This window comes from Athene noctua, chromosome 11 (assembly GCF_965140245.1).
Source record: "Athene noctua chromosome 11, bAthNoc1.hap1.1, whole genome shotgun sequence".
NCBI classification, from domain to species: Eukaryota; Metazoa; Chordata; class Aves; order Strigiformes; family Strigidae; genus Athene; species Athene noctua.
The window spans coordinates 2219949-2364127 of NC_134047.1; the positions used below are offsets into that span (position 1 = coordinate 2219949).

At 39.9% G+C, this 144179-nt stretch overlaps 1 protein-coding gene across 2 annotated transcripts; it reads right to left on the reverse strand.

The window, feature by feature from the left end:
• Positions 1-68736: 68736 nt before the first annotated feature.
• Positions 68737-69844, reverse strand: LOC141964661 (transcription factor SOX-3-like). 2 transcript variants are annotated; one of them, XM_074915325.1, is made up of 2 exons: positions 69642-69844; positions 68737-69602 (listed from the first exon to the last, which is right to left on the reverse strand). In XM_074915325.1, exons 1-2 carry the CDS (start codon positions 69691-69693, stop codon positions 68737-68739), a joined length of 918 nt encoding a protein of 305 aa, XP_074771426.1. In that variant the 5' UTR covers positions 69694-69844. The 2 variants fall into 2 exon arrangements, with proteins under 2 accessions (XP_074771426.1, XP_074771425.1); XM_074915324.1 differs by having other exon boundaries at positions 68737-69844.
• Positions 69845-144179: the final 74335 nt, after the last annotated feature.

Below are 144179 nucleotides of genomic sequence, written 5' to 3' on the forward strand. Positions count from 1 at the left end.
GAAGACTGTTATTTTCTAGTATATTCCCATGGTCCTGCTAGTGGATGTAAAATTGCATGTTAACATGTGTTCTGTTCTAATTTTAAACAGCTGCTTCTCTTCCTATGTTTGACAGGAGGCTTAGCGGATAAATACTGCAGAAGCAAAATAAAAGGCAGCTTCTTGAAAGCTGATACCTCAGCCAGGCTCAGTTTCATGATTCTTGAGAAGCTGCTTTATCACAGCATGAATCTTACTGTTGCATAGCACAAATCATCAACCCAGGGACTTACAATTAAGCTCCTAAATCCACGTTTATGCAACAAAAAAGCAAATAACTTGATTTTTTGAATGTTGATTTCTCATTGCCTAGCTGTAGAAACTTCAACTTTATACCTTTATATCTATACATTATACCTTTATGTTTTCCTACCTATAAGCTGTTGCCTGCTTAACTCCACTGAGAAAGAATGAGGAGTTAGTAAAAGGCTACAAGGAATAAGATGGCTAAATAGTAAATCAGACATTAGAACCTGAGCACTTAATTATGCAATAATTTTCTTAGGACCTGAAAATTTCTGCCGTAAGACTCTTAATTTTTTTTTTATTATAAACTACCATAAGCATTAAAATAACCAAGAGCCAACCTACTTAAACTCTTCAGCAAATTTTTACTATTATATCTTACAATGTCTGAATTCTTATAGACCCCTTTCAAGCATTTCTTACACAACTGTCATAATGTCAAAACTACATAATTCCTGTAAAACAGTTCTAAATAAAGCTATCAAATATAATTAAAAAAGAGAACACTATTGCAAAACCAAGCTGTAGCTGAATTCTTCTTAGCATAAATTTGTTGGCCATTTCCAATGATGCAGCACTTCAGAAGAACTGGAAAGCACACTTAGTATAAGCATAGGTACAAGGATTTACAGCGGTTTCTGTGCAACAGTGTGTGCGCATAGATGCTCAAGCAAAGCAGCAGTGGAAGAAGGCTGCATTTCATCCTGAGAATAACTTTAGAAGCCCTGTGAAAATTTTGTGTATCATATCCCGAGCATGGTACTCAGCCAGAAGTAAAGAGAACAACTCTCCTGTAAGAGGAGCCTCTTTCCTTAGGTCTGAAACTCCTGGGGTTATATTTTTCAGTATTCTTGTGCCCGAGCTGTCTTGTGTGAGTACTTTCAGGTAGAAGAAATCTTCAACATGTATGATGTGCTGCCATAGAAAATGATGTAGGTGTCTAGTTTCTTCTGTGGACCTTGTCAAAGGCCCTCGTGTGCATATGTGTTTGTCCCTACTTTACAAAAACACTTGCTCTTTGTGTGAAGAGTCTTGTACCTCTTCAGCCTCTCAAATCTAAAGAGAAATAATGTTCCCAAAGGCTTCCACTGTGAAAAGACTGCAGGAACACTTTTTGTATAAGTTTTATTGTGCCCAGATGACAATAGCTTGTATTCTTTCTACATCAGAAAATCTTTTAATGTATTTTCCCTCCCCCTACCCATTACAAAACATATGTTCCTCAGTGCAATGTAAAACAAAACATGGGAAAAGACATCAGCTTTAACCAGAATTTTCAGAAAAACATGGTTTTTGTTTTCTTGCACTTTCCTGGGTGACTTGTCATGTCAAATAGTGTCAGTCATATCTGATTAGGTGACTTTATGACTCCAAGACATAAAGCTACATGACTGATGCACCTCGATGCAATGCACTGCAAGATGACTCACCCTCTGGGAAACTTAATGCACTTTTCAAAAAGCTTAACCCTTAATGCTCGGAGTCAAATTCCATGAGCATGCTTCCATCACAGTGATACGATAGAGGGTGACCATTGACTTAAAGATGCAAGGAAGAAACATGGCTTTTCAGAAAGTGGACTGATTTAGTAAAAAAACTGAAGAATATGCTGGTGACTTTTTCACTTGGTATAAATGTACAAGACCCTTATAAAAATTGTTTTCAGTAAGATACTTAACTTTTTATAAATCTAGAATATTTTGCTCAAGATTTACATGGAATAAATAGGACAGATAATTTCTTTGTATCATTTATGCAGTCTTCCGTTTTGCAAAATCATGTATACAGGTCATGCATCGCATCTCTGTGTTGAAGAATTATTAGCCATGGTCTTATGCATTTGCAAATATTGAAGCACTATAATTGAAACAACAGCGGATCATTCACAGAGTAACAATTTACAAGTCATCATGGCTTTACTGTAGCATTTTTTGTGTCTAAATGAGATGCTTTAGTAAAATATTAATTGGATGATGAAGAAATTTGGGGGAGGTCACATTAATTGCCACCTAAGATCATTTTCCGCTTTTATTTAAACTCAGTGATATGTTTTCTGAGAGATGTTTTTTGAGAAGAAACATTTTTCCATGAGATTTTGAAAGTAATTTACTATTTATTTTATACGGGAAATGAGACACACAAAGCAATATACACATGGTATTATTCATCACAGATTTCTGCTTTTTCTAACAAAAGCTAGTCCAGATATCTACTTAGATATAATCTAACAACACAGAAATAATTGTGCTGCATTAAAGTAATACAGGTGTTTTACCTGTAGACAGTAACAGATTTCAACATTAGCTATTACCATATCATAAAGTAATACTATTTTCTTGCATTATATGATGATGAGATCTCAAAACAAAACAAAACAAAACAAAAAAACCCCCACACTGTTTATCTGCATGATCTTTATTTTAGCTATTTTACCTATTTAAAAATAATCCACCGGTAAAGAAAGTGGAACAGGTTGTAATGATGTGATTTTGAGAATTTCATCAGCTATGTGTGGAAATATTAAACCATATGGTGTCCAAACAAACAAGTACGAAATACTGCAGCAGCAACAAAGGAGTTGCACTTTGCCTTAGCGCTCATGGTGAGCCACGAACACCATCCATCTCCCACTTTGGACCTTTCTGTGAACTTCAGGAGCTGAACCTCTCACTTGCTAAGAGCCATCTCCCCAGCAGAGCCAGAACAGCACCTACTAAAGACAGACAGCAGTACAAGGAAGGCATCAGCCCAAAGCTAATCAGCATTGATTTACCTACAACTTACGCTGACAGACTAACTCAAAACCAAAAGTTTGTGTCACAGTGGCTGATGCAAAGTGTTTGTATGTCTGTGAAGTTTTATGGGTGACATCTTGATTAATAAACCAGACCAATAAAAACCTAAAATTATGCATAATAGATTAAAAGCTGGTTAAATAGTAGGTTTCCACATGTAATTATAACTGGAATTGTGTTCAACAGCTGTTTCAAGTGCAGTCCCTAAGGGTCTGTTCTCTGATACTTAACATTTCTGTCAATGACTTGGAGAAAAAAATATAAAAACTTTACTGATAAAGAATGCAGACTGGGGGAATGTTAATTGAAGAAGACTAGAACAGTAACACAAAGTAAGCTGGATGCTTTGGTAAATTATGCACAATGAGCAAATAGACATTCCAGTAGAGTCAAATAGAAAATCACAAACCTGGAAATGAAGTATGCAGCCACAATAACAGGCTAAGGAATCTATATGGGGGACCACCTACTTTGAAAAAAATCTGTGGGGTTGTGGATGAAAACTAGTCTCCTGCACAATGAAGTAACGAAGGCGACCAGTGTAATCTTGGGATATATAAGCAGCAGGTTATATATTTTTACCTGCTATTGGTACTAGTGTTTCTGAAATCTGTGCACAGTTCTGGCAATTAAAAAATTATACTGGAGAATCCAAGAGTCCAGAGAAGAAGCACACAAATGAGTAAAAGACAGGAAAACATGCTTTGTGGTGAAAGACTCCAAGAGCTCAGTCTATTTAGCTCCTTCCAGAAAAAAACATCTGAGTCACTCATAGCCCCTACACAGTACAAAAGCTGACTGCTGATGCTGATGTATTTTGTTTTAGACAGAAGATGCAGTGGCTGGATTTTGAAACCTGATAAATTCACATTAACTGCAAAGTTCAGGTTTCACTCCAAAGTTGAGCTAGTAGCAGAATACAGTAAGTGCAGAGAATCTGACATTTTTCTTTACTGTGCACGGATTGTTCTGTAAAGATGATATTCCAGTTGAAGCGCAAGTACTGACCTTGCAGCAACAATTCATAGAGGAGTCCCACTGCTTCGGTTATTCAGGAGTTTAGGTCAGAAGACCACAATCAACCCTGTTGACCTTCAAATCCATGACACTACCCTCAGTCTAGAAGGAAAAATAAAGCTCATATTCAAGATAGCTAGCCACTCTAAACCCCTCTGGGAATCATCTTCAGTGTGCATGCTATTGACCAGGTTGTCCCTTACACCATGAGTTGACTAAAAAATCCTAAGAAAAAGATTGACAGAACATTCTCACCTCTACATGAGCTGCACAAAAGGCTCAAGAACAATTGTTCCCAGTGAGAAGGGGAAAACTGGAACAAGGGAATCTTACAAACCTTGCACCATGGACTAGCTGAACTAGCACGGAAGTAAATAGCGATGGACTATTGCCTCTCACTGCTAGTCAAGGTTGCTGTGCGCACTGGTGTAGAAGAGACCAGAAGTGTATGACACTGCACTGAAGAGAGAAGGTGTATAAATCTTTACTGAAAAGAAGTTGCATTCAGTTATTAAAATTTAATACAGTTTTTCACAACTGCAGAATTTATTTTGCTCGGCTAAGAGAATGGGATTGAAAACCAACTACTAGTAGCTTCTGCTTGCATTTATTCTGCTATTCTAACATGAGAGGTGACTGGGAGTTACCCCAGCATCATGCCATCTGTGCTAGTAAAACCTGCTATAGCCTTACGATATTTGAAAGGAGACATTGATTGATTCAACCATTCATTACTCCACTGTATCACTCTTTAATTTGCTTGCATTCTTAAACTAGGGATAGGAAGACTGAGATGCTCTAAGCAGGCAGACTCCTACGCAATTGCAGCTTGAGTGCAAAAAGACACTGCATGATAAATTCCCACCTGCATCACTCTTATCTTCTTCCCATTTCTTGTGCCCTCTCCCACTCACCTGGAACTGAACACTTCCCCTTTGTTTTATCTTATCTTGAAAACAAGGAAATGCCATGAGTTACATGTCAATATGACCTCTGTGAACTAGGAAAAAGCTGTCTAATGTAATGCCTTGTGGCTCCATTAAACCAGTTAAAGATGCATCTTGAATTCTAGAAGTGTTGGGAAAAGAAAATATGCTTTAGGCTGTGAGTTTAAAAAATGTAAAGAGACTAGAGATAAAGACTTGCTTTTCTGCTCAGAGGTCCTTCGTAAAATGAGCTTACACAGGAATTTCCCAAAATTAGCTTAAAACTTTGTTTTTCCATTTATTGAATATTTTCACTTTGTATATATTTAATGGATTAAATTGAAAATGTTAGCATTTTAGGCAATATGAAGGTTAACTGGGGAAATAGGAAGTAACCTCTAACAAAATGGTTAGAAATTTTCTTTCCATAGTTTAGCAACCAATGGAACAATAAGCAAGATGAAACATCTGTATTTATGGGATTTCTTTTGCCTTATCAATGTACAAATTCCTTGCCCCGTGGAAGACTAGGGACTGAGTTTTGCTTTTAGCTTTTCTCTTATGCTCACATATTAGGCTACACTTTTTGACCATAAAAAGTTAAGATACATTAAATACTCTTCTAGGTCAGAGCAGATCCCTATAGGTTCGATTCATGACTGGGCTTCCCACATGGACCATACTGCAGTGTATAGCAGAGCAGATCCAGAGTGGAGGAGCAAAGGCAGGATACTGGCTCTCTCCAATGATGTCTGAAATGGTTGTGCGGTCTCTGGACTGTACAGAAAAAAATATGACAGAGATGTTGTGAATGTCCTGCTCTTCTGCAGTTGGTACTTACCTCTGAGTGGAATCAGCACCAGATTAATGCTGTCTAAAGCCACAGATGGCCAAGTCTAAGGAGCACTAAGCATCTAGATGAAATCTCTAATTTAAGATGCATATTTGCCAGCAAGAGCCCAAGTTTCCTAATGCTGTGGAGGTAAAAAAGTAACTTTTCATTATAACAGTAAACTAAAGAAAGTGAAACCGACCTTAAAAACTTCTCACGGTCTCTGGAGAATGGGGGAAGACAATGTTCGTGCATGAGTCTTGCCCTACTGATGTCCAGACTTGATCTGAAGACAGATGATATTAGATATATGCCAACTACTTTAATACATTTTCACCAGACAAATTAATGCAGAGACCTTTTCCACACACAACAGTTGCAGCAATTTTATACACTATTTCAGTTGGGGATGTCATCTAAATAAATAGATGAGCTGATATGATCTTTAGAGTAGGCATCTATATGAAGATCTCTTATACATCAGACCATTTTTTTGCCCTTCCTTTAGGGGAAAAGCTGTAGTGCATGCTTGTAGTGACATGTTTGGTCCCTGACTATACCAGTGTAACAATACTGGGGCTTAGTGTAATTTCTGGATGCATATAATGCATGTGTCAGAACAAAATTTGACAGAAAGTTACCTCTGATTACCTTCAGCTTAAGTTGCCTTTGATTTCAGCCTGACTCATACAGGAAAATCATTAGCAAAATGCATACACCGTAACAGAGGTATTTACAGTTTACCTGAAAATATTTTGTATTTTTTTTAGTTTCCGCACCACTGGTGAGGTCAAGAAGCTGCTTCCCTGTGGGTCTGTCTGGCTGAAGAGAAGTTCTATAGTCATCTCTTGGCTGCATCTGGAGATACCTGATCTTGGATGAAAAGAACTAGTGAACTTTTTATAAATGCTTTGCTGGGATGAAGTCTGATGACCTGCCCTCAGGTGTGACAACAAGATGCTTCTGCAGATTTCCCACAGAAATACAGATACTGCTCCATTTGATGACATTAAATAGAATTACATTTCACCAGCTTCACTGTCAGTCCAGGGGAAAAGTAAAACATTTACTACTCTGAATCCAGAAGGGCTGCACTAGCAAATTCCCCACCTCATCGTGTCTGTGTAATGAAACTCTCTTCCGAGAATGGAAGACAGTTGTGTTTCTACAGCCAGCATGATGCAACTGCTAGTAAGGGAAAGAAATAAATCCTACACGAAAGACAGCTGGGGTGCATCTCATCTGCTTGTAAATGAACTCAGGTCAACCTATCACAAGCTATGACCACTGCTTCTGATCCTGGACATCTCTCCTAAATGGTGCCATGATAAAATGGAAGGACCACTCTTACACACAACCAGCTATAAAGTGTCTACCATCATAGCTGAGCTACTTTCTGGCTGTTAGAAGGAGCCGTCACTGTGCCCTTCTGGCCTGGCTGGTTTGCATCCCATCTTAATGCTATTTACTCACAGTTCTGTTGTGAGCGTTATCAGACATGCACGGCTTAGTGGACAGCCGCTGTGTATTGCTCTGTTCAGCTCTTCAGGTTTTACAAGGATGGATGTGAAAATAAGCGGAACAGTAAGAAAATGCAGTGTACTACCAACAACAAAAACAACAGAAACTCTGCTAGGAAATGACTGATTTTTGGCATCGCACCTGGCCCGGACATTTTCTCTGAACAAGTCAATAAATCACAATAAGCCAGTTGGAAGAGAATTGTTTAACTAACTAAATCACTGAGACTTATCTGTTAGCAGGTAAGTGGGAACCAGATTAAGGATATCAGTAACTTTAAAGATAGTTATCCTGAATAGGAAGAGCAAAAACAGATGTCATGTTTTCTCTTCTTCTGGAATAACACAGCAGCAAGGACATAGAAGTAACAAATCTGAGACAAACTTTTTACTAAAATGAAAGGATACTCAACTCAGATTCTCAATCAAACTCTCCATTCCTTACACCTTCACCAACACTTTCAAAGATCACCTAGTTTGCACCAAATGTGTACAAAAAATTTACATGAAAGACTACGGCCAGTGCACAACACTGCAGGCAAGAAAGCATTACAGGACTTACTGTATTTCCTTCACTGTTTGAAGTTAAAATTGAACTATTTTTCATTCTACAGAGATAGCTCTGAGTAATCACTATTTCTGTCCTCTAAAACAATCCACATAGATTATCTTTCATAAAACTGTATTCTATGAAGGATCATTAGTCTGGGAAAATATGTAAAAGTTTCTATAACATCACTGGAAACAAAGTAAGACTGCAACTATTCTGTATTACAACTTTTCATACATTCCAAAAATCTTTTGAAATGGAAGAATACATATCAGCATATATTTTAATACGAAATTTTAGGGGAACACGAATTTAGCTACTCTACAGAATGAGTAATTCAAACAACATTTATTCTGACAGAAAATGCAGGTATTACTTCCTGCTTCTTCCTTACACCACATAGGCACAAAAGGAAATGTTTTGAGAAAATTACTTTAATATTGGTATTCTTCCTGTAATAGAGTCCTTGTTACTAAGGCAGGACTCAGAGCACAGTAGCACATTACTGGGGCTGAAAGGTGAAGGCAGATTGATGTTTAACTTTGCTGCATGCTTTGTAAACTGGGAGACTGGAAATGCGAACCAAAATCAGGAAATCCTGTTACTGGTCATAGAGAAAGGTGCTGGTGTGCTGAGCCTCTTGAGTGGCAAAAGTTGTGATGGAGCGATGCTGCGGGAGTTCAACGACCTGGGGCCAGCCCCAGGGGGAGCAGGAGGCATGCAGCTCCCTGACCTGCTTCCCGCTTACAGTGGGCGGAGGGGGAAGGCGAAGTTGGATATTCTTCAGAGGCAGCAGTGAAACAGGACACCCTGACAGCGGGGTTTTTTGCACTGGTCAGTGAGGAAGGGCAGGAGGGGAGTGAAGCATTTGTCCACCTGGGAGAAGGGTAAAGTGGCAGCTACAAGTCACTCTGCAGTTACAATTGGAGAGTGTTGTAACTCATCTCCACTGTTTTTCCCAGGTATGTCTGAGATTGTGTTAAGTCAAAGAACTTTCAATTTACCAGATGGAGGAGCCAGTGGCAAAAAGCTGGTAATGACCAAGTGAGCCTGTAGAGCAGCCCTTCCCCGTCAGTGCTACAGAGCATTCAACGGACTTTACTTATAGCACATGTAACAATATTGAGTAACGGTTTCGTGCTCCTGGGAAAACAGCCTTCTTCACATTCCCCTCCCTCATGGCACATCATCTGCAATCGGGCCCCAGTTCTCTGTATTGACTCCTCCACACTGTGGTTTCAGTGGAGTTTTGCAGAGGCAAAGAGTAACAAGAGTGTAAGGATCAGAGCTTTACACTGTCAGCTCCTGTGTTGGCCTTCTGTTGTCCTAAAATGTCTTTAGTGCACTTGAAGGTGTCAAGAAATGAAAGTTTCCCCTGGAAGAGCTGAATCACCAGAGGTGAACCACAAAAGAGAAGTTTTATATTAACCCATTCAATGACATCTCATCACAACCCACTGTGCCCAGAAATATTAGGGAACACTGATAACTATCTCTTAGTGTGAAAACTGCATTTATCCTCAATAAACAGGCAATACATTCCTGTGTTTTTCAGATTTCATCTTAATGTAATCGGATACAGAACGCAACAACTGTTGGATGAGGTACTCCCATAGGATTATACAAAATGAGCATCATATTCAGGCGACTACTTGAAACTACTGCCTCCAGTGGTCTCTGCTTCTCTCTTCATCCTCTTCTGCTCTGAAGCATGGCACTTATCATGTGATGTGTGATATTCAATAGTACATGCAATGAAGTCTTTACTTCTGGCAACAATTAACATATGCTTCTAGGTCTTACTGCTCTGTGATAGGCCATGTAAGAGAGGTAGAAGCCAATCTGTCAAGTGTGAGAAGTTATTTAAAAGACTTTGCTTGCAATTATGGAACAAAGATAGAAAAAAAGCAATTTGTATCAAGCTCAATTAATACCGGATTTTCATAATCCTATAGTTATAGAACTAGGCTTATGACACGCTACTGTTGACTTTGTGTCTGGAAAGGTTTGAGGCTGACTACTTGATGACACTTGTCTTCTAAAGCGGTGTTTTGATGACTGCTGCTGAGGGCTATTTTTGTCATCATAGCCCTGCAAATACACACATGTAAATCATCTAAATGATCACAAATATTTTGTTTAGAAATACTACATTTATGTGATCCATCATCTCATCCAGAAATCACTTCCTTGTAATCAATACTTTCTCTGTAATGCAATTACTTGTTTCTGTATTTCCTACATGTAAGAACAATCTTGCCTGTACTGCAAGTCACAAACATCTTCTAACTAATGGTACCAGGCTCCCTAGATATTCCTGTTTCTCAGGACTCTGACAACTTGGCTGGTCAAAGACAACCCAATAGTTTATACATATTGTTCAGTTACTTGGTAGATCTATAACACTTGTATCTGTAGACACAGTATCCTTGCCTATACGGGGGTGTCTTCCCTCGTTATATTCTCTTCTGGGGGAGTTGTTTTGAATTTAAGGAAAGGGAAGAATCGTATAAGCTGGGACATATTGCTTAGAAGATTAACCCATTGACAAGTGGCACGACAGTATGCGCCTCCAGAATGAAAACTGAGTAGAGCTGACAGCCATATCATTCTGCAGGTCATGAATTTTAATGAGTCTAGAGTTTGTGGCTGGTCTTAAAAGTGTTCAGTACAACTACACCAATGTTTCCTTTGCTTATAAATTCCTGGAATTTATTTCACCAGGCAAAGAAGATACTTAAACAGTATCTTTTTGGTCATGACTTCATCTTGTCCCATTACTCTTGCTGACTGTGCAATTAATTCAACTACATCTTTTAGGAATATTTTATTGTATAGCAATGAGGAGAAACAAATACCCTTCCTGTATTTCATGACATGGTTTCAGAGTGTCCTTTCTGGCTCATCCCATGCAAAACTCCTACTGAAATCACAGGGAAAGGAATGCAAGATACGGAATGTTGAGCTTTTTATTTTTATTCACAATGTGAAGTTCCAGTAAATAATAAACTTCCTCTTTGCCTGATGTCATTCAGCATTTTTTTCTTGTTGCTTAGTCAGGATGCTCTAACCACAGATTTTAAGTGTCTCACCTAACATTTTCACGGATGTGGTTATTCATGAGGACACTATTCATAATGACCAGTTTAAACCAGAGTACAGAGATGTCAGGAAATCACACAACACGATTACTGTGTTTTGAGAAGCCTCTGATTTTCTGTGGGAAATCTGCAAATTCCTCAGAGGGCACTTATTCAGTGAGGTTAACTTTTATCACATTTTGAAAGCAAAATCTGCCTTGATCTGTTATTCTGAAATAATTAAGACAATAGTTGCATATACCTAGAGTCTTAAGTCCCAATATGATTGAATGAAACAACTTTTTAAATTACTGAATTCTCACTACAAACAACAGGAGGATTCTGGTTTCTCTGAACACCAGAAAACCTGAGCATTTACTAATTTTCTCAGATCCAGACTTAGAAACCTGATTTTAAGTTATTATATCTTGTAATACCTTGCAATATGGCTCACAGATTTAGGAATTAAACGACACCTTAAGTTGTTATACTTTCCTGGACTTTAAAAAGATATGGCAAAATCATTTTCTTCTATTCTAGTTCCTCTATTGCCCTCATCACAATATCAGACTGGAAAGCAATGATGAGCCTAATTTCCCACATCTATCCAAATGGAAAACACTGTAATAGTCTGAAAATACCCCAGGCAAATTAATGCCTTCATTTTGTCCTGGTTTTGGAGTGGCTTTTGACTACTGTTGATTATATTCAGTGCCAAAATATAAAGTTGTTTATTTTACAGTGTGTTGCCCTTGCAAGACCTACATACCGTATACTAAGGTGCAATGATGACATCTGCTAATAAGTGCTGAGGCACCTGTTTTTTGACAGACAAAACCAAGAAATCAGCTCATGAGGCCAAGTGTCTTCATGTTTGTAATTGTCACTCAAGCTGCACAGATAAGGACAACAAACAAACGCATTACACGTACAGGGAATCTGGATCTGCACCAGATTTAAACCTACACAGATAAAATATTTCCTTTCTGTCAAGGCACGTTATTCCAGTTGGAACTTCTCAACGTGTTGTGGTTCACATTGTGAACATGGTCTTGTATGGACCCAGCAGACAAGATCCTGAGTCATAAATAGGATTTCTGAGAGCCAAAATAATAGTCATAAATTCTGATCACAGCCACGTAACAGCATTCTAATAACCTGGCCTAGAACAAGACATCAGCATCTCACTGAGATAGTAATCACTATACCTGTGTGCTCATCTCTGCTTTAAATCTTTCATAATTCAAATTAATTAATCATCCCATTTTGTTCATGTCAAGTATTGTTTCACTTTCTTATTTTTATCACTCTGAAAGCTATAAAGAAAACCTCCTGCCTGAGGAAGCAAAAACCAAAACTGACATTCAGAAGTGAATTCTACTTCTGTTAGAAAGAGCAAAGCCTGTGATATCAGGGATATCACACATGTATCTTCAAGATCAATTTGGCCCACAGAAAGGGAATATGTAACTTCAAAAATATTTTTACCTTTTTAAAAAAATCTACTAATCTAGGGAGAATATTTTTGTTAACGTTTACAAATCCAGCTTGCTTGCATTTACATTTTACTTGTAATGAATCACTAAAAGGATTAGGAAGGCAGTCAATCAACTAAGAGGAAAAGCAAAGTTTATGCAGACTATTTTTAGATTTGCAAGCCCCGTCACGAGGCTCCCAGCTCTCAGAACAGCCAGAAAGTGCCGCCGTTTTGCAAATAAACCCTGATCTAGATATATTTTCAGGATGACTATTTCTCTCCAGCTTTGTGGAGAAAATCAATATCTTGTTTTCAGATGTGTAAATGCAGTCGTCTCTCTAAAGTGCCCCGGTCAGTTTACCACACGTTCAGCAGCTGCTTCTTTCCAGGCTATCCCACGATTCCCAGCCTATGAGGATTGACAAGGCAATGATAAACTAATGTGCCCCCTCAGCTCTGTGCACAGCCCATTGTTCCGGCAGCTGAGACCCTCTGCTTCTATTTGCTTTCTCCCACATACATTATTCAACAGCCCAGGAAAAGGCCAAGAACCTCTTTCATTCAGGAATTCTGTATTAAAATAATCAATTTCAAACTGAAGCGGGGAAAGGAGGCTTGCTACAGGCAAGGCCTATTAATAAGCCACCAGTCTCTGCCATTTGCATTGGAATCATGCTATCATGAGGTAATATATTATTATATTTCTTATCCATAAAAGGAAGAAGAAACCTAAGAATGCTTTCCCCTCTTTCTCAGCAAAAACATTAATTATAGCAACACCTTCCTGATGTCATATTTTGGCACTATTTCTGATATAAGCACCTCATTTATGAGGGTCTATATAGTAGACTACATGGGCTACAACTTGATTTGGAAAATCTTTAAAAAGAATTCCACAACAGACAGACAAGCTAGATGTTAAAAATAACTTAAACCACTTTTTCTGATTGTTTCAACACAGGATTCAAAATCCATTATTGCACGCAAATGTTTTTCGGGCATTAGAACATACTTGGTCGTGACAGAAAGATGCCTCACAGTGTTCAGTCACAAACTGCATGACATTCAAGTGCAGTATTTCTCCTCACAGCATTACCAGAGTGGGAACACAAGAATAAAGTCAGGAAAAGTCATTACTGTTGTATGTAATGATTTTTGTCTATGGTACACTTAGAGAAAATAAGACCACCACCTTCAGAAAAAGTGAAAAGTGTCACTTCTACAGGCAAAGAGCAGCAATCTCTTGCAAAATATCCTGTACAGGAGCATTGCCTTTTATGCTCTTAACTGGGCTTATTTATTGGGGCCAGTTCTGCTCACTTACAAGTTGAAGAGTCCTACTGCACTGCGAGTTTTCCTCTCACTTTCCTGGAGTCATACACATTTATGACAGCAGCATTTATCATTTGTCCACTCGTGACATCTTGTAGGTCAATAATATAAAAGAAAAACTGATGTCAACATTAAGAAAGGATAGAAAAACCCAGGGCCATGGCTGTGGGAGTTAATGGGGGCATCTTACTACCTTCAAATGGTATTGACCATTGTCCCCTTCTGTATTCATGTTTTGCCTTCTTTTCTACTTGAGATATCACGATAGCTCCTTGTTATGAATGTTCCACACGTTATTTAGTATTTCTGCTAAGTATTGTCACTATTGTTTAAAAAGAATTGAAACCTAGTAAGACTTTGGTGAGGTAAACATTCTATCTTCTTTACCAGCAGCATCATCAGCCTAGTAAGCACAGGGTTGGTGAGCGAGGAACCAAAGCTGTTGCAGACAAGTTCTGCTCATCTTCATTAAAGGGGAGAGGCTGCACTAACAGCCCTGTAGTTTCTACCCAGTATCTTGGCTGTGAAGTCAAACAAAGTGAAAAACTTTAGGAGTTGCTTTCAAAAATCTGAACTTGCATCTCAGGCAGGAATAGCAAAATAAAGGAATTTACCACATTCTGATAGCAGACAGAGGACTTTTTTACCAGTCTGTTCTGATGATGGCACTGAATCTACACATTTAGAGATTTCTATTCTGATAGGAAAATTCAACAAATGTTTGATGTTGGAAACACGTAATCTAAAGTAAAAAAAGGCTAAATGTACTGGGATTTGTGCTCATGAGTCACTTCCAAAGCTCAAAATGCTCAGTGAGTGAATAAAACATTCCAGAAAGTGCCGTGTACAGCAAGAAGCATCCAGCTTCAATAAGCAGATGATGTTTTGCCAGCCGATGAGCAGTGCCACAGAACTATTCAAACTTTTGTTTTGCACTCTGGAGAGTTTCATTTCATAACTCTGCAAGAGATGTGCATGAGACTCACCTAGAGATGAGCCAGTAAAGCACTTCATTGTGTCCAGATTTTTCATGGTCTGAACATACCAAACCGTCATATTTTCACTGTGCAAAACAAACCAATCCCTCCTGCTTAGCATTCATAGTTCTGAGGATAGGAAATCATTCATATGACAGCGATAAGCTGCTACCTGCTTAGTGGGGAGTAAGGGAGCAGAACTTTGGGTCTTACACCTTTACAAAAACTGTTCACTTGGCAGAGCTGAGAGAAATTGGAAAGGAGAGAGAAGAACCAAGTCGGAGCAAGATAAAAGATACTGTAGTCCCTTCCCCTACCAAGCCATGGTTCCAACAGGAAGGAGACTTGGGAGCACAAGCAGGAAGAGTTGTGGCAGGCTGACTCAGTCTGTGCAGCTGAAGCCAGGTCTAGTAACGCAGGTATCGTCTAGAACACTTGTACAGGGTGTGTTTACCTCTCAAGAACTGCTCATTTTCTCAAAGTCTGCCTTTAAAAGAAGGCTAATCTTCAATTTAGCATGTTTTTTTCTCTGTCAATACACCTTTAAGATATACAACGATCTCATTTTTACTCTAAAAGACCCTCAAATCCTGGAAATGTCATGTTTCTTTACAAAGCTCTACTTCTGCACCTAGTTACTCACCACCACTAAATCTTTAAAATTAATACAGATTATCTAAAATACAGAAGCAACCCCAAAATGTTTCTAATATAAACTAATTACATTTCCACAGCAAAGTTGGCCCACAGACCTATATGTAGTTTCTAACAATAGCTGATATGCAATTCTTCCATACAGAATTTGCACTCTAGAAAGTCGCCAAATTAAACCAGGTAATAGTATAACTGGGGGCAGGAAAAATGCTAGGAAGTGAGACTGTCTTCCTTGCACAACTAACTCAGGGTTTAAAAGAGTGAAATATCTGGTAATGTGCCAAAATCTTGTGGCCACTGTAAAACAAACTCTACTTTTCATTTTCTTCTAATGGACTGATTAAAAATGTGTATCGATACAAAAAAAGGATAGAGTTCCAAGACTCCATGAGGGCAAATTGTGCAGTTCCTTTTCATAGATATGTTTACCTTTTATAAGTGTCTCACTAAGATAAATGCTTTAGTAACTGTGGGCAGCTTCAGTTGCTCATTATTAGATCTTTGATGTAATTCTTCTCCAGTATTCAGCATGTGAATTTATTCTGCAATTTGCACTCAATGCTTGCAGTAAGCCCAACATGTACAAAGACAAAATGCTGTCAACATTTATCTGCTGCTTTACACATGCCTGGAGCAGAGCAAAGGGAAAGTGGCAAGCATTTATATTCCTGAACTCCAAACAAGCTACATTCACTTGACACAGTGCAGTGTAAAAGACAGAGTAGCAGAGATGAAAAAGTAAACAGGAAGGGAAAGAGTAAGAATGAGACAAAAAAAAGGAAAAAAAAAATCTAAAGAGAAAGAAGGATAAAATAGAATGCATGGTCAAAGAGAGAAAGAAATCATAATCTTAAAAATAAACTCAGACCTGTAACATACTGAGTTCTCCCAGGACCAAGCAGAGCTCCCCACTGGTACTAAGAGGAGCCCAGTGGGAGGAAAAAAGGCAGGTGTGAGCCCTGCCAAACTAGGGGACTGCAAACACCCCCAGTAACAGCACGCAAAGGCATAATTCACACCGAGACCAGTGCGAGTCTCAGCTCTGTTCTGAACGCACAAACAGGGAATGAGAAAGGAATGATTGTCTGCCAAATGGGCATGCACAAACTTACCCAGAGGAAGAAATGTGATTCTCAAACCTCTGAAAACCCACCAAATTGCACAGAAAATATCCAGGTATCTCTGCAGTATAATGAAAAATATTCTGGTTCAGTTAGGAGGGAGAAGATCACAGAATGAGTAATTCAAAGGATAAGTCATATGGGTCCTCTGTAACTATTGCTAGTTCAAAGCACACTTTTTCCATGGAAATTGATACATCTGTCGTAAAAATCTTAATGGGGTCATACAGGTTCCTTTTGTTTTTCTGGAAAATTGTTGAAACATGTTATTTCTATAAGGTAAAAGCAAATGTGTATTTTTAGAGAATCCTGCTGCTCACAAAGTCCAAGATTTTTATTTTTTCTTATACGTGGTGACAAAGGTTTCGGACTCCTAGAATTTTTCCACTAGCACACATTTAGGTTTTATTCCTATTCTATTTCCACCATCTTTCCTTAACAAACAGATTTTTAAGAAAGGAAGATAGAAAGATATAAATCCTACGCACTGCACTTGCATATCAGTTGAATCCCGAATTACATTTTACAGACCAATCCCATAAGCTGCCAAATCCCGCTGAAGTCCTCCAGCAGCACTGGGACTGGACGGTGCCCAGCACTTTGTCAGGAAGATCCTTGCCAGTATTGAAATGAGCTGCACTGTAATATTACAGACTTGCTGCTAGAATTGATCCAGAGAAGGGCTAAGCGTCCTCAGCTCTGATTACTTCTCATTGGGAACTGAGAGCACTTGGCAAGATCCAGCCTTAAAGCTGTCTGGCACATTATCCTGTTTCATAGAGTGATTTATTTTAAATGAAAGCATATGGACAGCAAGTGTCAATGGTGCAATAGTGCTAATGTTAGGTGATGCACCCATCATACGTGAGAAGAAATGTGGTCTCTCCAAGCAGCAGGTAGCGATGCATATGCTTCTGTCAATAAGATCCTACACGCATTCCCGATGAGCACATTTCGAGCTCCCATTATCATTAGTGGGAGGGGGATGGGGGACGTCCATGTCTCTACGTGTTTTCTGTGCTAATCTGAGAGCTGGACCAAATCCCAGTACTTGGGTCACTTGTACACAGAGTTTTCATTGTGAATCAGGGGTAAAATGGCAGCCTCTCAGTTGTGCTTTGAAACTATGCATTTTTTAAAACTTGTGTATGCATAAGCCTCTTATTTAATGAATGACTCCCTTTGTATTTACATGTTCCACCATCCACAGAACAAATAGGGTTTAGTCGTTTGAGAATGAAAACTTCTAGTACTCAAGGGAGAGAAGGGAAAGGGAAAAAATAGTTGCAGCTGTTTTATGGAAGTGGTAAAAAATCAATTAGCCTCTTAGTTTTAGATCTTACCTGATCTTCAAGGCATTCGGTGGACGTAAATGGTTTTTTTCTTAAGTTACATATTCCGCAGCTTCAGTCAGAAAAAAAACCCCGATATAAATGTAACTGAAACATATTGGTTTCAGTGCAGCTGAATTCAGATTGAAAGTGGGCAGAAAAGTTATTTTAGGCTGCTCTGGATCATTATCCTAAATTAGAAGGATTTTACCAGACCTGAAGGCTTCTTAATCTTATGCCTTTTTTATTCCTCACTTTAAATTTGGCTGATAAATGAAATATGTGAAATAATAAATAAATTAAAAATATATGGCAGAAATAATTTCAAAGGATTTAGCAGCCAAGATAGGAATGTACTGAAAGCAGCATTTTAAGTTGTCTTGATTTCCAAAAGGAAATAGTTATAAATTAGTTCTAGGGCACTCTGACTCATTTATAAGAGTGGTTCAAGAAACTCTTCAATATTAATTAGTAGCCTGTGAATTCAGCCTATGCAATTATGATGAGACAGTTCTTTGGGTATGAAAGAGCTAACTTATCATATTTTTGAATTCACCATCTATAAGCTTGAATATTTTTGTATTTCCATATTTCTCAAGTAGCACTTAATTTAATCTTATCCCCATTTCTTTCAATAAACCATTGTTGCGTCTCTTAAGCAGCACAGCTTCCTCCTCTAACTCATCTCCCCGTGAAATTGGTTTAATGAAGCAGAAAGGTATGAAGCATTAACAACACTGGAATTCATGTGGTAGCACTTCATTTTTCAGAGGCACTCACATTTCCTACCTAATTTATAAAATCAGCACACAAATGATTTTTATCACAGCCATTACATCAGTATAAATTACTGCCTTTTCTATAACACGGCAGTTAGTCAAACTGTTGAAATTATATCTATTAGTCATAGGGAGGAGGAGGGAAAAAGAAAAACCTGTAGGAAAGATTTAGTGTAAAATAAGGACTGATAGCAGCCTTATTGAAACACTAATATTAATTTACCAAATGAGCCCAAAGTACGGATATTTTGCAAAGGAAAATTAAAACCACACACAGTAAAGCAAATAGGTCAATTTGTAAGGATCCAAAAAGGAAACTCAGCAAACAAACTCTGCTGTATCGGAGGCAGTCAGAAATGCAATTAGGGAGAAGTTCCTCACATCCAAGAAGGCAAGACATGCCTCACTTCCAGTCATAACCCCATATTTCTCCCAAGCTTTCCCATTCACCTCATTGCTGTAGCACTGGTGTTCTGCTTTTGTGTACGGTACCTCTTCCAAAATCATCATTATCCTCCTAACTTCCTCCATGGGCACTGTTACCTACTTGCATCCTGGTTGTTCCTTTCCAGACTAGTGGGGATCTGCGCCTACCACCCATGTTGCCGCCCCGCAAAAATATAATGGTGCTTGCTGGGAAAATCTTTTAGTGTCCTCTGCTTTCCCAGTGAGTATAAACTGCTTTTTCAGGACCTACATCACGATTTGCCTGTAATAAAATAACTGCTCACTCTGCAGATGCATCACATTCTTGAAAATACTTTGGTTTTGTACTGCTCTGTAAACACCACCTGTCTCCGCCAGATCTTCTGCTGATCTTACAAGTGTGTCCTGGGCTTCCTTTCCTGTTTGCTGTTCTTCAAGCATGACTCCTTCCAGAATTGTTCAGTAAATTCACTGTTACCTGCTTTGTCAGATCTCTCCTCCAGATCTGCCTACGTGAAATAGCCATCAGGTAGGTGGCAGACAAAAGGTCAGCAGGAAATACTCTTTCAGAATCACAGAGATGCTCCAGAAAATCCACTCTTCCTATAACTTTTATTCTCACTCTTCATTTTCCAAATATTTCCCCCTGATGTACTTCCTCCCTCAGATCAGATGGGAAGCACTCAGAGGCAGGGACCACACCTTCTGATTTGTCCTCTCACAGCAGCAAACATAATAGGACACAAGGCTTCACAGACACTGCTTGATGTCATTGTCATTAGGGGCAGTAAGTATTAAAATCCAGTTTAAAAAAAAAAAAAATCTGAGCTGGTTAGGTTGTCAGTGCAACAGCAAAAAACATGCAAGGTGCTCACAGTTCAACCCACCTTTCCTAGGCGCATTTTGCCTTATATTTGGATCTCCTGCTCATTAATTAGCCTTTCCCTCTACATAACATCAGGGACTTTTTGCCTGGCTTTCTCTATTTCCAGCAGATGTAATACTGGTGTAGAAGTGTCTACTGATGGCACCTTGTGGCTAAACCAGAGAAATGCTTAGGAATAGGAACAAGCATGAAGTAAGCCAGGAAACCATCAAGAAAAGGCTATAATATGAAGGGCATATCCCTCCTGCTGCAGAAATGGTGCAACACTGTAAAGCTTTGCAGACATCTCTTGGCAAGGCACTGCACGAACACTGCCCGCGGAGGGCACCAAGAGCTGCTCCCCTCAGAGCCCCCAGCCCTTTGCAGAGTCTGGGGGTGCAAGCAGGGGACTTGGCCTAAAACCTCAACCCAGCAGCAGGCAGGATAAGGGGGAAGAGGCCTGAGGCTTGCGCTAGGCAAAGTGAACTGACAAATCCAACTAATCCAGCGTGTGAGGGAGAGAAAGGACCCAGGCTCTATCTGCTAACCAGAGTCCCGGAGGTTAAGACCAGCTTTGATGGGTGCCCTTCGACTCTGCAGAAAAGTCAGCCTGAACCCAGGGATCAGTTTCTAGCATGCACTGGTCAGCAAAAACACTGACCTCCATGGCAGCTCTTTCTGCATCCCTTTTTAGAGGCATTGCAGTGCCTGCTGCCACGGGCAGAGCATGTAACTGCTCTGAAAAGCTGATGGTATCGGAGGCCTCAAACGCCTGCTGATCACTGTTTCTGGAGGCACACAGTGATGTATTTGGTCCCCATCTCTCTAGATTTTGCCCTAAAAGCTCAAGTGTGGGTGGCAGATCCTAAATGTGCCTAGACCTGCAAGTCAGCTGCTAGTTTGCAGTCACGGCCAGAACTCGGTGTGCTGTGAGCACAGCCAGCAAGGTCTTTGCTGGGTCCTTGCTGACTAGTTCAGGCACAAGCCCTGACCAGGACAGCCTTCAGCAAGGCACAGCCAAAGCTGAGCGTATACCAGTGTGGGCTCTGTTGGTATTAATGAATCATGTTCCCACACACAGTAGCTGACAGGATTCCCACAATGTGATGAGTAACAATGGTGGGATTAAGAGACAACAAAGGACACAGACATATCCTACAGATAAAGGTTGTTTGGCACCAAGCAGTGTCATGTGAGATACATCCTAGGTAGCGATCAACAAACCAGGAGCATGTGTCAAGGTACAGATAGATGGGACACCTAAGCCCACCAAAGGTCTCCCGAGAAATGCTGTGAACACATGTAGAACGCACGACATTGTCCCAACCAGTAAGCAGTAACAAAGCTGGTTTTAAATAAGGCTGCTTCTCATTTACCGTGTTTTCCTCAACTTTGATTGAGTCCAATCATTTCTCTCCAACCAATCCAGGTATTTATCCTGCGTGTCTCTCTAAGTCCCACTCTGGTTTATATTATCTTTAATGTGTTATTAACATAATTCCCAGATATTTTGATGTCCTTTTAAGAGCTGGCTCCAAGTTTCTGCCCCCAACAGCTTTCAGTATAAGTAAGCAGCATACATAACACTTGGGAAGAGAAACAGGAGTGCTGTGGTTTGCCCAAGATCACCCAACAGATCAGATCTCCTGCATTCCAAAGACTGGGACACGTAATTACAAATCTAAATATAACTCTAGAGGAAAACCTCTATGATGGAAAAATAAGGAGATGTGAAGACCTGGAAACAAATCATGCTACAGTTGGATATGTGAGAGCCTTAAAGAATAACAAAAAAGGTGAAATTTACCTTTTCCAGGTAGACTTACAGATTCTCAGCAAACTAAGATCTTCAGACCTAATCAAGTGTCATGCAAGATGTCAAAGAAACAGCTCTACATGCTCTATATAAACACCCAAGGCAAAAGAAATAACCCTCACTGCCCATCCAGGGGTTGGTGCATCCATATTAAAAAGCAAGTGAGAGTCTCAAAAACCACAGCGGTTTATAAACAGCAATACAAATAAACAGAAAACATTTTTGTGCCAGACCTTACCTGCAGCTATATCAAGACATTACTTTTTTTATGTAATTCTCAACAGCTCTAATACAAACAGATTTTGCATACAAGTATACAAAGGTGTCCTGTCAGGCAAATTTTGAGCTTTCCAATCCATCAGAGACAGAAGAATTCTCCTTTACTGATTTAAAAAAAAAAAAAAAACACAAAAAAAACCAAAAAAAAAAACCCTTGGTGAAAAAACATGCTGTGATATGAAAAGCAAAATGACAGACATGGAAGACACTCAGCAGTAGCTGGTGTAAATTATTTTTTTTTTAGAAAACTTCTTTTTCTTTTCCTATAAAACCACTTTCTGCCATAAAATGACTCTTGCAACTTTAGTACTCCTTCTTGTCCTGTCTCTACTTAATACTAAAAGGAAATTAACACCAACAGATAAGGAATAAAAGCCTCACATTGAGGAGAACTTTTACCTGGAAAAGAAAGAAGAGTGAGAGATTCAATGAAGACCACAAAAGACTTCACTATTCCATATTACCTGGAAGATGGTCAGATACCACTGTGATAAGCAGCCTTACAAAAACTTGGGAAAGGTTGATGACTGAAATTGGAATAATTTTTTTTTTTTCCAAAGTAGATGTTTTACTGCTTTTTTTGAAATAGTAAAGCTAAAGGCTCGTCTTTACCTTTTTGTGTAAATAACTTCCTTTGCCTGGGGTGTTCATCATCGGTTTGACCTTAAAATGCATGGCAGCGTTCTTAGCAATATTCAATCAATGGTAGGATTAAAGGTGAAATCAGTTACACAGAGGAAGCCTACTGCTGTTTCACCAGTGTGGTGGCTCTAATCTCCCTCCAAGAGACTAAAGATCATAACTGATTTACTTCTCTTCCCTGGGGAACAATTTTCTGTAGCCTGAAGCAATCAGGAAACAGACTGAATTGGCTTTAATACCCATCTGCCCTAGGGGGGAGAGACTGTGAAAAGCTACTAGGTTGTTTCTTCTTCATACTTGTAATTAAATAAACTATGACAAATTTGACAGGCAGAATATCTAGCAGTACCAGTTGTCTTAAAACTTCCTACTCAGTGTGTAATTGATATATAGCGGCTATCCCCAAGCAGTATTGGAGAATATTTAAAGATTAAAATCAGTGATCTTCGCTCCACGCCATGATTTAACCTATTGGCAACATACCTCTAATTTTCACACCTACCAAGTGACAAAAATAACCTTTTCAAGACTGAGAGACATGTTTAAGCACAAGTAAATGGGGCTTACTTTGATTTTTTTTTTTTCTTTCCTGGACTGGGATCTTTCTATTATTTCAAGAATGCTAGGCATGTAAATGAGATGGTAATGATATAATGGAGAAACAGATCTTAGAAGTGGTAACTTAAAAGTTTCGTATCAGAGAAGGACAACCTGGGACCATGAAAGCATTTTCATATAGATTAATATTAAAGTACATGTTACTAACAGCTTAGTCAATAAACCTTTGCTACTACTACTTTTCTAAACAGTGCCAGAGACAAAGATGATAAGTTTTTCTCTGACAAACTTTCTGCAGTTCAACATGTTTCTCAGAGTTGTTATAACAGAAAAATAATGACATTTTATAAATAAAACCAAGGTTTGTTTTTTCTAGTCTAGAGAAAACACAGGAGAGAGAAAAGGATTGCTGTGAGGACAGTCATTTCAAATATGCTGCTATCTACCTTTCTTATTCATATACCCCAGCATGTCCGTGGGAAAGGCAAGTAACTCATCAGGATTTTTCAGTTTACTGTCTTAGAGATTATTTTTTTTCACATGAGCTTAGCTGAGACAGTTTACAGTCACAGAAAATTCTGATTTTTTCATAATTATTGAATTAATTTTAGGTTTATTAATATATTACTAGAGGAAAGCAAAGAATTTAAGAAATGCTTTGGTTTCTCTGTCCAGTCCTGTTGCCAAATGATACCGAGGCCTGACATCCTGGCATTCAGAGGTAAAAGAATTGTTACTACTCCTGCTAAGTGTTTTCAAAACACAGTACCAACCCTCCAGTGGTGCAGAGGATGGCATTGCTTACCCCTGTTTCACAGATGGAAACAGATACAGAAATATAACAGAGGCCTCATCAAAAACATGCACTGATATTTCTGCCCAGCTTGAGGTAACTCAGTGATAACCTCTCAATAAGTGTCTACACATCTGGTTATAACACATTTGGAAAGATAACACACATTAGCTGAGCCGCACTTTCAAAAATCAACATTACTAAAGAGTTTGCATATGAAAATATAATAAGCTGAATTATGTTTATCAATGTCTGTGGACAATATAAGAAAATTATCATCATCTCTTTGGTCCGCACTGCCTGCTGTATCCAGTTACTAAGGAAATGTAGAGGAGATGACTCTGGTAATCAACTATCTAGAGCAGATTTACAGGCTTTAGTTTTAAACACTCACCTGTTACAACAAAATTACAAAAGTCTAGTCAGAGTTCTGAAGTTAGGTGTGCTCTCTGTGAAGATCCATGGGCTGCAATTCCTAAATACATTTTCAAAAAAATATCAGTCAATGTGCAATTACAGACTCTTAACAGCAGCTTACACAACTATCTGAAAAACAGAAATTCTGTGCTTTAACACACACCAACATGGTAGCATGGGACAGATTCTGCAAAAGAAGCTTTTGTACTTCTCTGGTGCCTGAGAAACTGTGGAGACATCTGAGCGTCGCCAGTCCTGAACCTGCAATTAATTCCCATCGCTATTATGCTGAATTCCTCCTATCAAAGAAATAAAAGTGCTTAAATAAACAAACCACAAACAGGAATTGAATGAGAAGCTAAATACTTAAAGCCACTCACCTTAAGATTTTTACTTTGCCAAATTGATAGTAAGAAGAATTGGTGGATGTATTTTCGTGTTCAGCTTAGTTTTTCAAAACTAACTACTTCAGAAACAAATTATGTTTCAAAACCTGGCAGGTATTTAAATTGGGTATTGTATATTTTTTATATGTTTAAAAGAACACAGACACTTAGCTACAAGCACCTAAGACAGGTGATTCATTTTTCTAAGAGCTAAACATTTACCTGTGTGTGATTAAGAGTCATACAAAAAGCCAACAGTGACTGCTAAAAATCTACTTCATGCTGAAACTGCTGATAGAGAAAATTATGCTGCAAACAAAATCTATTCTGTCAGTTTTGTACTAAGATTTGAAGAATTTAAATATATTCCAAGATTATAGCTAGCTTAAAAAAAAAAAAAAAAAAAAAGAGAGAGTGTTAACATATAAAAACCAGCCATTTTTTAAAAAACTCCCATTTCCCCTATTTCTCTTCTGCACCTGCTTTTTATTGCAATAGCCACAGGCTGTAATGAGACAGCAGTGTGGCTTCAAGCCTTGATACAAAGGAAGCTCTGTCTGAGCCAGTTACTCATCCACATGACATGATAGCTCCCATTTCCTCCTCCTTCTTGCTTTCTCAGAGCAGTGACAGAAACCACATTGCAGAACTGTCAAGATCCTAAAACCTGATTGTTAAATGCCAATTACCTTGATTAGGTTTCCTAAAAAAAGGGGGGAAAAAGAGCAAGAGATGTGGACCGAAGATTTACCTGCTATGCTCCAACTTGATAAACGGGAACTCAAGCGTATCTTGTCTGCTCACAGATTCCACCCATAGATCTGCTGAAAAAACATAGTTGTTTCACTTTAGCTAAGAAAATCGCACTGAAAATCAATCATTTACAATAAACTTCTCTGATATTTTTAAACAGCACTTTAAAAGTCATGTTTCTCTTCAAAGAAGAATTATGTGTAAAAATGGATGTAAAAATGGGTGTAAAAATGGATTTATCCAAAATTTCCCAAAGGAAACAATACCAACGGGGTAAGAAATTTAAAATTAGACTGAAACTCATACAAAACAGGAGGTAGCCTAGAATAAGGCTGTGGGGCCTCTGAAATTCATAGGAGCAGGGGATGCTCAGCATTTAGAAAGAGCAAACACAAGTCTTTATCCTTCAGCTGAAAGGATTTGCCAGTTCCTCTGAAGACCAGCTCCACCACAGTCTGCACACAGAGGTTGGCGTTCAGTCCCCAAACCTATTTACTCAGTGGCTAATGCCAGCATGATGGTGACAAGGAGGTAAGGGAACGAGGTCAGAGAAGTACGACTGCTACCCCGGGGCAGCACTCATCACCCACCAAGGGTGCGCAGCCCCTGAGCATGAGCAGAGAATGACATTGTGTGTGCATAACAGAACACCATGGATGGACTGATGAGGCCTTGCTACTCCAGCGCTCCATCCTACTAAGTGCTGGGCCTGTCCTCCTTGGTTACTGGGGCAGGAGATGAGTATGAGATGAGCATCAACGTGCTTCAGCTGCGTAAGCAGACAGCAGCATACACATCCTAGGGCCTGACTAGGAGGCAGAGCATCATGGCAGAAATCATTTTTCAGTTGCTTGGCTCTGTTACCTACCGGCCTTGAGACAACCCTGGCCAGGGTAAAGGGGAAGGAAAGCACAAGGATTGACTCTGGTTCTGGCTCTGTGGAGTGCACAGGGAGCAGCAAGGAAGGGAGGGTGGCACTGAAGATCAGTCCCTGCACAGCAGACTGAGTTATTCTTCTACATGCACAAGAATTAAATAACTCTGAAAAGCCTTGAGCTGGCTGTGTTTTAACCCTCAGTTCAAAAAAAAATCCATGCTCAGCTACAACCTTGGTCCTCAATGAGCAGCTATCTTGGGTGACAGGGTACCAGTTAGCATGACATCACCATAATTACAGCAAAATCATACTTGCCCTGCTGTGACCTCACTCTGCGGGTTGTATGGGTCTACAGATATATCCTGTGTGCAGTTCTAGGCAGCTCTAGGTTTCTCCCACAATCAAATGCAAGGTATTTATCTACAGTTCCTCAGTGAGGCTATGGGAAGCCATTGACTATCTGCACTCAGTGACTGTATATTAATGAAGATACATCTTGTATCTTAATGAAGATACAGAGTATATCTTCATTACAGTTTCAAGATCTGACATCTTACAACAGGTATTAAAATTTAAACCTGAGTTATACTGTGGCCTGGACAGTAACCCTGCACAGTCAAAGCAGCAGGAGCCAAAACCCTTTCCTCTTCCAAGGGGATCTTTTCCTTTAGCAGCTATAGCTGAAATTCAGCTAACAGCCCAAGTAAGCTGTGCAGTCTGGTAAACAACTGTGACACATATTTTCAAACAACAAATTTAACTGTAACACTACAATTATGCACCACAGAGAGTACAAATTATCCCAACCTTCACATCGGTATGCCTTTCCTCACCCTCTATTTCTTCTTCTTCTTTTAATTAATCACCTTTACTTTCTGTGTCCACCTGGTCCATCTGTGCAGCAGTGCTATGAATAAGCCAGAACTACAGCTGTAAAAAGAGAGGGAATGTTTATAATTTTTATTTAGTTCTGTTATGTGTCTCATTGTTGAACACAGAAAGTAATTTCTATAAAGAAGGGTTCTGGATAATCAGCTGAGAATAATCTAATTATTTTCCCTTCAATTACATTTAAAATAAATTATTGCAAACCACTTTATTACCCATGCAACTCCCACTGCATATCAGAAGGTGGCAGACCAAACAGCTGGGGATTTCTGTACCCACTGTCAACATGTCTCAGATACAGTCTCCACCAGGGAAAAACACCAGACACCTGACTAGATGATATTTTCCTCTGGGAAGAAGCACGCACTATTGCTTTGTCACCAGTAGTAAAAAGTTCAGCAAATTCTTCAAGACAGAAAAGTCTAACACCACCAGCTGTACCCAGCCTGCAAGGTCAAAACTTCTCTCTTGCTCTCATAGATCATCAAGGAATGTTATCTGGATGTTGCCACCAAAGACGGCTCAGTATAATTCATGCAGACTGGAAAAATCTACAGTCGATCTGATCTGATTCAGGGATCTTGCTTACGATCTGCTTTAATGCTTCAAGCCTCAACCCTTCCAAGCAGGCATGTCAGAAATCTGGATCTGAATCCTAACCTTGGCATCCAGTAACACTACTGAGTAATCTGACACTGAGGGTTGCACTGATCAATCACCATTTCACCTGAACTACTGGTGTTACTGAGCAAAACAGGCACTTTTGTAGGACTTGAGCAAGGGGGAAATTGTACAGAAGACGAGCATCAAGGAAAGCTATAGTTCACAACCTCTTTTCTTTCTGCAAAACAAGATGTCAAAAATACTGCCACAGTAACTTTTTAATAGATACTCCGCTTTATCATGGAGTTTTGGAGAAGAAGCTTCTAAACAGCAAATCTGTTCTGAAAAAAAAAAAAAAAGAAAGAAAAAAAATTTTCAATCTCTAAAATCCTGGAAATATCATATCAGAAAATCCCTACATGCATATCTCTGTATTTATAATGGGCTAAAGCTAAGAAAACTCAGATATTTTCCCCAGTTCACTCCACCTCTGACAGATAAAACAGGGAGATAAGAAAGTTATGATGTTCTTTTGACCTTCTGCCAAAGGTAAGGACCACCTGTCGATCTGAATTTCCCTTGCAAATCTGCTGGAGCTGCAACACTGAAACTGCACTGCTGGTGCCTGCTTTATCTCTGATTAGCCATCATTTGGGACAACTGTTCAACTGATGGAGCAAATGACTGCACTGAGCTGGCATTTCCTACCTCCCCATCACACAACTGTTTAGAATAATATCTCAGTGCAACTGAAATGCAGTTTTATTTCTCCTCTCTCATCCAGTCCCACAAAAATAAGAAAAAACTTTATACAAAGGTTTATTTTTACCTTACTGGAGAAGGATATTGTATACTCTGATGAACAATACTAGGATTAAGGTGGTCTCAAAGAGGTGTTTTGGCTCGGAATATAACCACAATGCTCAGAAGGGATGTTTCTCTCCAAAGGGCACAATACTGCCCAAGAATATAGTTTTAGTCTGGGGGCAGGATTTCTCAGGGTTTTCCTGAATAGCTGCCAAAACCAGACCTAATGGTCTGCTGTCTGTATTAAAGCTGGCATTCCCCAGTTTTCCCTAGAGATGGCTGCATTTTCTGTAGTAGACAGAGCAATCCCTGAGTACTGTCTGCCTGTCTTTACTCCCTGAGAGTGCGACACTGGAGTCAGGTTACCAGAGTGATTACAGGTATCACTTGTCATCTTCTCTCTACTTATTTTTATTTCCTTCTTTCACTAGAATACACCAGTTTAAAATGGACCTTATACTTTGTTTACTTTGTCCAACCCTCAAGGTGAGAGTGTGCTCAGACAAGTCTGTCTATACTGCTCTCTCCTCCAAGGTCAGCTTTACCTTTCTGCCACAGAGTCCTTCACTTCCCTGTCCATCTTCTCTGCATGTGGCCCCAGATGACAGACACTGGGAAAGCAGGCTGAACGTCTGGGGTGTCTCAGATCAATTGTCTGCTCCTATTTTGTTGGTATAGGCAAGTTGCTCCAGTCTGGGGAGATGTGCAAAGAAGCTGTAGTGAACTGTTCTGTTCAAAAATTATTAAGCCCCACCTTGAACTCAGCGGAGCTGGCTTAGGACAGAACTTCCAATAGTTGTAACAAAACTAAAACACAATCTTAAACAGAAAGGTATCAGCATTGGAAGTAGGATCTGGAAAAAAAAAAGCCTGTACTCTTCTGCCTAACTCCTTTAAGTAGTACACCAGTAAATATCAGGAATGCATTCCTACTGTTTTTTTTTTTTCCAGAGAAAGAAATGACAAGACCTGAAGAGCAGAGGGCTGAGTTCCACACTTTAACCCAGTTGAGTGAACTCAGAGCTACACCAGGATGATTCTTTTGATCTGCATATCTGTCTCAATTATTTATTATTTGTATGAACACAGCACCCATCAGCCCAGAGAAGTAAACACTCAGTGAAAAAATCAGAAACCAAAGCAGTGTTTCTTTTCTTAATGATTTAAAGGTCAGTAACATTAGAACTGTAAAAATGAAATACATGTGCCAAAAAGAGATCAAAATATGCAAAGCAGCTATTCCTTCTCCCGGACATACTGTAACCCCCTTTCTCAGGTAGTCCAGGACATTCGTATCAATATTTCATACTGACAACATCACTCCGATACACAGACAGACTATCCAACGTCCTTCCAATTTTTGCTTTCCATCACTTATTTTCTTACTCCTATTTTACTACATTGACATCATTCCCTGATGGAAATAGCACGCTCTCCAATGGACACTGGTAGCAGCTTCACATTTGCCCGGGGCCGGGAACAGCTGGCAAGGGCTGATCCAAGCGGTGAAAGGACCCAGACGCCACATTGCTGCATCTGCTATATGCTTCAGATTCCTCCCTGTACAGATGGGGGTACCCACCCACCATTGTGTATATCTCTGATCAAGAGTGTTATAAAACGGTCAAATATTATTTAATAATTGGCTTCTATCTGTGCAGGTGTTTAATAGATGCATCAATTCGACAAATGTTTCTCCTGTTGATTCTCATCATCAGTACATACTTTTTCTTTTTAAAAAAGTTACTTGAGAACATTATAAATACGCAGAAGATTATTTTGTTTGCCATACTCGTGGTATTAAAATCATTTGCTCGAGACCTCCGTTCATTCCGATGAAAATAAAATGTTTTAAGACATGAATTAACTATGGAAAAATCGTGGGGAAAAAAGCACTTCTGATGCTTTGAAGTCACATGAACATTATTTTGGCTAGTATGGTCTTGTCAGTCACCTTTTCTTCCAACTGTTTTATGAACAAAGTAAATCTGTTCAAATCATTAGTTCTTGCCCTGTCACACCTAAGCCCCAATGTTTGCAAATAAAAATTCATTTGACTGATAAGCCAATGAACGACATCCTCTTTCAAAAAATGTCCTTGCACACTTAAAAAAGAGAGAGGTGTGGCTTATAGATTTCTGAATTATGAATTAAATAGAACCTAGGAGCTATTTAAATAAAATCTCCATGGAAACTTGTATTTTACGAGATAAGCCTGTGAAAGTAAAGAGCAATGACAGCTTAAGAAGAGAAAATAATCTTAACAGATATAACCTCCTGTAAAAAGTGTGCAAGGCAAAATGAATGAAAAATTCCACTTGGAAAGCTGAAGCAAGCAGATATTCCTTGCAAATGTTTTGCCAGAACTGAGGTATTTTTAAAATAATTAGACTGAATCAGCAGCAGGTTGTACACACAATGGGGGAGAAAACCCTAAACCAAGCTGCAATCACTGTTTGAAAGCTGGTTTTCTGAGCTGGTAAGAGGTCTTTGATGTGCCACTTTGATTTTAGAAAGTGACTTGTCAAGGCTGTAGTAGCCATGTGTGAACACATCTCATGTACCCGGAGATAAACCTGGATTTGGGGGACTGAAATACAGGAGCTGTGCTGGAGCCCTGGCCATCAGGTGCCCATGCTCGGCTCACAAAAAGGTGTGCATGCACGTAAACCTTGCAGGTATTACTCAAACTATCCACACACTTTGTCCTACTGCAAAAGTGAATTTCACCTACACACTGCCTGGCTCAGGCAAGGTACAGTCTTCACTTTGGTGGATAACCAGGCCACTGCCCCTTCTGTGCAGAAAGCCCCTCTCTCTGCACTCTTGTTGTGAGGACACCACCTAAATGACAAAAAACATTATCTACTATTAGTCTACTAATGTTGTAAAAATAGTGTATGCTGAAATGCATGCTAAGCGTATCATTACAGATCCACATGTTTAGTGTTTACAACCACAATAACAGTAATAATAATTATAATTCTTATCATTATAACGGTGGCTGCTACTTCTCCCTTTGGGAAAATTAGCTCTGTCCCCAAAATTGTACTCTTTGTTGTATGCCCACAAAAATTTTCCACCATCCTGGAAGCTGCCCGTGGCTAGCTAGCCACAGGCTGTGGTGGCATTTTCTGAGGTCAAGGGTAGTGTTGCACAAAAACCGAAACTCCTCATACAGAGTAAAAATATAACACTGAAAGAGTTTATCCCACTGCTGCTTTCCAGCACAAGATAAGGCAAGAGGTAGAAGGATGGGAATTCACAAGCATTGGGACTCAAATCAGGAACTCAGGTCTTCAGGACATCCTCACTGCAAAATGGGTAGGGAACAGCCTTAGTTAATTATAAGCCTCAATCCATAGTCCCAATTGTGTGAACAAATCACAGTTCGCAGCACACACACATAACATAAATGTTCTGTTAGGAGATACCTGTCAGTAAGTAGACTAAATGCCAGGGGTATCTGGGATAATCCCATGGTATGGGACACACTTATTCAGGAAGGAAGGCTTTGCTTGTATTAAAATGGAAGTCTGAGAACAGTACTACATCCTAAGACGGAAGATAACAAGAGTAGCTACATTTATGTTTAAAAATTAAATCTGGCTCTCCTGTTCAGGTAAATTCCCTTAATTACTCAAAATACCAGAAAAGAAATTTGCTCATGCAGGTGTCATCTCACAATGCAAATATGAATTGGGCATCTGGAGTCCTAACATTCACCAGTGTCAGGTGTTTGAGGAAGCTGATGACAGTTATTTAAAAATAAAATATCATGAATAGTATAGAGCAGCACTTCACAGTTGGCAAAACTGTTACAGTGCCACAGGAAAATGAAAACATGGTTATCAAACATTTTCTTGGAAAGGAGAAAGTGCAGTTCTTCGATCCATGTCTGCATTATTTTTGTCGATAACTCTAACAACCTTTATAACCTTCTGTTTAATTTCTAGATTTGGCTGGACATAAGGTGGTCATTCTGAAATGTATTATTAAGGTTATGTCAGGAAGAAATGAAAAGTGTGAAAAAGTGCCAGAGAATTCTCTCAAACTTTGGTGACTGTTCCATTATCAGACACTGTCTACATATTGTGAAGTATTCTGAAATTGTGAAAAGTAAATTGATTCCCTCTGAGGCTGCAGACATATACCATATTTTCCATCTATTGAAGCACAGCCAGAGTCTCATCTTAGCAACCAGCCATAAATCTGAAGTGAGTCTAGCAAAAATAAAAGGAGCTACTTCGGATTTCTTAAAGAGAGAAGAGTTTTATCCTGTACCACATTTTTCCTTGATTTCAATAGTTAAAACTTGCTGGGCTCTGTTCTCACAGCTCATCACAGATGGTGAATTTTTCTAATCTTTTTCTTTACTAAAGAGTAAAAAGCCACTGAACTAGGAGCTACAGCTAACAATTGCCACTAGGATGAGAATGAAGGACTTCAAACAGAGTATCTGTGAATGAAAGATGAGATCTTAATTATTATAGCCCTTTACTATAAACTAGAAATTACCACTGCAATTCTATAATAGTTATCTGATATTCTTCAGTAATTTTAGAACATTAGGAAATATCCTCTCCCATTCCAGCCAACAACATGAATTTCTAACATGTGACACCAAGCAGATAAACTCACTGTTGTAGTTATGTTACTTCTCCTTCTGTAAACACTCCTAGAACTTCCTTTCATGTTTGGTTTTATCTTTTTCTTCCCCTAGAATTCATCCATCATAATTTTTGAACTAGGAATTCCTTCCCAATTAAAAACTGGATTCAGACCGGTTGAGAGTCAAGCTTTGATCTTGGAAGATCACCTGGTTTGTAGGTGAGGTGTAGGATTTTTAGTAGCTTTAGAAAGACTAGTAGCACATCTATTTTCAAGAACTTCAAATCTTAACAAAGTAAAAGCCTGAAACCAAGTTAATACAATTAATAAAAAATACATATTTAAGGCTTGTGCTTTAGATAGCAAGATCATTTCAGAATAACCCCCGTTTGCACTGTCTTCTGTGAGTTATGATTGGTTTTGTTTGTCTTGCTGGACTCAAAGTCCTTGCCTTTCATCAGTACTTTCCAGAATTATATTCATCATAACCCTTTTTTTCCAATAACTCTCTCAAGCTGACCATGTGGTAGAACCATGTCCCGCACTGATGGGATGTATCTGCCAGGGTATCCTTCCCTCACAGAGCAATACCTCACTGCTTCGCCCACGGTATAACAATGAGAGATTTGAAGGTGATGTGGGTAAGACCAGTGCATCCAGACCTCCTCACACACCGGGCTCCATTCGTGGGTCTGGTGTGTAATGTAACGCACTCCTCCCGACAGCCAGGCTCCTGAGGAGGAGGCAGGTGTCCCTGCTTAACTGCAGGACTTGTACAAATGGATGTTTAGCAGATGGAGGGCTTACTAAGAAGAGGAAAATATGGGAGGAGGTGGGGTGTTCTGATTTACAGGGGACAAGTTCCGCTCTTCAAACACTGAGTCTAAATGGAATGAGTTTTATGATGTGACTGTTAATTAGCAGACAATTATTGAAGAAATATTTATCTTGCAGGAATACTGAATGATGCCATCACCTAGCATGAATGATGATGCAGGTCAGGCCTCAGTACTAATTGATTTAGCAAGGAATCCTTTCAAGAACTGCGGAGTGGCAGTAGCAGACATATTTGTAAGTGGAGAGACAGAGCAGGGGATCAGCTTTGGGCCACTGTGCTTCCTGTGCGACGCTGTTGGCTGACTCCTGCCTCAGACAGTGGTATGGGAAGCCACAGAGCGAACTGGTTCAGGCCATGTGACCTCTTCCAACTGCATTTGTGCCACTTCAGTGAGAACATCAGTTAGCAAAAACACCTCTGTTATTTTTATTACTTAAGCTAACACAGCTTGTTTAGACAAAACCAAGAACCACTCACACAAGCATTGATCAAAGAGGGCTACCAGAAACTGAGAAGGACAGTTGCAGGTTGAGAAAAGAAGGGAGGGTAATAGCCTATATCTGGAAATGAAAGATGAGTCTCCACAACACCACTTTCATTGATTCTCTAAGTACTGAGATTTTTTTCCCCTGATTCCATTACAGAAATCTGTTGCATTTGCTTAGGGATATGTATGTGCTGAGGGACATGGTGTAGTTGGGAACTATCAGTGTGAGGTTAATGGCTGGACTAGACGCTCTTCAAGGTCTTTTCCAACCCTGATGATTCTGTGATTCTATGAAAGAGATGATTCTTTTTTGAAAGGTACAATTATCTGTTAATACATGGAATGCAAAGAGGATTCCAGTTACCCTCCACATATTCAGACTATTTCCAGCTCCTTCTTTCTGCATGAACATAGAAGTCTTGTCAAATTATACCATATTAAAAGTAGGAGTCTTTTCTTATCCGGTTATTTCTAAGAGTCTAAGAGATTTACTCATTAGTAAGATGGTGCAATAGAGCTTCTGAAAGTAAATTTTTGACAATTGAATTTATTGTTTTGCCAGTCTGCAGGTTTGAATATTGCTTTACAGGATGGTTTCCTTCCAAAGGGGCTGGTTGGAGCATTTTGATTTATGGATGCAACATCATTCATGGACTCAGAGGTTAGCAGATTCAGTAATTTAAACTTGGGTTTCTCTTGGATCTCCTTAAGTACTTTTATTGCCCCATCACAGTTGCATTCAAATGTTTTAGAAACATCTATAAACTGAAACAATGACATCAATTACCCTTTTTTCTTTCACTAGAGGAATATCTGGGGCAGACTTTAAGTTTTTCGTTGTGTGTATATGTACATGAGCAAAAAGAGTCTGAGACGAAACGGTCATGAAAACCCCTTTACGTATGACAGGAGCCCAACCTGTCTTGCTTCCACAACCCTGAAATCCCACAGAGGTTTTCCTGTCACCTCACATTTTGCCACTGAATCTTTGCAACAAAGCTGTCCTGCGGGAATGATCAAGGCAGTGCTGCAAAGGACTTTGAGAGTTAAGGCAGAGACCTTGAACTGCACTTTGCATTAAAGAGTCAGTCCTCAGTGCAGAACATCAAGCTGATGTGCTCACGGTAATGATTGTTGCTAAGCAAAGGGAGATGATAGCTGTCTTTTGTACTGAAGTTTTCAGGATGTGTGGCCTCACTGAATGGTCGGGAGGTCAGGAATGCATAGGTCATCCTGGTCAGACCCAGGCCCAATTGAATGGGACACCTCTTATGGCAGATGGAAGGGGGAAATTTGCTGCCATGGTTGTAGGCATCTGCAGCAGCAAGGAGTTCAAAAGGAGCACAAGGCTGCATACGGCCCTATCCCAGTCCCACGCTTCCCCACCTTAACCTCTAAACATTTAACTGTCCTTAAAGTATGCAGCAGAGGCATGTCTTGACTTAATACAACCTCAGCCCTGCCAAATTAGATTTAATGTAAGGTCAGCCAAGGGATCACGCTGAGAATGGGTGACAAGAGGAGGCAGCAAACTGATCTACCTCTAACTTTTTGGTCTTTGTCTTTTTTTATTTCACCAATTCTCCCACTCTCTTCACACTTCAGAGAAGTATGACTATGCAGAAGACAGTCGCAGAAGATGGCTGAGCCAATCTACTACAGACCTACTGGTACTGTAGTCCCAACATCTCTGCTCCTATTCTCTGTTACACAGTCATGCCCCATCATCTGTGTTTGTTATAATGCTCATGTTTAGAAACCAGTTCAGTTCACCAAACAAGAGAGAAAACTGCTATCTTTTGGCACATTACTTTTCTACCAGAAGCAGCCCCCACTGGGTCAATAAATGACAGGACTGCAGAGCTGTAATCAGGAGTGAAGGGTATAAGGATCAGGACCTCCTCTTTACCGCTGGGCTGAGAGATAAAAGTGCCCTCTGACAATGTTCAGGACAGGAGCTCTGATCACCAAGGAGCTGTCTGAGCTCAGAGGGCCTTCCCTTGCTCACTCTAAGAAATAAGGACTGACTCATTTCAGAATGTTTCCTTTACGCTCCTACAGCTCTGGGAAATAGGACAGACGAACACGCACTGGGATCAATAATAGTCAAGTGCTACAGTGAGTCCATTAGGATCAGCCCATCTCTCAGGGCTACAGGAGTTCTTTCCATGCCTGGCTGTAGCCTGAGGCTTGGCTGAGATGGATCTGTGGCACCCACCCCAGCTCTTGACTGGCATGTTCAGAAAAGACGGCTCTTGGCAAAAGTTTCCAAGGCCATCTCTTCAGAACAGTAGTTTTTAATCCTTGCTATGGGGATGCTGCAATGCTTAAGGATCAGTGTCCTTCAGCAAAACATAATCCAAGAATATTAAAAGAACAGCACAGAGCTGAAGTTTTTCTGCTCTTTGTAGTAAAGAAAGTACGTAAGGGGTTTCTTGAGCAGGAGAGGCTTTTTTTTTTTTTTCTGGGAACTAGAAAAGGAGTGGTTTGAGGTCAGCATACGAGGACTCTGGCTATGATATGCTCAGTCACACAAAGATTTTGAAGACTCACCTATGGGAAACCTATGCATACTTCAGAAAGGAGCCCTGTAGGAAACCATTATCTGCAGAAATACCAGTCTCCCAAGGTGATGGATTACTCCACCATTTCATCTTACATGACTTTCATGAACATCTCTGGTGACTTGGGGTGTGATATGGCCAGACAATGCCCTTCCCTTAGGGCTGTATTTCCTCGGCATCTTGGGAAGCCATTCAATTAATGGATTTTTAAGGTGTGTACACATATTGGTTTGGGTGTGTGTGTGTGTGTGTGTGTGTGAACAACATTGCCTATACTGATATTTCCAGTTTAACACTAATAACTACAAATTTATTCTCCCGTGGACTCAGACATTTTACATGGGCAAGGGTTTTAAATAATGCAGGTAATGAAAAATCCATTGTACTGTTGGGTGAGTTATTTCATTGACCTTCAATGTTAAAGATGCACAATACTTGCTGAGTATTTCTCACTTCAAGACTTAGGTGTGATCTACCCCAAAGCAGTGGGCAAAATGGTAAAATATCACAGAGTGGCGGTTTTTTGTTTGTTTTAGAGGGAGATGATACAGAAATAAATGAGGGTCTATAACACTGTAGCTGCAATAAATTTTACAGCTGAAATCAAAATTTAAACCTAAACACGCACATTTTTAATGCTAACTATTAGGGCAGGCAAAATAATTGCAGCAATATTACCAAAACTTCTACAAATTACATATGGCCAGTTTTCTTCTTGCTCAGTATGCTGAAACACAGCAGGACAGCAGCAGTAAAGAAAGGCAGGCACACATGTGCTGTCTTCTAAGAAGACTGTTCCCAGGGAAATCCAGAGTTAGAGATTGTTGCGAAGTCAGAATTCAGCATAAAGTAGGAAAACTGTGCTCCTCAGAACAGCAATCTGTATTTGTGCAAATTATAAAACAGGGGGGGAAAAAGATAAATAGGTTAATCTGTTGTAAACAGATTGTGACCCCGAAGGTGATCACAGGTACACAGCATTACGGCACTTTAAACTGGTTTATGCAAAGCTTAAAAAAGACCCAGTGACAAATAAAGCTTTTTTTGTGTTTGCTAAACAAAGCATGAAAGAATAGTGACAAAAGTAGGAGGAGCCGAGTTTGTCCGGACAAAGCCAGGAGGAGGAGCCCTCATGCAATGGAAATGCAGTTCAGTGGTCCTGGATTGATATGCTCATCCTTTAAACCCCCAGGGCTGGGAGATCACAGGGCCTGAAAGTCCATCAAAGAGCACTTCTCTGCATTGATCCAGTCTGGAGCGGAAGGCTGGTGGGGGTCTGCTGTTCTGTATAAGACTGCCTCCGAAGATAATCAGCTTTTCTTCCTTGGAAATTGGGGAATCCCAAACATCAATAAAGTGTTATTTCAAGTAAAACATTGGTCTAAACCTACAGAAATCTGAACAGGAGTGTGTGTCTGTTTTGTTGTGTTGTTTGGTTTTGGGGTTGGTTTTTTTGGTTTTGGGTTTTGGTTTTTTTTTTAAAGAAAAAAAGAAGGAAAAAAACCCGAGCATGTAACATCGGAGGAGGGTTAACATTTTACCTTGAAAGTATATTCTTAATGCTTCAGCTGTTCTTCCCAACTTGTCAACAGCAGAACCTGCAGTAGAGGTTTTTAAAGCAGTCTTACAAACTTTCTCATTTATATTTGGATGCTCAAGCAGCCCAATAGCACCTGACCTAAAAAAAAAAAAAAAAAAAAAATTAAAAAAACATCACAATGTCTTTACTCTCTCAAACGACTTGTTAGGTTACCATGTACTGCAGGCAAGCAATTACATGTCAGTTCATCATTTTAGTTTATAACACTTTAGGTCTGACAGAAGGGAAATAGTAAACCTGGGGAATTTTTAACAGTGACAGCTCGCTCTGTGACAGACTCACATTATCTTTAGCTTCCAGGTGATCAGCTGTTTGGCTGGGGAATGAGTGATCTACCTCTCACAGCAATGTGTTTGGTTTGTTCCAAATTATATATCCAGCATACATATGTTAAAGGGCTGAACACGCACAAAGCAGAAGTAAGTGGGAGTGAAATCAGACAATCTAGCACTCTCCAGTGTAACTAGAGACTGAAAGTCATTAATCAGCAGTTCATTTGACACTGGAAACTGTTAGGATATTTTATTTATTCAAGGGGAGCAGTGTTGAACAAACAGAGGATGATACAGGCTTTTCCTTCACAGCATGTGCAATCTGACTTGATAAAATTTAGGAATATTTTAATATCATTAAACAGCTATTTTTGACTAAAATAAATCAAATGCTTGACAACTCTCTGTACCCTAGAGATCCTGATCACTGACAAAACAATCTATAATATCTTGGTATTTGAAACTATTTCAGGTGACCACATCTATTGCAAAGAAATATGGTTAAAATTACCTCTGAGCATTATCTTTCTGTGAGTATAACCATAAAGAGGAAGAAGAGCAGCAACTCATTTCCTTGCAAATAGTCCATTTTTTCATGATTTTTTTAAAAGAATAAGAGTTGCAAAGGATGTGATTCTTCCAAAACACTCGACACTGGTGTAGGGGGGGGTGTTACTGGGATTAGCAGGCCATCAGTTTCAGGGCTTCAGAAATCAGACACACACAAAGTATTTTGCTGAGCACATTTTAACCAAATTCTGTGTGAGGTAACAAATCCTGGGTATGTTAGAGCCAAAAAAAAAAATTAACATTAGCGATCAAAGCTCTCTTTTGCCCTAGAATACAATCATTGATCATTTGTCTTTCACTCTCCCCACCCAAAATCATACTACTGAAAATTAGAGAAATAAGATTTTCTGTCATATACACACAGAGTAACTCTTAGGTGCTTTTTAAGGATATTTGTTGTTGAAGATAATCTTATCCTGCATAGGTAGAGTTGATTAGCCAACATTATTCACCATTTTTATTACATCAGTATCTATAGCCTTCAAAAAGTTTAGTGATATAGTCAGGGTACAGAGTAGAAAATAGTTTCTATCTCAAGCGCCTAATAATCTCTGATTTCTTTTGCAGAGGGAATTTTAAAAGTAGAATTTTGATGTCTGAATTATACTGATTTATGTAGTGCAGATACACTCACTTGTGTAGCAGTGGCAAACTAAACTGGAAAATAAAATAAAAAGCTATTCTTGTTCTGGTATAATCACATGCACATAGGAAATCATGCCAGTAAAATGAGACAAACAAGCAGTCTACAGACAACTATATGAAAAAGGTTACTGCTCATCAGTCTGCCCCCAAGCATCTCTGCAACACCATCTGCCAAAGGTCATCACCTCCTCAGCCCTGGCAGCACTACTCACACGTTTGCTTCCAAAGATGCTTCTGTCAGAACAAGCCAGGTTAACCTGAACAGTTTAAACAGATTCAGGTTTGCTTAACCTAAAGCTAACCTGTAAGTGCTCTTGCAAACAGCTTTGCTGGTGAATCTGAGCAGTGGTAACCCCTGGAAAGTTGTAAACACCTGTGGTACCAGCAGAACCGAACCTAGAGAGAGACACACATTTAAACCCTAAGCGAAGCCACAGAGATATGTCGGTAGATTTCCCTAAAACACAAGCACATACCTACAAAGTCAGGTGATCTGAGGCTGGATAGATTGAAATCAAAGACGTAAATGAGGAAGATAAACATCAGGGATCCCTATTGTTTCTCTCTCAGACCATTTTCTGCTAGGAGTTTTAGACCCATCAGTATAGGAGAAGTGGCTATAAGGAAGGTAACCACAGAGATAGTTCTACAGCTTGGCATGGGGAGGGCATTGCATACCTAATGACTGTCTGAAAGACAAAAGCAGATCATTGGAATAAACTGAATTTACTGAGGGTGATAAAAGGTAGGGGGTCAACTGCTTACATGGGAGGATATGGGAAGGACTCTGATGAAAGTCATTAGAACAGTGGTTAAAGAAGGCAAATTTACCACAAGAATTTTGACTTCCTGATAATCAATGCAGAAAATCAAAGCAAGACATTTTACAGGGTGAAAACACTATCAGCACTGCTCACCAAGAGCTTGAAATGAAAAGAAATGCTGAAGAAAATTTTTTAAAAATAATGACTACTGTGCTTCTGTGAAGGACATGCCAATGTCCAATATAGTGAGCTCAATTTTGACATAATCCCAATGAGAATTAACTAAAGGTGTCAGGAGACACCAATAAGCACAGAGAGATTTTGCTCTTGAGTCTTCAATAGAAGATTTCCATAATATTCCCACACAGAAAGAAATTTACTTGGGGGGAGAAACCAAATCAAGGCCTTTGCCACCATAATAGGAACATGAAAAAAAAAAAAAAAAAATCCCAAACTGAAATAGCTGCTTCGACTTTTGTTAGGTAGTTATCATCGCTGTGGGGATTTATTTGGAGCACAAGGCACATGGCATGCTGTATGCTTTGTTTAGCACAGACCTAGAGTTTTGGTTCTTGTAGCACGAGAGCAAATTTCCCTTCATTTCTACGGCTGTAAAGGGAACCCGCTGCATCTGGAATCAGAGAAAAACACTCAGTATAGGTGATACCTCCCATAAGCACATTCAGCTCTACATTGGGGCACCACTTTCACCGCTTACAGAACAAAACAAGTGCTTGTTTGTGTTCATCATTTTTGATGAAGTGTTCTGTGGAAGTCTCATTGCTCCTTGCTGCAATGCTCTGAAAAGCGGATGAGGAACCAAATCGTTTGTGATCTTGGGAGGTTTCTTTCAGCAATTTTCCCATTTGCTGATTCACTGAGATAGTAAGTAGAGGCTAGATGCTCTGGTTCCCATTACTAAGGGAGCGCAGGAGCTCATCACTTTGCAGAGGCAGGCCTAGCAGGCTCGTACTTAAACAGTATTGACTTCGGGGGGCTTTCGATCAGGCTGCTGTCCCCTACACATTTTATGTGAGGGAGCAATGCCCAGCTGTGTGCAGCAGTCCCAGTGAGCAGCACAAAGAGGAAGATGTGAAGATATCATGAGTTATAAAACAGTGGTTAAAGGGAAAACTGAAAACTCAACTGAAGTGAAACAAACACCATCCCATTTACGTGAAAGTGTGAGTAAATGTACCAAATATTTTTCTAAAGAAAGAGTATGACCGTTTGAAGTAGCCAAATCAAAAGTGCCATGCCCACAACTAGAGAGAAATGGGTGTACTACTAGATCTTTACTGCTTCGAATGACACTACAGTGTTTAGTTATAACTAAGAAAAGCCCCAAAGTTTGCAAGTTTAACCTTTGGCTAAACATGCATACAGCATCCCATCTGCTTTGCACCAGTTCAGATATTCATGAAGCATGCAGCGTGAAGTACTTTTCATTTTTGCTATGCTTGGTAAATTAGCCAGCAAGCAGGGAGTAGACAATAATAGTAGATTCCTATTTGATGACTGGATTTGATTTGATGCATCTTTTAGTGTTTTGATCATTTGGACTGAAGATAAGACGCACACAATTTGGTAGCTGGCAAAGTGGGATTTAATAAGTCTCCTGTAAAACACAGCATGTATGCAAACAGCCCAGAGGATTAGACTCCACTTGCTTAGTTTAGAACTTGGTGCAGCCAACCTGAATAATCAAACGGAGGAACAAAAGTTGTGAATCCCCTCAATGCACTGCTTCATTAGGATCTCCTTACAAAAAAAGAAAATGGGACTCATCTGATCAGCCAGATTTTATGGCATCTGATTAGACCACCATTTTCTCAGCAGGTCCCCTTTCTTTAAACTGTTGACTATGGATGGCCTGCTGAATGGGATGAACTTTGGACCGCTAAATTGCAGCATTATGGTTATTTAGTGTAATTTATGAAAAAGAGAGAAGTCGTGATCACCTACTTCATATTGCTAATGATATCTCCATTTATCAGAACAGGTATGAGTTTGGATCATCATTTTTGCCTTACAGTCACAGAACACTGCCCAATTAGATACCAAAAAAATTATGTTTCCCAATGGGGCTGTACGAATACTAAATTAAGATTTAATAGTCCTTACATAATCATGTATTACTGTTGACTGTTTTCTGCCTTGCATTAAGTTCCACATCATCTCAGCATGTTTACTTCAAAGTTTCCTATTCATTGACTATTTTCTATTTGCATTTTACTGTGAATAGTCTGAAAAACAAAAAGAAAAAGAAAAAAAGGAGTCTGAACTTGATTTTTCTGCTCTGCATTGTCTCATCTAAACAGCAATTAAAGCCATAACAAATTAAAAAGTTATGAGAATTATATTACAGCAATTTCAGTGTGAAAGTGCCCTCACCCTGAATGAAAAGAGATAGATTTCCAATTACAGAAATTATCACTTTGTCTTTTTTCCCCTAACAAATAAGACTGCCAAACACTTTCCATAGAGGCAAATTTCCAAATTGCTGATTATTACAGCCAATGATCTATTCACTGTGTCAGCTTCCTAGCCATCCTTAGAAGCTGGAGTTACGTAAGTTAACAATGAACTATCAGGGGTGGGAGGAACAACACTAGTAGGTGATGCTACCAGGCAGAAGCGGATTACAGAGGCACGGCAGAAGCAGAGTACATAAGGGCTAAACTTGCGTCCTGACTCAGATCCACGTAAACCACTGGAAGAGGTTCTTACCTTCAGCCCACTCACAACTAGTGATATATGTAATAGCTGTGTAGCTCTGTAGTGGTAGCTGACACCTGCTCTGCTGCTGCCAGCAGGAGGTTGTAAGGGCACTTCTACCCCAGTCCCAGTGAGACAGGGGGGTATAAGCCCTAGAAACACACAGCCTGCAATCCAGCCAGGTTATTAGACTGAAAGAGGTTTGGGTAGACCGAGCACTGCCGTGGGGTCTCTGGCAGAGCACCCGGGTCAAGCAGTGTGGGATCCCTGTCACAGCTCAGCCTGGAGCCTAATTCTGAGTCCAACCTCAGAAAACAGATTTTTCTTGCCACTTTTTAATAAACAGCCAGGGAGATGTTGTCCTGGAATGACTAGATGTGCAATCGTTATTCCAACAGCACTTCTGGGATAACTGTGTGACCACTTCTGTTCTGGTTTGAATCCACTTTGGAAGAGTGAATCTACTCATGCAATTCTTCTACAAAAAGAATCTGTTTTGTCAGCTTCCTCCTGCAGTCAAGTCTCTGCATGGTTTATTTGATGCTCTCTCTGCGGATTTTTTCTGCTGTCACAATTCAAATTCAGTATCCTCCACTAAGTAAAGTTTTTACATGAACACTCTCTTAAGAGTCAGCAGCTTTCTCTATAGCCCTGAGCAGGACCTATTTAATCTCTAGAATAATTTATTAGCATACTATTTCTCCAAGAGTACAGTGGGATTTTCCTGGGAGTCACAGTCTGTATTTGCTGTCACAGAGAACCTGAAATGACTGGATGCTGACAATTGCACTGAATCTTTCTATTTTTATTATTAGAATCAAACAGTAGCAGATACCATGAAACACCCCCAAAGCACATTCAGGTGGGATGGAGAGAAAAAACAGCAAGTGAAGATACGTCTGTCAACCCTATACCACAACACTACCCCTCAGAGGCAGCAGACTTCATTACACTGGACTAAGACCTTGAACAATTGAAAACTATTTATTTCCCACACCAAATTACTATTTCTTAGTCAACAAAGGAAAGCTTGCTGCAGCAATATTCACAAAGAAAGACTTTTTCTTAGATTTTCTACAGTTCAGATCCATGAAGCCCTTAGTTGTTAACCAACTGTAAAGTTATCAGCACAGCTCCAGCTACACAGCGTAGCTTGTTCTTTGTACCCAGGAGAGCTCATCCTTCTTATTCTGTACATGTTGTTCAAGCAGATTCTCAAGAGAAATGGTGAGAAACTCTATACAGGGTAAAATTACATGATGACATGTCTCCAATGTTATTCACTGTAATAGATACATTAATCCAAGATCAGCCTTGTAAATAAATGCTTGCCTTGTACAAAATGGCTGTTCATTAGGGAAATCAACAAGGGCTTTTCTCAGGCACTAAATGCAGCTTTCTAACTGGCTCTGCCAAGTAAGATGCTGATGTCTCCCATTTGTAGCGTGCCTAGTAATAACAAGAAGAAGTGAGGAAGCTAGAAGCAAGCCATTAGCTCAGCTGTCAATGTATATAAGTGTCCACAGGTGTTATCAAGTGTGAAGAAGCAGTGGCAGCCATTTGACATTGCTGCCTCCGTGGAAGCAATTTTTACAGCAGAGGCAGAATTTGCTAAATTATGCCAGTCCCCTGCCAGAATTCATCAGCTCCTGGGGCATGATATCTCTGAATATAAGATCCCCAGACAGGTGAGTAGAGAGAAATCAAGGACAACTCTTGGGCAAGAGGAGTAGGCAGCACACAGACCTTCTCATCTGTGAGTGGCAAGAGGCAGAGCTCTGGTAAAGCTCTACAAGCCTTCAGTCATCGCAGTATTTGTGTGTTGCTTGTTCAAGACCAGCATTGCTCTGGGTACAGAGTACAGAAAATTTATAAAACCTTCTGTTGAACCTGGTGTTTCTGAAAGGAACCTTCCATCTCGGCAATTACCTGCTTATGTTGCACCGGTGGAGCCCTCAACAAGCTCAGCAGCCCCTCTGAGGGACCTCTGCGCAAGAAAGATGAGAGTGGTAGCACTGCACGTTACAATGCAGAGGGTGGAAGCAAGCAAGGTTTAGAGGTAACTCATTCTCTGGGAGTGAGCTTTTCAAAAAACAGGCTAAATGAAAGCATGACTGTTCCTGGATAACTTCTGTTACTGGAATCACAGTAGTATCACCAAGTGAACTTTGGTGACAGGAACATAAACAGCAACTTTTTGACAGTTCTCACCTCCACACATACACTATTTCCCACACATGCACTATTTCCTATAACACAGAATAAAGAAGTAAGGGGTTCAAGTACTCAGAAATGATCCTTGGTCCAGAAATAGATTTTGAGTTGTATCGTTTATATGGTATTGGTAATACACAATTGTTTAAAATGCAGGTTTTCAAAATGGCTCAGATATGTTTCCGTAGGACTTCTTTTCTCCCCTGTGGAAAAATGCAATGTGTATTCTAACAATTATTACACCTTTATTCTGTGCATCAACTCTGTTTCTAAATGTCTGAACTGACAGCATGTCTGGTCACATGAGTCCAGTCGACAAATTTGGCTAACGGTAACGCTTTAGGACAAAATTATGAAAAAAATGACAAATTAGCAATGGCACCTAATCAATAAATGACACAATATGGAATCCATGAAGCTGATAATGCAACCTCACGATTCTCTTATTTCATAAAATAAATTACTGGAGCTAAACACATGAAAGATGATGTCTCATTTCCAGTCAGTTTTCCCCCAATCAACAACAAATATAGACTATAGCTCTAAAATGAGCAGTAACACGCAATTTTCAGAACCTGGCTACTCTTAACCCTAAACCAGCCATTAATAACTAGCGTACAAAGTGCCGTTGCCTTAACACACCCTCTGACGCAAAACGGTGTGCTTCAGAAAAAGTTCCCAGCTGGAATATTATAACTACACAGAGTAAAAAGCAGGAAGCAGAGTGACAGAACAGTTTGTCTTTCCTAAAGGAACTTCCTAATTCCCCCACTTCGTCAAGAAAAATACTACCACAGCACTGTCACTTTGGAAAGAACTCTTAAAATATTTCAAGATTTAACTGGCTTTCAAATAATTTTTCTGTCACTGCAGGCAAATGCTGTGTTAAAGTACCTCGGTAGTAATACTGTGAAGTCTGAAATTACTTACCTTTATTCTTACAACTAGCTTTGGTGACTTATCTAACTTCTGCAGGCTGACATTTCTCATTATGTGGTTTGCACCAAAAAAAAAAAAAAAAGTTTTTAAAAAATTCTGAAGAATATCTGTTTTATGATTTTGAAATGATCAGAGAGCAAGCTGAGTTAATCGCTGCAGAGAAATTACATTCAGGCATCTCCCTTCTGCTATTTCCTGATCATTCAGAGCAAATCTAGATATAAAGAACCAAAATCGGCTCTGTACATCACGCGTTGAGGGAAATGTGCTTTGTCAATTTACGTATCTGGAGAGATACTGAAGGTGCTCTCCACTCTGGTGGCTTGGTGGCAACAGAAGGACTCTAAAATAATCTAAAATAAACTACTTAAACTTTCTTTAAAAAGCAGTTTATAAAAATCAAGTAGGACTGTGCAAATGTCCAACACAGTAGATCTGCCAAGCTCAGAAAGACAGACGAGAGACATTGTAAAGCTACAAAATGAGACTCACTCAACTAATATCATTCATTATTTCCAGGAAATGAGAGGAAGTTGTTACACCAAGAGATGGTGTGTTCTTGAACACAGGTTAGACAGTAAGAAACACAAGAAAGTTTGGAAAAAAAAATAAAAATAAAAAGAACATAGATCTGCTGCATTATGTAAGTATTGGGCCACTAAACCACTTGTCTGAGACCGAGGTACTCAAGTGTTATTCCTGCCCCAGGCTCTGGCCAGCCAAGGTGCTCACAGCTCTCCTTACTTATTGTTAGTAAAGTGTTCTCAGCTGTTGAGGGAAAGCACTATGCAACAGGCAGATTTTTGCTGTTCCTCTGCCCTGGTCTCTGACACACACCCTCTCAGACCTTTCTCCTCGTTTAGAGATTGCAGCCATTACCTACAATCTTCGGGAGAGGAATGAAGGAACAGTTTTCAGATCACACAATAGTTAAGAGCTGCCCATAATTTATTGACTGTGTTATGGGAATCAGCACATATTTTTTCATGAGAGTATGAGAATTTAAAACCTTGCTGTTTTGAATATAGCAGCAATGGATACAAGTCTCTATTTATAAATTTGTTTAACAGGAGGAGAGGAAACATTTTATTTGAGGGGAAAAGAAAGTATATTTTACCACGGCAAAAAGAAAGACTTGAAAAATAAAGTTATTTCTTTAAAAGTTGTTTAAAACCCAAAAGACTTTGAAAAAGGAGGAGTCTGCTCAAAAAAAAAAAGAATGCTTTAACATCCTGATAAAGAAAAATAATGACGTTAAATCACATAGCCAAGACAGACCTCTTTGCAGCAAGGCCTATACTTAACCCCGATCCTGAAAAGCCTTATGCATATGCCTACCTTTACTGTTAAGAGTACTCATATTCCAAAGCAACAGAAACAGGCACAGACAATAAATAGGTGTGTAAAAGGTACTCTCTTGTTTATCTTGAAACACTGGCCAAACACACACACTGATATATTTTTAACTAAATCCCTTAAACCCACTATTCTGACTATTACGTGTATCCTTGAGACACACTGCATCACAACTTCCCCAACCACACCTACAGACATCACTTCACTGCTTTAAATCTGTGCTACACTAAACCAGTTCACATCACATTCCTTGTTCACAACTGTTCTCCTCTTGCACTGATAACTTGCAAGAGTTAATCCAGCTGAAAAATTATTCTGGAAGAAAAACATTAGTTTAGAGCAGCATCGGGTCCTTGATCCAGGTGACCATAAGAACATTAGCCCTGGCACAAAGCAGAAGGCATCACCTTTGGCTGCAGAGCAGACTTAGCATGAAACTACCCCAAGGCCTCTGGGCCCTATTGCCGAGCACTGCCATGGCATGAACATTAAGTCAATAAAATAGCATATATAATTAACAAAATGCCAGCCCAGCACTTGAGGGTGTTTGGCAGGAAGATATCATTCCTTCATGCTTGGACTCATACCACCCAATATGTGCAATGATCTCCAAGTTAAGTAGCCGTAGTATATTTTGGGTCAATTTACACACACCTCTACACAAGACCTCAAAAAACAACAACAAAAAAAATCAAACTTCTTTCAATAAATTTTACTACCACCTAGAAAACAAAAAAAAACCCAGGACAGTTAAGTGCCCTTCAGCTGCAAAAATACCGGTATGTGCATCTAAACTGAGAAGAGAATCTTTATCCTTGGCAGACAGGTGAACACTCTGCCCAAAGTCACGATGAAAAATTAGCTGTTATGGATACTGCAATGTATTTATTAAATAAATTCTGCTAAATCCTCTACAAAGTATTTATGTCTTTCCCATATGCCCCTGTTCAAGCAATCCCAATTGTTACTCTCTAAACACACGTATGTTTGTGTATGTATGACTGCAAGAAGAGAGATTTTATGTACGATTATGGAACCTCTGCAAATCTAAACTCTCAAAGAAGTTACTTTCCAAGCCCCTGGAGGAGGCTTGTCTCCAGCCCAGCGGAGGAGCAGAATATGCCCCTAATTTATATTCATTACAATGAAATGTGTCTCTACCATCTCCCATCACCTTAATGAAGGGTAAATGGAAAAATCTAATTGGGAACTAAAAGTGCCGATGTTATTAAACTGTCTGACTGGAAGTAAACTTGCACAGAGACAAAATACCTGCTAAAAGCAATGGGCTAGATCTGCAGCTCTTGATTGTACTCAATGACTTATACCTCGGCTAAGTAATGCCTCTCACCTATACAGTGCTTTCAACCCATAAACACTTTATAAAGGTTAGCACGGCTACAGAGTGCCAAAGATCAGGAAACGAAGGCATAAACGGGGGCGGGCACCCAAATGTCATTTGCATAGCAGATGTAAGGACTGATTCTCTAGAAATGGATAAAGGAACTTGTAATTACCCTCCCAGGAAAAATCCTACACATATTGCTATGTATCAGTCTGGACAACCGCACCAACCAAAAAGTCGATCCCACATTTTTCCAGGTTAACATTTTCAGTTAATCTTAAAAAGAAGCTCTTTCCTACCTGTAATATTATTTGCAATACACTGAGTCTTTTGCTCGCCTATGTAGCAAGTCCTACCCTATAACCAGAGCTATGGGCCTTTGCTTCTAGACAATTTTATAATCCTTCTCCACATCAGTTTTGGAAATCTTGCTCCTTCATATATTTTACTGTTAGTATCGGTTTTGTTCCTTGGCCAGTTTTGGCAATCACGTCATTTTTAAGAGGTTTGGGTTTGTTCTTCTTGTGCCTCTGTGAAACTTCATTTTTAAATTATAAGTACCACAGGAAGCATCACTGTGTTACGACACTGTCCCCTCTGCAAGGAAGTGCAGGTGAGGCCAGTGGGGAAGAGCCAGGGCAGAGCACCTCTTTGCACAAATCAAGGCTATGGGAAGAGGCCTCTTCTGATGTAGCTCAGAGCAGTCAGCCCTGATCAGCCCTAGTCCAACCCTCAGCATCTTTTCTATGCACCCAGTCATGTCTTTATGAATCCTGAGTAGAAGATTAATATGAATGTTTCTTTTCCAGAGGAGAAGAGCCAGGGGAAAGATGTTTCAGGGTTACCTGGATATTGTTTGCTTATCATCAGGAGAGATGAAAGCAAACACGCTGCTTCCGACTGTGCTCCACCCCTGGGTGGCAGGGCGGAGGAATGTGGTCCCCTCCCAGCCCCTGCCCGGGGTGGCCTCCACCTCCTCCCTGCCCAGCACCTCTCCAGGGCACTTCACAGGTCAGGGTACCCCTCCTCCCCCCGACTTCTGATCAGCACAGATAACCACAACGCCAAGCACATAAGAAGATTGTTTTAGGGCTCAATAATGGCTTTATCAGACTTAGAGGTCCCAGGTTTGACACCTCGCCCGAGCTGGCCTCGCCCAGTGTGCCCGGTCAGGGAGGAGAAGGGCGGCCGGTCCCAGCCCCAGCCCATGGGCTTGGGGGAAGCCGTAGCTACTGCAGGGATCACAGAATCGTCTAGGTTGGAAAAGCCCTTGAAGCTCCTCCAGTCCAACCATGAACCTCACCCTGACCGTTCCCAACTCCCCCAGATCCCTCAGCCCTGGGTCAGCCCGACTCTTCAACCCCTCCAGGGATGGGGACACGCCCCTGCCCTGGGCAGCCCATTCCAACGCCCAACAGCCCCTTCCGCACAGAAATCCTTCCTCAGAGTCAGCCTGACCCTGCCCTGGGCAGCTTGAGGCCATTCCCTCTTGTCCCATCGCTGGTTCCTTGGCTCAAGAGACTCATCCCCCCTCTCTGCACCCTCCTGTCAGGGAGCTGCAGAGGGCCAGGAGTTCTCCCCTCAGCCTCCTCTTCTCCAGACTGAACCCCCCCAGTTCCCCCAGCCGCTCCCCAGCAGACCTGTGCTCCAGACCCTGCCCCAGCTCCGTTGCCCTTCTCTGGCCACGCTCGAGTCGTTCAATGGCCTTTTTGGGGTGAGGGGCCCAGAACTGAACACAGTAGTCGAGGTGCAGCCTCAGCAGTGCCAGGATGTTCAACCAGGCTTGCTTATAAATGTCAAATTCACGTGAAACCTCTCTCAATATCTCAAGGAGTTTTCCGAAACCCATTTCTGCACGGCAGGCAACGTTGCTAGAACAGCATTAATTATCTGCTTGCTTATTAGTAATCCCTGGAAGGGTACAGCCTGTTTGTTAGCACAAAACTCGCAGTGCTCAGGGCACTGGCTGGGAAGCGGGGATGGCACAGCACACCCCAGCACACGCCAGCACAGCCACAAGCAAGGCAGCTGCGAGCCTCGCACGTTTTAAGGCGAGCTAAAATCAGCCCATTTCGCTCTGAAATGGCACTCTGCTGAGTGCAGCAGCTCAGCAACCCGTTCATGAGCTGCCTGGGCAATGTGGGTGGGGTGGCCAGCTGGGAGTGGTAAACTGGTCCACCGCCTGCAGCTATGGATCCCCTTGTCAGTCCCTTCACTTAAACAGCCATCAACACGCGGCTGCCCTCCATTCATTCAGGTCGTGCCTGTAAATCCTTCTGAGCTGGAACATTTACGTCCAGATTGTGACTAAGCCTGATTTGCACTTCTACACAGAGGGGTGAGACTTTAGCACCTTCCTCCGTGGCCCTCAGTAGCACGCCAAGCACAGAAGCCGCAAGCCAGGAAAGCTCCGCTGTGACTGCTGGGGGGATGCACTAGGGAGGGCTGGGGGGGACAAGGCACCAATCCTCCCGATCTTCATTCACTGTCTGCCAGAATTTTCAGAAGCACCTTGGGCTCCCCTGGCCCAAGTTTCCTAGTCCTTAAAACTGGAATTACAAAACTAACTGCCTCCACAATATTCTTTGAGAAGCACTGTACAAACCCTGGAGTTTAACAGTACCAAGGCTGTGTCCAGTGACACACAAAATGACAATTTTACGTTCTCATGCCCCACAGCCAGCGGGAATTGGCTGCACTGCACTGTGCGGATCAGTTCAAAGTCAGGTATTGAATACACCAGATCTGCAACCCAGCTCTTCTCAATGACTTCAGCACAAGCCACCAGTATTTACATGCTGCTGCGAGCTCTGAAAAGTTACATTCTGTGCTGTTCACTTAGGGACTGGAAAAGGTGCTGCACAATTCCCACTGGATTCAGCAGTGGAAGCTGCAGAGATGCTCCATTCGAACGCAATGTAAATATTCTGGACTGTGAACGATAAAGCAGGACTAAGGGTGGTTTATGCTGATAAACCAACCTGTGAATTGCAGCAGTTCAGGAGCACATCCCTGCTGCAGTTCAGCTTTAGGCAACAGGTAATCTCCGGCAGAGTAGCAGGAAAGGCAGCTGAATTATTCAGCATATTGCCAAGCTGCTGAAGAGGGTGTTCCTAATGCATGTGTGCCCCCAGCTGCACTGAGGCTGTGCTTGGTAGGTACCAGTGAAGGTTATATATATATAATATATGTATAAATTTGATCCATCTCTTGGCATCATAAAGAGTCATCGCATATAGTCATATATTCGTTAAACATATATTTATAGTTAATATTTATATATTATAATATTATATATTATTATATATATAGTCATATATAGTCAATACTTGTTAAATTAATTGCAATTACTCATCACTTAAACTATCAGAGCATCATTAATACCTTCATCTTTTTCATTATAATACTTAAAACTGACTTTCCACAGAAATTTATAAAAATAAAAACCAAAAACCTGACTTTAATGCTTTTTCTAAGCCAAATTAGTTTTATTTATTTTACAACATCTTTCCTAACACCTTTTCTAACACTTAAGACTATAGTGTATATCACTGGCTGGTGTCTAATGAGTTAGCCACTGGTTGTATTCTCCAACATAAATATAGGTCCCAATCTTGCAACTGGTTCTTTTCTGATATGTCAGCAAAACCCAGTGTTTTAATTTCATTAGTTTTACGCCTGCCATAGTGGGCTTGGAAAGCAAGTCTCTTTTTCCCAAAAGGAAGAAAGGAATTTACCAGAGAAGGTTTAGAGCCTAAGTGAACATGAAAATCTTTGGGGCAAGATAATAGAATATTAGTGTGAAAACATTTGGCATCCACCAGATACCCAGAAAGCTAGAGAAGAAAAATATTCAGCTTGGAAATAAACAGAAAAGATGTTCTGTGTACTGAATCTGGAAGCAAATAAGTAACTGTTATAATTCAGCCCTGTGGTTCAAGGTAAAGATTTTTGAAGATGAACTTTTAAATTACACAAATCTGTTCAGGGATCACTCAATCAGTTGCCCAGCTCTCAAGGGTGAAAAAAAGATACATAACACCCGTTGGAAAAAAAAAAAAGAAAAAAAAAAGAAAAAGTTAAATTACTATCTTTTGTGGGAAAACTCATAGATTTTCTAATCTATTAATGAAGATTATTAAAATGCAGTTAATCAAAAGCTGTGCTACCTCAGCTAAAGGCATAATCTTAAACTGAGTTATTTTCTGTGCACAAACTCTCTTTATGCATTTGGGATCTAACATTTTGGCTTTATCATCTGTAAGCCTATGCAAAAGCTACATATTTCTAATCTTCAGGGATCTCTTATCATTATCTGGGGATGTTGTAAGACTGCTAGGATTCTGGGCACCAGGAAGTACAGGTACTTGTGGATGAACTCACTGAAGTCTGCACAGTGATTTGAGGTCATTCCTGGGTGGAATGTGATGTGGGAAGCCAAAGATATGAATGCAGATGCAGGATGTTACCCAGCAGCCTCCAGTCCCTGGATGGCTCACTCATTTACTGGGACTGATGGGGCACTCTGGCATCCCTGAGGTTGACCCAGTGAGAATTAACCCGTTGCGCATTTGCTATCACCTTGTGTGATCTGCCATTTTAACTCAGAAATGTTGAAAATTCATCAAAGGGTGAAAAATACCAAACTCACAAGTTCTCTTATGAGCCTAGTTCATACTGCAGCTGTGCTTTTCAACGCTGTACTGTGAACCAGGCTGACCAGCAACTTAAGAGAATTTAAGAAATGTTAGAAAAGAGTCACTGAAAAGCAACGTGGTCAGAGTCCCCTTTAATTTAAGATTTTTGCGACACTGTTAGCCCTGGACTGTTCCCTTTTTCCCATACACCTACAGCTGACCATCTCCCATTTTTATTTTTTTCCAGCTGTCTGTTTGGTTGATGGATTATTGACCACCTTTTTCTAGCCCAGGGGATCGGAAAACAAAGAAGGAGGTATGGTGTTATGCACAGCACTCAGAAAGCCCTGGACTCAAACGAACCTTTCTATATAGCACACTTTGCAATATTTTCATTTTCTCAGGTGAGCTAGCACATTAGAAGTGCTCACTGTCACATGGCAGCTGGATAGCTGTCTCACTGGTCAGAGAGGAAGAAAGTGTGAAAGGCAGCAGACCAGTTGTGAGCAATCTGTCATGGAGGTTTCAGGCTGATCCCGAAGGATTAAAAGTGCTCTTTGCAAGAAAGATTTTGGACCCACTAACACTGGTCGTGAATACAATAAACTCAAAGGGGTAGCACATGGCAAATGCCATCATAATACTTTCTCTGAGAGTCCTGTTGGCTGCCAGAGTACTTACAGTCCTGTTCAGTTATCCTTCTACTAGACACCTGAGCAAAGCCCTTCCTCACCACTCTCCATTCACGTACCATGCAGCAGACCTTGCTCACCAAGACACTGTCAATTCTTCTTTAGCTGCGTAACTGGCATAATCACTTTTCACCTCCTCCGAATTAAGTCAGCAACAACTGGTATAGAATGAGCTTTACTGCTCTGGAAAAAAATTAGACAGTTTAAGAAAGGAAACCTCACTTCGACAAGAGTTTTTTCTGTTTATATTTTTAGTAACAGCAACATTTCAAGGCACTCTTTCCCTCCCTTCCTGAAACACTCTACAACTTGAATTCTCACATGTAAAAGGCACTTTTGCCTTGGTTGGTGGTTTTGCAGAGTTTTCCTGCATGATATTGCAGTTGTAATCCTGTCACACCATAGGCCTTGGAAGTGAAACCTACAGTAAATTTTTATTTCAGCCACACCTTTGTAAAACTAGTTGTTCCACACTAAAGCTAAAGCGTATAACAGAGATCGAAATCTTGACCATTAGTGCTAGAAGCAACAACTCTCACACAGAGGATAACCTCTGGGTAGGCTCCCAGTTGTGAGCCATATGTGAGATATAAAGCTGTCTTACTAAAGATGTGCATCATGCATGTGAAAGTCGGAAATATCAACTATACTACATGGGTTTAGAATAAAGAATCTGGACCACAGGACAAAAAGTACTTTCCCCATATATATTCAGCCTCCATTCCCATCAGTGCCTATCAGTGCAGTAGATGACCTCCCCCAGCCAATCTTTTCCAGGCACATCACCACTCAAGTTAGCAACTCAAAACACAGCAGAGACGAGATGAAGAGATAAGCACCCAATCCTGCATTCCTCCCACACCCAGAGCTCCCAGCCAGAGGGCGGATAAAGGCAAGGGAGCTGGCTCCCAAGAGTTGTTACGTTTGAAAATGATCAAATAGTGTTGCTAAATGGTTAAGTCACAGTGTTTTAAGACTTTTGCAGGACGGGGGATGAGGAGTATGTGCTTGACTGTTTATCCCTCTGCATGTGCTTGTGTCCATTCCCGATGGTCGATTTAATAACTGGCTTTCAGAGATGTCTGATGTCTGTTGACTCCAGGCAGTACCCAAAGCAGACACAGAGAATAAATCCAGTGCCTTTTGCTCACAAAGGCCCAGTTCACTATGTCTTAAGGTCAGATTGTATACTTCAAGCTTTAACAATGATGCAGACAAACAGGCAGCCATTATTATGATATTTTATCTGGTTGCATATGCAAGGAAAAATGGATTCTAAATTGCAAGCTGTTCATTCAGAATGCACAATGTAAAGCCACAGAATTTAACCGGGACATTTTGGTAGGATGCTGTACAGAAGGGTCGCACAGAATGAAAAGGCTGAATAAATCCCATGGCCAATTACATGGTCACTGAATCATGAAAAGGCCAGGCTCCTGGAATTTTGCAGCTGCTAGTAGATTCAACTGATGCGTCCAACCAGCAGCAAACTGAGCTACAAGTGACCCTGCCACAGAAGTGATTTGAAACAAAATAAACTTACATCAAATCCCCAAAATTTAGAAATTTTGCAAGGGAACACTGATAGACTTTAATTCCCATTATCCTTCCTTGTCTTTAGGATTCACCTATACTTTACCGCAAAACACATAAAATGTCCCTTGTATTTAATGAAAAGCATGATGCATGCTTCAGAAGATTATATTTTTAATGAAATTAAGCCTAATATTTGAGTGTGGTTGTTTGCTGGGAGGAGGAAGGGTATCTTTAAATTAAAAATACTTCCATGAATTTGTATTGATTGGTTTCTGAAGTTCCACCTAGTTTGTAGCATGAAGAACCTCCTGCAAATTTACAAACACACACAGGGCTTTGTCAGCACCACGGAGGGTGTGCAGATCCTTCAGATCTCCAACGCCATCACACAAAGCCTCCAAGAAGGCCCAGGCAGTGCTGAGTGGCTGAGCCATCCTCACACACTGCTAGTTTGGCCGTCCCTAGATAAACTCTGGCAGTCTACACTGGGGAAAAATAAACAACTGCATGACCATCGGCTCTCTCACTACCAGGGTGACATAGCCCATATGACACAACAAGTTTACCAGCTGTCTATCATAAGAAGTCCACTGCATCTGAAAACACGATTAGTTTAAGTTAGTATGCAGTAGCTAAAGAGCTGGCATATGTGCACTTCCCTCTCCAAGGCCAGGAACCCCTAGCAGAGGTGTAAGGAGAAAATTGGGAGCAATTCCCTCTTAGGGATGCTGCAGCTCTTCTGGAGCCATCATCAACATAAGGAAATGCTGTAGACATAACAAGGACAATAATAAGCCCCGTTCTGAAATTTCTCTTCCAAACAGTGGGCAGAACATCAAACTGAGACAAGGGATGACTACTGGCTCTACCACTGCCTTACTGGGCGTCCTTGGATCATTTTCCTAATGTAGCTCAGTTGCACTGATTTACTCTGCAAAGTGCTTTGAGATCTAACAGGGAAAACAACCCCAAAATTAGGGTTTTTTATCAAACCATGAGTTCTGTCCCAGTATAGGACTCCCAGGCCCTATTCCATTCAGGAACGCACCTGATCATGTATGCTTCAATCAGAGCACATCAACTCTTTTACAAATGACTGAGTGCTCCAGCTCAGTAGAAGTCCGATTTCATGCAGGAGAACAATACAGAGAAACTTACTGGAAACACAAGTCAAACTGACCGGCCTGTTAACTGCCAGTGCTGACTCATAGAAATTATGTGCAGAGAACAGCCACAAAACACCGATCCCCCTGTCTTCCAACACAAGGTTCTTCTCTGCAGTTCACATTTATTTTATCTAGTCCTGCCTTCATATCTGAAACATTCTCCTGGAGAGAATCTTGTACATCTGACTTTTTATTTTCCTGGCATTCCTTTGTTAAAACCCTCCTTAAATCTAACCTATTTTTCCTGGTTGTGTCACAGGGCACCACCCAGCAGAACTAGTTTTTATTTTTTTGCATCCTTCAGGTGTTATGCAGATTTCTTACTCCTTTCACTAGTCATCACACAGTCCCACATATATCCACCTCTTTATATCTCTCCTGAGGATGTCTTCTAGATCTCTTGACCTGAAGTAATTTTTTTAGCTGTGGTCTCAGACTTCTCCAACTGCTCAGTGCAGCTGACAGTGTGGTACAGACATGCATGCTACATCCCAAGTACCCACATGTGGGAAGACTGCATCAACATCCTGGTCACCTTCCCTTTACCCAACTTCATTTTCTTTAACTGAAAGCACATACTCTTCCCGTATGTCTGTACAGTGCCTCTATCACTGCCATGACATTTGAGAGATTCCTTAAGAGCAAATGACAAATCATTACTGGACTATGATATCTGCCATCTACTCTACGTGCCAGTGAAGACATAAATCCACAGATCCCAAGGATCTCTGATATGTATGGCAATTTCTGCATGATATAAATTTTCCTTATAAAAATCGCATCCTAGCCTATTGGCTCTAAAGACACCTGAACAAAGCAGTCCTAACTAGTTCTTCATTATTTAGCCATCAGAATCATTAGCACTAGCTGGGTGTTATCTTCCCTTTCCCTCTTAGGGAGGAGGCTGTAAATGTTGAAGGTACTTAAGGCCACTGAAATAAAAATGTTGTCAGACATTTAACAGCTGATCCTGCTGGCAAACATTCCAATCTGAAGATGACACACTTGATTGACCAAGGGAATGACAATGTGCTCAGACAGATGTTCCAAGTAAAAATGTTGCTACTTTCAGTTTATGATTAGTCAAATTTTATCAGAGAACTATTACTAATGTCCCTCTTCAGGTTAAGTTTGACAATGCATATGAACGATGCTACCCAAAAAAGAAGGGGGACTATGGCAGCACCATTCGTGGGACAGCGTGGGGATCTGATAGTATACATTTCTTTTCTTTATTAGTTTATCCAACAGTCACTGAAGTAATTTTTATGTCCTATACTTTAGCAAAAGTTATTGCAGGGATACAAGGGAATGTACGAGAACACATGCTCTACTGATACTTCCTGTGCCAAAGGATATATGTTCATATATGTATGCCATATGACAAATCCAAGTAACCACAGGACCTTCTTTTAGCAGTTTGCCTATTCTCTAACATCATCTGTTGCGGTCATGCTGCTCCATGCTGTGTCTTTCTTAAGCTTTTAGACTGCAACATGTCAGAGAAGACGCTGTAGGGGGAATTCATTGACTGTACTGTGGCCAGGGTACAATCCTGGTATATTCTTAGATATTGTTATATACTTATATATTTTAAGGTCAGAAAGGACCATTATGATCCTTTACCCTAACCCCCTGGGGCACAGCCAAGACTATTAAATTTTACCCAGCAGTTCCTGCAGAGGAGAGAATTATTCTCTCCTACTGCATAAGTGAACTCTACTGAGCACAACAGCTTGTTATTCATACTGTAAGGCAAGCGGCACCTACCACAATTTGAGTGATGAAATAAATAATAATGCAGCCAACCAGAATGGGAGACAAACTAGAGAAATCCTCATAGAAATTCAGCAGATCTGGGCTAGCTCCCTCCCAAAGCTCCCCTGTCCCCCCCTTCGCACAGAGATTTTAGGGACAAATGCCAGTAGATCTCTATTGTTCCTGTTCATTCATTAGCTACAACTGATTTTTCTGTTGTGTTCACACTTCAAGGTAAGGATAAGCTAGATTCTGGTCACGTTATGCATACTGAAAAAGTAACTGAGACACAGAAAATACAGATGTATTTTAAATACAAAATAACACTGCATTGTTTTCTTCACAGTTTTAAATAATCCTCAGAAGTGAAACATACATGCTTCAAGGTGATAAACTCCTTTCATCCCATTATCTTTGGGCCTTCCCCTTCCATCTCCATTAGTTGTATCATTCTCCTCTTTTACATCTAACCTCCCTGCCCAGCCTTCACTAAATGGACTCAGAAAAAAACCTCTTGGTACTATTTGTCACAATGCCATTTTCTATATGCGTACTTCTCATGTCTGCAGCAAGAGAATGATATTTGTGATTAAATCATAAAAGCCTACTTTTAAATTGGCACTCTGTCTCTAGTCTTCCCTTCCACATGCACCACTGCAGATCATGAACACTGCCTTGTAAGGATTCAAAGAAAAGGAAAGGGTCTCAGTTTAGCAGGAACAATGCATTTCACAGAGCCAGAGCTTTCACTTACCTCCCATGCTGTGGATTACTATTTGCTTTCCCACACTTCCCTTTGGGCTGCCAGTCTTTGGAGCTGGAATTAAAACAGGCACAAATGGTGATTAAACCTGCTTAGATATATGAATGAGTGTGATCATCAAAATCACACCTAATGCTTTAGGAGTTGGGGAAAACAAGTCCTACTCCTCTGAAAAGCTCGCAGTCTAAAGCATGTTAAAATAAAAAGTGCTCAAGGGTTATTTTTGCAACAGAATTTGTGATATAATTTATTAAAGTCACCTGCTCCCCCTTTGTAAGTGTTCTTGTTTCTCATGAAGTAGGCAAGGTAAAACCAAGTCCCCTTCTCCCATCTGAGCTGCTTGGCCCTATGCTTATAACCCTGACCTTGTTATATCCTTGATGATGAAGGTCTGTTCCACTTGCTTCTTCTCTCCTCAGTGCTTCCATGGGCAAGCCAAGGTAGAATTCTTAAAATCTACAACTGGTAGTGCTTCTTTTTTTAGGAATTGTTCCGGAAATTCTCTCATGGGTTGGTAACAATCATGGTAACATCACAGTTTTGGAACTCACCAAGGAGGTTGCCCTATGGACTGCTTCTCATTCAGGGACCACACTCACCTACTTCCTTGTCACAAATCAAAGCAGACAATCTCATGCTATAAGCACACAGCACTTTCAGAGAAAGTTAATATGCCCTTACTTCAGCATCAAGTTGTCCTTCTGGCTTTCATCCAGATACAGAAACTCTGGCTTCACTTAGCAGCGCTTTCAACCCAGACCAGCTTACCTGTAAGGGGATGCAGACAAAAGGACATGTGCTACTCATCTACCTACTTTGCACTGAAGATGAAGCAGATCAAGCACCAAGTGCCTGCCAGTGCCTCCCCAACACCACTTCTGGGCCATATTTTCCATTAGTCCCCCTTCCTCCTCTTGAAGTTCCATACTGAGCCAGGTAAAGAGGTGCTCAGCACCCAGGTCTTGCAATACCACAATGTCAGCACCATCTTTATATCTTGTCAGCTACTGCCTAGGGACTATTAACAATCTCCTGGTGTGAAGCTGTTTGGAACTATAATTTCACGAAAACTACTGAGATCAGTAGTTCTGTTAGGAAAGCAGGGATTTTCCCATGATGAAACCTCAATGTAAGGAGAAATTAACTTTCTCAAGATTGTGTGTATCAGAGATGTATCCTGAACTGACGTTCTGACACCCCAGTGAAAATGCATTTGTCTGAAAAGGAATAGGATCATGTGGTCAGTACTCCCCTAGATGTGGAGCCTATGTTCATATCCAGCTTCTGAATCTTGGGAGACAGAACCAAGCAGAACCAGAGCACAGGAATCAGACATAGGTCTGCAAAATCTCATATAATGCTTGTTCAGTGTTACCAAAATCTGCTTAGGCTGGCCTAAATTCTAGTCCTCTCTTGAACAGTTGAAGAGAAAATGATTGTGAGAGAAATTTCGTGTATCAGGAAATCCAAACAATCTGCCAGCTTTTGGCAGTGCCACGCTTCTCCATGTAGCTCACAAGTCTCATCCTATTGTAACTGGCCTGTCAGTCACTGAATAACAAAGTAACTCCAGCACACAGATGTACAATCGTGTTTTCTGCTCCAGAATCTCCAGTGGGAGATCCTTCAATGACACCACAGTCCAAACTCTTAGTTAGCCTTTTTGTTATACTGCTGTCTAAACAACAAACAACGAACAAATAATTATTTCCTTTAATGATTAATCAAAAATCATTAGTATTTGCTTACATGGGACTTTCCAATCAAAACATCTTGTTCCTGGCTAGAATGATTCCCTTTGACACAAGTACAGACCGAAATCTGTTGAGAGAAGAGCATAAGAGTTATTGGAAAAGGAACCAATGTACTTCTAAGAAGTTAGTCTTCTTACTTTGACAATAGTTTAAAAAAAACTTTTGTTATAACATTGCGTGCTCTGCACAAAATTGGCCAAGTCAGAAAAACTTCAACTGTTTTTAGGACATTCTCCAAGAGAGCACAGACAGGGCTAATCCTTACTGCAGCAACTCATGCAGACCTGCTGAATGCCTGGAACACTACACAGAATTACCTTGATGCATACGTTTGCTAGTTTGTATATTCAGCTCCTTCACTTCCTTTTGCTTTAGGGGAATGACAACTAACTCAGTTACTATCCCAGGTCTGGTACGCTCATAAAAAATTCACACCTGTTTCACAAATGTTGACCTAAAAGTTTACAGACTAAAGTTTAAAAGAAAGAAACTTTTCGCTCGATAATTAAAGTATAACTTACTTTTTAAAAGGAATTCTTACTATGACGTTTGCTGTTTACAACCTGTAAAATGAAAACTGCCCAGTGAATCTTAAAGGGAAAAAAAAAAAAAAAAAAGAGAGAGAAAAAAAAGACAAAAAAAAAAAAGAAAATAAAAGAATGATTTGGATTAAAATATCTTTTCTTAGCTTTGTGGAAGAGAAGCTTTTCTGACTTGGCAGCACAGTACAATGAAAATGAAATCAATGCCAAGTGCCTTATCCTGAACCCTGAATGGGCAGAGTTCCCATTGACTTTCAAGATTTCTTCCCTTACAAATGAATTCAAGAACAGTCGTTACATGTACCTAAGGCACGTCCATCGCTATGTTCTGTCTCTCCCCTTTGTGTCAAGTAGATGTATAGAATTTTTGAAATCAGCACAGCAAGCTGTGAATGATGATGCATGAAATGAATAAGCTGAGTCTAGTACAAAGAGGAAATCCTGAAGGCTTGGTGCAATCACTGCTATACTACTTCCTTTGGCCTGTATAGAAAAGATGCATAATATTCTTCACGGAGACAAAGAGAAAAGCTCACCAAGGCCAGAAGTCTCAATCAGAAGCCCCAGAAGAGATAAATGACAGAAGCTCACAAGTTTTTAACATTGCTTAATTTCCCTCTTATTCCTAGGCCCTTCCCCACTTATGCCTGAGTCTTTTCCACCTCGGGGCTGCTGTGCATGTGGAATACACACATAGCAGTTTGGGGCTCTGAGAACCTGGTTCACTTTGCATCTCTTTGGAAGCAGCACAGCTTTATGCAGTAGTTCATGTTTCACACTTCTCCCCATCAGCCGAGGTGAGTTTGCACCAATCCACCAGCATGTGAACTGTGATGGCCAAAGCATAGAAAAAGGTGCAGTGATTTCCATAAGATCAACTGAGCAAACAGCTCTGGGGCAGTAATGTGTTAAAACCCCACAACTGCTTCCTCATGGGGACATGAATTGGAGATTTCAGTTATTTTAGCGCAAGCATTTTTAAAGAGGCCAAATCATGCTCAGATTGATTCAGTTTAATTTGATGTATCACTAAATAAAAGTAACCTGGCATAAATATGGTATAACTGAATTTAGCAACAACATTAAAGACGAGCATCCTGAGCATAGCGTTGACTTAAATAACATTTAAGTCGTACGGAACTTTTTTTTTTTTCTTTTTTTTTTTTTTTTTTAATCAGAGATAAGGTGTAAATGCATCTCTTTATGGATTTACTGTGACACCCCCCCCATTCTCTTGCTCACACGCACATGCATTGCAACCTCCCCTGCTGCACTAAGTAAGTATAGATCTCATTTTAGAAACTGGAAAACTGAGGCATAAAATGGATAAAGAGCTTCTGAAGATGTCTTTGGAGGAGGCAAATCTGAAATCCTGTTTACTTGACGAGCAACACAAAGAAGTTGGCTGTGAATGGTATTCACAGCAAAGAATAATTAATTCCTCATCCTGAGGGCCTTCTGTTGTGAAATAAGTCACTATGTTGTAATTATTATTGCATCCAGTGGTATCAGTAAAAAGTCACGATAGTGAAACTATTCTGGAAAACCTAATCTGCATTAACCACTGAAGTACCCCATGCAAACAGATCTGCAGTAACAGCTCTCTACCCCTTCCTTGAGAAATCTTAAAAGAAATTCATTCAAATTTTATCTCTTTTCTCTTTAAGATTTCTGTGTTTTGTCACTCCAGGTTGACCACAGAAATAATCTGAATCTTCACCATGTAAATTAACTGGACTTGACTACAATAAACCTAGGATCAAGGTCTATATAAGTAGAAAAGAATCCATTATCAAACTTCTTACTTTTGCAGGCGTTGGGAACAGCAGCAACATTCCTGTCCCAAACATTAGCTAACCTCACCTCTTCTGCTGTATTCATTCCTATGAAATAATTATTTCTGTTAACTTAGGAAGACAGTTAGACAAGTTCCTATCTTTCTAATGTTCCTGAAAAGTATCTTATTTAGTCTTGCGTTTGATACGGGAAAGCACCGATTTATAAATGTTTTCATAAAGTGGTTATGCTAATAATATGTCTTTTACTGAATTTAGTATTCATCCCTCTTACAGCAAAAAATATTAGAAATACAATCATTAGTGGTTTAAAAAAATATTCTTAAAACACCCACAAGCAGATTTCTCTGCTAATTATTAGAATTTACTCCCCAACCAGACTGTCTCAAAGTTTTAATTTAAAATATTTTCACTTACCAATTTTTGTTGAAATAAATTAAGTCTGCAGCTCTTTGTATAGGAACTGTGAAAATGTAACCCAATACAACTGGGTTTTGACAGACTAACAGTAGCACCAAGTATGATCTTCCACTCTTCCATTCAAAAAAGTGTTAACTCAAAAGCCTAAATATTGTCATTACACTTAAATGCTAACATTATTAACCTCTCCACAGCTGATGTTCAGTCTTTCTAAGAATAATGGATGCACTTCCATCTATTCTGGATGTTCTAGAATAAGGCTTGTTGGGTTTTTTAACTGTGCAAACGGTTGCTAATGATTTTGCACACGCAACAACTCAGCATTTCTTACAATTTACAGCTCTATCTTGCAAAGTGCTACGGATTTCTGGAGCCAAGAATCCTATGCAGAACAGCAAACATGTCTTGTACATAACTGTTTGTAACTTCACCTGCTCCCTGAGAATGTTAATGCCTTGATTCTGATCCCTCCCACAGAAGCATGAGCATGAGATCCCACACGGGCATTGCTCAAAAGGCATTTAGATTTAACGCGTGCAGGATGTGTGTCTATGTCCAGAATAAATCGAAAAGTTAAAAATGAATTTCATTTTAATAAAACATACCTTAATCAGTTCTAAAGGGAGCATATTTCTGCATTTGTTCTCAAGGCAAATTTCTTGAGTGCAAGCAAATGGTGTAACAGTGCTTTTTTTTTTTTAAAAAAAAAAAAAAAAGTTGTCTTTTCAGACAATGTCTCCCTCTATGCTGCTGGCTGTCCGATGGAAAATATACCTGTGTTCGGGGAAGAAGACACTGTATCTGTACTTGTACTTCTGTGCAAGGCTGGATTCATTGCTTTCAGCTTGCAATGGGTCTCTCCTCCATCCAGTGGAGTGCCTGTTTTACAACCCTTCCACAAGCTCTGCCCACAATTTAGGGACTTCAGGAGAAAGTTCAGCCCCAAGAAGCTGAAAACTCTGTGGAGGATTTTATCTGGGCATCTCATAAAATCAATAGCTCAGGAAAAGCATCCACAAGCCAAACCACTAAGATGAGCTTTCAGAGAGAACAAGGTAGTTTATACAGAAGCATCTCTCTGCGACCCCTCAGGGACTTGCTCACAAACTCTCCTTTAGGCCCTGACTTACGGCAAACGAGGAGGATAACTTGAACTTAAAAATACTGCAAACCTTTGAAGAATGGTGGTTTTCCACTTTCATGGCAGAGAACCCACTTCCAGAGCACTCAGGTGAAGAGAACAACTACTTAGAATGATGCAGCTGCAATTCAACTCTGAAGATGCAATTCCGGGGCTGTTCACCTGCTCAGGAGCCCTCACTTTTGTCAGACTTGGACCTCATGCCTGTCTGAGAAGTCTGAGGGAGACCCGTTTCATGGAACAGGGCCATTGCGCTTCCCCTCCCAGAGCTGTTCTGGAGAGCACTGGGGGGGCAGTTTGACACCCACCACCACCAAGCTGAGATGAAACGGGACCTGCTGTTGCCCCCCCCCCCCCCCGTAATTCCATGTACTGTACCAACACCACCGAGTTTACCACCTTCTCTCAGACCTCCAGGCTATGGGGCTGCTTCTCCTCAGAGCTAAGAACAGGCGCGCTCCTACCTGAGGGGCAGCAGCGCGGGGAAGGGGGAAAGCAACGCTACGTGTTGGCCAGATTTCACCCTAAGTGCTAGGAAAGGAGTTGAGCCGAGGGGATGAAACCTCGCAGAGCCATTCCCCCAGCCCCGGCAGGGCTGGGTTACCGCACGGAGCCCAGCCCCGGGGTCGGCTGGGCGGGGGGTGGCGAGTGTGGCCCGGGGGCTCCCCCCGCGCTAAGACCCGCAGCAGCCGCCCCCGGAGCCCCCCCGCCATCCCCTTCCCCGGGTGGCTCGGAGCCAGACACCTCGCACCAGAGGAGGAGGCTCTCGGTGTGATTTGCAGAACACTGATTTTCCTCTCTCGGAAGAGCCGGGGGAAGGCCCTGACCGAGCCTGGACGGGCCCCCCGGCGGCAGCGCCGCGGCCGGGCGTCCGCGCTGCGGGACCGGGAGGCAGCGTGGGACCCCCGCCCGACCGGCCGGGCTGCGGCGGGGGGGACGGGACACGACACACAGCCGGGCAGGGAAGGGGGCAAAACAGCGGGGAAGGGAGAGCGGGTCCCACCGCCCCCGGCAGATCCCGGCCGTCGCAAGCGCGCAGCGGAGGGGAGCAAAGTCTGCGCTGTTCGGGGGGGCGAACAAGGGGGGCTCCTTTAACCGAAGCACGAAACCCCCCTCCTCTGCCCTTTCTTTCTGTCCTAAGAAAAACAGCGAGAAGGTTAGTGGAGGTGAACGCGAGGCAGAGGCTCGAAGGGGGGTTGCGCGGCGGGATGCGCCCTGTCCGGCGGAGCGGCCGCCCCCCGGAGAGCCGAGGGCAGGCCGGGGGGGGTCGGCCGGGGGCACGGGTTTCTCCGCCGAGCAGAGGGAGGGGTAAGCGGTGTGTCCCTCTCGCCGGCGGCCCCGGGGCTCCGCGGGGGCTGCAGCTCGGGGCTGTTGCGCAGCGCCCGCAGGAACAGGGTCGAGAATGGCGCAGACCCCTAAAAAAAGAAAAAGTTGTCCAGACTGAAAACACACTCCTCAAACATACTGAAAAGATTGAATTATTTATTTCCTCTGGGGACTCCTGTAACCATTCATTTTTAATAGAGTCTAATTAAGAGTTCCCCAACGGGTTTTACTTTTGTAAATATTTCAGATGAGCTCGGGTTTCTAGGCAAATCCTCCAGAGAAAAACAAAACAAAACCAAACCAAACGAGGCGCACACGTGTAACCCCCTTCCCTCCCCGTCGGCCGAGAGAAACCAGCCGGGCGGAGAGGCAACAAGTGGCCCGGGGCTGAGGGAGCGGCAGCAGCACAGCGATGCTTTCCCGGCCCGGGTCCCGTTTGTCTGGAGTAGAAAAATCAACTTGAAAGAGCCCTCCCCACTCCCCGCCCTCCACCAAAATACACCGCAGAAACCCGGCCGAAAAGCGATGGCAGCTCCGGGGCTCCCGGGCCGGGCGGCGGGACCGCGGCGACCCCGGGAAGGAGCCCCCAGTCCCCGCTGCCCCGCTCCGCGCTCCCCGCGCCCGCGGAGGGACCGGCTGCGCGCCCGCACAAACCGCCCGGAGACTGCCGACGTTCCCGATATAAAATTTATTGATCTCTCTTCGTTTGGAAGAAGGAAGCAAACGAGGAGTAGGGACAGGGCGAGGGAAGGAGTATTTCGATGACTTTTTTTTTCTTTTTTTTTTTTTTTTTGGAAGAAATCCGGTAAACAAAACTAAAACGTTTCTTCATCCGATACGTCAAAACATGGTTCACAGTAAAATTCACAAACCAATTTACATAAGTTTACAGCTTAAGAAAAACCAAGACACACAACTTACTATAAATAAAAGAAATGCGTTTGCGACCCGCACAGCTCTCTCCCACCTCCCCCTTTTTTTTTAAGGAACAAAACCCTAAAGATAAAAAGTCGTGAAAGCTACAGATTGTGGATAGAAACCAAGCGAGGCTCGGGAAGAACAAAACACTTAAGAAACCACAACGATAATGTGAACAACGGAGTTTAAAAACAAAAGCCCGCCGGTTGGTTGAGGGTTTTTATGTCATTGCAACGCTATAAATCAAACTGGAAGATGTGAGATCTTTTAAAAACTTTTAAGCGAATAAAACAGTGCCCAACCTAGCAAAAACCAGGAGAGAAGTTGCCGTGGTTTGAAAACTTCACAGAGGCTTCTAGGAGGCAGGAGTTGTGCTCTATTAAAATAACAACTTGTTCAAATATAATTTTTTTTGTACAAAAAAAAAAAGACACAGCTAACGGATTTCCTTTTTAAAATTTCTCCAAAGTTAGTATTAAGTCTGCTAAGCCGAGCAACACTGCCGTACGTCCCGGTGTAGTCAGGGAGCGGTGGTAGGGTTAGAGATTAAGCCGGGGAGCCGTCCGGAGCAGCCAAGTTTATATGTGAGTTAGTGGTACGGTACCATTGACGCCAGTCCCGGCACTCTGGTAGTGCTGGTGGACGCTGTGTAACCTGCTGCCCTGCAGGGAGGAAGGGTCTGTGGCATCCCCCCCCGGGGGCAGGTACATGCTGATCATATCCCGCAGGTCTCCCAGGCAGGCCCTCTGCGAGTGGGAGGTGATGGCAGGAGGCGGCGAGCTGGGCTCGGATTTCACCACCGAGCCCATGGAGCCCAGGCTCATGGCCGTGGAGGGCTGCTGGCCGTAGGCGGCGGGGGACATGCTGTAGGTGGAGGCGGCGTTCATGTAGGTCTGGGCCGTGGACATCATGGGGCTGTACTGCAGCCCCGACATGTCGTAGCGGTGCATCTGCTGGAGCTGGGGGCTGTTCATGCCCGGGTGCTGGCTGTAGCCCAGCTGGTCTTGCATCAGTGAGTAAGCCCCGTTGGTCCAGCCGTTCATATGAGCATAAGTGTCAATCCTCTGTCCCACCCCGACGGGGCTGCTCACCGCGTTGCCCCCCCCCGGGGCCAGCAGATTACCGGGCAGCGAGTATTTGTCCTTCTTCAACAAGGTCTTGGTCTTCCTCCGGGGCCGGTATTTGTAATCCGGATACTCCTTCATGTGCACGGCTCGCAGCCGCTTGGCCTCATCGATGAAGGGCCGCTTCTCGGCATCGCTCAGCAGCTTCCAGTCGGCCCCGAGGCGCTTGCTGATCTCCGAGTTGTGCATCTTGGGGTTCTCCTGGGCCATCTTCCGCCGCTGGCCCCGCGACCACACCATGAAGGCGTTCATGGGGCGCTTCACCCGGTCCTGGTCCGAGCCGGCTCCCGCCCCGTTGCTGGCCCCGCCGCCTCCGCCGCCTTTGCCGTTGCTCCCCGGAGCGGGGTTACCCCCGGCGCTGCCCGGCGTGGGCTGCGGCGTCTTGATCTCAGTCTCCAGCATGCTGTACATGGCCGGAGCCGGCAAGAGGTGCGCCAGGGTGGCGGGCAGGCGGGCACCAGCTCGGGGAGAGGAAGTTAAAAAAAAAAAAAAAAAAAAAAAAAAAAGAGGAAAGAACCTGCCTGTGCGGCTGCTGCAGAAGGAAGTTTTTCTGCTTGACGGGCGGAGGCGCCGCTTCCCGAGGTGCTGCTACTGCTGCTGCTACGGCAGCCGCGCCTGCGGAGCGGTGCGGAGCGCTTCCCGCGGGCAGCGCCGAGCGATGCGCGCACCAATCCCGGCGGCGTTTGATTGACGGGCTATAAATGAGAGGGCGGCAGCCAATCAGCGAGCGGTTCCCGACAGCCCCGACGCCGGTAACTGACCGATGAGGGGGGTGGGGGGGAGTCAAAAAGTTGGTGTTTTGGGGTTGCTGGTCCCAGACACCCCCCCCCCCCCCCAACATCCCCTGGTCCCGCACTCGCCCCCGGCTCTGGGCTGGCGGGCCGGGGCCGCGCGGTGCGGAGAGGCCGGCAGGGCTCCCGCAGCCGCGGAGGAAGGAGCGGGGCCGGGGCTGCGCTCCGCGGGCGCGGGGAGGAGGAGCGGGGCGGAGCGCTGCGCTGAAGCGGGAGCTGTGCGTTTGGAGCTTTGGGGGCGCCGGGCGGGTTCACAACCCTGTGCTCAAGCGCGGAGAAGCTGCCGGGAGACGGAGCGAACCCGCGCTGCGCGGACACCCCCACCCGCCGCCCCGGAGCGGCCGAAGGGAGGAGAACGGGTTAAACGCTTCCACTTGAGAGCCCTGTCCCAGGGGGAGAACCCGCACTGCCCCGCCGGGACCAGGCACGGCCGCTGGGCGCTCGCTCCGCGCGGGCGGGAGAAACGCCGTTCCGCTGGCGCGGCCCCGGGGGGAGGCAGCGGGGAGCGGGGCCGGGCTGGCTGCCGGCGGGGCGCTCCCGGCCACCCCCCAAGACCCATCCCATTGCCACTTGAGTTTTTCCACTCGGCTGCCCCAAAGAGAGCGGGGGGGAGGGGACGGCGCTTGCAAAACCCCCAAGTTTCATGGCAACAGCAAAGTTCCCTCCGTGTGAAAGAAAACTTCGGCGGAGGGGGGGAGCGGAGCAGGGCTGACTGGAGCTGTCAATCACGGGCTTCCCTTTCCGCCGCTCCCCTCCCCTTCCCCTTCCATCTTTCCTTCCTTCCTTCCTTCCCCAGAGGCGCGGACACCCGCACCTGCGCCGCCAGGGCTGGCGGCTCCTCCAGAGGGTACAGAGCTGCCCGGCCGGGCTCGCCCTGCCCTGCGGGCCGGGGGGCGACGGGGCGAGCTGCCCGGTCCCTGCTCGTCCTCCCCCTGCGCCCCGCTCCGGCGGGGAGAGCCGGACAGTTGTCCCGGCCGGGGCGCGGTTGGCGGGGGGGCGGGTGTGGAGGGGGAGACAAACCGAGCCTGGAGTCTGCTCGGAGCCGCGCTGGGAGAGCCCCGGTACCGGAGGAGGTGGGCAGCATCGGTGTAACTCTGAGCAAACCGCCCCCGGGGGCGTGCGGGGCGCAGGGGAGGGTTGGGGCGGGCTTGAGGTAGGGACGTGTCTGGGCATCGCGTCCCGTACCGGGGGACCCGGTGAGGAGGCGCGGGGGGGGCTTGGCAGCCGCCCTAAAGAGAAAACCGTCGGCATCCCGACGGTCACGGGCACCGGCCGCCTCCGGGCAGGGCTCCAGGCTGGGCCCGGACCCGCAGCACACGCCGGTGCCGCCCGCCCCGAGCCCGCTGCGCTGCCGACGGCGGGGAGGGGGCCGCGGGACGGGCCCGCTCCGCCCGGTAGCGCGCAGCCCCGCGCAGCGCATCCCGCGGTCGGGGGAGCCAAAGGAGCCGGGTCCAGACGGAACTCTGGAACCAGCCCGGTGTCGTGGTGGGATTTACGGGTGGATCGGAGCACTCCGGTGATTTAGCAGTTTAAGCGGTCCCCCGTTTTGTACGTGGTTTATTGGTTGGGGTTTTTTTGTTTGTTTGTTGTTGTTGGTTTTTTTTTTTTTTTTTTTTTTTTTACAAAATCATCTGTTGAACAAAGTCGAAGGGGAAAGAAATCCCACTCGCGACGAGCTCTGGTGCAGTCAGCATTTTGCCTTTGTTGTTTGGATTGCTGCTGGTGTGTTCTTGGGTGAAGTAAAAAAATTCCGCCGCCCGAGAGGGCAGGGTGACGGCGAAAAGTGTTATTTCAGGCGGTATGGCACTAGAAAGCACACTTCGAGCGTAGTTCGCTTGTAACTTTTACAACGTAGTGGAAAAGCTTCCGACAGCTGTGATTAACCTCCAAACCCCTACAAATATTTTGGTCGCTCCAGTCGAGGTTTAAGACGTACCAGGCTGGGCTGGAAAGCGGACTGATATATATCCTGACAGTTCTTTGAAATTTTTTTATATAAATGTTTGTTGAAGGGACTGTATACGCTTGCATGCAACGAAAAATGAGGCGGTATAAGGGATTAGAGGGCATCCCGAGAGCCCTGCGAACGCTGTTTCCCTCGATGTTTAAATAAATATTACAACGTTTAAGTTTCAGAGTCTTACTTTGCCTTTCAATTGGCCTTTTCGTTACCTGAGATTCCAATTATATATTTTGTCCCCCAAAGGCCACGCAAATTAACACTTTAAGTTCCGTATTATTTCAAAGCAACATTTCTCTTGAAAAATCGCCAGTCACCATCAGTAGATGAACTGAACCCGACTGAATAAAGAAATAAGTATAGATTCGTGTATTTTCACACTTCACAGATCCCTGTAATGCTCCCACTGCACCGGGGTTTCTATGCCGCGCATGTTCCGATGAATACTTAAAAAGTTTGGCTGGTTTCTATTTCCATAAGAAGGGGTGAGTAGGGACACGCTGCTGGAACCCCTCTGCCTCGGCATTAGTGATGGGTACGCACAGAAAACTCACTGGGATTTCTTGAGCAATTTCAGCACCCGCGAGGAGACCCAGGAGCCGGCTCCTCTCCCCGCTCCGCCCGAGTCCCGGGCTCGCCGCGGGGCTTCACCTCGGACCGCATTTTCCCTCCTGCCCGGGCCGGAGCTCCGCGCTCCCCTCCGCGCTCCCCTCCGCGCTCCCCTCCGCGCTCCCCTCCGCGCTCCCCTCCGCGCTCCCCTCCGCGCTCCCCTCCGCGCTCCCCTCCGCGCTCCCCGGGGCTGCGCTCGGGCAGGGCCCGCCGGTGCGGGGCGGAGGGGTGTGAAGCAAAGCCCGGAGCAGGGAAGCGGCGCTCGGAGCCGCCTCCCGCGCTGGCACCTCACCTCTCCCGCAAAATGCAGGCGGGGCCGGAGAGAGGAGTAGCAGCTCCCTCTCCCTTCCCTGGTCTGAAAACTGCAGCTCGGCGGGGTGGGGGAGAGGAGGAAGCCAGGCAAACCCCGCTACATCAGCTGGGGCTTCCTAAAGTTACCTGCAGAGCGCTTTAAACGGCCCGATTCCCCCCCATCCCCATCTCCATCCCCTTGGCAGCCGCAAGCGAATTGAAGCCTCCGCCTGCTCCTCGGCCCTGCCCGGCCCGTGTCCCGAGAGGGGACGGAGCCTGCGGAGCTGCTGTGGAGCCGGGAAGGGGCAGAAGGCAGGAGAGGACCCAGCCACCGCAGTAACCGGGGCGGGGAAGCCTCATGCCTGGAGCCATTTTCTTATATTCACTCTCCGGTCCCGGTCGGGATTGGGGGAAGAAGCCGTCCGGGGCTGGAGAGCCCCGTGTGTCTGGTGGAACACTCGGAGTGGTGTAAATATAGCTGTCAAAGGCAGAGAAGCCCACTTTTTTTCTTTTTTTTTCTCTCTTTTTGGTGACAAAGGAGCGTGAGGCGAAATCAGGAGTTCACAGCACACAATCCAACTTGAACGCGAGAGAAACCCCACTGTTGAAAAGGCACATTTGAAAGGGACCGTCTGCTTCTTACGCAATCAGCGCTTAATAAGCAACAGCCATTAATATATGTTAATTGCAGCTCCAAGCAGAGCTTGGGGGAATCTTGGAACCGTGTCAGGGAGGATCGCTGGCTTTTAAAGAATAACGCTATGTACCAAACCGGCCCTGTTTAATCCTATTATTAAAACATTCCCTCTGGTCCCCAGCCTAACTCCTGACCGAGATCAGTGAGAGTTTGTCCTCGAAACTTGCCCAGACAAGGGAGCTGAGCTTGGACCGTGCTGACCTTAGCTAGGATGATCCTCCGAAAACGCCCAGACTCTTAGCGATGCTCAAGATAAAAGTTCACGTGCTTTTCTGTTTGATTCCTGGTTTAGGCTCGAATCCATGTCCTCCCCCAGAAGTTTCCAGCGTGGTAACGTGGCTGCTAAAGGGATGGTTTCAAGCTGGTTCTGCAGCCCAAGGTTGTTAGGAGAATTTTTTATTTTTTTTTTTTTATTCCTCATCTAACAGTGTCACGTCAAAAAAACAGCTCGAGATTGCCTGTGAAGCTGCCCACCTCTCTGGGGGGGCTGACATGGCTGGACCGACCTTCCAGCCCAGCAAGAGGGAGAAAAAAATCATTAGTTCCGACAAACGAGCTTCAGCTCCTTTCTGTGACTTCCCCAGCACCTCACTGCACAGATACCGGTGCTGCACTACAGACTACAGTTGTGTTGTCCCTGCTGCTCACCTACGGGGGAAAGCAAGGGATACTTTTGATGACATAATTAAAATTAGCAACGTTTCAGAACAAAAATCTTAAGTACGTGGGTAAAACCCGGGCAGCGTCGTTTGGATATAGATTGATTCCTTTGCACCGAGCACAGCGCATTCAGGAGGCAGCGGCGAATGTTGTTTTTAATCACTTTTCCCCCCAGCTGAACTTTTATTTGGCTTCTGACAACAATAGCGGGCTGCAAACAGACCTCTCAGAGCGCCCGCTGAATAGACTCTTTTCGAGCCCGGATTGTTTCCACCGCCACAAAAAACAACCAGTAGCTCCGTTTCTTAATTGGGTGGTTCCTGGCCCTCGTTCATTCAGGTGTTCGCGAGGAATTTGTTTATTAGCCTTTGACAAACAGCTCCTCCTGGCAATCGCCTCATGGGGTTGGCTTCAGCGGCAGCGGAGGGATGCGGGGGGGGGCGGGGGGCATTGCTAATAAGGACTCTCTCCATCTCCAAGTTACCAATTAACAGAGTTGTAGAGGGGACCACCAGCACAGGATAACTCGCCAGGGCTCGCTGCGGAGCCCCGAGGAAACGACAGACTTGGCTCATGTGTTTTCACGCGAAAACACCGAGGATAAAACGAGCACGAAAAAGTGATGCTGAAGGGACCACCGGCTGCTGCAGGGCGGTCTGTGCCGAGCCTGGCAGGAGTCTCTTTCCCAAGAGACGAGACAGTAATGGGAACTTTCTGCAGCTTCCCTCCGCTGTGACGGTACCGACTGTACAGTAGCCCCGCAAGGGATGCCAAGCGCTGGACCACGTTGCCCAGGGAAGCGGTTTAGTCGCCATCCCTGGGGGGGTTATTTACAGGACGTGTAGCCGTGGCGCTGAGCGACAGGGTTTAGCGGTGGGCTCGGCAGTGCTGGGTTAAAGCTGGACTCATGAGCTCAAGGCTCTTTCCCAACCCCAAACGATCCTGCGGTACCGTCATTCCAACAGCTCCGCTCCCGCGCGGCTGGTTCCTCCCGCCCCTGCGCAGCGCCGGGGCATTTCCTAGCGCCTTCGTTTCTCGGTCCCCCCCGAGTCCCCCCGTTCCGGCTTCACGGTCGGCGAGCGAGTCCCGGGAGAGCGGCCCTGGGCGCCCGGCGGCCCCGGGATGGGACGAGCCCCCCCGTGGCGGGGGGACACGCGGGGGGGAGCAGCCCTGCCCGCAGCCTGCCGAGACTCGGCTACCGCGGGGTTCGCTGCCCTGCGGCTCCCGAAAAGCCAAGCCCCTCGCCCGCTCGCCTCCGCGCCCCGGCCGCTCGCCCCGGGCCGCCCGCAGGCCGAGGGGCCGCCCCGGGCCGGGGACCCGCCTGTCCCCCGCGGTTACTTGTTGCCGGGTTTTAACGACTCTTTCCCCTGGTGCTGGTGACACTGAGACGTCCGCTGCACTCCTTCAGGAAAAAAAAAAACAAAAACAAAAAAAAACACACACACACAAAAAAAAAAAACCAAAAAAACCAAAAAAACCCCACCAACAAAAAAAAAACAAACCACCCACAAAAAACCACCCCAACCCACAAAAAACTCCCCAACAAACCCAATCATCTCTGTTTTGCCCGTTTAAAACTTGGCGAATCTTTCCTACAATGTTTTCTGTACCCACCTTATTTGCTGGTAATGATGGCTGGGCTCCTCTTTTACCAGTTAGATTAGAAATCAAACATTAATTGTAAAACTCTAACCTGCTAATTAGCTGCAAATAAACTATTCATTAGTGGCAAATTAAAACCAAAACACACCTTATTCCTACTCCCTGACACACAATTTTGAAGGCACATATTGTTTCAAACTACAGCCTGTATCACTGGCACAGCAAATTGAGATCCTGAAAGGTTTCTCTCCAGGATAAATAATTAAAATATATTCTACTTTAATTGACATTATAGAGGACACAAATGAGGTTTTCCTTTTAGAAAGAAATAGCAGTTTCTAAATAAAGCTTCGCAGGCTGCAGAATGGAGGTTTCAACCAAATGAATAGTCATTACTACCTTTTCAATGATGTGGGCCTTTTGATCAGAAAAGAAATTAGCTCTAAAGGACAGACAATAGGAAGCCTGCCCTGCAATAGGAAGAAAATTAGATGGCTAAGGCTCTTAACAACACCTATTTCTATAAACCATGGAGCTTCTTGCTTTTCAATTACAGCTGTTCATTTCATATAAGGAAAGTGGAAAAACACAGGGGGAATATAAACTCTGTTGCACCAAAAAAAGCCCAAGATAGGGCAGGCAGGCAGTCTTCCCATTTCCCTTTGTTTTTATTAGTCAGTTAACTAATATTGTGCATTTTGTAATACCAAGAGTATCCAGTATAGTGTTCTCTAGGTCAATCAAGCAATCAAGATGGACTATATTCAGTAAAGAAACGAGTGCAACATAAGAAACTTTAAGTTAAGTAGCTGGATGTTTCCACTGCACATTAACTATTTTATTTTGCATGTCCACCTCATTCCCGTGTGCATTTTTCAGAGAAAACAAAACAAGACTAAAGAACTCGAGGAAAACAAAATGCTGAATAACACTCTGCTGTCTTTTGGTTAGAGTAAAAAACCAACTCCAGTTTTTCTGAATTGAAACGAGTGTTCTTTCATTATACGCAGGACAGAGAGATTATTTCAGACATTACCTTCCCCCCATTACTTTTAACTCAGACATCTCAGTTATTTTAGAAATCATACTCTTTCTTTTAAAACTTAAAATCAACTTCTTGTCTAATAACTTTAAAATATGGGTTCTCTTTCAAATTATTTCGTTTGGACATTATTTATCCTGAATATAAAAGTAATATAAGTTTTCTTATGAATCTGAGACACAATCATAAAAGCACACCTTTCTTCCTCCACCATTTCTCCCTGGCCATACTTGTATGATTAGGTGTAACAAGTAGATAATAATTTGTTATTAGCCATGCAATATACTGTAATTGAAATAATATTTCAGTGATTATTTGAACATATAATAGCCACAAAGCTTTATCGTAAACAAGTCCTGTTCTCATATTGACTCAGCTGGACTATAGAGATTTCTTTAACAAATAACATAAAATCACAGAGGTTCTGCCCCGACCCCCCCTTGTTTTTTTTTTTTATTCTTCCTATTTATCTATTAATTTATTTATCTTTCTTTCTTCCTTATTTCTCCATTTTCCCTTCCTCTTCCTTTTCCTTTTTCTTTGCCTTTGCCTTTTCTTTTTCCTTTATTTTTCTCTTCCTCTTTCTCTCCTTATTGTACTGTTTGTTTAGAAATAAGGTTACATGGCTAATTCAAAGGGGTGATCAAATATATAGGAATTAGTTTTGCTGTGATAAGGTGTCTTACAATTATTCTTTTCATCCTCAAACAAGTAAGTGTTCAATAAAAATTACTTTGTTCAGAAAACTAAAACACATTTGTCTTCTACCTAGAAATTATTTTAATATGAAATATGAATGACAGCTTTTTATTCAATGTCTCTGTCCCCCTTCACTCCTGCTTTGGCCTTGTGATATATAAGGAATAAACAGTAAGAAATAGTTTAATCTGTTAAGAATGTTATCCTAACTCACAAATTGGAGTCACTAATGTCCGTACTTTAAGTAATCTCCCTGCTTGAGAGTAGTTGTTTTGTCCCAGTAAAAACTTCCATTTGTTTTGTAAGATCTTAATTAAAATTAAATTTTATTTGAAAGTAATTTGTCTGAGAAAAGTTACCCATAATAGCTAGTGGGCAAAACTTCCCTCCATGAAAATAGACAGCTCAAGTGTCATTGAGACTTCTGCAATTCACAATACAAAATCTACATAAAGATTTGCATGTATGAGGAGATGAACAACTCAGGAAAACCCAGTACAGGTGCCGCAATTCTCAGTCCAGGCCTCACAGTGATATTTTACTTCTGATAGTATCTTCAGTCCCTGTAAACAAGTGAAGGGTAAAGAACTGTCTGCAGAACAAGTGAATCTGAACTGACCTTCACTCTCAAAATCTGAAAATCTCACCTGAAATTGTTGAACTATCAGAGCAGTGAGATTTTGGCACAAAGCTCTACTAATAGAGACCTAGGGTACCTAAAGAGCTTTGAAAACTAGAGTGAACAGTTTGTGGGGCTATGTTGGACTGGTTGGACGTGATCAGATCTGAAAGACATCAATACACGCTCGGTGTTAGCTGGGAGAGGTTTCAATTCCTTTAGCTCTCCCAGTCCACCATGGAGAAGACATGGCTGGCCATGAGAACAACTCACCAGACCTGAAGATGCTTTCTGTTCTTTTTTTCCCCTGACATATATTGGCAAATGAGGGCAATATGTTCTCCACAGACTTTTGTAAAGGAAATATATGTATATGCATGTGCAACAGATACAGAATAGCAGAAATGGAACTCACTGAGAAATAAGTTATTATATGGACTGTTTTCATGGCACAAATACATTTCTGACCTGAACGTGAGTTTCAGATAACTACACCATTTAAATTAATATTCAGCACTCATCCTCTATTTCTACAGTAAGTCAGTTACCTGATATTGAAGGTGTCTCCCAAGAACTGCTCAACTCCCAGCCTTGCTGAACAGTGCAAAGACTGTGACTAACCACCATCAGAATTCTCTATTACTGCTTACTTAGAGAACTACTGACTACTTAGGGCTATGAACAATGAAGCATATGTTCAAGATTCCTATTATCTATGTTAGTGGTCAAGCTCTTCATTGACTGTGTGGGTAACACCTCCCAGTAGGGCAGACGAAGGACTTATGCAATGATACTGGAGTTAAGGACTTGTGCAATAGGTATTTCAAGGCCATTTTTGAAACAGGTGGACCAGTCACACAATGTGCATCTAGAGGGACATGGTGGATCCTGCTGCTGGTGCACCCATCACCTTTCTCATCCAAATAATCTGATCAAGACTCCCTTCTCCTCGATTAAGAGGCTCTTTTGATTCCACTAGATTTCCTTCTCCAGACCTATTAGGAACATGCGCAGGGTAATTACTGGGAGATGGTGCTCCTTGGTGAGGTACAGGAGCGTGTTTCCAGGTGGTTTAGACACTGGATCTGATTGTGGGTGAGGGTCACAGGACCCTCATCATGTTAGAAAAAAAAATCCAAACCACCAAACACAATCTTATTCTGACAGGAGAAAACAAAAGGCTACTCAGTGAGTGTAGCATGGAGGGGAGGAGGGGATTTGGTATACAGTCCCGAGGCTGCTACCTGAAGAACTCTGATAGGGAGTGAGGAAGAGGATGCTGTGTGATTCAGGGGGGAAAAGGCTTCAAAAGGAACCATTTAGTGTCAGAGAAGGGAAGCCAGGTGGGAGACCATGCAGTCTGTAGGACAGTTGGTTTCTCTTTTGCTATCTTTTTCCGTTGTCAGCTGCCACCTTCTTCCTGGCCCACCCCATCCACACTTTTGCAAAATAGCCTGACAATGTAACGTTCAGCTTCTTTTCAAAAAGGATTCCATGACCCCTTGGAAAGTATTGTAATCTCACAAAAATGTTATACTTGATTTTGACTTTGATTTAACTTGATTGGAAGACTTCATAAACAAGGCATATCTAAAGATTGTCCAGTGAAGTGCTACGATTAGCATTTGGAAGTGTATTATATAGAGGTTATTTAAACCATAGGTTTATCTGGTCCTATTTATTTATTAGAGGATGTTTGGATTGGAGCTGAAAAATAATTGTAGGTTGATAAGAAAACACTTGGTATTTATTATTTTAATTGGTGGTAATGCAGACTTGACTTCTGTATCTGGTTTCAAATATTATTACACAAACTTTCTATAGACTCAAGCCTGCACTATTTGCACACCAACAGCTTCCAGTAAAGCTGATGGAAAATTAGTGGAAGGTAGTTATACACTAGTTTGTGTGGAAAAAACCAAACTGTTCTTATCAACAGTGATACTACTTCTCAGTGCAGGTTCAGTCAAGCTAAGCTTCACGAAGAATGGAAGGTAAGTCACAGAAATCATTGTAACATTCATATACAGTATTTAAATAAAAATGAGGATTTTATTCTTTCATTCTCTAGATTCCATAAAATAAAATAAACTGCAGGTTCTATTTTGATGCTTTTATGGCTCTTTCTATCATGGCATTTGAATATATTACAATAATCAGTGCAGTTTTTACTTAACAGCATTCCATGTGAGTTAAGGAAGTAGTAGCTCTATTTACAGATGAGAGATTCAGACAATGGGCTTAACAGTAATGCATTAAAACTTTCTGAAAGACGTAGGAAATATGTGGAATCAGATCTCTTGGGCTAAATCAGATTAGCCTAGGGCTTGATCATCTTTCGTATTCTTAATTGATCATACCCATAAATATTACAGGTTGAAAAGGACTCAGAGCAAACCTAAACTAATGGAAAGGGAACCATCAGATCATCTGCATTTTGCAACTCACTGGAAACAGTCCAAAAGGAACACCAGGACGAAAGAATCCAGAGAATGGAGGAAATGTTATCAGTCTCATCTAAACCTCTAAGTTTTTGTAACTTGGTTAAGTAATATGTTAGGAGTAAGTTTTGAATGAGCTGGGGACTGATTAGAGTAACATCAAAACCACTCTATTACAGTAATTATAGCAAAAAAAAAAAAAAAAAAAAATCAAACTTTCTGAAGAGAAAGAGTTAACCTGCGAAAAAGTTTTTCCAAGCTCAAGCAAGACACATTTAAGACAGATGGTCTTGGCTCACAGCTAGAAAATCTGTTGAAACAGAAAACGTACACCTTCATGTACCAGTGTAAATGGGAACAGTATTCACATGTCCCTCCTTAGCAAAGGTCTCGTGGCTCCTGCTTGGTTAGTGGGATGATTTCCTAACCCAGGAGAGGCACTCTGTATTTCCCGCAGCCTTCAGGTGCTTCTCAAATGCTGCCACAGGATGCTCAGCTACCAGGTAGAACATTGTCATGTAAGGGAAAAGCGTTACTTTTCTTCCCTATTCAAAACTAATCACGAGCCATAGAACATATTTAAATTTACAGTGTTATTATTTCTTTGGATTTCCTTAATTTTAAGTGTCTGAGGAAATGAGAGCTACAGAGAAAAGAGGTCTGCGCTGTTGTATGGCATGAAAAAGCACAATCAGAATTAAGCAACAATCAAACTTCCCAGACTAATCATTTTCCATTGATAACTGTTACGCCATGACTGTAGATGAATCAAGTAAAGAAATGAGCTTGAAATGACTACACATTTTTAAGGTTTGCTACCTTATGCTAGGGAAACGTGCACACTTCCAGATTGAAGGCTGATGTGAGACCTGCTGGATTTATACAGGATTGATACTTATGCTGTGACGGTCTACATAAAAAAAAAACTTTGCTTGAAGATTAAGAACAAAGCCAAGTTCCACTGTTTGCTGACATGTGCTAACTTGCTTGCTCAGAAAAGGACAAGACGGCACAGAGGACATGAACTGGTCAAAAGAAAAACCTTTATCTCTAGGTCTTTGGGTCTGATCCCAGAGGGTTACAAAATAGAATAGCTACTATCTGGTAGGTGTTGCTGGCTTATGTACACTGAGCTGGAAATCCTTGGTTCTCTTACTCTGTACTCATTTTTGCATCATTAACTCTTCAATAACTTGGAATTATAACTCAGTCATCATGAAATGAATGTGGTAAAGAGGACCGTACACAGTGCTCCTGCACATAAAGAGCCCTCCAAGTTAAACTGCCAGGAATGTGTGGATAAATAGGTCTTGTTTCTGCCCATACCATTACCTTTGCAATGAAATAGAGGACTTCTGAGTTGAAAAAAATGCTAATTAGGCATTTCTCCCTATTCCCGTGTTAATGTCAGGCACATAAAAAAAGCAGCATTTCCACATTCAGAATTATATTAGAAAGTTTGTTACTACAATATGAAGTAACATTTAAATTTTCCTTGTTATTTTCCATTGAGCTAGTTAGACAACTGGCAACATGAACTATTTATTTACAGACTTGAAGAAATACTTGACCCTGGGTTTATTGCCTAGAATAGAGCTGAAATGGTTCTACCACACACCTGCCATTTTTGTCAGCTACATGCCTGCAAAATGAGAGGGACTTTTTGAAATTATGATTTTTACTTACTGTGCTCAAGACATCAGGCCTGATTATGCTCAATGAGATGTTTCAGAACCATGACAATTAGAGCTTATATATCTCAAGGTCATGGAATATCTAAAGGATGATGATAACTGAGACTTGTAACACATTGATCAAGTGTAGGCTCTGATTAACTGTTAGCATGATCAACACTGTTTAGCTTCTCATGTTATGCTTCTCCTGCCCCCCCAAATTCTAGTGTCTAGATTGATAAAAAATGTTACATATGTGCACACACATTGGTAGACACAATCACCGTGCAACTTAGAGCAAGAAAAAGATGGAACTGAAAATTCTCTTTCTAATATTTTGTTTATGTGGTAGTTGTCTGAGACTGAATCAGTGTTCCCACTTCAACAATGGTGAAGTTGCAGGCTAGGCACTATACAGCATAGACCCTAAATTATTAACGGCAGAACGTATTTTGTTCTGTCATTCTTTTCACCTGGAGTTAAGGTAATACTATATACAATTATCAGTCTTTCCAAGTAATTTGTTCTGCAAACAAGTCAGTCTGCATTATAATTTCTAAAGTATGAAGAGCAGGAGTAGGACCAGTTTGAGAAGACTCTGTTTTGGATCATTCTCTGCTGTGTTTCTGGGGAAAGGTAGTTAAAGACAAACATGATTAAAATTATGGATAATAAGGTATATAGTCTTCAGGATAAATTATCTATCGATGTAAATTTTACAATGTCATTATACCATTGACTTTACTACACCTGCAACCTACAGCATAAGAAAATACAACCTGCTGCCTTTTTTAGAAAACATATAAGTAGTCCCTTTACTCCATCTTTATAAAATGTATAGAAGAATGATAATTTAAGTCACTGAGGTTAACACTGATGGTATGATTTTACAAGTGGCTTCAACTGGCTTATTAGAACTGGTTAAATTCGTAGATGTCTCCACCTGTATATTCCCTATAAAGAACAGGATTCCATAACATGAACATTAAAAAAAAAAAAAAAAAAAAAAAAAAAGGTTGCACATAGCATATTTTCACTTGATTGGTATGCATTCTGTGTAACAGGAATGTGTTTAGTGATACTGCTCCAGCTAATAGACTGGTGCAATATTTTGTGCAATAGCTTCTTTCTAAAAAACTAGATATGTCCGTGTAAGTGGAGACCAGATAAATTACTAAAAAAAATGTAAATGGTTGAACAAGAACACGATTACACAGAATAAAGTAAAACCGTTTTAATACAAATATCAAAGTGTTATTACAACTACCTGGGATTTTTCAGTCTTCAAGAAATGCAACAGTTCTTAAAATCTGCATGTGAAATTATCACGATTGCATGTTCATATGGGGTATTAGCAGGTGTGAATGGCTAACAAGGTCTATTTGCATATGTGATAATGGTAAGCAGACACACAAATTAAGCTCACATCTGCATATTCATTATGTACCCAGGGCAGTTTTGAGTACCAAACCTACAAGGTCCAACTGTAACATGCCTGAAGTCATACTCAATTCTAAACTGGAAGAGTTGGTGTAAACACAACTATCACTAAGTTGCCAAAATGTTTAGTAGATTTTTTTTTATTGCTGAAATCAGGCTACAGCTTATTACCTCCTTATATACTACTGATGAACAAATGGGATATGTTATATATCTGCAAGTTTGATAGCAATATCAAGAAAGTTCAAATATGCACTCTGCCTAAATGAAGAATTTACTCTTGTTTGTTAGGTAATTTTAATTTTTTTTTTCTGTTGCTCTTTTAAAGAAAATATTCTCTTTTAGGACATTTATCATGTAGTCAAAAATTATTGCATCAGAACAATGATTTTTGGAGTAGCATCATCCAGTTTTGTGGAAAACCATGAACTGAACAGGAGGTAGCCTATTGACAAACAAAATTTTTGAGTGCTAATTGAGCTCAAGTAGCAAACAGTAACTAATTTGAAGTCTAGTAGTGTTTGCATGTGTTATGCGGTTAAAGACTAATAGATACAAATGAAGTTAAAATGCCAGAAGTGTTTTGGGGGAATTTGACACACAGCTTCCATGACCTTCAGGCTATGTGGGGAGGTAGTAAGAACAGGATATTTGCTTGTAGCACCAGACTACATAAAGGAACTCAAGATAATTGGAATCATACTCACTCATTTCTGAAAAAAAAAGAATAAAAATGTCATCTTGAATTCCTACTGCTTTTCAATTGCTTACTGTTTCCTAATTAATTTCATTCTTGAACTGAACATCTTTTATTGCATTTTCTGGGTTTTAGCTAACACAGCTCAGGGTCCTGCTCTATTCTTCTGAGAGTTACATTTAACTCAGGTACTGGATGACAAATACGTTATTGTAGTAGGTGTCATATTACCGGTAGTTTGATAAGCAGTCACCTCCATTTTTATTATTTAGTTGGCTGATGAGATTATCTCAAGGAAGTAACTTCCCTTTCTCTCTGCTCACATAGTCTGTAGTATATTCCTATTGCTCTGTCACATGGGAATTTAACATTCCTGGTTTTACAGCACCTGTTTTCTTTAAAAATATTCACTGATCTTTATTTCTGATATCAGGATATCAAGTGCTGGATTAAAAACATTCTGATATGAGTGTAAATGCAGTGATACAGAATGAATACTGCTGAGTTACCTTACATTTATCTCAGTAGCACTGAAATCCAACCAGAAACTGGAATCCGTTTTCTCTTTGAATTGGATCCAGATTTTTACTAAGAATATTACGCAAAACTACAGTAGGGTTTATGTCAAGCCTTTTAGATATGATTCTAGATATCCAGAATCAATGGCAGAATTTCAAGTAGGAAATCTGCAGACTTGTTACTTGAGAAGATCTAGCCCAGGCAATCCAGGTCCATGAGCTTTTTGCCCAAATTAACCCTGCAGAGACATACAGAGCAGCACTTGTCTCCTACCTTTGGTCCTGGTTCTGTCTCTAGCACAGACTCAAGATCTGGTAAGGTAAACACAAGATGTGTTACTGAAGGATCAGACCTTTATGTTTGTTATTACGTGTTGGTTTTAAAGAATCCATGAATAATTTGCCTTTAAGGAAAAAAAAAATCATAATCCTCCTTAATAGTCATCAAGCTGTAAATGAAGCTTAATATTAAAATTTGATTACAAAAAAGACAAAAGTTATACTTAATTTTCCTCAGGAGTTACTTACAGTCATTTTAAAGTCAGTACACTTCAGCTAGCTACCTAAAGCCACTAGTTATCTATATGAAAAGAGTAACTAAATTATAGGTATTTCTTTGTTCCACCATAAATTGACATGTTCTAACAAGACAGTTTGTTTGCTTTTATTGTCCAAAAGCCCCAAAGTCTTTACTGTCTGCTTCTCTACTTGTCTTAAATGTTTGATTAAGCACTGTGAGAATTGTCAGTATTGATAAACTTCTTTCCAGTACATTAAGCACTCTAATCCTTTACATTCCTACTCTATCTCCATTGCCAAGTCAGTCAGCTTCCTTAGCACTTGATTTTAGGCCAATATTTGCATTAGAAATGGTCTATAAATAAAAATTACTGCAATAGGGAAAATTGTTTTTCTGGATCTGAAGAATTCTGACAGAAACAGTACGTGAAAGGCTCTGCTTGTCCTTCTATAACCACAGGAATTAAATAGCTATCTAGTGAGGTAAATAAGAGGGGTAATTAAACTCAGAAATTTTTTACCAGTTTTCTAAAAATCTTCATTTTGATGAGTGGCAATGTTATTTATCTTTCCTTCATGAACTTGAACTAAGCAGGAGTTTTTTTGCATCTGTATTGTATTTTGGATTAGACTATAACTGTGAAATTGTGATAATTTAATAGAGGGAGGTTCAGATCAGGGAGTTCAGAACTAACTGTCAATTTTTGGCACTGTTAGGGTCAGCATTTTTCTATTTTTTTTTCTATTTTTTCATTTTATTTCTTTTTTCATACTGCTCCAACATTGACATTTACGCCTCAAATACAGAATGTGTCAAAATCTAATTTTCAGTGTAAAAGATATTTAATTCATAATGCAATATTGCACAATTTGACTATGTTTCACTTTATTTCTTTTTATTCTTATTATAATTTGTCTCTGGCTCCACCTACGAGCCGTGTGAAACAACACGTTTCTATTGTCCTTGCTGGTGCTTCAGCCAGCCAAGGGTTTGGCTGCATATCTGTAAGGCACTGCCACAAAACTTTAGTATCTCCTCTTCTGTATATTGTGAATGTAAAACTTTAGTAAACTCGAACAGATAATTTGGATGAAAAAAGTATTTGGTATTTCAACACTAGTACCATCTTAGGAAATACATTCACGCAAGCTTAACATGTCTGTACCTTGTCACAACTGCCACAGAACCATGCCATTTCTAAATGAAATTGCTACGTGCTTATATTTGTTCTTATCAAAGGCTGACCAAGTTCAGTACATCATTTGCATCTTTCCCTCTTTAAAAGATGATTTGGGAATGCCACATGCAACATGGAATGAATAACAGTGGTTAGCCAGGGCAAAAGTGTAAATGCCAGGTCCTAACCCTGTAATCTGTACATAGACATTGTTTCCAGGGACAGCAGTAGGTATTTTGCCCAAGTAAAGGCAGGAGGATCAGGCTCCACAGTGCAATTTTATATGAAAATGAAGTGGATGAGATACTTCTATCAGGCTCATTTAAAATAAAATAGGAGGGCTGCCTTTTGTCTGCACTGCTAATAAGAAAAATATGCTAGAATAGAAGGTAATTGTAATAAGGTATGTCCCCATTTTTCTCAATTTTGCCCAGTTTTCTTTGATATGATTATAGATGTCATATATAAATGGTATTTCTTCAAGGTGGATTTATTAATTTTGGAGATGTACATTCTTCTAGTACATATATAAGAATTGACCATTTATACATAGGGGAAGAGAAAGGGTAGAGAGACATACAGAAAACAGACGGTGTAGCAAAGAACATTGTGTCTGCAGCATTCTTCATAAATAACATGAATCACACAGAGATTATTTTAATGGCTCGACCCTTATGCTGTTACGGTAATTACAGCGAGAGTTTTAAGCCCCTCCACCAGGGAAATTATGCATTGAAATAGTAAAATTTTGTAATGAATTTCAATTGTCATTCAAAATTCTTTATCAGAACTTCAGGGATTAATATATTGTTCCAGTACTTTTTTCCTTCTGAAGAACCATAAACAGTGCTTAAAAAACAGGAAAAAACATGCAGTACATCTAAAATTGATGAAACTCTTATTAATTTCAGTGAAATGGTGCTGATTTACCCCGAACGAATTCCTGGCTCATCTTTTCTATGTGTGGGAGAAAACTACTTTAGGATGAAAGTCTCCTGGGTAGGCAGGGACATACTTTAGGAGAGTTAAGTGCATTTAAGTCCACTGTTCACCTGCCGCGTTAGGAAATCAGTTAAAGTTACGTATGTTCAGACTTTCTCAGTCTGTCCTTTCTCTCCTTGTAGAAATTCATTCCATGAAGAATTTGTGGAGTTAGCCTCTTTGTCTCTGATTTCTGCACATCCAGCAGTTAGGTCAGAGGGGCAGCAGACACCTAAGTGTGTCTTATGCACACTGCATTTTGTGCCTGTGCACTGAGCTCTGTCTGGAGAATCCTGGACGGATCTTTGGCAACCCTGGTGATTCATAATGGCATTGTAAATGTTCTGATTCAGAGTGAGGTACCGAGCAACAGGTTTTCAGGATTATTTTGACCTTCTTATCTTCAGCAACAGGGCTGAAGAAGTAGAAATAATGACGACTGCCCCTGTTTTTGCTGTAAACTAGCTGCTCCATCAGGATGGAGCTTGTCCTCACTACATTCAACACCAAAGGCTAAACTCACAACTCAGACTTTTTTTTTTTTTTCCCATCGATTAGTAACTAACTGCAATACAATATTAATTTCAGTGTAAAAACTCAGTGCTGCTTATCAAAGGGGGATGGAATCTGGCTGTGGATAGCTGAATACACAGAAAGGTCTGCTTGTAGAGCAAGTGGGCTAGAATGATCTAACTGTGGGTATAGAGTTTCCATAGGTGAGAGACAATAAGGCATTGCCTACATATAGAGTTGGTACCTTCTAGTTTTCTGTAAATTCATATAGTAGCATAATGCTCACTTGCTGCCTCTAGTAGACAAGCCCTAAGATAGTTGTTCATATTAAAAAAAGCTGGTCCTTCCCTAACAGGAATCTGCTAACTCTCTAAACCAATATATTAAAGACAGATTAGAGGGAAACCCTCAAAAGCTGCCAAACAGATGTAAACAAAAACACCAGGGTACTTTATACACATGAAAAAAATGGTACAAGAGTTTTCCAAGTATGATAACATCACTCCTTGTATCATACTAAATTAATAACATTTCTCAAGCACCTGCCTAAACCAGAAGTCTTTCCAAGAGACTAAGCATAACCTCTCTCATTAAATCAGCATTCAGAGGGCTAACTAGCAGATGCTGCTGACATGAACCCAAATGTAATCTCTTTAACCTTGTCCTGTGGGGAGCAGACAAGTCATGACCGAGTAATTCCAACTAAATTAGATTTTATGTGAAAGTGTATAATCTAAATTAAATTTGATTAAAATGATTCACTGATTTGTGTTTGCTTTTAAAGTTCCTAATGTAGCCAAAGTGACCATTTTTCAGTAACCTGTGTAATCAGATCAATTTATTTTTACATGCTTGGATCAAGATTTTTTCTCCAGTAGATTTTTCCATATTAATTATATTTCTCTTGCATATCCATGGATAGATTAGGTGTTTTCTATTCAGATAGGGGCTCAATGTAATTCCACTTCTGTTGTGTTAATGAAGAAAATGGTGAAATCTAACTGTAGTGACTATAAAGATGTGAGATGTAAAATATCAGAAACTAACTGCAAGGAGAGAATCATGAGGCCCTCAGACGATCAGAGGACAATATCAAATGCAAAAGATTGTAAGACAGGTGAATCAGAAAGGGGGAAAGATATTTTTCCTGTTCTCCTATCCCCCAAACCAAAACTGTTCAGTGGGAGGCTTTGCTCAGCATAGACTCACCGCAGCAATATGAGTGGAATTCTGCAGCTGCCTGTTCATGTAGTGATAAATTTCCTGGGCTTAACCCCTTCACATCCTCTTCCCCTACTGGAAATTTATGCAAGTGGGAGGAATCTTGGTCACTGACTTTATTACTTTTCTAAGTCTTAATTGAATACTGATCACATGGGTTAGTGACTGCATTCTCAACACTAATCACAGTCCGCAATCAGCAAATAACACATAGGTACTAATTAAGACTTAGTAAATTAACATGACAATTTTATTTAATGTATAAAGTCAGGGGCTGCTGTGGCTGAATGTAACTTTTAATTTCAATAGGAAGAAAATAATGGATTCTATACAAGAATTTCTGTAATTTTTAATAAGATGTTGTTGTTACCACTTTTTCAGATACCATTTCTCTCTGGTATCTTGTAGCTTTGTATTTGTTTTTCTTGGACACCATGTATTTCCATAGTTTGAAGGCCCTGCTACAAATTCACAGTCCTGCAGTGAACAGGACTTGCTAGGATGTTACAGGTCATCTTCAGAGACATTAATAGATCTGAAACAGTGCCTGGTTATGTTAGTACTTAAATGTTTGAAGTTGCAGAAGGAAATTAAGATGTATTGTTGGTGATGTTACTCAGGTAATACCACTGCAAAATCCTCATGTTAAATTTTGGGTTATGCACATATTAAACTGCTGACTACTCCAGGTAGCTATGGTACAATATTGGAATAAATCAAAGGGAATGAGGTGCCCAGTGTTTACTTGCCATTTAATTCCTTTAGGCTGCTCAGACTCTTTTCCCACCCTTAATTACCACAACTACAGCTCTTTGCTTATTCTTCCTTATCACCTCAACAGACCCTGTGTAGACCAGATAGCTCACTAAGCTATGGAGCAAAACCCTTCAGCTCATGTTTAATTTTAAGTGTGGAAGTATCTTCAGAGATTTAAATGGGATTCTTCACAGGCTTAAAATTCAGCATGAGTCTCTGCCCTTTTCTGGAGTGGAGTAGAGGAAAACTCCCCTCTTCCTCAAAGACTATGTCTGAAATCTACTCTGTTCATCAACTTGTTTAACATGTTCTCTCTCCAGTCAACATCTCCGGTATTAAAACTCTTATGAAGATAATAAAAGTATGAGTCAGTAAGCTGCTCCCTTCTCTACGTTATCCACTGTAAACAAAACAAAGCAATTCCACCTCAGCATCTGCACTGGTTCTGAGCCAAGAGTTTTCTGTGTCATTCCAGTTTTTATTGAGTGAGAGAACAGAAAACAACAGAAATTATTTCCTTTCTCTAGAGGATCACTCCTCAGATTCTTCTTAGTGTAATGAAAAAAATCTCACTCTATGTCACTGATGCTTTTTAAGCTTTGTGTTTTTCTTCTAACTACAAATTTACCTAAACCTTTTGTTGAACATCTGAAAAAAAAACCCTTCTAATTTTTGAGTTTATTTTTACTAGATACAGAGTTGGTGGAAACTCTCCATATTCCAAAGATCTGACATTTAAAATAAGCAAAACATTATTAGAAGTACCTTGAAACTATTCCCTTTATAGACTTCTGTACCTTTTACCTGTATTTTTGTTGTGCATGGAGCATTCATACTGGCTTATTAAATAGCCAGGTTGCATTCTTTTTGTTTAACTTTTAATGCCTTTTTTTTTTTTTTTTTTCTCATAGCTTGAGGCAGCTGTCCTCCTCTTCAACTGAAGTAACAGGATTATGAATGTCAGTGCTATGACTTAGCAAAACTCTTAGCTATATGCTAAATTTTACATACATTAGTAAGCCCTGATTCAGTGAGTGGAATTCAATCAAACATGAATGAAGTCACTGGAGCAGCTCTACTTTTGAAGGTGAGACAGAAAAGCACTTTGGGGAGTGAGGAAACAAGATCACATGAGTGTTGTTCCAAGAAAACTTAAATATCCCTTCATTCACATTCTTTTTCTCTAGGTTTTGCATATGACAAATGCTCTTTCACTGGATCTTGAGTAACTACCCCAAAACAATAGTAAAGAGAGAACCTGTATCTCCCAAACAGCAAGCATGGGCCAGCCTAGTAATGCACTTATATACATTCACAGTTTTGTTTGGGAAGTTTGTGACCAGAGGAGTTAAGGCCTTTGCAGAACTATCTTAAATTTTAAAAAAAATTACTAGTCATTGTTACTATAAAGAATAGCTTCTTATTTTTCATATCTAAAAGATCGAACCCCTCACCATGATTAATAAAGTCTGGTTGTTATCTACTTTTGTCATAAAAAATGATATACAAAAGAAACAGTCTGAAAAAAACACAAAGGTAAAACGCTAGCATGAACATTTGTACCGACATTGCTAATTAAAAGACTTAACTTATTAGTCTTTAAGCAGCAAAAAAAAGGAAACAAACAAGTATAATTTGCTAGATTAATTTTATGTTCTGTTCTATTTAATCAAACTATACCTATAGTGAAAATGACAAATCTGAGTTGTCAGACTATGGATGATAAGAAAGATAAAGGTCATATATTTTAATGTCATAGAAGGTCTTATTAAAGGAATCCTAATTACAATAGGTATCCACGAAACATTAATTAAATACTGTCTGAAATAATTAGGTCCAAGTTACTGATGATTTAATTAAACTCAGTTTTTTATTTTATAAGAAAACTACAGGTTCGGTATCAGTCTGTTGGCAGGATAATTGATAACATGTCAGAAGAGCAAAATAGTAACCTTGGCCAGCTAGATCGGAAGGACACTATGGTGAGCGGCTTGTCCTGCTTGTCACACCTTGTAGGGGTGAAAACACATGGTGTGCTTGATTTATTTCAAAGGGGGCTGAATTCAGAAGAAAAAAAGAGGAAGGTATCGGCTCATATTCTTAACTTGTGTAAACTGTCATAGCATATCAGATGGTCATTCCTGACCTCTCTGTCCTGCTGAGATTCCTTGGAAATTTTGGTGAGGATTCTTTGCCTTATCGAATAGTAGGACTTCTACAACATAAGGCAGATACACACGTCAAAGCCTGGTTTTAGACATCACCACACGCCCTCAAAGTTGCAAACCCTTCTCCCATTCCCTTCTAGAAGGAAAAAATGGTTGTGTAAATAAGCTGATGACTCCTTTGCATACAGAAGGCCCCGCCAGCTCCATGGTTATATATGGATAAAGAAACCACGCCTGGGTGCAGATCAGCTGGCAAAGTGCTTATCTGATCTTTTAGAATGTGGGAAATATTGCATGAGTGAAACATCATCCCCTACTTAAACAAAACTGCCACAGAATTTATGTAAGATTATCTGGGGGAAAAAGAAAGAGTACTGGAAAGGCAAGAAATATGTATGGTAAGTCTGCATGTGGAGTGAGACAGTGAAGGTGTTTTGAGGAAAAAGAGCCTTTTCCTGTCTAAACCATGACTGGGAACACAGGCTCCATGGCATTACAGAGGTAGACTCCATGACTTGATTCTGAACACTCACTTCCACTGGCAAGACAGATATGAACTCTTTTCTTTGTTTTGTCAAGCTGGTCTCAGACAAGTAAAATTCACACTTGAGTTTCTCCTCTTGTAAAATGAAAATGAATATCTTTATTTGCCTCATAATTATAAGGGGTACTTTCTAATGCCTGAAAGTGATACTTCTATAGAAAATTACTATAGAAATGCAATACATTGACCTAAGAGTTCTAAGAATCAGAGGCAGTCTCATGCCTGTAGCAAAGAGACAAACTTCTTTACGATCAGCAATCACTAAGGGTTACACAGACAGCTTAAACAACATCCTGCCTAGATATGGACAGTGCCCAATTAAGAAAAATATTCCAGTATATCATATGGACAACTAACACTGGTCACATGTAAGTTCTAGATAAAGAGAACAGGAGAATCTCTTCGTAATTAAAACTTGCATGACTCCTAAACATCACTTTCCACAGAGAACTTTTTATTTTTGAAGAGGAATTAACTTGTCACTATGCAACTGAAATGATTTTTTAAAATGAAAAATCAGATTAGAAACCTCTCCTAGTTTACATTGTACAGAGGAAAGCAGATTCAACAAAAGAAGACCCATCTTATTTTCTTGATAAAGTTCTACAAGTTCTATCATCCACTGAAATCAAAAGATCTCCGAAAAGCCTATTATTTCACCTTGTAAAAGTAATAAATTCTTAAAATCCAAAAATTTTATCATGACTATCATTGAGGTTTCTTTTGACCACAGCCATGATTATGACACCTAACGAATACCCATATTTTACAAGAGACACACGAATAATTCCAAAATGCTAAGGAAATGCAAAGATATTGACTCAATAACTTGTTAGTCTCTTAATTAAATACAGAAAGACAGTTTTGCAATGAATTTAAGAATTGACTCATCAGCGGGACACTTCCGGAAAGAATGTTTTATATATCATATATGAAAAGCATGACAGTTGTACTGGGCACTGTACCTTTTTGTTTGCTGATGCTTTCACATCTTCTTCAGGACGTTCATGAGACTTTTCTCTTAGGCTTTCTCAGTCTTGAATCTCCTTTCATTAAAGATGAAGACTGAAATATAAAAGCTGAAATTAATTAAAAAAATTTATAATAAAATGGAATTGCTTTTTTGTTTGTTTTTAAAGAAACCTTTGTTCAAGTCAATCAAAAGACAAAAACAGAAGTTAGATTCTGCAAAGTCTGCTTGACATGGATTCCTTATTTATGATGTAAAATAGTCCTACATTTTACCCTACCTGACTGCTTCTGCCATCTATGTAATGCTGTCTGCACAAAAATCCTTAACTCCTTCAGGTAAAAGTAAAATTTTATTTTGCATTAAATTGACAGGCACTCTAATCAATAATCAGTGTAACAATGGCATGAATAAACACCTGTATAATGTTTCAAAATTATTAAAATGATAAACATACTAGGTACAAATGAGTAATGTGGAAAGCAGACTTTCACTATGAATACACCATTTCAAAAAATTCTGTTGTCACTGTTCAGTATCAGTACGGGTACAAAAATGACAGGTTTTATTTCTAAAGTTTTGATTTCCACTGAAATAAATTGTGTTTTAAGATGTTTTTATACACTTCTTAAAACCCAGAAATCTTTGGTGTATTTGACAAGAATATAACTGTGTAAAGAGCTCCAAATAGGGAGCACATTCCCTGTCTGTCAGAGAGGTTGCAGTCTCTAAACAACGTATTGTACGCTGTTTTTTTCCTCATGCATATATATGCACACATATACTGTAAGGTCTTTAATGGTCATTGTTTGTCTGCAGACAGTATACAGACAAAGCAGACACAGGCACTGAAAAGAGTCCAGGATCTGGGACAAAGAGACAAGCAGATGAATTAATGGAAAACTGATAACACAGTGTCAAACAGGACGCTGTTCAATACCTAGATATTCTCCCCAGAAGGATACTCCACATCTAAGTTTTATGTTGCTTGGTATATTATGCCAGTCTTACTACAGCACACATTCTCTGCAGTCTGATATGTAAGATCTTTTCTCATATTCAGTTTGCTCCATGACTGCAGCTTCTCAGATCACCAGAGTCAGTACTGTTTATTGATATTTGCTGCCTTTGTGAATCTGTATTTACCTTTTTTTACTGTGAAAAAACTTAAAGAATTAAGTAAAGAATATTAAATGTGATACGTAGTGAAGGCAATAATAAATTTTTTATACAAGATAATGGGCTACATCCTGCTCTCCTAATCTAGGCAAAATACAGGCTGAAATGGAAATTCTGATTCAGTTTCTCTAACAGGATCAAGTACTATATAGTACTATCCCTTTATGTCATTGTAGCGATCAAATAATTTAGAACAATGATCTCTCAAATTAATCTTTTTCAAAGTGACATTAACTGTCCACAAATGAGATGGAGAATAAAATAAAACCAGCTGCTTGTGTTTTACCTGTTTTGCCACCTGTTAACTGAAATGAATGAATAAACTGAACACTGCTGGAGAATCATTGTATTTCCTGAAAAGAGTGTCTAGAAAACTAGGTTCCATTCAAAGATTCATTGGTGACTGAGTTTATATAAGTGAAATTACAATTATCCCATATGCAAAATAAAATAATATATCAGGCTTTGAAGGTTAACAGTTAAAAAAAAGATGCTTTAGATGGTTTTAGTACTACAAATTTGAGACAGAAAACAAGCTTGCATATTGACAATAACATTGGCAACATCCGTTACTTGAAAATCCATAAGCTGTGCACATATTTGCAACATTTTTCCACAGATATTTCTAAATATTGCTTTTAGATTTTAACACCAATACAGATCCAGTATGAATTTCTTTATGTGAGCAAAGATGTTCAGCTGGAGATGTCTCAGGGCACACAGCTACCCACAAAATTGTAAAAGTCTGCAAAACATCCTAGCAGAAGCAGATCTACAATTAACAAACAAATTTGACAAGGCAGTTGCTGAATCTTTACTTATTTTTACGTTACAAGCACTTACCTGATGTCTCGTGCAATATGCTATAAAGATATTTCCTAAAAGATTTTGGCAAATGAATTATGTAGCTGAAATGTAATAACGAAGGTAGAAATTTGTCCTGTTATCTGTCACACACATTCAAGCAGAAACCCAGTGCAGCACAGTAGATAGAACTATAAGCTCTGGGATCTTCTCATTCAACCAAGATTGCTTCATACAAAAGTTGACAATACACTACTGAAAGCCATTGTTGATATTCAACATTTTTTAAATAGCTGAACAGAATAGACAATAAGGCATGAAGGAAAACTTGGATAGGAGGCTGGCCTGGAGTCTGGGTTCAGAAAGGAAAAATCATTAAAAATGGACAATAAATATGTGATTCTCATACTTAATTGCCCTGTATGTGGCAATAAACTGATCTTTAGCATGCCAAAATTCCACCAGTTTTAAAGGAAGGATAAAATATGAACCGTAATTCTTTCAATCTGTTAAAGTCTAGGTGCAGTTTTAAATGTTGGCACTGAGAGAGATATATGCTTCCATGGTTCACATACACCACCCGCTAATGTAAATTAAGGAATTTGCAAAATCACTGAACGATCCTCCCATTAATTGTTAGACCCATCTGCCTAGGCTGAGGAGAACATACATTTCAGTCATTATATCAGAAAAAGGATTAATGTGAAATGCTTTTTAAAATGGTGAAAAATCGTATATTTATATTTCCTGTTATTATCTCCTACCCCTCTATTTTCTCAGTTAAAAGAGATCAGACCACTATGTCCACTGCAGCCCTTGAAGAACTTCACAAAACTTTAGAGATCTTATACATCTTGGATAACAGTTTATTTTAACAACTGTTTGTATTGTCTAGATTTTCAGTGCCAATAGGGTAAAATTCTACCTTGTATAACTGAAAAGCTGGATCAGAACAAGTAGATCCTGTTCTTTGCTACTGACACACCTGAAGCACCTTGTGTAGTTTGTATTAAAACCACTATGGTTAGCCGCTAGTAAAGGACAAGTTTAAACAATTTTATTTCTTTAATCTAGATATTCTAGCAAAACATTCTACTTCACTCTGTGGCTCAGAAGTATGATTGTCTCCAGCTCTGCTTTGGATTTAACTGTATTCTTCACTCATGATACATTCAGTACTCCTTTATCCTTTTTTTTTTTTTTTTTAATGGAGAACAATGTCAGATTATTTCAAGCCAGACCAAGCAGTTTATGATGCATGTTGGTAGAGGAATTTAGTAGGATCTTTGTAACCCTGTTATGCTATCCAGTAATTCTGATCTTGAATTTTGAATGTGAAAGGCAACTGTGTTTCATAGAGCAACTTTCCCTCTTGTTTTCTGCTAGTTCTATTAGGTATGTTACTAGAATTTAGACATCACCTACATTATTTACACTTCTTTCAAGAAAGGAGGTTACTTGGTTTGTCTATGCTGTATCTGAGATGCTGTTCCAGAAAATGTCTGAAAGCCTAGGTGTGTCCAACACTTGGCATCAAGCACATAAATTGTCCTCTTCGTCAGTCTGTATTCAACCTGAACTCAGGCTGCCTACAATTACTGTCTGCCCCCCCCAGCAAAACCATATTTGCCGATGAGTATAACTAACGCAAGATCTGGTCAACAGATGACTCTGTGCAGAATGTCAGGGAAGGGGCTCTTTGCAGGGAAGAGTGGCCTTGAGTACATCCTTCTAAATGCCCGTTACCTGTGTCTGCCTTAAAGTGTTTTCCCTAAAGGCAAGAATTGAAACCGGTTGATGAATACTTTGCACTCCTGCAAAGCACAATGGGTACAGACCTTTCAATTTATGAGCCATGTTCAAAGGTCCTTCTAGGAGAGTCCTAGGAGACATTCCCCATTTCAGACGCCTTTGACAAATCATCCATCCTGACTTTCGGTAGAAGTCACTGTCAGACAGTAAAACTTAAGATGCTTTGGCTGAACATCCATTATATGGTATCACTATAAACCAGGTTTTCTCTGACCTTGCAAACAGAAGCTGTGAACAGAAGCACTCAAATCGCTTGCTCAACCACAGAAAGCCAAGAGAGTGGGAGTGGGAGAGTTGCAGCTAGAAGTGTCTCAGCAGCTCATCTGTTAGATCCTTGGATGTTAGAATTTACAAACTAATAACACAGAACAGATATAATTGCTTTGGTCTTCTTAAAGATAACCCATTCTAGACAATCAAATCCTTCAAGTTGCCCAGCTCACAATGAAAGATATTTTCTAAGTTAAAAAGGAACAAGTTTGATGCCTTCATTTACATCCGACAGAAATCAAACAAACATAGAGCATTTTGCTTTACAACTGGCCTTCAAGTCTAAGTCATACAAAGATATATATAGCTATTTCATTGAAATTAGTTCCATTGATTTCATTGATGTCAGTGGAAATGTTCATGTGCTTGCAGTCTATGGGATTGCATCTAAGAGATATGACATCTGTATTGAACACCATTGTCTTTTCCCTTGTTCCTATGAGATTACTAAAACAACTTTCAGCAAGAAACTTAAACATCAAATATCAATATAATTTGCAATATTTTTTCACATGCCTTTCTTCCTTCTTGACACTTAAAATGATTTCTTTACACTGTAATTTGCAACCTAAACACATTACATAAACTTCTAAGTTGTGCCAGGGCAGGAAATCTTCTAAATAGCTTTTTATGCAGTACTGTTCATATGAAAAACTAGTTCTAAATGCACTATAGGCTGCACTCCAAAGGTATGTAAGAAGAAATCAGAATATGAACCTGGGCTCTTTTTCCATCTTATCCAAAGCTATGAATCACAGAGCACCTTAGCTTTCAAACAGGCAGAGGATTTGAATAAGGAAAGGAATCCACCACAAGTTTTCCAGGTCAAGTTCCTCCTGTGGTATTACACAGATGCTATAGATACACTGTCTGTTTAAAATTTGTCTGTTCTTAAAAGGATAAGAAATTCTGTTCTCAAACCCCCAGTGTTTCACCCAGTGGAATTCTAAAATTGTCAGTAATAATTCTGTGAATTATGTCTACAAGAAAATTGCAGTTTTATCCTTCTGAAGGAAAGGATTATTTTACTACATAGTTCAGTGTTCATCTCTGAAAATCACTTACTAGGTTGCTCTTGGCAAATTCACAAACTGCAGTTGTCAGGACTATCATAAAGTTGTATGCAACATCAATTTAACGATAACATTACATTGGTTTTCTCTCTAGTCTTGCATGGAGCCTGTGAATTTGTGGGAAAGAGATATTCAATACCAATGCATTCGTGAACAATGAAGAAAATGACAGATCTGTGTTCTGAGGACATAACATACACCTTGTCCACATTTCATTTGGATCCTTTCAAACGACTGCCAATCCTGCTTCCAGATAAGTATAGAACATTACATGTATTCAGCAACTGTTTAAATTATTTTAAAGTTTCAGGTTACTACTTTAATTGCAAAGTCTTAATTTTCCTCTCTTACTAATGCCATGATACGGATTCTTCTCTCATTGTTATAATTTTCTGTGATATAAGCCTGCTATAATTTAGCACTCAGCTGCATTGAATCCCATTATGAAGTCTCATCTTATATCACACAGAGTATATCTGAGTATAAAACATAAAATGCTTAGCTTGTAAGGATAGGGAACTTGTCATCCCTTTAATTTGATCACTAAAGTGAAATTATGGATAAAAAAAGTTGGACTATAATGGCAAGATAATGCTAAATATCCAGATTTTTTAAATGAGTGACACGTTATGCATTTCAGAGTTAGAGATACGTGTGACCTTCACAGAAATTAATTAAAATATGGAGAAAAAAACCAAACTGTTTTTTTTCTAGGAAGCTTGTATTTCAAATGTCCCTGACCCTAACTAATAAATGGGATAGTCCAGTATGTCTGCTATTCCCCAGACAAGGTCCCCTTGAATAATTTCCCTCTAGAGATTATCATAGTGAGGATGGCCTCTTTTGCTTGGATTTTTACATTTTTAAAGGTAATTATCTTTTGCCAGTGCAGATATGACATTTGTTTAGACTTTGAACACTTCTCCTGTTTTCAAGAAATCCTGGGTAGATCTTAAATGGGACATTTGTGTTGATCTTGCAATACTATCTAATGATTTGTTTCCTTAATGCCACTATCTTAAATTTGCAGTAATAAGTATGCAGACTCTATGGTTTGCTGACTTCTTTTACAACAGTAAGAAAAAAGTGTTAGAAATAATGTAACACACAAATCATATTTTTTTTGTTTGCTTGATGGGATAACAGTAGCTATAAGAAATCACAGACTGAAAATCCAGTGAGTGTCTTAAAGTCATATTAAAGAAATGGTCATGAATAAGCTAATAAATCAATGCTTGCTTGCAATGTCTTTTCAAATTTGAAGAAAATTACTTCTCATACATTCATTGCTTACTAGCTGTTCAACAGCTAAAAATAAGTTACTTGAAAAGGCACAGACTTACATAAAATAAAGAAACTATCAGAGCTGGATATATAATAACTTTTTCATTCTACAAAATGTTTCAGTATTTCCCCAGATTTCACATTCTAGACTGAAGTGGAACAAACACTAAATTCCTCCTCCACCCCTTAGGTCCAGAGCATTGAAGCCTACTGCAAAAGCCATGCTCTGGCATTAGGGCACTTATCTATGATATAGAAGACCTAGTTCAAGTCTTTGTTTCCTTAGACTGTTCCACCAGAGGTGGTTACCATAAGCACTACGTTACTAAGAAGTCTAAAAGACAACATACTTTCATCTTTCTTATTGGACCTCTTCTATTTTGCAAACTAATTAAATATTCTTTCCACAGGAATTAGAATGTAGACCTGCTACAACTCAAGAGAATGATCCAAGCATGACATGAAAGACTCTGCCAAAAGACTATGTAACTCTCACCGATCTAGCCCTCGGCTTTGTTCCTTTCCATGTTTTGGCTGCTTTGACTGGATTGTAAAGTGTGCAGCACTTCCAAAGGCGTAAACGAGGGGAAATCTATGATACAATAAGCAACAGCTTTATGGTCAAGCTGTAATTGTCTGGGTGGTGAAAGGTTGGTGTAAGAGAGGTTCAGGTCCTAAGTCTGAATACTCCAACACTCTGTGGACTATCTGCTGTTCCATGGTATGTCATGTTAAACTGGAGAAGTCCTTTCCAGTGAAAGTCTTACAATGTTATGATCTGTGAAAAGTTTTACTTTCAATGAACTGACATTTTCTGATTAAAAACATTTTGTCTAAACATTCCTTGATAGCACCAATGGTATATATATATGTATAGGTTAAATAAAAGGTTTTCTATTGTTATAAATAATATTTATAAAAATGATTACAAATACATTTCAATTGAGGAAAGGTAGAAAATGCTAACAATGAGTGGCTAAATACTTGCCGCTCACATAAACACACTTTTTTTTTTTTTTCTAGCACAATTGTGGGGCATAAGACATGGAGATGGGCTTGGGGGAAAAGATGCAATAAACAGTGGACTCTTTTTTTTTTTTTTTTGCAATAAATTTTCATAAAAAATATCTACAAAAAGACCAACTTACCACTGTTGGATATTACAATGTATTTGATTAATTTTTTCTTTTTTAATATAAAATTGTCAGATAATCTTGTCCTGTAAAAATACTACATTTTAAAATTCACCGTGGAGCTGTCAGGCACCCACAGCCTCTTAGAGCTAGAGCTGGTACTGAGCTTGTGCTCCTTGTCAAAATTTAATGAGACGACCAGTTCTAAAATAATTGAATTTTCATATCAGAGCGAACCAGGATTACTCAGACAATAAAAATGCTGAGTCCTGTACTGTTACTGGCAAATACCTTTTGCTTTGCTCATGAAATCAGTATGTAAATGTTCAGGGTTTGTATTTAAGGCATCTTATGCATTTAGAGTTGTAGTACTAGCAATAATTTCAAATGGTGCCGTTGATAAGTAGCCGGGTGTTTTTTTTTTTATAATGTTCAAACTGTAATTTGTTTGGTGAATCAGGATAAGCATTTGGTTTATATTTTATATAAATGTTAATGCAGTTGCAGCTTAATTATGTTTCTTAACTTTTAGCATTTCAAAAGTAGAATTTGAAGACCACTCCATCAGATTGTCTTGCTTTCATGAAATACTTATATGAGTACAGGCCCACTGACTTATGACTTTAAAAAGTAGAACTGTCCAGAAAGTTAGTGCCTGCTACAGGCAATGAATATGTATGGAGGGGTTGAGTCATGAAGAGTAGTACAATGTTGTATGTATTCCTCAGCTTGCAGGATGAAAAAGCAGAGACAAAGGGTCCCCATCAGAAGTACAAAAGGATTAAAAACCAAAACAAAACAACAGCCCAAATTGGGGACTATTTACATAAAAGCTTCAAGCAAACACAGTTATTGGTACTACAGGAATGTCTATTGGAACGAATTAAATGGATTCTCAAGAAATTGTTAGGCTGAATATTACTGACAAATATTTATTTTATTTTATTGATTTCCAGAGGTTATTATGAGGTGGAAAACTGCAGGAATAAGGAAAGTTAAACTTTCCAAACAGGCGAAATGTCTGTGACTGTCTTAGCAACAGGAGTTTTGCATGACTCTGCAGTTGTGCTGAATTTTAAATGTGTGGCAAACACATATTCGAGGAACTATAATTCACAAGGAAGAGCTACTGAACAACTCATAGCACATAAAAGGCCTCTGGTCCATTATCACATTATGCTTTCTAGCACTTATCTTCCTATTAAACACACCAACCTGTCATCATTATTAACACCTAAGGCAGAGTTAATTAGCCACACACATAATTTTGTTTCCCTGACCAGCTCACCTAATTTAATAAATGTTCTTGTGTAGCTGCCCAGATAGGCTACAGAAAATGTATAAAAGAGAAGGAATTTGGAAAATACATTTCTAAACCCAAAAGAATTTGTGAGATGAATTCCAATCTCTAACAAAAGAGGAACTGAAAAAAAATCTTTGCTTTGACTGCACCCTTCTCTTAGGGAGGAGACTGCATTGCTTGATGGGAGATGTAGTTTAATCCTGAATATTGAATTAAAACAAGGAAGAAATGCAGGAAGGATGCAATCTGAAAGGGAAATAATCTAGCTCCTGTGCTTCACTTATATGATAGTGCAGTGCTGTGGTAGAGATCTTGTAAGACCTGTAGGGCAAGGTGAACATCTGAAGCTTTTGTTATTACACTAATATTGGTTGGGAAAGTTATTATTCATAATTATATTAAAGCCTGGAATTGTGTGTTCAAGTGTATTTGTTTTCTAGTCTTCAATATTAACGAGTTCATAGCCACAGAGTTGATATTTCCCTTTTTTTAAAAAAAGACCTTCACTAATACCTCCATAGATAAAGGTACTTGGTAACACTGTTAAAAAAGTCTTATTTTCTGTTAGCTGTGCATGGAGCCTCAAAGTTGCAGATAGTTTTGAAAGTTGGTTATGGTATATTTTAGTAAGAGAAATTCTTTGTATAGGGGTGCTCAAACTGCCTGCCAACTAACCTCATGAAATTTTGCCTTTTGCATTATGTCCTTGAATATTTAACCAGAGAGAAGACTGCGTAGATTCAGGGGAAGTATAGTTCTGCCAAAATCATAATATAGAGAAAAGTATTATAGCCCAGAAAACTACACCTTGATCAGGCAATGCCCAACAGTAATATAATGTACTCAATAAAAGTTTTTGGTCACCTGGTTTGACCATGCAACAAGTGCCCTTGGAAACATTCCCACAGACTTTTTTTTTTTTTTTTTTCCTTTGTCGTAGTAGCTCCTGGAAGAGGTGACATAGCTGAGAATTTTGACACACTTATTTTCAACATTCTTATGTTTTTTTTCCTGCTCTGTTTACTAGATATTTCTTTACTTAACTATAGTCTTGTTACCTTACTGAAAGTTTTAATTTTTTTTTTTTAATGTACAAAATAATGAACTATGGTTTCTCTGCTTCACCCATTGAGTTATTTAATATCACAAATGGTAGACTAGAAACTGGAAAAGAAGATTAAGAATCAGAAGAAAAATCTCAGAAAAAAATAAAATTAGAAAACTTGAGAAACTAAATAAAGCATTTTGGGGACAGTTAACCAAGAAACTCAGCAAGTGTATAGAGACCATGAACAGTTAGTCTACTGAACTTCAAACTCTATAAATTACTCCCCTAAGGCAATAGCAGGGGCAGTAAAGCACTCCCATGTCTTAAAAGGAGTGCCTCTGAGGTTACCTGTGCTAGGGAAAGGCCACAACATGTAAATAACCTAATCACTCTCAGATGAAGTTTCTCTCCATCTAGAGGTGGAGTGCAATAGCATGTATGTTGTTCCAAGTTAAATTAACTACAAGTTAAGCAGTCAGCTTGGGCACCGTCAGGCTGTCTCTGTCTTTTTTTTTTTGTTTGCCTCACACTATCATTTCCTCAGACTTGAAATTTAATGTTGCTTCTGGTATCGTGGCACCTGAGTTACCATATCCCACTGATCTCTGTTTAAGAAAGAATATCATATTTACTAAGAAATATTTACAATTTTTTAAACTCTGTTCCTCTTGAAAGCTTTCCTAGTCAAGTATGACTTTAACACCTTACACATTTTGGTCCCTCAGTTATGAATAGATTTTACACATTGAAAATTGCTCCTGAAAGGAACTGTGTATCAAGTAAATAGGCACAACCTAGGTGCCCTAGAGAATTAAGATAGTAACAGTAGGCAGTGGACAACTGCATCAGGTGACTCATGAAATCAGCAGTCTATTATTTTTTGAAATAAACTGAAAAAATGTGTTAGATGTAAAGGATGTACGAGAAGCAAAATCCTGTGGCAATTTCTTAAAGCCTGTGAAATAGGAAAATACTGGAAAGCAAGTTCAAACTTTATATTTCAAAACATGAGTTTCTACCCAAATAGTCATTCACAAGAAAAAAAGGATTCAAAACCAGGCACAACAAGATTGAAACTTTTTGTGCAGATAAAAAGCGGGATAACTTTGAAAGACCCTAGAGTTAACAATCAAAAACTCCAGGTTCCAAAACAAGAGGTATTTACCACTTCAGGTACAGGCCATTGCCTTGTTCCAGAAATGGTGTGTTTCTCACCTTTTTAAATGGCTCTTTTTGACGTTTACAGCAGGAAAAGCTATAGCAGTGATGATGTTTCTGCAACTAGGTACTATTGCTCTTTTTTGGGGACATGCAATGGAATTTCAAGAGAACTTCATTCGGTGTTAGAAGTCCTAAGTGGAAACAGTCAGCTAATTGCAGTAGCTCTGCTGCAGTGTTGGTAACATCCAGAACAGCCAGAAGAACAGTAAATGAGCCAGTTTGGAATTACCTTTATATCATTTGCACAGGGTGAGTTGCTTTTGCTTACAGAATTCTGCTAATTTATATGAATACATTTAGTGTGTTGGCTTTTGAAAGTATGACTAAATTGTGATGGAACAGCTAAGAAAAAGCAGGTAAATCTCATTAATGTATTATTAAAAAGTTCAGATTCTCTGAAGAGTAAGAAAGCCAGTTTTCAGCCTGAACCTAAAATTCAGTGTTGCTGTCTTTACTAATGATGCATCATTACACCTCCCCCTCTCCTTTTGCATTTACATTGGGTTAACTTCTTTTAAAAGCAATTCTGTAATAATATATCATTTATGTGTACACTTCTGACCTTACTGTGGTTTTAGTGAAAGAATGCTCATTTAAATGTATCAGTTGAAATATGCATTTTGTCCCATGACTAAGAAAGGTAAAGAGTCACTAATATGGTCTTTTAGCCCTAAAAGACTTTAATACCCCTTTTCCCTATCTTAGATCAACTTTATTATAATACAGTAATTACACAGAAAAAAAGTAACTATCATCATGTCAGCCACATTTAACCTCCTTTGATCTCCCATGATTCTTTGCACTAAGGGCTCAAGGAAAGGCCTTCACTGACTTCTTGATAACTGAATGAGTGATTATCCTCCTTGTTAATGGGCAATGATATAGAAAACTCTTCCATATGTACAGAATATTCATGAGGGGGCTGCGCAAGCTGAGATAAGACTATAAGATGCCACAAGCAATCACTTATAAGAACACTACGAGAAATATTCATACTCAGGGACACTGGTAGACTTGGGGTTTCTGGGTGAGGGAGGGAGGAGGGCAGATCCACTGTAATTTGGAGAGAGGCCCTGCTTCCCTTGAGCTTCCTACAACTGAGTTTTACTCGTTAGGTGCATTTGGCAGCACGACTGTGTTAGCTACCACATGTTAGAATGAGATTTACCTTCACCTGGTATCTTAGCTCCAAACATGTGCAACCAAGAAAAAACACAGACATTTGTATGGCAGGGGCTGGGGTAGCTTTCTTCGGGAGAAGCCAGCATTGTCTGAACACCCGGAGGCCCCTTTTATCTCAGGGGAGCCAAAGGCAAGGCAGTTGCATGTTGTATTTCTGGGATGTTGTTTTCTTTTTGGGACTCAGTGTCAATGCTTGGACTTGAAATCAGTGATCACAGTTACGAGGTGCATCACACACATGGGCACTCCTCAACTGGATGCGTTTGTAAGGTGTCAGCTGATGGCGTGGCAGGGCATTTTCTCAGCCCTTCCTAAGTGCTGGTAACAGACCCTAAGCACAGTTCGATGGTTTTCAAGAGGGGAATGACAAAACTCACAATTATGAAATATTAAGTGGAGATACACTAGTCTGCAGACAGCAGGTGCCATAAAAGTGAATCTGAATAAATTAGTTTTGAGCAGGTTCATTTGTTGTACTGAACTAACAGGCAACACATGGCCCAGCAGCTGCTAACTGATCAGCTAATTTACCAGCTAAACTGGTCAATCAGCAGGGCAAATACTTTTACTCTCCTGTTGCAGTTTGACATTTCAATATTGTTTCCCAAATGAGATGAAAATTTTAACACTTGTAAATCTTTCCACATCAATAATCTGAAACACAGGCATCAAATCTTTAGGTGATTTTGAGATGCTTTATTCAATCACATCTTTCATTCAGATCAAATCTTTAGGTGATTTTGAGATGCGTTGTTTCATTTTTTATGTTAACATTTCTCAATCTTTTTAAAAGTTGTATTTCTGAAGAAGGAAAAGTTATTTATGAAAAGAAATGGCATGTTGATAACTGTGAAATTTCTTACCTAAGTATGTTGAAACAGAAAATTCATACATGCAAGGCTCTCTCCATTGCTATTTTAACAAATGGATGTCTTTCTAGACAAATAATATTTTTGAAAATAAAATTATGATTATGATTCTTACCAAAACAGTTCTTCTAACCACACAGAGCAAGACTCCAGCCCAGTAAACTTATTACAAAAAAAAAATAAAAATATTATTTATTTATTAATTAATATACTTATTACAAAAATTACAAAAGGTGATGTATTATGGTGATGGGAGATCAAGTATTCTGTGCTGTGCTTAATGGGTGCTCCATTCTCTACTGTGGTTCTTTCCATTCAAAGTCCTTTTGAATAGCAATACTGTATGGACTGAACTAACTGAAATAACATCCGTAGCGTGATCAGCTCAGCTAGGACCAGTCATGACCCACACTGGTTTGACAATAAGCTCACTTCCTTGAAACTGCTTTTCAGTGGAAAATTATTCTTATTTTTTTACCATCAGAAGTCTGTGTAATATATTGTTTCTATGAGAGATTTTTGTTTTCCATTAAAAAATGTTTTTCCATAAACTCTTTTCACCAAATCCATATTTTTTGGGAAAAAAAATACACCCCCCCCAAATGTTTTTGTTTCCAGCAGCCTTCTATTTCACTACGATAAAGCTGAGTGCTTTGGTTGCTTGGCAGTTTATTCTACCATGATGATTCTGTTAACTTCCTGAAAATCAATACAAATGTGAGACAGTGAAACAAACAAAAAAACCCCAACAGTCTGAATATTCAGGGGTTTTTTCCCAACCTAAAGCTAAATCTGAACCGATGACCCGACGTTCTACTGAACTCATACCAGACCTGAACCAAAACAACTTCAGTCACAGTCAAATCTGAAATTAACTGAAAAATGCACTGGTTTGACTGTCCAGCAGTTGCAGATTGGTGGAAATTAATGATGAAATTCAAGTAGACAGGCAAAGTAATCTATTTGCACAGTGTAAACCGGAAACCTAGATTAAAAAATATGTAGTCATCAAATTAAAAGGCTTCCACCTTTGCCTCTGAAAGACAGTGGGAGAGTGTCTGCCTGTTGTAGAGGCACTGTGTGGTGGTAGCTCCATATGTCTATTTCATACTTCATATGCATTTTTCTTCTAACATCGCCATCAGAAGCAAACCACAATTTAGTACAGAAATCTTATATCCATTTTTGTGCAACATATAGATATTCTGAAGAGTATGATGTTGTCGAGATATACTGCTATACAGGTTGGGTCATGGAAGAGACTGCGGATTCCTCAGTATACCAACCACTGAACACAGCACAATCTGGGCTGAGTGTGGACATTCTGTTAAAGAATTTTTGCAGAGGTTTCAACTACACAATCCAAGTGGAGCTGTATGTAGGGGCTGTATGCATCTGCACCGGCTGTATGCACATGAAGCAGGACCTGCTGGCTTTCAGTGCAGAACCAAACAATATTTAGCTTTCTTTACACATGGGAAATATATTTTATTCTTTTTTTTTCCTGTATCAATAGAAACATAATTTTTGTAATTTCTAAAAAATGTACTAGATTTGAAAACTATTTCTGCAAAAATCCTTTATCTGCCTCCCTTCAGAAGTGCAGCAAATCCTAATATGATTTATCGAATGTCCTTGCTTCCGAAAGGCATTGTGGCTACTGAAATAATGAACTACTTGAAAGTCACATTTAATTTACTTCCAAAGAAACAAGCTAGCATTGCTCAAGGTTGCTGGGGAAACAGGCAAGCTGCTTTAGATCAGTTTGCAGCAGAGAAGACTTGCTGATATTTTGCAATTTGCACATGTTCACCCTAACTTAACAATCTCTTATTTTCAGAAACCTATTTCTAACTTTAAGTACTCGTCTTCATTCCCACAGCATGGCCTTGTTTTCAGTTGTGGATTCAGATTCATAAATCTGACTTAAAAATAAGCTGTTTTATCAGAACCATGTACATATTTTTTCTTTTGGGGCCCATTTGATCAAAGAATGCATCCAATTTCAGACCAAGAGAAGCCCACAGCAGGCATAAAAATCTCATTTCTTGGGTTTCCACAGTACCAAAGTTGTATGCAATTTCAGCTGATCAGACCCTTTCCAAAATCTTTTATTGGTCACTCTTAGACTTCCCTGCTTTAAAGAAGAGTTCTAATAATTTCCAGAGTTGTAAAATTCAGTTACTGTGTTCACTTACTGCTCTGCTATAAAGAAAAAGAAAATCGCATTTGAAAGCAACATGTGCAAGTCTGTGAAATTCTGCTAATCCTTCTACTGGAGATAAATCAGAACCCCCTTTTCCCCCAAGTTGCAGTTCACAGATGTGATTAAACATGCACACTTCCTGTGCTATCAAATTCATTCCCAGTTTACTGAAAGTTGCAGTGGTGAAATGAATGGACCAACAGAGACTCATAAGGAAGCCTGTCTTTGACAGTAAGAGAAGATAATATGCAAAGAAATCAGTTAGCTTTCAGTATTGATAACCTGGTACAATTCATTGAGGTATAAAACTTTGTCCTGCCTTCTACAGTGGGGTTAAATATTTATAACAAGTTTAGATTTTACCAAGTACATGATGCCGCTAGAATTAGCTCTCAAGGTCTGCAATGCCCAGACCTGTGCTTCGTGCTAGCAGAGTGTTTCCTCACAATGTCCCCAGTTCTATACAAGAGAAGAAGTTGCTAAAATCATGTCAGTCTTATGGATTTCATGTGTAGGAATAAAAGTTTTATGTGCATTTTTGGTTAATTATTACATTTTTACTTTTTTGAATGCCAGAATTATATCAAGGACAAATTAAGTTAAAAATTAACAAAGAAAAATAATAACCAAAATGAAAGTGTTTAAAATGATTGACGGTATTGAGTCCAGATTGCTGTCGGTTAGTCTCAGAGAAACACAATTTAGAAACCAGCCTAAACCAAAAGACACATAATATCTCTAATGCAGTTGCAGTACACATATAACTTGTGTTTTTAGATACTTGGGTGATGTGTTTTGAAATATCTATGAGATAATTCCCCAGTGTTCCTATCAACACATTTTTGGTTCAGTCATTGGACATAAAATTTAATCCCTACTCTGTTTGCTTTGTTTTGTTCATTAACTTTCTTCCAAGCATCTCATGAAAGCGCTCTTTGTATTCTTTACCTAATTATATATTTTGAGAGTTTTGGTGACATTCCATCAAGTCTTTAGCAAATTTTGCTCTATTTTAGACTCACTATGTTTTAAAGTTACTGTAGCGATGTTTCAGATCGAGTGCCATATTTTAACTCTGTAACTCATAGTGCTATCATCCACTAGGGTGAAATGAAGAGAGGAGAAAGCCAAAGGTAAGTAACCAGAAGGAAGAACGGGGGCAAGGGGAATAGCACAGTGGAGATTTGGACCATGACACGTTGGAATACAACACAGAAACAATGAGGGATGAGAGGAAAAATCTCTGAGCAACTGAAGATAAGGTAAAGGTCTTGTTGCAAAAAGACTAATCTTAGAAGAGAGAGCTTTACTTTCCACTGAAGTCCTGCCTGTAACCTTAAGACAGGAATCCTGCTGTGCCTGGAAGGAAAAAGCCTGGGACTCAGCAGGAAATCTCTTCTTGCCGCAGGACATGCATACTTCTTCCTGCTGCCGGGGGAGACAGGTAGCCTGGCTGCCTCCCCTGAAAATCTGCCAGTGATGGGGAGCTCTGGAAACCTGTTGCATGCTACTCAAGAGTTCATTGCTCATTCTCTTGCAAATGTAAATGTTGCTGTCGCCCAGCGTTGGGACAAAGGACATATTGCTGACATAATCGGCTACAAAACCGGAGCGTGAATGGGTAGCCAGGACAAATTTCAGAAAGAACTCTTGATGGACGTTTGCTGAACAATACTGACAAAATACCGACTAAAACTGGGAGGCCTTGGAATCAACTCGGGAATGATTCAAACTAAAATTCACTAACATCTATTTAACAGTGTAATTCAAACAGTTTTGTTCTTAGTATTGTAGCCTCTCTGGTGTTAAAATCCCAGAGAAGGAAGTAGGTTGTAACAGCAACAGTGTGTTCCTATAGTTTGATGCCATTCCTCATTGCTTAAAAAGAAATCGAAATTTTACACCAGATTAATCAATGTAAACCAGATTTTCTGGGGGAAAGAAAAAAAAAAAAAAAAAAAAAAAAAAAAGGACGATACCTCATTAAAGGGAATAAGATCAGGATCTTATTAGGTCCAGTCAGTCCCAGAGTTGACTCACTGAGGGTCAACCCTGGCATACCTAGGTATATTACACAGTGAAATCAACGTACCTTATGCTGGTTTTGCTTTTTACCTCAAGATATCTGATGTGTATTAGGTACTGCCGAGGTAGAAACAATAAGTGTTAGGAAATAGCCCTGTGGATCACCAACATCCAACATCGAGCACAGCCACTTTTCGTTCATCTATCACCAGGCAAAGCAAGCTTCTCCTGAGCCAGCCAGAGTTTGGTCAGAAATGTGCGTTGGACTAGTGGCTGCAACGCAGGCACAGAAGTGAGCATAAAAAACTACTGCCACCTGAGATGTCCACGCTGAACAACAGTTAGAGCCTTATTTAATAAAGGTAATCAGCACGTTTGTTTGCAGACACACAAAAAATTATATACTCATACATCAGATGAGTGTAGGTTAGCAGTGTTAATCCATTGATTTTAGCCAAGTGCCAGCTGCTTTATTTGTGATGGATTAGAACGTGATACATCATATCAGAAACCCCAAGACCAGGAAATATTGGCTGAAATCCAATCTTAAGAGTAGAAAGCTTTCACTCATCTCTGTTAGCCATCTTGCATGTTTCATCTTCTCCCTCCTATTTGTATGGTTCTTCCTTATTTCTGTATTGTTTTGGAATGAAGACAGTGCTCTAATTTGAATGAGCAATTCAAACCTGGTTTGGGTTTTAAATAGTCTGGCCACATGTCTCAAATGGCCACATGTCTCAAATAGCCACACATAATTTTGAAAGAACAATTGAAGGGAGTAGTGCAAAAAACTGATTGCTTTTTGGGCCACAACAGTAAGCAGTTTCACTGAAGAAAGTATTACTTTGTCATCTTTAAGACAACTTATTACAAATATCTGGAAGAGAACCTTGCTTTCTTGAAGGAAAACCTCCTACGGCTGCCATTGTTCAGAAAAGAATGTCTGAGGTTTTGGTACAATATGTCTGTGAGCAGCCAGCTTGGATTCCTTAGACAAACAAAGGTGGGTAGCTAATCCTCTGCAACTCATCTGGAATACTGGGTTGTTCTACTAGACTAATTTGGACTGTATAACACTGTGGTCCAGCTGACCCTGGAGTGTTTTGTGGCAGACTGTACAAACAGACAGCAAAAGAGCTCCTGATCCACAGAGCTTCTAAGAGAAAATAACCTAGGGAAAGAGACACTAGAGAAGGAAAAAACAGATGCACAATATGCACAATGTGCATATATGCACAATAAATCTTACCTCATAAAATGCCTAGTCTAGGTCACACAGCCTCACAACATTACTTTGTATATCCAGAATAGTTTTCACCTCAGACTTTCAGAGCCGAGAATGTCTCTTCCAGATTTTCATCTAGAGAAAGAGACACAGAATAAAAAAAAGACACTCAACAGAGGTCACCGACAGCTGAGAAAGACCTCACTGGTTGCTTTCTGGGTCCTTCTTTACCAGCATGTTCTTGATCATCCAGAGTGAGCTATAAGAAGTGAAACAAACATGGAGATGTGAAAGGATGTTCTAAGGTGAAAAATCAAAGTTGCTAAGTCTAGCTTGGTTATTAAATAATAGCTAATTTAGAGCATAATGATCTAATCTTACCTGAGGAGTAAACACACTCTTGTTGGGAAAAATTATCTACTGAAATAAATACAGGAACATGGAAGAGTATAAAGTGATTTCTGAGAAAACAGAATTTTGTGCCAGGAAAACTCATCTTACCTACAGAATACTGTTAAAACACATTTGTGAAGTGTAGACTCCTGCGTGCCATAAAGCTAAGTCTGTATCCTTAAAAATTGCACAACTATGAACAGTCACAGTCAGGACAGTGTAAAAATAGATATATCTCCCTATTATGTCATTGTGCAAATTTGCATATCCCATAACTCTCTGGAAAGAAAACCAGGCTTATGTTTTTATGTTGTGTTGTAGACTTAATAGACTGACCTATCATGAGAACATAGCAACAGAAAATGTTGCCTTGTGCCAAGAAAAAAAAAAAGAAGAAAAAGTACAAAATGTTCCATGAAAACATGAAATTCAAAGGAGAAATTGATTTATTTTCACGGAAAAAAGGAATATTAATATGGGAAAAAATGCTCTTCTGTGGAATTAAGAGGGTATAACAGAGAATGGAATATAAAAATTAAAAAGCATAAATTCTACTTGATAATGTCAGTTTAATTTAAAATGCTGCTAAATCTCTGGGTATACATTAGTGTGTATGTTAAGATTGGTGTGTACATAAAGACACTCCAACAGAAACACACAATGCAATGCTAATAGGGTTAGGTGCTCAGAATATAAGGTAACATAAGTGCCATTTGATGCGAGAGTTGCTATGGAAGGCTATTTTTTCCTGTCTGTTAATTAAGTGAATTTAGTGCTTTTGAAAGGTGCCAGATTGACAGTCCTGAGACTGAAGTCCTCTATTCATGGAGCAGCTAGAGCCCAGGCAGTAGCAGCAAAGCTTCCTCACACTGCCCCTCAACCTTGACCTGGAGGGCTCACCTCTAGCGATGAGCCGGGCTGGTGGCTCAGTTTCCAAGCCTGTTCATTCTCTGGCCTCTCTGGGGAGGCTGCTGATAAAGGTGCTAATTAGGGCCAATTGTAATGGAGGGTTTTGTGCTGTGAACACCTGTCCATTAAGAACCGAACTGGGAACACCAGCTTTTTTCATACAGGGCACAGCACAGCCTCTAACAAGTGAGGATTTTTCAAGCACTGCTGACCTAGGGCCAGAGCTGAGGTAATATGTACAGGAAAGGCAGTTTAAGGATTGCACTAAATTTCACCCAACTCTTTTTTTAAGAGAGCAATGGGAAAAATAGTATTTTAAAGATGATGTCCACCCAACAGCTTTGATGACTTCTTTTCTAGGCAGTTGACTTCTGCCTTTGAGATGGGCCTTCTTTCACTCTGTCCATCTATTTTAAGGAAACACGAATGACTCAGGACAAAACCAAAGGAAGGCGTTAACTAATTTTGCAAAGCAATTCTTGCCAAGTCTCCTGTAAATCTGGAGTATGAGAGTGCTTGCACAACCTCCATTTCTCTCTGCCATGAATCTAAGGGGAAAGGATATCAGTCTCCATTTGAAAAAACAGAGTAACGGGAAGGGACTGTTGAATAAAACACTTCAAATGACCAAACTGACTCCTGCCCATTTTATGGGTTGTTTGGGGACAGTGGGTGGAATACAGCTCAGTTTCTTTATAGGAACACTGGCTTTCCCAGAACCACATACAGTACCTTGGTTATTGGATGATCAGATGCACATAATGACATTTCAGATAACTTCTTGTCATTCTACTTTGATACAGTTTTTATTTCCTACTGATGATAACCACTACCAATCTAGAAATAAAAACTCCCTGGAAAACCTGAGCTACCTAGCCTTTTGTAAGTTCTTCCCCTCACTTGATTGAGCACAGAAAAGTCAAATAAAAATCCCACTGTAAATAAATGGAGAGCTAAGTTGAGACATCTACAGTGACCAGTATAGCACAGCCTATTTTAAAATAAAAGACTCTTTAAATGTCTATGTTTTGGTTTTTTTTCAGAAGAGGCTGACTTCAAGCCTTTATTGTCTTTCACCTCCTTCAAGGTGCAATAGAGAGATATAGCAGCTTAGTGTTCTTGACATCAGCAAAGAGGCTGAAAAAACATTATCAGGAAAGAGCCAATCTCCTATAACAGTTTAGTAGTACTCGCACTGATGATAAAGGTTTGGGTGAAAGATGAAATGAAAAATGTGGCTATAGCTGCTTGTAGCAAAACAGGCTTTTCTGTAGCACTTTTGCCCCCTGTCTTAAGTGTTTATACTGAATGAATAGTTGGTGCTTTATGTGACTTTGTTGTTGAATGGAGCAGTCTACTTAGCATGAACTTCTTGATAGCCTTACTTTCTGAAATGACTTGCAAAGGTTTCATGGATTATGCATTAGTCCCATTAACTTTCCACTTGAAGATAACAGGCAGTGGCAGGGCTGATAAAGCCTGAACAGAGTGAGGCAAGACAGCACCAAAACACCTAAATTTTTGCTCACAGAAAGAATTTCAAATGTCACCTGCAGTAACGTGCCTCACCTAAGTGTAATATATGGCATGTTAAGTCACTTTGGTGATATTCTTCAATTTTTATCAACTCTCCTGTGAAAACTGGGAAATCCCCTCTGGATTGCTCTCCAGTGTTTTTAATCTGCAACACTTGTACCCACACATTCAAATAGTGACGGTCATGTACTAGGTCCACTTGCTCTCTTAGCTCATAGAGCTCAAACCAGGCCGCCACATCTAGAACTTTGGACAGGGTTGTGGGCTCACTTAGGAACTTGTGGTTTGAAAGAGATTTGTAGTCCACAAGTTTGGAGTTAACATTCATTGCTTACACCTGACCAGGGAGAAACCCATATGTGCTTTTTAGAGGAATAAGGGCAAGATTTCAAAAGGTGGTGGTAGTTAGGAATTCCTTAAAAACCATGACACCCGCATTAAGATTGCTTTAAAATATGCACACCCCCCTCTTGATCTGATCACCACAAGAATAACTATTGACACCAGTTCTCTTCCATCTTTTGCATTGAGGTCACACTGGGGCATCATTCCAGGGTTTTGCTTATTTTCACTAAACAGACAGCCCCCTGGGAAATGATCTACGGTCAGCATGTTTGGAATACTTCAAAACTCTAACTTGCATGTGAAAATTCAGCTAGAATCTTTTCTGGCCTACTCACACCCTTCTGTTCTGGCACCCAAGCAAGGACGCAATTGCTACATGCTTAGCAGCCTTCTGGAACTAAAAATACAAACTTTAAAATATTTAAATTAAACAAAAAATAAGAAAAACTGTTGGCCAGGAAAACATCAGTCTTTCTTCAGAAATTAAAACCCAAGATAGGAATACTGAAGCAAAAAGGTGCATCCTCCCATAGCACAGAACCAGCCCAACTCTTACCACTGATTCTCATTTTAGGAATCATCTTAGGGCATTTTCACCCTTTATAAGTGTCCTAGGTATTTTACGGGCATTCCTGGATCATGGGTTAAATTTTAAAGGATACTGACACACAATATTTAGGATAGTGCCAGGTGATAATGAAGTGTTCATCATAGTAAATGGTCTTCCTACAAAAAGCTGAGTAGTCTGGCGACAATTAATAGCTTTAGTGGAAATTAAGAGAGGCATTAAAGGATATCAGTCCTATGAATACTGACATATTTCTGCTGTCAGTTGACAAAAAAAAAAAATATTAATTGTTATAGTAGACAAAGTGATGAAGACACACACACCCTCACACAAACACCCACAGACAGCCTGGAATGAAAACATGCAGGACGTGTTCCCTCTTTAAGGAGTCATTCTCAATACTAAAGCTGATTTACTGAGGACAAAAGGAATAGCACAGATGAAGCAAGGTCAGAAAGGTGAGTAAAAATAAGACAGTTATTATGTCTTTTCTGAAAGCAGAAGCAGATTAGAAAATAGGTCAGGGAGTGCAGGAAAAACATTATTTGTATTCTGTCAATTTGCAAAGGACATGCATATCTGAATGTAGCGAATTTGTAGTAACCTCTTATTCTAGTCTTAGGGAGTGATGTATTCCATATTATTTCTTATTATTACTAGTATTACAATAGATTTTAAAAAAGATTTTCCTATCAAAATCCTATTGTGATGGGTGCTGCACAATCAGACAGCAGGAGAAAGTTTCTGTTGTGAAGAGCCTATGGGCTATGGAAGACAGGCAAAGTAGGGGCATTGGTGTGAGAAGGTGATGTGGTTTGTCAGGAGACATATAACAAAGCAGGAAATAAAGTTTGTTTCCATGTCCCAAACCAGTGCCATACCCAAGACACACTTAACAGAGCCACTAAATTTTGCAGTTTTCTTTGATGTCTCAAAACAGTCGCTCCACGCAGAAATTTCTTTAGTTGTTTGAAAAATGGACATTCTTGATCTTATCCACTTCCTGCTATCTTGGTTTTAGCTTGCTTTCCTCAAGAAATAAATGTTAAGGTCAAGTGTGCTGTCTGTGGAGGTGTGCATGAGAGGGGAAAGGCTAGAGAAAAGCAATTGGTCAGTTCACTTCCTACTCTTGAAGTTCAAACAAATCCGACACAGTGGCAGAGTTCTCAGATGTTCTACATTTCTAAACTTTCATTGATGAAAACAGTCAGTGAAAAAAGACCACACTCTCTTCTCCACTGAGAGACGGGTCATCATTTCCCATCATCACTTTCATCTTTTACAGACATCAAAGATTTCCCACAGCATTTCACGCTGGAAATGTAAGTAGACATTCTACTGCTACTGGAACTACTTTAAAATAATTATTGCAACGTATGCACAGATATAGTTAATTTACAACAGCTGATAAGAAACAACCACTGACATGTAAGCCTTAAACCAACATCTCCATTTAACGTAGGAGGACAGCATGCTGTGGAGAAGCAGCTGCAATTACTAATATTACCTCTTCTTCCAAATGGATGCAGAGCACTGAGCCAGTCCTAAAATCACCGCTGACCCTTCATGCTATTCAGTGTAGCATGTTCAAGCAAAGCATGCTGACTCTACTCTGCTTCTGAACACCTTTGTGCAAACTGCTGCGATTCTGCAACTCACTGAGGAGCCTGGGAGTGTCCTACCAGGTGAGCGGCTGGCATGGATAATATAATCAGGCTTCCTAAACAATGCCAGAACGCTCAGAATGGCCCCAAAGCTTAGATCCATGTTTCTACCCATGTAAAAGTGTTTTTATTTACTTCCCTTTTCTACTCTAGCATTAATGCAGAAAGTGGATGGACAGACAACTAAAACCTACTTCTAAGGAGAAGAAAACTGGGTAGTGAAGGAAAGCTCACAAAGCTATGTCTATAATATTTTTAGCACAAGAAGACTTCTTATACAAAAAGGTGTGATTAAAAAAAACCTGTGCAATTTTAATCGTTTTAAAAATTCACCCCATAACATCTTTTCCTTAAAGTGAAATAATATATTTTAGGTATGTGTATAAGCAAATGACAAATAATAATTTTATTTAAAAAATATTTACCTTCATTTCAATATTTGTGTCTTCAAAAGAACTTTCATTAAGCTTATTACCAAAACAACTGCTTGCTTTCTTAAGATTTGAGCAATATATGTAAGTTTATTACTCTGCATAAACTCCTTTATTACCCTGTGTACAAGGCAGAAATAGAAGTAACTTCTAAGATGGTCACAAAAACTGATTCAGTGCTTTAGCACTGTATTTCTAACGAGTATTTATCATACAATAATGCAGGAATTGTGTTGTATCTACCATCAGATACGTTCACATTAATAATTCTATTCTCAGCAAAAATATTTACCTGCTGTCTAGTATGTAATAAAATATTTATCATAGTTACAAACCCAAATTCTTGAGCTTCAGCTGTGTAGGTTTTTGTTTTAATTTTTATTGCTATCCTTGCCTTCTAACCTCTTCATGCGAGCTTTCAAAGAAGACAATCAAAGCAGCAGAAAGCTAATCAAGATTGCAATAAAACAAGTGTGTAGGCACAGCGTTTATAATTTAACAAACCTAGTGATTAAAAAGTTGTGATGGTACAATGATTTGTTTCCATTTGTTTACAGATCTCAGGATCGTTGTTGAACACAATAATTTATAATCTTAATATTTGTCATAGTCTTGAAATTAATTTTGCTCCCTTCAATACTTGTTGGGGTTTAATTTTCATATGACTGTTTTATTGAACTGAGATATAACAATGACACTTTAGTGGCTGTCTTTCTTTGCACTGGTTTACCCATAAATACTGCAGAGAAATGGAAATAGGAAGCCCTCTAAAATATAAACTGCTCCTCTAAAATGAAGTTATTAAAACTGTAGATACATCCTCAGGTTAAGCTGCTCTATAATAACTATAGCTGTATTCAGCAACTACAAAGGGACAATATAATTTCTTTTGGAGGTAAAGACATTCCTGGGTGGAAATGAACGTAGAAAAATTCTCTAGCGTAACGCAGGCCAGCATATGAAGAGAATCCTAGCAGAACATTAATCTGAATAGGAAAATTAGTTTCAATACTTGAGGATATTTACTATTATTCTCTGCTCCCTCATTTTGGTTGGGAATAGCATTTTGTGAAGGACAATGCAGACTGAGTTGTTTTCATAGAATCATAGAATGGTTTGGGTTGGAAGGGGCCTTTGAAGAACATCTAGCCCAACCCCCATACAATGAGCAGGGACATTTTCAACTAGATCAGGTTGCTCAGAGCCCTGTCCCCCCTGACCTTGAATGTTTCCAGGGATGGGGCTTCTACAACCTCTCTGGGCAACCTGTTCCAGTGTTTCACCACCTTCATTGTAAAAAATGTCTTTCTTATACCTGTCCCCTTTTAGTTTAAAGCCATTACCCCTTGTTCTATTGCGACAGACCCTACTAAAAAGTCTGTCCCCATCTTTCATAGAAACTCCCTTTAAGTATTGAAAGGCTGCAATGTGGGCTCCCAGGAGTCTTCTCCAGGCTGAACAAGCCCAACTCTCTCAGCCTTTCTTCATAGGAGAGGTGTTCCCTTCTGTTTCTCTTCAGCCCTCTGTTACACCTTGATGTAGTGACTTTATTTCTTAGTGTAGGAAAAGGTTTCCTATGAAAAGTGACAAAAGAAAAAGAAAATAACTAGAAAACAGTAAGCAGATAGAACAAGATTTGGAGAGAAGAAAAGATGTAGATGAGAATGGATTTGTTTAAGACAAAAAGGCAGGGGAGTTAAATACCGTTGTTAATTATTTTACTATTCATGCCTTGAGCCCAAACGGGTGGAATTATGTATAAACGTTCTTCATTTGATTTATCCATTCAGCCATTTAACAGTAGTTCTGTCTGCTCCTGGAAGGAGTCAAGGTAAATATTGGTGATTACACAGCCCTCTGCGAAAAAAGAAGAAGATAACTTACCTTCTAGCTCCCTCCCTCCCTTTCTCTGGAACAGTCCAATTAGAGTTGTTTACAATTTCAGGCCAGAATATGAGAAGACACGTAGTGAATGTTGCCTCTGGAATCTTGAGTAATTAATATGTATACAGTACACAGCTTGTGGAAGTCCTATATATGTTTCCTCTGTTGTCATCCAGGCAGACATGGTCAGTGAAGTTAGCACTGTGATTTAGAGGTTTTGGAAGATCTTTTATTTTAATCAGTGGTTTACTGAAATCAGCAACTGAAACATCTGGGTGGTAGGAATCCAAAAACAACCAAATGACCAAAAACAACCCGGGGGCTTTACCTACTTCTCATGTTCAAGGCTGTAGGATTGTAGAAAGGAATTTACCTGAAAAATGCCATTGACCTTGGAAGCCAGGGAGTCCCCCCTTCTGCTCACTTATTTGAGGCTTTTCTATGGCAAACAGACATTGAATTATTGAAAAGTTGTAAAATGCTATGAGATTCACTGGGCAAGCAGTTTACCAGTAACAAACAGAACATGCCTCAGTAGTTGTGTTGTCTGAGGTAGACTATTTTCTCAACCTGAACATATTTATGCAAACAATGCTCAAACCTGAACCCTCTCTTTTGTTGTACCATAGATCAGTCTGCTCCTGATTTAAAATGCATGACTAAGTTTAAAACTTTAGTAAGGGCAATCTCTGAATAATCCTTTAAGGATTATTGTAATTAAGGGACTAATCCTTAGATGCTTCTTAATTTGTGTCCATTTTAAAATCGAGTGCCACTTCTTTCATCACAAAAGAGAGAAGAGGAGGTGAAAATGACAAAGGTTTAAACATTAACAGCCCTTCCTGTCACCTCATGCATCTGAGCAATACAAACAGGTGGAATATTTAAAACCTGGAGGCCATTAAAACCAAAACTAAACCACAGGAACCCTACCCCCACAAAAAAACATACCCATGAAAACCAAGCGAGATTTTAAACATGGAGAAAAATTGTTGACGGCAAGAAATATTCTGTGTGAAGATAAGGCAAATACAATGTAAGGCCATGCATTTTAAACTGCCAACTTGTGAGCCCTCTTTGCATGAACCCTTAAATGCCTTGTCTGCATAAACCCTCCTTGACAAGAAATTGTCCTTCTCCCCTTTAGAAGCCTGTATTAAGAAAACATCAATGACAGCAGCTTTTCTAATCACTCTAAATATTTATAGAGCCTTGTTTATCTCGTTAACATGGGAAAGAATGAATTGGACAACCGGGCCAACATGAGTTTCAAAATTCAGAAGAGAGGGAGATGTTAAAGTAGCTGAACTAGTGATGCACAGGTGAAGCTTCATGATCTAATTAAAAAAAAAATTATATTCAAGACAGATGCCAATACATATGGTGCACAAACAGTGAAATGAAGCAACAAAGTAGCATGGCTGGGCTAGAACACCTGTCAACAGTGTCCTGCCTATACCTCTTAATCAGCTGTCATTGTTTAAAAAGAGTGATCATTCTCTCTGCTTGCAGCAGACCTGTTCTAAGCAATGTAAAGAAGGAGGCAGCAAATCCAAGACAGTGCTACTAGGATTGGAAACAACCTCTCTTCCCCATTTTGCTACTAACAATCTAGATCTTGGGCAAGATACAGACCTGTGTGCCTCTGATTTTGCATCTGTAAAATGAGAATATTTACAAATGTTTACAAAGGAGTTATAGAAGAAAAAAAAACCCACCCTAGGGATTGTTATTATGAATTGAAAAAGAGTGAGAAACAAATAGTCTATGCAGCTGGTGCTCCGTTACAATTGTGTGAATGCACAGCACGGGAAGCTGTATGAGTTGGAACAGGGGCATAGTAAGGCCTCAAAACGGTGAGAAATCATTAGGAGGCATGTGAAAAAAGGCTCACTCTTGTTTATACCCTTTGGAAATAGCATATACTTCTTTTTTTCTCCCTGAAACATAAGTATTACAAAGGTACCATACTGGATTATTTGGCAAGCATTCAGAGGCAGGTGTTCAACACGTAATTATCCTACGGACTCCATAAGAATGATTGCTCCATGATACACATTTGTCTTTAATCTAATATAGTTTACAGAGTGGGTTTTTTGGGTGTTGGGTGGTTGTTTTTTTTTTTTTTTTTTTTTTTCCCTGTGACAAATTACATTGTGCTTTATGGAAATGTAACATTTTGTATGAATGGCTGGGAGCAGCCATGTTGCATAGTAATGAGCAAGACAAAGTAGCTCCACTCTTATTTGCAACTGGCTCAGACCTTTCCATTAGCAAATTAAAATCTGTTCAGATTTATTTACTAATATATTAGGAGAAGCTTCAGACTAACCCCGTTGACCTGTATTATATAGCAAACAACTGTAGCAGTGAAAATAATTAATAGAATGTATTGCACCTCCTGCTTTTTTCTTGATCACACCCTGGGGTTGGCTGGATAGTGGGTTTGCCATCTGCATTCTGTTACAAGGCCACACTTACTTAAAATTATCAATTATATTTTGAAATGACTTCCTTTAATTGAACTCTTTTTATTCAAGACATCACCTGTTTTTAAAGCTTCTGAAAGTATGTACATAAACCTTTTCCTTTTCAAAACCTAAAAGTAACTTTCTGTATTACCTGTGCATGCAAGATGTGTAAATATGCAGCAGCAACTACTCGTTACATTAGCTGATATCATACTAGTGCCCTTCAGATGGAAAGTATCACAATAAACTTTTCATTGTCGACTATGCTACTATAATGAGCATGAAATGCAACTGGTGCCCATTAAAAAGTTGGGTATGTTACCTTCATTCAGTGAAACGTGGGCTGCTAATGAGGATGCGATCTGCAATATGTGGGAGTCCATTTTAGATGAACAGACAAGAATGCTGTACATTGCTGACCTCTGCTTCCCTTCATCACAGATGACCATGGTCAGCCTTTTCTTCTTTGAAAACAGCTATTTCTGAGATCTCAATCTAATTTTTAAAGGAGAATCTGAGTATGAGACATAGAGTGAGAAAAAAAGGTTGCGAGGAAAAAATGCAGTTTCCAATTGCACAGACAGTGAATGACTGAAGTTTAAGTTCCAATAAAGTAAATGATAGGCACATGTACATGCTTCCTTTATAGCAATACAAATAGCTACAGTCAAAGCAGTCATATGGTGATCAGCTAGTAAGTCTTAGCTCTACACAACAGACACAAATTTTAAGAAAGAAGTCACACGCCACTTTAGGAGGTCTGACATATATTTACATATATCTGCAAGGAGTGCTAGGGCTACAAAATACACACTCCACACACGTGCAGTTTGTGCTGGCTGAAGTCATGAACAGGGACTTAGATAGCTGCAGTCTAAACCATGAGAGACCACGTCTGGGGATTTGCGGAGCTGCACTGAGGACAGTGCAGTGCCCGGATATATGGAATAAATTTTCACGTTCTTGGATATGCTGACAAATTTCGCTCAATGAAATAGAGCCCATTTTATTATCATATGAATAAATATAATCGTGTCATTTGGGAAAACATACATTTCTAGGCAATTTATTTAGTTCTTGATAACTTGGTTTTTGTTTAAAAACAAAGAGCAAAAAAGTCTTCGAGAAATAATGAGATAATCATCATTCAAATACGTTTAGAAAAAAAGATTAACAATTTAATTATCATTATTTCTATAAACACAAGAAAATCTCTAAAATAACCAGAAAATCTAGTCTGACTACGTATTTCTATTATGATGTCTTCCATACACACATACAAACAAGGGGATATTAGTGATTACGTATCATTGTTGACCTCTTGTGGCCACGTTGCATAATTGCACGCAAAAAGAGTAGCAAGAAAATCGCTGAAACGCTCCCCTTAACCTTGAAAGAAACAACCCCGGTATTATTTCTGCAGCATAACACCGGAATATGAATGAATTTTAAATTCTTAACAAGTGTGTTTAAATTAGCATAAACCGTTCAATATTACGAACGAATCAACTAGAGTAAAACTGTTCGGTTTGGGAGGAATTTTGAATGGAATATCTAGTTCAGTGCTTCCCAGCCTTTTTGGACCACGAACTTTTGTTGCAGATAATGGATGGAATATAATAAACTAATTTGCTTGCAAATAAGGAAGCAAAAAAAAGCAGCCAAGAACATCTTTTCTTAACTGAGAAGAAGCAGAGATGGGAAGGGAGCAGAAGGCAGGTGTCAGGGAATAGGTGGACAGACAGGCAGGGTATGCCCCGGCACTGCTGATAGTCGGTCCTTGCAGTGTACTGGCAAGACTTCAGGAGGCAATTATACTGTAGTTTTGAAAGTGAACTTCTGCTTCCACACCCCGGGAGTCTAAACGCAGAGCGCGGCTTTAGGTGTGAGCGCAGCTGACTGCAGGTGCGAGCCCAAGCCCTCGGGTGGAAATACAGCACATACCAGCAGAAAGCTTTTCTGTTGATGTATCTACACTCCCTCCCTGAATTATATTCAGAAAGAATTATTTGTCAGCATATATTGATACAATATCATTTTTTTCATCCCTTCTCAGACTGTTACCTCAGCTGGAGCACATGATTTCTTAAGCACAGCTATTTGAACAGACCTTGTTCATTTAGATGTGACTTTACAACTTTACAGATCTCACAGCCAGGTTTTTGGTTTTGTTTTATTTATTTATTTATTTATTTTTCAAAAAATAAAAAGAACATTAAAAAAAAAAGAAGGATAAAATACAACATAACATGATCTTCTTCTTCTTCTTCTTCTTCTTCTTCTTCTTCTTCTTCTTCTTCTCCTTCTCTATTAAGTATTCACCTAACCAAGAAGTAACAATTAGCAGCAGGAGAAAAGGCAGTCAGTGATGTGGTATGTAATTACTGTGCCCGAGGTCTCATCTGGAGAGCAGCGAAACCTACAGTGATCAGCCCACTGATTTCAGCAGTCTCAGTCGAGTTCTATTGTATACACTTATTTACATGGCAGTCTTCACCCTTCCAGAATGGCAAACACAGATAATTACTTACTTATCATTAGTAGTATTATTGTGTTTGAACTTGTTAATTTCTTGAAACAAAGCTTGTGAGATTCAGTGTTTTGTTTTGAAGGGGAAAGGGGAGAGAAGGAAGATTAGAAATAAATGGAGGAAGAAGCAGATTACTTTCAGCACAGATGAATTCAGCATTCAGGCTGCTCCACAGGAAAGATAACCACAAGAAGCTGTTATTAAGAAATCATTCTCTCTGGAAGCTCTACAAGCTCTAACCTCTTGTGCTGAGGATCACTCAGAATACGACTACCAAGACCATTTCCCTGCTTGAGGATTTGGTCACAGTGTCCTTGAAGAGGAACACATTTTGGCTGCTCTTCTGTTTAGCTGATACAACAAACTTTGGTTTTCGATCATTTCAAATCAGGGTGTGGTAAGTCTCTGCTAGAACTCTGCCATAAATAAGAGCAATTCATCATTCCCTTCATAGCCTCAACGGCTGCACATGTGTAACATTAACCTTTAACCAAAGGCTACTTATAGTTATCTTATGGCCACTTCCTATACAAGTCTGTTTACATTACAGGCTCATTACCTTAAAAGGCTCATCTTTACCTTTGCAATACTGAGGTCTCCACCCCTTATGCAGGATACATAGAGATAGAAATACTGAAGGTAAGGAAACCGAAACACTGAGAAGTTATGTTACTTGACCAGCTTCACAGAAGATTAAGGTCTTGACTGGTGCCTCTAATACTTGCCATTTGGATGATCAGCTGCCCAGTTGCCCCATCCTTTTTGCTTCAGACAGGTTCTATTTATTTTCCTGTTCTTTCTTTTTTTTTTTTTTTTTTTTTTTTTTTGAAAGCTTCCCTCCTTATTTTTTCTTTTACCTTTCTTCTTCTTGGTCTTCAAAACTGGAATCTGACATTGGTTAAGACCTGAAGAGGTATGATAATAAAGGAAACAGGGACAACTGGCAGAGTCCAATTGCCCTTACTTCTCAGAAGTAGGAAACCTTACTGGGTTGTTGGCCTACCTAGGGAACTCATGTTTATTCTATCATTTACTTTGACAGGGTTCAGGAAATCATGGAATCATGTAGCATAATAGAACAGTTTAGGCTGGAAGGGATCTTTAAAGGTCGTCTAGTCCAGCCCCCCAGCAATGAGCAGGGACTTTGTCAACTAGATCCAATTGCCCAGAGCCCCATCCAGTCTGACCTTGAATGTTTCCAGGGATGGGGCATCTACAACCTCTCTGGGCAACCTGTTCCAGCGTTTCACCACCCTCATTGTAAAAAATCTATTCCCTATATCTAGTTTAAACCTACCCTCCTTTAGATTAAAACCTTTATTCCTTGTCCTATCACTGTTATTTAGCTAGGCCCTGCTAAAAGTTTGTGCCCATCTTTCTTATAGGCCCCCTTTAAGTACTGGAAGGCCACAATAAGGTCTTCCCGGAGCCTTCTCTTCTCCCAGCCGAACAACCCCAACTCTCTCTTGTAACTACCTTGCAACATGTAATTTACCTTTTTCATCATGATACAAATGATACAAAAAGAAAATTGTCCTCCTTGGAATTTACAGACTGCTCAAAGTTGGTAACTGATCCTACAGTGCCAGTGCCAGTTATAATGACAGAAGTCCTCTGGTTCTTAGCTGCAATCCAATGAATACCTAAAATGCTACCAGTTTTTATACCAACATGCTGGTACACTGATGGAGACAGATTATAAAGACACAGAGAGGCAGAGATATGACTCTCTGTGAATGCATAAACTATTCCGTTTTGAAAAATACATAACATGAGCCTGTTCAAGGAAAAGTTTACATGCATTTTTTTAGCAGTTCACAGATCATCACCCTACAACAGCTCATCCATAAAGCCCTCTCAGGAACTTTGGAGATAAAAGTGAACCTACTGATCGATCAAGCAGCAAATCACACCTGAAAGGTTAAATTCTTTGAGTTTTCCAAGAGTCTGTCAATAAGTTTTGTGTTTCTCATCGCCACTCCGGCTTCGAAGCCCCTGGACCCATTTAAAAAATGGAACGATTTTAGAAGAGACTTTCAGATGAAGTGCCAACATTCTGACTTTCTTCATCAATGTGATAGCAAGAAAAAGAACTGAACTTCATCCTGTGTAAATCAACAGCTAACACCACTAGGGAGTGGAAGAGAGAATATTTTAGGACTAGAGTTCGTAGAAGGCTTTTAGTCCTTTTTTTAAAGAACTTCCCAAATCACTGTAATTTGAAATAAAAATTGTAGTGTTATTAAATGAAGTGTTATTCTGTGAACAGGATGGAGAAGATTGACAGAACAGAACACACTGCATTTAGGCATCAAAAGCAGACAGATTTTCAAAAATGCTTAAAATAATGGCTACCTTTTGAGAGTGAGTCCTGTTGAAAATTGACTATAAATGTTACAATGGGGCTACTGGATGAAGAAGCTTTTAAAAGTTAATGGCCATCAAGCATAAGAAAAAAACTGCCTTTGTTGCACAATTCATATATGACTCTGGATTGAACAGAATTTCTTCTTAACACCCCTGTATTCAAACATTCTCTTAGGGCAGGGTCCTTACTCAGACATACAGTGTCAGGAGTGTGTCCTGGCTTTACGCTACTGTCACATTACATATATATGACTGAAATAAGGTACTTTGAAACACATATCCATCTGTTTCTTTAAAAGACAGCTGAACTTGCAGCTATTTTAATCTCTTACCTCCAAACATTTTTACTCTGGCTCAAAGCTTCAAGGAATCTGGAGCTTTTGATAAGCAGGATCTATCTTTATAAGGTTTGTATGTTTTTGTTGTTCTTCCTTACCCTCACTTTTGTGGAAGAATATCTCCCTAAATTCTTTCAAGAAGCATCATTTTCACTCAAAAATTTTACTGTGAAATTATTTCAAGCAAGACAGGTATGTCATAACCCACCATTGTTTTAAGTATCAGGATGTAAGAAAATCCTGGAAACAAAGATGTGTATCTGCATTCTGTTCTCATATATTTTCATATACATTAGGAGTGAGTGAAACTGATCATGTGTAAAATGGATACAAACTGACACATCATCAGGCTCAGTAAGTCATTTGAATGCTGTTGAAAAAGTTTCAAGCTGTATAGTCAAGCGAAAGCAATTTGTACCTTCTAAGTACAGCTTAAGTAAGAGTCCAGCAGAGCTCAGTGCTGAACAGACGTTTGGAAACTCATCTTGGCATGTTGTGTACTTATTTTCTCATTAAGGAAGTCAAAACCTGATGTGTTAATGAAAGAGACAAGAGAAAGCAGCAATGTTTTTAAATTATTATTAAATAAACAAAGCAGAAGCCCTCTCCATCTCAATAATAACAATTGGAATATCATTGAGAAAGCAAAATTCTGTGAGCTACACATATTTGCTAAAAAGCTGTAAATTTGCACTTCTATGCCAAGCAGGAGTGAGAAGAACTTTAAGTGATACCTTGGGGTTGTCCTTCCCTGCAACTGCACGTTCCTGCTACCTGGAATGTTGTAAAGATAAAGCATTTGGCTGGAACTCTCCTCTCTGGTAGGGAAGTTGCAGTATCAGGCGTGACTGCGGCCTCTGTAGTTATATGAGCAAGCAAGTCAATCCAACATTTCCCAAGATTACTTTTTAAATAAGGTTCCCCTACAGTCACAGCTTTGAGCCAGGTTTCACCCGTACAGGCTATCCTTCTCTTTTTCTCTGTCTAGACCTGTTTTGCTTGACAGGTGTTTATGCACTGCTTTCCTCATAAAAACCATAGTATATTTACTAATTGCATTTAGAATGACCTTGGACTCAATGTTGATGCTGAATTTGTTTAACTTAGGCTCTTACTCCTATGGAGAGCCTACAAGAGCAGAGCAAAGGTGGCATCTGTGCTTAGGTCCATCTGTTCACATATGATTGTAAATAGTCCTATTAACATTCTGACAAGACTGCATGATAACTACATACTTACTAGAAGAAATAACACAAGCCAGCTCCACACAACAGTGGAAGAGTGATCTCCACAAAGACAGTAACAAAAATCTTTGCTAAGCTAGGCTGGTTTTGCATCACTGTTCATATAAAGAAAATTATTTTACCAACCAAGTAAATAAAACAGGACCTCTTTGGAACTTGGAGATATTTAAATACATTATTACTGAAAAAAAAAAAAAGCATATACATTTCCATTTTTAAGGAATTATTACTCCTAAAAAACACTCTATGACTCAGACAACATCTATATGTTATTATTTTAATTTTCTTAGTAGTACTATTAGGTTTGCACGCTGGGGTTCAAATATCTCTACTTATTACATATCTACATGTGCATGTACCAGGCACACGTGAGTATGACTCTTTTCACATCTTTTGAGTGCATAGATTCACTTGAGATGCCTTTAATGTTTTTTGGTTTGTTTTGTTTTTCTGAAGTAATAAGTGTAATTACATACTGATAAATCAAATGAAGAGACAAATCACTGAAAAGACCAATCATTGGAAGATTCATGGTAGACTAGGGAGAACTGACAATATTCCATGTCTTCAGCAGAACTGGGAACATTCCTTAAAAATTGCATAATAGGCATATCTACAGTAGTATATTCAAAGAAAAATTCAGGAAATAGGTTTTATCCACTTCAATTCAAGCAATGTAGTGTAAGTCAAGACTATAAAATTTCTGAGTACCATTAATGAATTCAGAGCGGATGAGTGAAGGCTATTGCAATGTAGACAAGGCTTATGATGTACTCTTTACCTAATGGCTAATGAAACTCAGGGACAGGATTCAAATATCTATTACATTTCTTTGAGTTGCTCAAGGCTCCTAAACTTGATCAGAAGTATTCAGCTAAGTTAGAATTTCCTGACATTTCAGGTATACTCTTCATAGAAATTAAAGCCTGGCCACATGACTTACTATCCTTGTAGCACAGAGGAGGTGACATGGTAGAGCTATGGTATTATGCAATCCTTAGCTAGAGCATTTCTCTTTGGAAGTTGCTGGCACATGTAAAGATACTCTCCAGACCACTTTGTTGTTATTTAAAGCTGAGCTAGCAGAGCCAATTTAACTCCCAGCATAGGAGAGCATGACATTATTTGGATCATTCTATATAAAGGTGCAAATAAGCATGCTCTATGTTAATGCAGAATATACCACAGTGAACCTAACATTGAGCTATGCCTCTTAAAAACTTCACACATTGCTTTTGCCTCTTTTTTTCTTTGTCCAGTTTTATTAAAGAAATTTCTACATCTATGTGACAAGCCTATCTTATCATTAGTAGAATTCAGTCAACACTACTGCTGGTAACTTTGGATGGAGACCAAAATTAATTCATTCTAAGGAGAATCTTGAAATATTGATCACTTCTTAAACGTATCAGCCATGTTTCATACTTAAAATAAATACTCAAAATAATTCAAATTCTCCCTTTTCTACTTTTCTTTCCCACAAAAGAAGCAGCTGCTAAGTTTAACATGACGTGTAATTGCTTGTTACCTCTCTCCTCAAAGAGATGTTGGGGCCTTAATGACAGTTTACCTGGGATTGATTGTGTACTCCCTTTGCTGAAATCTTATTTGGAGATTATGGCTTCATTTCATGATAAGTAACATAAAAAACTGCAAACCTTTTCTCCAGTGTTCTGATCTCCTGAACAAGGGATGAGGCCTTAAATTCTGAATGAGGCCTCTGTTGGCCTGGGAGCTGTCACTGCCTGCAAATTCTGTAGTGAGAGTCCATTAGAAAGAGACATAATGACATAAATCAGGATTATCCTATTCACGGCCTTTGGCACATCTATGACTCTTGAAGTTCTAAAAGGATGAGAATGTGACTGTGATTTTCAGTCACAAAGGTGTTCCCACTGATCTTTAACTAAAAAAAGCTTCATTACAGAAGAGACTAAGACACTTCTGAAGTGGCTTCCCACTATTTTTTATAGTCCCAAGACTATTCCCAGTGTGTTGATATTTTTCAACCTACTGCATTGTAGTGCAATGGGCAATTCTGGAAGTGGGCTGAGGACAAGATGTCAGGCATGCAAGTCTCTGCTGAGCACCTTGCAACTGTAACAGCTACATAGGGAAGTGAGTTTTGAGTTTAGATGGAAATCTAAGCAGTGTTCTACGTAAGAGATTTAGGACTTACAGATTTTGTATGGATATGATCCCAAACTCCTTAACTTTATGTAAAACCAATGATGCAGCAGGAATCAAGTGAAGGATATTGGGATTTTTAGATGGTGCATGGTTTCTAATTGAACAGATTAAATAACCTTTTTCTCTCTATCTTCAAGTAATAAGCACATATGTTCTAACCAGACAAGTAAAAATTTTCTCTAGAAACACCTGAGAGTTGAAGTGAACACAAACCCAGCAGGAATGCACCAGAAGAGCTGGAAAATGATCAACAGTTGTTTGTTGCAATCCAACACACATTCCCAAGGCTGGCTGAACAGTGTTCTGAGGCATGTCATAAGCAGTTACAGGAGCTAGAAAAAGGTTTTGACAGAATTTTGGACATACAAAATGCATTAAGGATTTTTTCCTTTAACTGCATGTGGTAGGTCAACATACCTTTGTTATCAGATATAGATAAATCTGGCCTGACAAATTAACCTTAAGCTAGCCTATGTGATTTTTCTCCTAATGAGAAAGAAAATTATTGCCACTGAAAGTGTCCCCCATTTCACTTCTCCTTCTCTGAATACCTGTCAATCTTGGCTCACCTGAGAAAACCTCATTAGAATGCCATCCAAATTTCAAGGAGAAGACCAGTGAAGATAACCAGTCAGACAGATTGCAAGGCAAGCCCATAGTGATGAGGCAGGCCTGAGGTTAGGTCAGGAAGCCAGCCTGTGAGTCGTGGTAGGGGTGCAGATCAGTGAGGTCCATGGCCAGGCACAGGCTGGCTGTGATATGGCTGGAGCTGTAGCCCAGGCAGGGGTCAAGCGCTAAAGGCTCAGTTCAGGTTCAGCTGCCCTGGGAAGAGGGTCCATCCCTCACTGAGGTCTCCCGCAGAATATCTGGGAACACCCTCTCCAAGGTCACCTGAGGGAAGGAGGGTAGCCCTCGGCTATGTTATCGTGAAGTTTGCCCTGAGATTAGGCAGCCAGACCTCCAGGAGTGGAGATGTTCTCAGGGATAGATAAATATGGAGAAATCAGTAATTGTTCCTGTCAGATTCTATTTAAAATTTTGTTGTTCCTAAAAGGCTATTGACAAATGATTCATCTTTCAATTTTTATCAAGGGAGCTTAATCTTGAAATTATTACCTTGGCCGGGAAAGGTGGCTCTCCTTTGCACTCCTTGTCCATCCATTTTCCAGTTAAAAATAATCTTTGTTATTTTAAGTAGAAGATCGAGTCTTTTATACATCTCACTATAAAAGGAATCCAGAAGACCTAAAGGGTAAGACAAGATAAATCCATATTGAATTAAAGCTTTTGATTTGAAATATTCTCAACTTATCACTGAATTCGGCTGAAAAATAAAAATTAAATAGAAATTGGAAGCATCAACACTATTTTCTTAAGAATAGCTCAGTTGTGTGCATGCAGATTGCAGTCAGTGGAGGACCTGATGTACAAGAGCAGTATGAATCCGGGACCTTGCTATACTGTCAGAAGTAGAAGCACTGTACATGCCTAAATTTTTTCATCCCTCTTTTAGTAAGTGTTTTTGAGATGGACATGAAGGAAAATAAGAAACACCTACTATACTGTCATCTTTTTCCTAGAGTGTAACTTAGTAGTTTACTTGAACAGGAGCCTATTCTGGGTAATTTTGATTTCAGCTCACACAGGTATAGATATCTGAGATTTATGCTTTGATTCAATGAGGCTTACTGCTGGATTTGGGCCAGGTGCATTTGTTCATTATTCTAGACTTTTTGCAGTTAATGATCCAAAAATGTACCCTAAGCACTAAATCCTGGTTAATAAATACTCTGGACTACACAATTCAGTGACGCCACATATGGGAAAATTATTTTGTTCATAGTCAGAGATGCAGAATTAAGGTAAAGAATATTCCTCATAGCATTTAATTCCTATGATAAAATAGAAGTTGAAGGGAAAAAAAAAGAGGAAAAAAGCCTTAACTAGCTATCAAACGTACCTTGGCCCCCATTTGGCCAAGGTATTAGAAGGTTCAGTTTCATACTTCAAGGTGTATTTTCTTGTTTACACATATTATTCTGTTCAGGAGAAGCAGAATCCATTACAAATTTAGTAAGCTTCAGCTCCAGTTCAGGAGAATTGATTTTTTTTTCTTCTTACAAAGCCTTGCTTGCACCCAGCTGGGCCACTGCTGAGCTACCACATATTTGTGCACCACAGCTCAGAAAGTCTCTCTCCTAATGAGCGTGCATGTCTTGTCTTTAGCACGGATCTTCAGCCAGAGACACTTTATATAGACACATCCAAACCCTGTATGTTTTTAACTGCTACTTCTGCAACACAAATTTGAAGCCAGACAAATTCAACCTGTACTCAAAATGGCTATCAGCTTGTGATGGACACGAGTTGTCATCTGTGGCCAAGTTATGGGCAAACATCCTACCCATCTCCCAGCCATCTCCTCTCCTGAACAGTAAACAAAATGATTGTACTGATGGGACTTTTCTTAATGTAAAGTTGCAACTAGGAGTCCCTGAATCACTTGACTCAGACATATGCCACTACATCCATCTATACTCCAATAATACATAGTGCCTTTAAACAACTGAATACACATCTGCATTATTAAATATCTAGTTACCACCTCTTAAAAATCTAGGTGATTTGAATCTTAAGAGTGTCCAGTTATAACTTAACAGCTTGCAGTGCACATTAAATTAGATTCAACTGATCATATCTCAGGGCTGCGATTTAATTAATATTTATTTTCTTTCAAAGGAGCTGCAACATGGTATAGCCATATGCACATCAACAGTATTGCCTTTTGGGCCTTATTAGAAATGCTGGTTTTGCATTCTTGGGAGAGTGCCTAACACTCCCTTATAATTTCAGCTCTTGAGTACAGTATTTTTGGTGCTCTAGAGACCAGCTGTCTTCCATTTTCTGTAATAAGCACAGCAAGAAGCTACAGAGTGAGTTAAGTTTATATACCATAAGGAGCATATTGTGTATACATCGCTCTGATTAACAGAAATGATAGAAGTTGTATTTTTAACTGCCACAGAAGTCTATATTCACCTAACCTTCTTTGGTGTGATATAGTACTTTTGCTAGAGAACTTACTACCTCATTCTATTTGAACAAAAACAATTCCAAGGTATAGAGTTTCTGTGTCAAGTTGTATTTTAGCATATTGGATTAGCTAGATGTAACAAATCAGGGGAACAAGTCGTTACTATAGGACAAGCAAGAACACAGGACAAATGAGTCCACATTTCAATTTGAAGAGATGATAAAAAGACTGTGGATTCCCTGCAACAGAAAAATTTCTCTTCCACTCCCCAGTCAAAATAACTTCTTTTGAGCAAAGATGACGTTGTTCCTAGCTCATCATATGTGAATTCAAATGGTTTGCTTGAGATTTGCACCAGATGATAAGCAGTTTCATAAGATTTCTTGCAAGTACCCTTTGTCTTCCTGTTTGTAGACTAGTTTATTTAATGTTGTCACATGAATTAAGGATATAGATGTAACACAGTAAGTTACAACACAACCAGCATTGTTGCAGGTGTATGAAAACAAAGGCATTACTCTAAAAGCAAAGGAATATTCTATACAGTATGACAAAATATTGCTGAGAAAAAAACCCTTAAATTAAAAATATGGCTGTAATATATGATACTGTGTCTTGATATCCCTGTTTTTATGTATTGGCATATCTCATGTTTTCTCTGGTCCACCAGAAACTCCGTAGTCATGTATCACCTGTTCCAACCATTTACGACCTCTCTACTACGTGCTCTAGAATAGCATCCAGCACTGGCCTAGGAGCTGGCTTTCCCTCTGTGGGATGATGAACGGGCAAACAGGAATCCTCTCCTAAAGAAATGAACATAATCCTCAGCGGATTCAGAGACGTAGCTGTAGTAATTCACAAATAGGGCACTAGATGGCGAGTTATGATTGCATGAAGCTTCTCATACTCGTTTTACAACTGTAACAAGGCAGTCGATAGGAACAAGCAAATTACAATCACTTGGGATGGGGAAGGTGCATTTACAAGAGCCTTTTAGGAAATCTAACGTTCCTTTTCTCAAGATTGAAAATAGTTTTGAAACGATTTCCTTTCTTTGTCTTTAAACTTGGTAGGGTTCTCTGACACGATTTTTCTGAATAGTTTCCATTTTGTTTGTTTTAAACAGCAAAAATAAAGAAAATTGAGAGCATTTTCTCAGTTTCTTAAATATATTCCAAATTGTTTGGAAACAGTTAAATTAGAAAGTGATGCACCTATGTTTATTATTTCTTCTTGTGGAAAGTCCCATGTCAAAAAGCGAGAGAATAACAACTGTATTCAAGAGTTGGAATATAAGAATATTCCTACATCTCCATCACCATTCCTTGTCTGATTCTTATACCATCATTCTTGCCAGTGGCGGAAATCTGGTCAGTTTTGGCCAGTTTGGAAATGATGACCCAGCAGGTAAAATGCTTTAGTATTTAAGAGAGAAAAGCCCTATAAAAATGTGAGGTAATATAATTACTGAATAAAGACAATTTTTATAAATCCCATAGAGCACAGAAAACAGGCTAATTTCTACACCATATGAAGACAAGTCTTGACTGAAGAAGTTAAAGTCAATTTAACAAACAATGTAAACATCAAGCCAAAATTGCTTGGTAGGGGAGAAATGTGTATAGACAACAAAGAAAAGGAAAAATTATTTTTAAGAATTTCCACAGAAATACCTTCTTTCAACAACTGAAATTTGGGGCAGAATTATCAAAGGTTCCTAGTTTACACCCAGCCAGCAAATGCACTCCTAGCTCTACAAAATATCTTCTGATTCTCAGTCCACAAGAGATACTGTAGGAAATGATAAGTGCTACGTGCTTTTTAAAAACAAAACAAAACAAAACAAAACAAAAAATCCCAGAACAAACAACCTTTGTTGTATGAGTGCATAATTTCAAAATTCTGGTCTTGAATTACTTTGTTTAAAAATAAAATTACAGGAAGGAAATCTTTCCAGCAGTCAGAAAAAGAAAATTGTATTCTTTCAGTTTAAAGACACCCTCTGAATCTTGAAGAAAAGAAAATCCTTTTTAGAAGATGGAGTCTTTCTGCCATTCTAGTTGCCAACAAAACCAGAAAATAATGCTTTTCATTTCTTCTCCTAAAACTTTATTTGTCTGAGACTGTTAAAAATTCAGGAACACTGATGGAGAGAGGTGGCGATAGATGCTAAGTCAACCGCTAGGTTGTCCTGCATGAAATAAATCGAAACTAAATGGTTTGCTTCCACCTGTATGCTAAAACAGGTACAAAACAGATGCCTGTGTTGCACTGAATTACATATAGCCATAATTATCTGTACAAAGTGACCAGCAGTGCTACCAGATCACAATTCTCTGATCACAAAGTATCTACAGTAAGGCAACGGTCAGATTTAGAACACTGACTTACACAAGCAACTCTCATTTATTTGCTTTTTCACATAAAAACCCCCTATTTTATGGCAATGCTGGTGGCTTCAACAATGGCTGGTTGAACAAAAGTTAATCCAGTTCCCCAGAAGAGCACAATGCAGGAATTGCCTCCTGCAACATGCCTCACCTGTTCCATAGGCAGTGAGGTTTCTGTTGAACTGACATGAGGAGGACTAGAAGAGCACAAGGTACAGCCTCTTCTGTGGTCCCAGAGGGCTGAATACTACCATGAATGTTGTTGATCCCTTTCATAGATGACTGATTTTTTTTTTCTGCTATGATGTTTCTGACAACTCTAGAAAAATACACTTTTTGACCACATTACACACTGACATCTGCAGTTTGGCTGTCTGTCACTAGGATTAAATCTATTCAAGCTGGGTAAGCCAACCCATCTTTCCGTCTGGTTTTGAACATTACATATACTCTGAAAAATTCACTTAATTTATTAGAACAAAGAAATATATGCAGAAGCATAGAGATGCTCTGTCTAACAACAGGAGTCACTGTGCTTTGCAAAAAATTGTATACTTGTTAGAGAACCATTCCTAAAAGCTGCATGTTATAGAGCATAGACCGCATTCCTCTACAACAACACATGAAAAAATAGCTGAGCATGTCAAAAAGGCATGCTTTTATTTTACATATATAAAAATATAAATTAAGTAATATTAAACAATTACATAAATCACAAAGAGCACAGTTACAAGTGAAACAAGACAAAGTCATATTTGACAAAACTCAAATCAGTGAAATCAGCAAAGTTAAGGCAAGATGTCTGTGAATGAATTTAAAGATGAGGTCAAGAAAACTTTGTGATTAAAAGCACTTGAATGGATGAAGGCTGTGAAGGAGAAAAGTTCCTCTTTCAAACACTCAGGCCAGTATGGAAAACTATTCTTATAGACAAATTAAAACAGAAATGAAGCATGCATACATCATGTCCCAGACAAGTCTAAACAGGAAACAGTAAATCACTTTAATTTCTTCAACAGTTGTTATTGACACCCAAGTGAAGTATCAAACTCTGTAAAAAAAACCCTGAGAAGTTACCTTATATATTAACTAACTGATGGACAAAGAGCTATTAATGAATATATTTTAGCTGGAGACTTCAACTTTACTCTAATATTCAGACAGTTCACTATAACTTTACACTTCAATGTTTTTAACAGATTAGTCTAAAAGCTCATTTCAGTTTCTAATTATTCAAGAGATTATTAATAATTAATAATGTCATAAATTCCTACAAAATTAGTTGAATTTCACTTTCAGTTACCAACTAATGTAGGTCCAATTTACCCTCCATCATCAAAACAGGGATTCCAGCAGCAAAGCAGAGGATGTATTACAGTTCAGTCATGAAGACATCAACTAGTATTTGTAAAATGAATTCAAGACTTTATACACAGCCTGTCATGTGCTGTTGCTAGGCCTCTTGTGCCTAAATCCTTCGCCTGCAGAATGAAAGTAGCCGTACTGTTCTATCTCAAAGATGCACAAATACCACTGTTGAAAGGAAAGGCAGGGAAGGAGGAACTACACATCAAAACTTGGAAGTAACAAGTGTCCAGGTAGGAATCAAGAGTGACACCCTGGTTACATGAAAGCCTCATGGAATTCTGCCTTCAGCTCTATGCCTTTCAAGATTTCATTTGCCTGTAGTGTGAACAACCTCTCTCAAAGTTTATCCCTGCCCATGTCTGCTACTTTTTCCTCAGATAATATCTTTGCAGTATATCGTGTCTGTTAGGATGGATTAGCATTTAACAATGAGAAAGCCCCTCAAACTGCTGAAATGATGCTCCTCTAGCAAGGAATAACAATTTTTACACTCTGTGAATTTGAGTGACAGACAGTATCATGCTACAATGCATCTGTTCATGAACATTTACATCATTTATATCCAACCCTTCATCTTCCAGCAATAGTCAACTGACTCAGTGACTAAACAGTAATACAAGACCTCTGTGACAGTGACAAGTGATAATAACCAGCCAGCTGAGAGCCTTTCCCACATGCACTTCTATGCTTGTTTAATGCAAGCCTGCTTTCCGTGGAGATCTGAGTAAGGTGCAGCAAGGTTCAGTTAACCGATTCTCTCTGCTCAAACACTGGTGCTCTGAAGTATGCCAGAAACAAACTCCAGTCCTGACAGCTGCCAGGACAGTGGGGAAAACCCAGTCCAAAGGGGAATAAAGCTACCTGTGGTGTGCTCTTCCAAAACCCTGGTCCCAACACCAAAGCTTATCAGGGGGGTTCTTTCCTCAAATATATGGTGTCTATTTGAAGACTTGACAATGGCACCACTGTTGTCAAACACGAGAAATTCTAACCCTGTAAGTACAGTCCTGACTCAAGTCTTTGTTATCTTTTTTATTGTCACAACTAAGGATAAACTCCAGCCAAAGAAGCTGGCCCATATCCCACTGGCTGTGTACTGTGCTCAAGATAATGTAGGATTTGAGTTGACCAAGGAGATTTACACGTATTTTATGTGCACATCTATTACGCTTCTGTTTTAAGATCTGTAATAAAAGTGATAAATTGTGATAAAATTTGTAGGTAAAAAGGTGATAATTTTTCCACACTGATCTATTTGGTTTATATCCTTGAATCAAATACACAGTTCAAACTTCAATTACCTGTGCTTGCTTTAAAACAAAGCAATAAAATCAAGTGAAGTTTTGTATCAAAAGTTGTCTACATACAAAACAAAATCAACAGGAAAAAAAAAAGTCTGAATCATGAATGTCTGCAAAACATCAGAAAATAACTGGAACACAGATGTCTGAACAATAAAAAGGTGATAGCAAGAATGGAATTATTTATCAATAACCTGATAAGCAACCTACAATGAAGGCTGAGACTATACATGCCCAGTTTTGCATGAAAGATTCACAGGGGCTAATTAACTCATCAAATAGGCAAGCATAAGATTTTTTTGGTTTAATGAATATTTTCAATTGGTTTCTCAGACCATACTTAGCCCATATCACTGTAGAAGACTCAATTCATTCTTTATTATTATAAAAAATAAACAAGCTGGAAACAAAAAATTATGTGAGATAAGAATAGGAATCACAGAAATAAAGCTGGAGTTTATTTTACATGTGTATTGAAAAGTTGAGAATATATCACGATGGAGAATTACTCCTATATCCTACTCAGTGGTTACAGTGACAAGTGCAAAAAATGTCTTAAAACTTATTGCTTTATATACACATTTTATATGTAAAATACTTTGTATTCTTCCAATTTCTGAATTAATTGGTAGTTTTAGTTAGTTACAAGAAACAAAATCTTAAATTTTATATACAGGTAAAATTACATAAACTGTAGTTACATTTAAGCCTTTTGTTATTAAAGACATTTAATCCCAAATGCTAAGAAAAATTCCATCAAGACTATTAGCTTTAAAATTTGTTTACAACCGTTGAATAGAATTTGAAGATGTTAACTTTCAATGCCAAAAGAACACCTCACTTTTTATTTAAATTAAACTTTCATGGACTTAAAATCCAATTTAAATATTCATGCCAAATATTCTTCTTATTTAGGGAGAAGCGCATGCCTTAGAAAGCATACTGATTAAATTCAATGTAGTTTTAATGGAAACAGGTAAACACTTGATTAGTGGCCAGTAAGAATCTGCTTTAATTTACATTAAAACCACATCTTCTCTTTGAACTCAAGGTCTGGCTCACTTTGTGTTGCTTGACATAAATAATTTTAGTATTGTTATATCATTGCTAATGACTCTCAGCAGAATCTTATCACATATTCTCACACAGGGTTTATAACTTCAATGCTAAAAAAGAAGAAATGTGAAACAGTGAAGAAAAAGATTTATTTTTTGCTACATAATTAATTTTAAAAATCGTCCATCTTAAACTATCAGTAACTGTTTTCTCAAAGTTCTTGGTTCAGAAATATCTCTAGCTTTTTCAGAAAGCCTTTTGCAGATAACAGACATTTAGTAACAATGAATTTAACATGTTGCTTTTCAGTCACAGCCATGCAGCAGGTGAACCATGTCAACCAGTTAGGAATTCACCTGAATGTGTGAACACAGTGTCAATCACAGCTGTCATTAATTTACTGCATATCTCGGAAATAACCTGATACCTCAAGAAAATGGTTTGGCAGAAAAGAAATTCAAGGCAAGAAACACTTCAGTTGTCACTCAAGGAGTCAGCAGAGCAGAGTTAACTGGGTGAGCATCGATTTGCCCCTAACCCCTGGAGCTGGCAGTCTGCATCTAAGGAGTGCTCATCTACTCAAGCATGTGACATGGACTTCTACTCGGCAAGACGAATCAGAAAATTGGCAACCAATCTCTGTGTCATTTTCTCATTTATGTCTAAACATTCTGTGTGCCCAGAACCAGTTGGGAAGTAAATGGCAATGTTCTAGTTTTGAGAAAATGTGTACAATTTTTAAAGCGTTTTTGCCATATGGAGGTAAAATACGTCATGCAGAATGTTTTTTATCAATTAAAGCTGAACTCCATATCTTGTTCTGATATTTATCTTGTAGTTACATACATTATTCCATCACCAAGAGAAAGCTAGAACAAGAAAAAAAACCACTTAAAATGCGGTGAGAACTCTGGTGTGGTAACCAACAGAAAGGTAGTACTGTGCAGTGGCAGAGTACACTTGAGTAGTGATACATTTCCAAACAGGCTTCTAGGATACCTACAGATGTGAAGATTAAAAAAAAGAAAAAAAAGCATGGATGAAATTTAGAAAGAGGGAGAAAGCTGCTTAATCTTCTAGATGCTGATTTCAGTAAGGTTTTTTGGCTTTGGTTATCTAAAAAATAAAGTCTTCATAAAAGTAAGCCTAAGTACCTGTCACTCCTGTTTGTTTTATCCTAAGAAGGGAGAAGAAATCATGTCTAGTCAACTTTTCCCAAACTAAACACATCTTAGTACTTCAGACTTTGAAAGGATGGGTGTGCACACTTTCTATCATCTAGAAGCTGAGAACGATTTCATTAAATACATCTCTACTTAGGAACAGCACTACTTCTATCCATCTATAATAGCTCAGACCTTTTTGTGACCGTGGGAATATAATAAACCTAATTAGCATTCATCTAATGATAGTTACTAAATGGTGTCAGTCAAGTACAAAAAGACATCTAGCTGGCTATCCCTTGTAGGAACATATAATGTAACCATCACTGTCACGACATGTAAATTAAGCACATGGCCATTTCACAAAAGACTAAAACTCCAGGAGAGTTATCACGTTCAGAGAGTCTGGAGGTTGTTCCAGTGCACTCCCTCAGCTTGGTGATGCAAGTGCCTGGGATGGCATTTCAGAGTCAGAAAAGTGATGAGATACTCATACATAGTTTTACAGAGCTTCCAGGAGAAAATTATACCAAGACCTTGTAATATCCATCTAATGCTTTATTAATGTCTGGCATCATATTTTCTTACGTTTAAACTTTTGTCTTTCTAAACTCTTGGGACTTAGTTCATTTAAAGATACTAGCTCCTCACTGTAAAAGCAAATCAACCAGTAATGGGCAGAAGATTTAGAAAGCCCTCCAGGCAGTTAACTAAAGTGATTGCTATTTCAACTTTTAAGGGGTGGAGCTAAAACAGAAGATTGAGAGTTTAAAATAGTTGAGTAACCCCTGAAGAAAGCTTTTTAAAATGCAAACCTCATATGATTTTCATACCTATTACACTGTTCAGTCCTGAAATTTATTTTTGATTCATCTAGCAATTTCTCACACAATCGAAAAGGGCTCCGGGGCTCGCCTTTTCTCATTTGGGGGATTAAGGCCTTTTGCTGAGGCCTGCTGAAGAAAAACCTGCCCAGGAACAACGAGCTAACTCTGCATTTTCAAACAAATCAAGCAGCAGTGTGTGCCCAGTGCCTGAAAAACAAGAAGTGGGAAAAGACATATATGACACTTCGCTTCTTTCCAGCCCAGTGGAAGCCTTCAGTGCAGTGCCACAGGAACAGGTACGCGGAGTATTATGATGGCCGTGATGAAGCATCCGGTGAGAAAACATCAGTGGCTTTAGGTGGCAGTCCAGGGAATCTGCCTCTTAAATGAGCAGCACTACTGGGTAGCACAGGGTACGCAGCGCTGCTTCACCGTACTGTGAGCAACTTGAGGGGAGAACAGGCTGTTCCCCCAGAAAAGCCACAGCAGCAAAGTATGACAGCGTGATACTGCAGCAAGGGAGAGCAGACAGAGAGAAGCAAAGGTGGGACATGAGACGACTTTTAGGTTCAAAACACGACATATCTCAAATCTGGTCTATTCTCCATTGTTTCAATCATGGAAAAAGCTTAAAGAAAAATAATTTCTATTGGCAGATCTTGGGTCAAAGAAATGAGTAAAACGTCACAAAATGTCACTATCCCAACAGGATGGATACAGAGACCTCCTTTATGTTTCCAGGCTAAGTCGTAGTATCAGAAATAATCACTGATTTGCTTGGGGTTTTTGTTTGTTTGTGTGTGTTTTATTTCTTTTTTAAGAAAGTCTCAATCTGGCTTTTTCATAAAACATATGGTTAGCGATCAGTTTAATAAACAATAAAATACTGAGTTGATTCAGTTTTTAATGGCCACAGCCTACAGGCAGTACACATCCCTGAACAATGTTTTACTTGTACACTTTGCCATTCACATTCACACCAAACCCTCTGAAAGGCCTGAGGGAAGAGCTCTTAGGATATGGCTTCCTTTAGCCTGACACACAGCGAGACAGTAGAGGGAAGATCAACTGGATCCTTCCTGGAGTTTAACGTGACTGCTTAGAAATTTCTTCCAACACTGTTATGAAAAGCTGTTATTTTGATTCACATACCTTTTAACACTTCTCTACCCCTGCAAAGATTGGATTCCATAAATCTTTAGACAATGGCAGACTATGGCTAGAAGGGAGACATGGATCTGAAGTATATTATGTGACAGAGCTTTAAATATGGCCCCTGTATTTGAATATGCAGATAGTCTTATTTTATTTGGACAATAATTTGTGTAAATTCACATCCTGAAAAAGACCACGTTTAACAGATTTAACAGACTGACTACTAGTAGATTTAATAGACATTAAGAATAAACAAAATAAAGCTTTGAATATTATAAAATATCAAATTGCTTTTTTATTTCCTTTTGAACTGCAAACAGATTAAATACTGAAACTTAGCTGTGCCTTTACCCAGACATAACACATTTCAGTTTCCATTTATATGAAAATTTACTTTCAACAGAATTCCTCTAAACACTGTTATCTCACCAATCTGAAGACAAAGAGGACATCATAATTTGTTTTCCCAAAAGAAATTGTGAATGTTTAGAGATGCAGCTTTATACA

Coding starts and splice junctions, on each gene's coding strand:
- LOC141964661 (XM_074915324.1), bottom strand. CDS start 69,693: ATGTACAGCATGCTGGAGACTGAGATCAAGACGCCGCAGCCCACGCCG.